This window comes from Gopherus flavomarginatus, chromosome 4 (assembly GCF_025201925.1).
Source record: "Gopherus flavomarginatus isolate rGopFla2 chromosome 4, rGopFla2.mat.asm, whole genome shotgun sequence".
NCBI lineage: Eukaryota > Metazoa > Chordata > Testudines > Testudinidae > Gopherus > Gopherus flavomarginatus.
Genome location: NC_066620.1, coordinates 115,041,322 through 115,185,500, shown reverse-complemented (window position 1 = coordinate 115,185,500; position 144,179 = coordinate 115,041,322). Strand labels below are relative to the sequence as shown.

General features: G+C 42.6%; 4 protein-coding genes across 7 annotated transcripts; all 4 read right to left on the bottom strand.

Annotated features, from left to right (window-relative positions):
* Positions 1-5,539: 5,539 nt before the first annotated feature.
* Positions 5,540-6,571, bottom strand: TAAR1 (trace amine associated receptor 1). The gene has a single exon (XM_050949960.1). It carries the CDS (start codon positions 6,545-6,547, stop codon positions 5,540-5,542), a length of 1,008 nt encoding a protein of 335 aa, XP_050805917.1. The 5' UTR covers positions 6,548-6,571.
* A 47,759-nt stretch (positions 6,572-54,330) lies between these two features.
* Positions 54,331-67,235, bottom strand: VNN1 (vanin 1). 2 transcript variants are annotated; one of them, XM_050949730.1, is made up of 8 exons: positions 67,189-67,235; positions 66,303-66,554; positions 66,099-66,229; positions 62,024-62,216; positions 60,569-60,860; positions 57,249-57,622; positions 54,888-55,058; positions 54,331-54,597 (listed from the first exon to the last, which is right to left on the bottom strand). In XM_050949730.1, exons 2-8 carry the CDS (start codon positions 66,513-66,515, stop codon positions 54,499-54,501), a joined length of 1,473 nt encoding a protein of 490 aa, XP_050805687.1. In that variant the 5' UTR covers positions 66,516-66,554; positions 67,189-67,235; the 3' UTR covers positions 54,331-54,498. The 2 variants fall into 2 exon arrangements, with proteins under 2 accessions (XP_050805687.1, XP_050805686.1); XM_050949729.1 differs by lacking the exon at positions 67,189-67,235 and having other exon boundaries at positions 66,303-66,589.
* A 3,692-nt stretch (positions 67,236-70,927) lies between these two features.
* On the bottom strand, positions 70,928-84,636 carry LOC127049184 (pantetheinase-like). Of its 2 annotated transcripts, XM_050949723.1 has the most exons (8): positions 84,139-84,636; positions 83,604-83,759; positions 83,397-83,527; positions 78,608-78,800; positions 76,516-76,807; positions 74,455-74,828; positions 72,686-72,856; positions 70,928-72,415 (listed from the first exon to the last, which is right to left on the bottom strand). In XM_050949723.1, exons 2-8 carry the CDS (start codon positions 83,655-83,657, stop codon positions 72,296-72,298), a joined length of 1,335 nt encoding a protein of 444 aa, XP_050805680.1. In that variant the 5' UTR covers positions 83,658-83,759; positions 84,139-84,636; the 3' UTR covers positions 70,928-72,295. The 2 variants fall into 2 exon arrangements, with proteins under 2 accessions (XP_050805680.1, XP_050805679.1); XM_050949722.1 differs by lacking the exon at positions 84,139-84,636 and having other exon boundaries at positions 83,604-83,944.
* A 3,498-nt stretch (positions 84,637-88,134) lies between these two features.
* LOC127049177 (MFS-type transporter SLC18B1-like) lies at positions 88,135-132,469 on the bottom strand. Of its 2 annotated transcripts, XM_050949705.1 has the most exons (16): positions 131,609-132,469; positions 130,109-130,220; positions 128,505-128,650; positions 127,074-127,169; positions 125,809-126,000; positions 124,161-124,234; positions 100,412-100,559; positions 98,547-98,703; positions 96,467-96,603; positions 94,592-94,693; positions 92,871-92,962; positions 91,404-91,499; positions 90,461-90,535; positions 89,191-89,284; positions 89,036-89,088; positions 88,135-88,740 (listed from the first exon to the last, which is right to left on the bottom strand). In XM_050949705.1, the coding sequence occupies exons 2-16, from the start codon at positions 130,152-130,154 to the stop codon at positions 88,674-88,676; spliced, it is 1,575 nt and encodes a 524-aa protein (XP_050805662.1). In that variant the 5' UTR covers positions 130,155-130,220; positions 131,609-132,469; the 3' UTR covers positions 88,135-88,673. The 2 variants fall into 2 exon arrangements, with proteins under 2 accessions (XP_050805662.1, XP_050805663.1); XM_050949706.1 differs by lacking the exons at positions 125,809-126,000; positions 131,609-132,469 and having other exon boundaries at positions 130,109-130,639.
* Between the last annotated feature and the right edge of the window lie 11,710 nt (positions 132,470-144,179).

The following is a 144,179-nucleotide window of genomic DNA, read 5'->3' as shown; positions in this document are numbered from 1 at the left end:
GATATTGGAGGAGAGGGGGGCAGAGGTTTTCAAGGAGTGGACAAACATGGAGAGAAGGAAAAGTGTTTTAAGGAAACAGCTAGTATGTTCTAAAGGAAAACTCACACACAGATAATCAGATCTAGGGTCTGACATTGCTCTCATTGAAGTTAGTGGCAAAACTCGACTCTAGTGGGTGCAAAATCAGGCCCTTCAGAAAGGAAACATTTAATAATGAATGAAATTAATAAACCCTTTTAACCTCTTTGCTTTTAACCTTTGCTTTTATTGCAATCCAGTGTTGTATGGGCTTCAATGAACATTTGTGTTGGTTTCAGGTCAGGTGGTTTGAAAGCCTTTGAGTTGAGATTTATTAGAACTTTTAAACTCAAATTAAGCCAGAGAGCTACATTCAGCTTTGTTCACTGCAATGGGAGGTTTAATAAGGCTTCTTGAGGGTTCAGAACCCAGCATGTGAGCAGACCTACACAAACCAAACCTACACAACCCAATCCTGAAAAGTATGTATAGCGGTCAGGTGTGCAGCGAAGGAAGGAGTAGGGACACAGCATTGTTACCAGCTAAGAACATTACTCAGCTACCTGCCAGCCTGTCCTGGAAACAACCAGCATAGTGGCTCCCAGCAATCTAGACTGGTAAGTGGGCCACTTGGGAATTAATCCTATGAACTTGTGAAGTTCTGAATTTGTATATGCCATTACCAGCCCAGCTTACCACCTGATATAGTATGTTATGCCACCCAGTAATCATAACCTCAAATGTGGTTAACCTTATTCAACATTTCAGGGAGGGGCATAGTTACCTTTTCCCCAGTGTAACCTAAAAACAATAATGTTACATATTCCTTTGATAGTTCAATTAGATGTGCATGATGCCTCCTAAAATCAGATAAATACAGAGTCACTGCCATGAAGAACTTATAATACACATCAAATGGTTGTAAAAATATGGATGCATACAGCTGTCAGGTCCTTATTGTTACTTTCATCTGTACTACAGTAGCACCCAATGCACTACATTAGTCAGGCTCAGGGACTCATTATGCTAGGTGCTGGTCAAAACACTGAGTAAAAGACATGATGAAACAGTGGATGTAATAATTATAAGAAGAGATGAGGGCAGGAGAATCAGGGAAACAATAAGAGCATGGATTTTCATAGGCCAGCTATGAGCTCAGCAAGATGATTTGTAGTCAGCTATTAATATTTAAACCAAATTCTTCCTTCATCAAATGAGATTCACTCTATGAATCCTCTCCCTTGAAAGTGGTTCTGTCCCATAGCCTCCATCACACCACATGCTAACTACTTGTCTTCCTTTATGACATTCCACTGCTCCTCCTTGGGCCATCCTCTCTGTCTTTTCCATTCAGTTCCTGATCTCCTGGACTCTTTTACCCAGATAGTTTCCAGGACTGTGCTTTAAGTGACTGTGACAAGTTGGACCCCCCCTTCTGGGATGCCACCTGATGTACTGGGATTTCACTGAGCCCACTTGCTCCACTAGCATGGGCTCAGTCTCCCTGTTTTGCTGAATCAGGCTCTCCGGCCGCACACAGACAGGTAAGGAGCACCAGTTGTAGAATAACATAGAGTCTGCAAACAGCTGTCTTTGAGATGGTTCAGCCAGGAAATTGCCCAGCACTCAAGTGCAGCTTCCCTCTGGAAAATACACACAAGATAATATTCTCTTGTACTATATAGAAAGATATGCACAGGCAAGCTTAAAAAATTTGCCCTGTCCTTCAATGTGAAGAGAGATGTGCACAACTTCTTGCCCCCATTATAAATTGCACAAACTGCGTTATGTTATAAACAAGAAATAAGTTATTAGCTATAAAAGATAAATATTAAGTGACTATAAGGTATAGCAAACAGAACAAAGCAGATTACTAAGAAAATAACACAAAAAGCACAAACTAAGTTTAAGATCTTAAAGAGACTGGTTTCAAGAAGTAATTTCTCACCCTAAATGTTATTTTAGGCAAGTTGCAGAGTTTCTGTAGCTTAGAGTTCCAGTTCTCTATTCTTACAGACCCCATCTTAGTCTGGACTCACCCCTGCCTTTCCCTTTAGATTAGGTTCTTTGTCTCTCCAGGTATTTTCAGGCTGATTGCTTACTGCCTGGTGAGTGTTCCCCCAAGTACACACACAGTTGTAATTGCAAGCATGCATGCATCCGACAAAGTGAGTATTCACCCACGAAAGCTCATGCTCCAAAACGTCTGTTAGTCTATAAGGTGCCACAGGACTCTTTGCTGCTTTTACAGTTGTAATTGTTACATAGTCAATATTCCTAGCTTCAGATACAGAAATTATACATGCATACAAATTGGATAATCACAGTCAGTAAATTAGAACCTTTCCACTGATATCTTACAAGACCCATCTTGTATCAAAATATATCTTTGTTAGGCCATATTCATATCATAACAATATTTCTATGAAGAATAGGGAGTGTCACGCCACAGTGACCAAACCATCTGAGCCTGCAATCCCTCCTTTGTTCATCTTGTATGGGTGTTACTTATAGCATGGCTCTAACACACACACACATTCCTCGCGTGGTCTTTCTTGCTTACATCACTCATCAATCTCAATATTCACATTTCTGTGTAATAGATCATTTCCTAAAGCAATTATACCATACTTATCAACATATAAACCAAATAAATGTCAGAAGGCTCTCCTGGCTACATCCCTAGCCTTTTTCAGTTGAGTTTTCTGTGGGCTTCATGGTAGAACTTGGTCTTGAGCAGGGGTTCTCCGACTGGGAGTCAGGATCCCTCAGGGGGTCATGAGGTTATTAAATTGGGGGTCACGAGCTGTCAGCCTCCCCCCCCAAACCCTGCTTGGCCTCCAGCATTTATAATAGTGTTAAATATATAAAAGAGTGTGTTTAATTTATAAGGGAGGTCACACTCAGAGGCTTGCTTTGTGAAAGGGGTCACCAGTACAAAAGTTTGAGAACCACTGATCTTGAGGAAGGATTTGAAGGCTGCTAAGGTAGTGGTGGCCTTATGGTCTAGTTCAGAGCATTAGTGACTGGCTGTAGATGATGTTTTTCATGGAACTGCGTAGCGGGGTGACCACACGCTCCAGCTGGAAGGGGTTGGAAAAGCTCTGCAGAGGGCAAGGTAAAACCCTGGCTGATTGGAGGAAGTGGCTGCAGCTGGGGCCATGCCCCAAACTGAGCAACAGGGCCTTATAAGAAGGCCAGGAGCAAACAGTCTCCCTCTGCCTGTAGAGGGAGAAGGCCCTGGCTGCAGGAAGCTAGACAGGGGGTACCTGAGTGAAGCAGGGCTGGGGAAAGGCTGAGGAGCTCCAGCCTGGAAAGCCCCAGGCTGCGGCCTAGCATTGGGCTAACAGGTACTGGAGGTTGCAGAGGGCAGTCCAGGGGTAGGCCAAGGCAAAGCAGGTCCAAACCCTCCTTGCCAGTGATGAGTAGGTTGATACTGCAGTCTGCCCCAGGGCGTGGGGCTAGACATTGACTGGCAGTAGCCATATACTGAGGACACGTGGGAATAGGGAATAGTGGGAATAGGGAATAGGGAGGGGAGACCCAGATTGGTGGGGGACTGCCAGGGGCCAGCACCCCAGTTAAAAGGGCACCAGGGTCCAGGGAGGGACACAGAGGCCAGAGGACAAGTGGATCACTAGCCTGCAAAGGGCACTCCGGATGCTGGAATGAGCTAATTCCCTGAGAGACCAGCAGAAGGAGCGGCAGGAGTGAGTCCACTCCTCTACAAACTGTTACCAGAAGACTACCCTCAACCCTCTATATTTTGTAAAAGATTCCACTGAAGAACAATGCTTAATAGTTTTTCCAGTTTCTTCCCCAAGGGCCATATCATAACCCTTGCTGTGTGCGTATGCAGGGAAGTAACGTGACATAATGAGGCCCCTTTCTTCCCTGGATTGGCCACCTATGTCTCAGGTAGCAACTCGGGGTGGAGGGGCATTCACTGCAGGCTCCCTACAATCTCTTCTGTGCAGGTGAAAAAGAAATGGGTGGACAGGAGTAAGGAGGGCTCAGCTTGCCAGCCAGCTTATCAGAGCCATCAGGGAGAGGGAAGTAAGTTGCACCAAAAAAAAGTTTGTTTCCTCTATAGAGCAAGGAAGAAAGGGGAACTGATTTTTTACTCTTTAATTATCAGTTACTTTATCTGTTATGAGTTACTTTCTTAATAATTTATAAATGCAAATAAAGCAATTAAATATCATTGGAGATAAAAACTTTCAACAACACATTTGGCCAGCTGCAGTATAATCCACTAATTCTTTATTTTAGATAGTTTGGGGGGATACAGATTTACAAGATGTCAGCATAACAATAATAGAATAATAGAGACAACAGGGAGTATTGATCGTTTGATCTGATGAAAGGTAGCATCATTTTAATTTCCCAGTGAAACATTAATAAGCAACTTGCATTCTCCTTATTCTAGGTGTTATACAAAACAGAGTATGAGACAAGATGCAACAAATGGCACACACTTTTCCTATCCATATCAGCACAGGACTTGATACTGTAATAATTTACTACTGCGTATAGCTCTTACTATAGAGTCTAGCTCCACTGACTGCTCAGTAATGACTGCGTCCAGTACTAAGTATTACTCCTTGCAGTGTTTGCAAGATCAGGCCTGAGATGATATTTCTGTTTCAGTTTGGTAGGATGATATTCATTTTAGCATAGCAATGTCATATTTTAAGTCAACAAAAAGTGTCTTAATCAGCAATTTTTGTTGCCATTTGTTAAAATAACAATATCTTTTAGCTAAAACATTTAGTTTCTACACATTTTACATTGTTCGTTTTACATAACAGAATAGTATTATCTGCTTGCAACCAGTTGGACACTGGCCAATACAATTTGCAATGATTTTCAGATTCTAACCCCTAGATGTTCAATTTTGCTTTTGAGTTCTGTTTGCTAAAGTTAACTTACCTTTGGTACTGTTTTGGTACCATTTAACATTTGGATCTTAAAATTATCACTTAAGAAATATTAATATATATTGAAAGGAGAATAGCTTTATGATAAAAGCTATGTTCTGTCATCTTCGGGTCATCGGTGGAAATCCAAAAGGAAAACCCTTTGTTGCTCTGCTTAGAAGGCAGCATATTCATACAAACCTCAGCAATGAAAACTGTTGAGTGCTTGCTTTATGAAAGTACGAGACTGGCCTTCCAAAAGAAAACAGTGCTTAGTGTATCCCGAATTACATGATTTCTCTGGACAAAGTGATTTAATGTTCTTTTAAACTGCAAGCTCCCTTTTCTATATCGTAGAGAACTCAGCACATTGTAAGTTCTTAATAAATCATTGATCATAATAAACTAAGTACAAAGCCTAATTTGAAGCAAGGTCCAGTCTGTACTGAGACAAGGTTTAAGGTACCACAGTTTGCAACCTGAACTAGACATCACAAGTGGGTAAACAAACAACTGTTGATTGTCACCTCTTTTAGCTGATATTGATAAGCACAATCTCCAACCAATTGCTAAATGTAGCGAGTCCAAAAATTCTAAGTATATTATTCTAAATATAATTGAGTCCTGGAAGAGTCCTGTCTGAAAACTTTCCCAAACAGAATCAGTTTTAATGCTCTGCGAAACCACATGTAAAAAAATGCATACACTAATGGGTTAAATGTAGAATTCAGGTAACCAAACCACACCAATGCATCAATAAGAATAGGTGGTGTTGAGTAGTTCATAAAGGGGTCAATGACAGTACAGAAGAAAAATGGAGACCAACATATGAGAAAAACACCTATCACTATGCCTAATGTCTTTGCAGCTTTCCTTTCTCTACTTGGTGAAATGTGGTACTTCATTTCAAATCTGATCTGCGTTTGGCTAGCTGCATCTCTAATGGATCTTGCCTGCCTCTTGGCTATAGCGTATATTTTCCCATAGATGCACAACATAACAAATCCAGGGATATAGAAGGAAATCATGGAGGCCACCACACCTGAAGTTTCACTAAAGAAGACAAAGCAGCCTCCCACACAGTGGATATGATTATAGAAAATCTCTTCTGCTCCTTTTAAGTTTAGCTCCAGAAAGATCATCCCAAAGGCAAAAATAGCAGGGATGGTCCAACATATGACAATCATGACCACTATGATGCACGTATTTATCTTAGATTTGTATCTCAGTGGGTCACACACGGCATAGTAGCGATCAACAGAAATGAAGGAAAGATGGAAAATGGAGGCTGTGCTCAGCATAATGTCTGTGCTAGTGTGGATTTTGCAGAAGAGTTCTCCAAGGTACCAGCAGTTCTCCACAGACCTCACCATGCTGTAAGGCATGATGAAGCACCCCAACAAAAAGTCAACAGTGGCCATGGAAAGGATCAAGAAATTTGTAGGCGTATGGAGCTGCTTGAAGTGTGCTATTGAGATGATAACTGTCAGATTTCCAGCCAACGTGGCCAGGATGATGCACATCATGAAGATATACATGGAAATACGGATATTGCTTGACCAGCTGCTCTTTATGCAGGAGCCATTTACAGTTTCACCGCAAAACTGCATCCTTCCTGAAATTTCAAACCCACTTAAGTACCTTGTAGTCTCAACCTGTTGGATGTTGCACAGGCAACTTTTGTCCTAATGCTGAAATACATTTAGAGTTATTTATTGTTTTCCTGGGTATTCATCCGGCCAAGGTAACTGCAGAGAGAAAAAAAGAAAATAATAAACATATTAATCTACCAGAACTTTTAGGAAATTAATTTTATTTAATTCATTAAGGTCTTGGAAGGGATTAAACTGGTTTTGAAACAGAATTACACTTTTATCATTAGATTTTTCTGAACTGAGACTCTCCTTGGGCTGAATCATGGCCTGGCTAATGCAGCAGCACACCTGTTGGCCCCACTTATCCACCAGCTACATTTGTTTTAGATTCTGCAGCCCACTTGGCTGCAGCTTCCTGGAGACATAAATCAAAGACATAGACGTCAAAGTGGAAGGCTAGACACACAGATGGTAACATCTGGAGAGAACAGGAGGTTTTCACTAAGTCAAGGAAGATTCCAATCTGGCAACAAATACTCTAAGATCTGCATCTAGTAAATACCACTTAGCTACAGTCACATCCTCCCTCTGTCCAGCAATCCTGTTCTCCCCCCAGCCTGCCTGTCCCTGGATGCTGTGATTGGTTGCTATGCTGACAGTAGTTCCCAGGACCCTTCTCTTTCCTTCTGGCTATGATCAGTGTAGCCTATAGGGTAGCCTGCCTGCTTGCCTATATATCTTTTCTTATGGGTTTCCTATGGGTTTGATTATTTGTTTTATTATTATAGGTCTATAGATTTATATTAGAGTATTTTTGGCTGTAACGCAAGGGACCAACAGGCCACATACTGTATGTAGAACTTAGGCAAAGTTAGCGGATATATGTTCAGGATCTTTCACCTAGATATGTGGTGATGAGCTAAAGCATAAGGTCCATATATGGTTGTGATCTTTAAATTTAACAGATACACCACAAAGAACATGAAAACAACAGGTTAGGCCAAAAATAACAGATGTAAAAATGAGCTAATGGCCATTAATATGTATGCATGTGTCATCCATACACACAGACATGCCAGCCTATAAAGTAAGTGTATCCTGATATTTTGTGGGTGAAAAATTAAATTTAAACATAAAAGGAGGACTCCAATGTCAAGCTCTATAAGTGTAACCCACCATGCATAGGTAGCTTCTTTGTTCTTAGTTCTGGGTTTATTATTCTTTTGTTTATTAGTCTATAAATTGGTAGATCTTAATTCTTAAGTTTTAAGTCAGTTAAGTAAAACTCTTAATGTCAGCTTTTGTAGTCTTTCTTTAGCTTTTAGCTCTCTAGCTTCTCCTAAGCTCTGCACCTCCCACTCAAGCACTGAGGAACCTGGACCTGAACTCTCTTGGATGCCAGAGGTGTGGCTGGTCCTTTGTGTCTTACCACCAGGTTATCAAGGAAGGGTGTGAGTATATTAATCAAAAGTAGTACATAATACCACATGTATCTCTAGAACAATACTATTGCCTTGTAACTGTGATTCTTTTACCATTTAATTACTATTCCATTTATCTCAATAGAAGTCTTTAAAGCCATATGTGTCTCAGTGTGAGTGTCCTTGTCATACATCTCTGGGGTCCTTGCAAATTCTGTGTAGCCTAATTCTGGGACAAAAACCTTATTATCTTCTGATCAAATTAATTGGCGAGCCTATAACCATATTATCTAAAATAATAATATTAACCTCCTAAAATCAGGCAACATCAGGGATGATAAATCATGGCTTATTTGATCTTGGAAGCAGTGTGGACAGCTTTGGAGTCTGTGTGTCTCTGCCTCAGCTCCCATTTCGTCTTAGAGTCTTTGACCTCTCTGGAACAAGCCACTCGACATTGCCTTGCTTGTGGATGCACAGATAAACAACAGACTATCCATTTCGTATTAGGGCTCTTTGCCTGCTTCAGCATCATTATAACTTAGGTGAGAGATCCTGGTACTGTCTTCTATTTTTTTGAAATATTGCATTAGGCTGCATAAGTATTATGAAAAGCCCTTTGTCTGTATGTTTTTTCTATAGATTGCTAACTCTTAAGGGCTATCTTTCTTAAAGTGTCAGAATACACCACCCGCTCAGTGAATAAATAAGAGTGTTTGTCTATGCTTGTGTGGGAGGATGTAGTGTGGAAATACTAATGTGGCCTAGTGAATAGAACACTTCCCAGCACTCCCACTGGCCTGCTGAGTAACCCAGGATAAATCACTTCTCTCTGGGCCTCAGTTTTCCTAACCGTAAAATGGGAATGATCGTGACCTCCTTTGTAAAGTGCTTTGAGATCAGTGGATGAAAAGCCATACATAAGAGCTAGGGACTGTTATTAATGTATTCTCTATGTAGGAGCAGGGATGTACCTATATGAAGCAGTATGCCAGCTCAGGGCCTATGTGAGGAAACAGAAGCTGTTTGTGGAGAGAATATAATGTGGGGCATGTAGGGCCTTATTCTGCTCTCAGTTACAGCAATGGACATTCTTTGAATTTGACATGGGATAACTGAGAATCAGGACCAAAGTATGCACATTTGTCCATTTTAAAATTATTTTTGATTTGCAGCAGCACAGGGTGATTTTTAATCTGGTTGACACCACAGATCAGTACCATGGTACAGTTTAAGTACAGCGGTGATCCGTAAGTGCGAAGACTTAATTCAAAGACTTTAGAAGAAAAGGGATGCCACTGTCTACATTATTGTCATTATTAATCCTAGACATTAGAAGTACGCTTTTTTGAGTATATTTGTAACAATATAGACATATCTTTAATATAATACTATTAAAACACCCTTTGCTTTGACGATTTCAGTTCTTAGCAATTTTATAAAATAAACTCAACGATTTCCTTTTAAATTTTGTTCTTTCCTTCTTATTTGGGCACAGGTGCAGTGTCCATAAAAGTAGTGGAAACTGGTATGAACAAGTTTCTGTTGGGTTGCACTCAGTTACTGTAAAGTGAAAAACACTAAATCATACACAGGCAGCACGTTACTAGGAAAAAGATTCCCAGCATGTTTCACTGATGTTTCAGTAAAGATATCATGTCAGGTAAAACTGAAAGCTAACCTTGTAAAGATTGTTTTTTTAATAGTGAACATAGTGCTCGTGCACTCACACAGGTGCCGCGCACACAAGTTGTTAACACGCAGAGCAACTGCTACGAGATGTAGCTTGCCATATCCTTCACTTTAATTGGTAGCCCAGGGTCCATATGGCAAAAGTTTGGCCCCCAATGTAAAAGACTGATCAAATAATTCAACAAACAATTTTGTATAATACTCAAAATACACAGTGACAGACATTGCTATAGGGACAGTCACTAGTGCTTTATACATTTTTAGAAATAGCTATAACTGACAGCCATATTTTTCCTTCTATCCCAACAAACACAAATTCTAAGTTTTCCTGAAGAAATCCCCATACATACTGTATCTATATCTGTAAAGTTCCCATTTATAATTGATCATTTTAATATTTGTTTATTATCTTACATTTCTTCTTTCTAGTTCTCTTTTCTGATGGGTCTCTGAAATTCATAGTATGTTCTTTATCTCTCCAAAACCAATAAACATTGGTAAATGGGTCTCTCTCTTGACAGATGATTAATCAAATCTGTTCTAAATGACAAGCCTCACTAGATTTTCATCACATTTACTTTTTTGTTAGTAGCAGTTCTCTGCACATCCTCCTCTGTCCTTTCTGTGGAATGCTGAGCAGCAGAGAAATGTGCTGGTTTCCTGTACTTAAGCAAGAAATTTAAAATCCATATGGCTGCCAGCAGTAAATACATGCCATATCAATGGCTGCAAATCAAAATATCTATGATAGAAATTCAATTGACAAAAATAAAATAATTAAGAGGCATTGATTTACTGCATGTATTCGATGAATAACTGAACTCTTTATGGAATCATTGACCAAGTGAAATGGACTGAAAATATTGATATTACTTTTATTGTGCTTTTATTATCTGTATACTTACTGTAACCTCATAACTCATACTGCCTCAGTTCTGCTGTATTCCATAATTTTGGACACATACCACACTCTTTTATACTGCTTGTGTAAGAAAATGAATTGAACTGTCAACAATTCTGTTTATCATCAATAAAATTAGCAATATCCAGGTGTACTCAGAATCCCAGAGACTGGTTAAATCAGTCCTGCTCTCTGGTCAGTTCCTCTGTCTTAGATTATAAAATACCCACATGCTAGGATTCATTATTTTATTGATATGCAAACACATTTGGTCACTGCCATGTTATAGTGACTGTGCTATTTTTGTAATAGGCTTATTATAACGTATCACTTTCTCTTTATAAAATCAAACTGATTTAAGACCACTTCAATATAAAGGGTATTATTAGTAAGCATTTTTGTTTTTCAATAAAATTAACTTTGTAATTGCTACATGTGAAATATTAGCCGTCAGTAACAGTCTTCACAGCAATGCATTGTCTTTTCATAGAAAAAAATATAACATCATCTCCTCAGCTGGTGTAAATCAGCTTAGCTCCATTGACTTCAACCAAGCTGTGTCACAAAAGATTAACATTAAAGGAAGCTCTCCAACCAGGGCCGGCTCCAGATCCCAGCGCGCCAAGCGCGTGCTTGGGGCGGCATGCTGCGGGGGGTGGTTCTGCTGGTTGCCAGGAGGGCGGCAGGCGGCTCCTGTGGACCTCTCGCAGGCATGCCTGTGGAGGGTCCCCTGGTCCCGCAGCTCCGGTAGAGCATCCGCAGGCACGCCTGCAGGAGGTCCACCGGAGCGGCGGGACCAGCAACCGGCAGAGCGCCCCCTGCGGCGTGCCTCCGTGCTTGGGGAGGTGAAATGGCTAGAGCCGGCCCTATCTCCAACTAAGCAGTTCTAAAACTCTCTGCCATAACAGCTGAGAATCTGGTACACACACACACACAAAGAGATAATAGATTTAGGATAACATCTTAGGACCAAACTCTGGCTGGCCCAGTACAAGTGAACTTAAAGTAGGAAAAGAGCCTTTTCCTGACTTTAGTGCACTTAATACAGGGATCAGACACCATTTGGCTGGCTTCATTAAGCATGATAAAGGATGGGTGCAGGCTGGTATCACTGGAATCACTTACCAACCCAAAGAATATATGCCTGAATTGGATATGGTCATGGCTATGGCCCTCTGGTCCCTCCCTTTGTATTGGTAAGTACCAATAGTGGAGCACTGCAGCAAACACAAGTCACACCTTTTTCAATGAGCAGAAAGAGCTGCATTGCACTAGAGTTTCCCCAGTGCCCTTGGAGACTCCACCACTGCCAGAGTTCTAGCAATGCTTCTCCTTACCAGAGTTCTACAGAGGCTCACAGAACAATAGCAGGAAGCCATGCATGGGTTAGTTTTGCCCACCCAGGACCATGGGCACTTATGGTGCTGCTGTGACTTCACTGCTGTTGTTACTTGAGCTTGCTTTGATATACACATGCTGCCTCTGATCTACATGTCCTCATGTACTGCAGTGACGCTTCCCAGTTGCAGCACAGACATACCTTTAGGGCTTGTCTACACTTTAAGCACTGTAGCAATGCAGCAACACCAAATTAGTGCTTCAGTGAAGATGTTACCTGTGCTGACAGGAGGGCTTCTCCCATATCCGTTGGTAGGCCACCTCCCTGAGAGGCAGTAGCTAGGTCAGCAGGAAAATTCTCCCATTGACCCAGCATTGTCTACACCAGGGGTTAGGTTGGTTTAATTGTTTCACTCAAGGGTGTGGATTTTTCATAGCCCCAAGCAACGGAGATATACCGACCTACTTTCCTAGTGTAAACCAGGCCTTAGGGTTTGGCTACACTTGCAGGTGTGCAGCGCTGGGAGTTAAAGCTGTCTTCGTACAGCTGTGTAGGGAAAGTGCTGCAGTGTGGCCGCATTTGCAGCTGTGTTGGGAGTGGTGCATTATGGGCAGCTATCCCACAGAGCACCTCTTCCCATTCTGGTGCCGTGGGTTGTGGGAAGGGAGTGGAGGATGCGGGTCATTCTGCTTCCTCTCCCAATGCCCCATGATGCATCGCTTCACATCTGAGCAATCTCTGTGTTTCCCTCAACATTTGGAGCCATCTTGCATCTTTCAATGGTTTCTGTGCAGTGCCATTCTGTGTTCCGTTTTGGTCTGCAGGAAATGGAGCCCGAACTGCTGAGGAATATGTTGACGAGTCTCTCCAGCACATCACGTTTGGCAGTTGAGCTATTCCTTAAGATCCAAAGTGACAATGAGGAGTCCGACGATGATAGCTAGTTGCGTAATGCGTACGACATAAAATTGCTTGTGGCATTCACAGACATGCTCAGCACTGTGGAACGCCTCTTTTGGGCTTGGGAAACAAGCACTGAGTGGTGGGATCACATCATCATGGAAGTCTGGGATGATGAGCAGCGGTTGCAGAACTTTCAGATGAGAAAAGCCACTTTCATGGGACTGTGTGAGGAGCTCGCCCCCACCCTGCGGTGCAAGGACACGAGATTGAGAGCTGCCCTGCCGGTGGAGAAGCAGGTGGCTATTGCAATCTGAAAGCTGGCAACTCCAGACAGCTACCAGTCGGTCAGGAACCAGTTTGGAGTGGGAAAGTCGACTGTTGGAATAGTGTTGATGCGAGTTTGCAGGGCCATTAATCACATCCTGCTAAGAAGAACCATGACTCTAGGGAATGTGCAGGACATTGTGGATGGCTTTGCACAAATGGGTTTCCCTAACTGTGGAGGGGTGATAGATGGGACGCATATTCCTATTCTGGCACCACCCCACCTAGCATCCGAGTACATTAATCGGAAGGGGTATTTCTCTATGGTTCTCCAAGCACTTGTGGATCACCGTGTGCGTTTCACTGACATTAACGCAGGCTGGCCCGGAAAGGTGCATGTTGCACGCATCTTTCAGAACTCTGGCCTGTTTAGGAAGATGCAGGCCAGGACTTTTTTCTGAGACCGGAAGATCCCAGTAGGGGACGTCGAAATGCCCATTGTGATCCTTGGAGACCCTGCTTACCTGTTAATGTCATGGCTCATGAAACCATACACAGAAAGCCTTGACAGCAGCAAGGAGCGGTTCAACAACAGGCTGAGCCAGTGCCGAATGACTGTGGAGTGTGCTTTTGGCCGTTTAAAGGGGTGCTGGTGATCTCTGTATGGGAAGCTGGACTTGGGGGAAAGCAGCATCCCCACGATTATATCCATGTGCTGTACCCTCCATAACATTTGTGAAGGGAAAGGTGAAACATTCAGTCAGGCATGGACCTCCGAGGTTCAATGCTTGGAGGCTGAATTTGCACAGCCAGAGAGTAGGGCTACTAGAGAGGCCCAGCACAGGGCTACAAGGATTAGGGATGCCTTGAGGGAGGAATTTGAGGCTGAAAACCAACAGTAATGTTTGATGCCTTGCACGGGAGTGAAGTGCAGTGGCTACAATGTTAGTAGGAATCTGCATTTCCTAAGCTGATTTGCAGTGCCCGTTTCTTTCCTAACCTAAGGTATCTTTGACTTTCTGAAATAATAAAGACTCTTTTCAAAGCCAAGAATTCATTTATTGAAAAGAAAATAACTTTATTGACAGACACACAACTTTTTGGGAACCTAAAAGGGCAAGGGGGTGGGGTGGGGAACTGTACAGTCACAGGCTTGAATATGTCCTGTCTGGAGTGCTGTGCAATGCCTGCTGCACTTCAGGATGCATATACTGCATGGTGATGGAGGTTGAGTGCAGAGGGTAAGGGTCGTAGTTCTCAGGGCTGGTAGGTGAACGTACAGGTGTTGGAGGCAGCTGCTGGAGGTAAGAACCTGGATGCTGGGGAAGGGGGTTTTGAGCTGACATGGGGGCACAAGGGAAAGAGCTTTGGGACAAGGGTGGTGGGGGGGGATGGGCACGGTAGTGCTCCGCCTGCACGAGTGCCTGGATAGAGTCCGCTTGGCGCTCCAGGATCCTTATCAGCTGCTCCATGCTTTTCTTCCTCTGCGCTCTGTTTTTCTGGAGGATCCTGCTTTCCCTTTCCTCCAGTCCTGCGCTTTTTGATTCTCTGTGAGAGATTGCTGCATAACTTTTTGCAGCATGTCTTCTTTACTTTTTCATGGCTTCTTCCAGAGGTTTTGTAGTCTCTCAGCCGGAGATAACATGGACAGCCGAGATCTCAAGGTTGCATCTGTAAAGCTAAAATGCAACACTTAACAGAGGCAGCATTGTTTATACCAGACAGAGTTATTCCCCCACAGTAACAGTCTTCACAATAGCATAACTTTCCCATACCAAAGAGAGCGCACATAACCCACGGGAGCCCCGAAATGGTTAGTAAGGGGGACTGGTTCAGGGCTGTACTGGGGTTTCTGTGTGTTGGGGAAAACAAACAGCTGCAGGGAGCACCTACACTGAACACTATCCCAACATTTTCCACAGGAGGCTATCCTGGAAGATATCTCGCTGCTGCGGGTCACCTGGGAAGCTTGGGAGGGTCTTCTACTGCAATGCAGATTCTGCCCTGGCCCCTATACAGCTTGCCTGTGTCTTGCAATGGTCCCCCCACCCTTCGCGGCACAGTGGCGCAGCCGCGTTAGTCTGACTGGGACAAGGACCACAGTGGCTCTCCCAATAAACTTGCGCAAGCGCATTGCCCACGCTCTAGCTGAAACTTTTGAAGAGATTACCGAGGCCGATTACCGTGACGTGATAGACCACATCAATGCACTGTTCTGCATGTAGGCATGCATGCATGCAGCCTTAACCCTTCTTCCTCTCCCGAAAAATTTCCATCCTGAAAATAAAAGCCGCTTACCAGGAACCCGCTCCTCTGTTTGTCCTTCACCAAGTAAAGGCTGCGGCGACTGGCTACCTTCCTCCTGGCTTGAGAAGAGCTCCTGGCTGCATGCATCCTGGGACTTTGGGGTGACTCCCCCCACCCCAGTACCCTCACTCTCGCTTTCCTCCTCCTCCACTTCCTCCACCCCCCTCTGAAGTGTCCATGGTGGTCCTTGGAGAGGAGGTGGGGTCACCCCCAAGTATCACGTTCAGCTCTTTGTAAAAACGGCAGGTCGTGGGGGCAGAACTGGAGTGGCAGTTTCCCACGCGAGCTTTGCAGTGGGCACTCCGCAGCTCCTTCACTTTAACCCTGCATAGAATCACAGTTTAGCTCCCAATTACAGCTACGCTCTAGGAAGAAAGTAGCTCATTACCAGATATTAAAATAAAGGGCATCCTTTTTTCTTAACAACAAAGCAAGGACCCACCCTAGTTCTAATGAGCATCTTGCCAAATGGTAATATATAATCAGAGTGGGCTTCAGCCGTAAGTGTACTTAGAATTTTAGCAGCCTTTCTTCATTTTAGCAGGCATGTCTTGGACAAGTCTGGGACAGAGGACTTATGGGGGTATCATACAAAAACGTGTGTGTGTGTGTGTGTGTGTGTGTGTGTGTGTGTGTGTGTGTGTGTGTGTGTGTGTGTGTGTGTGTGTGTGTGTGTGTGTGTGTGTGTGTGTGTACAACAATGTAGACACCTATCCCAAGTTCTGGGCATCTGGCCTTAATTTAATTTCACAATAGCTTCCCAAAGACCTCCCCAACTATAAAAATAACTCCCACAATGACCAACAAATGTTCTTCAGTCTTCAACAGTCCTCATTCCAAATGCCTGGGAGGAAAGATGCGGTGTGCCCTAAAGATTAGCAGATCCAGACTCTGATCAGACCATTCATTGAAACTGCCCTGCCAGCAGCCCTTCCTGTTCATGACAAGTGGCATGTAGCTTGTGTACAGGCTCCAATATTAACTCCGGCATTATCTCATGGGGAGAGAGGTAACAGGTTCTTAGGTAACTATTCATCGCTTTATAAGCTAAACCAACACATTGAATTCCAGCTGGAGAATCTGACTGCTTGCCTGTGCAGGTCCAGATCACTGTGGAAAATATATTTCTTATATGACACTCTTTTTAAAAAATGGGCTGTCACATCTTGGCTGATTTCAGTTTCCAAAGTGGTCTCAGTGCAAAGTCTAATCTCGAGGTGACAAAAGCATGGGTATGTGTAGCAAAAGCCACATTAGATGGATGAGATCACACTCTTCTTATTAGGCACAGATGAAAAAAGTGCTCATGATCACAACCACTACCTGAACATCAAGATTAGCCCGGCATTCAGTATCACATCTAAGCTGCAAACCCTGTGTTACAAATGGCAGTCCCACGCTGTCAATCAAGCATGCCAAGTTCCATCAGTTCTGCTGCTGCTTTCCTCAGCTCACCAAAATTATCTCCATCGTGCATGGCTTGAGACACAGTCCACTAATTCTTATCCAAGGCACAAGCTCATCTAGACACCAAGGTATTTGTTCCACTACACCAGTCATATCATAGAATCATATCATAGAATCGTAAGACTGGAATGGACCTCAAAAGGTCATCTAGTGCAGGCCCCTGCACTCAAGTCAGAAATACATTATAAGTAGGTCATTTCTGACAAGTGTTTGTCTAAACTGTTCTTAAAAACCTCTAATGACGGAGATTCCACAACCTCCTTAGGCAATTTGTTTCAGTGCTTAACTACCCTGGCAATTACAAAGTTTTTCGTAATGTCCAACCTAAACTGCCCTTGCTGCAAGTTAAGCCCATTGCTGCTTGTCCTAGCTTCAAAGGTTAAAGAAAACAATTCTTCTCCCTCCTCCTCCTTGTAACAACCTTTTATGTACTTGAAAACTGTTATCATGTCCCCCCTCAGTCTTCTCTTCTCCAAACTAAACAAACCCAATTTTTTCAGTCTTCCCTCATAGGTCATGTTTGCTAGACCTTTAATCTTTTGTATTGCTCTTCTCTGGATTTTCTCCAATTTGTCCACATCTTGCTGAAATGTGTTGGCCAGAACTGTGTGCAATACTCCATCTGAGGCCTAATCAGCCTGGAGTAGAGTGGAAGAATTACTTCTCATGTCTTCTTCACAATGCTCCTGCTAATACATCCCAGAATGATATTTGCTTTTTTTCACAACAGTATCACATTGTTGACTCAAATTTAGCTCATGATCCACTATGACCCCCAGATCTTTCTGCAGTACTCCTTCCTTTGCAGTTATTTCCCATTTTGTATGTGTGCAACTGATTGTTCCTTCCTAAGTGGAGTATTTTGCTTTTGTCCTTATTAAATTCCATCCTGTTTACTTCAGATCATTTCTCCAGTTTGTCCAGATCATTTTTAATTTTAATCCTATCCTCCCAGATTGGTATTGTCTGGGAACTTTGTAAGTGTACTCTCTATGGTATTATCTAAATCAGTTATGAAGATATTGAACAGAATAGGTTGCAGGACCAATTCCATGTGGGACCCCACTTGATATGCCCTGCCAGCTAGACTGTTAACCACTGATAACAGCTCTCTGGGACCGGTTTTCCAACCAGTTATCCACCTACCTTATAGTAGCTTAATCTAGGCTGTATTGCCCTAGTTTGCTTATGAGAAGGTCATGCAACAGCATCAAAAGCCTTACTAAATTGAAGATATACTACTCCTTCCTATCCCAAGGCATGTTACCCCTGCCAGAGAAAACTATTAGGTTGGTTTGGCATTATTTGTTCTTAACAAATCTATGTTAACTGTTACTCATCACCTTATTATCTTCTAGGTGTTTGCAAACTGATCGACGATTAATAGCTCCATTATCTTTTTGGGTACCAAAGTTAAGCTGACTAGTCTGTAATTCCCCGGGTTATCCTTACTCCCCTTTTTATAGAATGGCACTATATTTGCCCTCTTCCAAGCCTCTGCAATCAATCCTGTCTTTCATGAGTTTTCAAAGATAATCACTGATTGCTCAGATATATCCTCAGTCAGCTCCTTGCTAGGAGGCATTGCATCAGGCCCTGGTAACTTGAAGATATCTAACTTGTCTAAGTCATTTTTAACTTGTTCTTTCCCTATTTTAGCTTCAGATCCTACCTCATTTTCACTGGCATTCACTATGTTAGATGTCCAATCGCCACTAAACTTGTTAGACATGATATAGACATAAAGGTGGATGTTTCCAGAATACTGAACACATTGTAGCTCATATCCCCTCATTAGCTTTACCAATGATATACTCATTCAAAAGAGTCCCCTGGGTACCGTGCATGACAGAAGCCTAGGACAGAGGTACAATTGCCCACCACTACTCAGAAAGACAGCAGAGAAGCCATCAAAAGCAATTTCAGCCACTACTGCTACGGTCTGCGGATGCCTCAACAAAAACCTCATGCTCAATGGTAACAAAGGTTGCTGTTGGACCTACTAGAATCAGAACAGTCATACTTGGAAGTATAAAGGACTTTTACAGTGGAGAGGCCCTAGTGTAGTAATATCATCTGTAGCTATGGAATTTATGACTAATGCAACCAGTGCAGATTCCACTCCCAAACAAACCCTATAATTCAACTGTCCAGGATAAAATAAAAATAAAAATAAATCCGCAGATAAAAAAACACTGTCAAAGCTGACCTCGCAGGACTTTTCTAAATTACGTTTCCTTGCCTCTCCCCAGAAAATAAAAAAGAGTAGATATTGGTAAACAATTTTTAGGAAAGTCGGTGTCAAGAGTTTGTTTCTTGAAAGGAAACCTCACAATGGATTCTTTAAGAATAGCTGGTGCCTTGACCCCACAAGGAAACACTGACAATCTTCCCCCAACTAAAATTAATCAGACAACCTCATGAGTCTTTCACACTTACAGCACCCAATCCCTAGTAGTTCTTTCACCCCCACAAATATGATACTAGGCAAAACCTAATATTAAAAATTAAGTTCTGTGAACTCTCACTGCCAAAATATGATGGAACAGCATTTTTTCTTAACTATGGTTTAAACAGCTTCCTTTTCTCACAATTTTTTCTTAATCTCAATGCCAGTGGCTCCTTTTTGTTATACAAAATGACTGCGTAAATACTGTATTCAACTAATGCGTACTCTAGCTTCCTTTATACTAACATTAACAAAGCACCCAAGCCCAAGAACATTACGTTTAGAAGATGTTTATATTACCAATGAACCTTCTACAGTACATCTGATATTTGCTTTTGCTCATCATGCTGTTAAACCATGTAAATATTTTATTTCAGATGTTTAAAAAGAAGACACTTGCCTCAGGGTTTAATAGAAGTCTCTAACTTTAAAAACTGTAGATTAAAAAAAGTCATTTTGAAGAATATAGAACATTAATTACAAGCAGTACTTATTCATATATAGTTTGTGCTTAATTTTTTCCCCATCATCACTAATAATCAGGAGTTAAACCACACCTGCAATATTTAATAAAGGCCATTCATGGTACAGGAAGCAGCACACCAGTTTGAAGCTAGAATTTGTGCTTTAGAGAAGATAAAAACTTTATTTAAAACCTGAACATAAATCTAGGCTCTGATAACAGTAAAAATTGGCTCCCATCAAACAAATGAGGAAAGAGGGAAGAAATCTCTTTTATGTCCTCTGTTTTTCCAGAGGACAAACATGGTAGTTTATTAGCAAACGCTATTTACATTTTCTTATCTTCTATATGATTGGAATAATAATTAAGGCAAGGATGGAGAATTCCTGTTCATAAATGACTAACATGCAATGATTTTATGGCCTGAAATGTAACCTCAACCCACCTAGTAGTTCCAGTCAGTAATACCCATGAAATACCATGTGTCAAAGTCATTGTAATTGCTTACTGCACAGTTGTGTTCTTCTGGAATTTACACTTTTCATGTTCCACTTTTGTGCATCTGACACCATTGCTACCAATTTTCATCTGTTATTTATCTGATGGGGAAATTAGAGGGTGCCTTGTTACTATGGTAAAGAAGACTGGATTGTTCAAGTCATTACAATTAAGCAGTTGGGTTTATTTTTGGTTGGTTGGTTTGTTTATCGGACAAAAACTCAGGGCAAGATCCTGCTCCCATTGAAGTCAATGGGACTATTCATGGAAGTAAAATAAGCTGCTATAGTTAGGGTTAAGACCAAATTCTGTTTAAAACTTGATTATTCTCAGCGCTCTAAAATCCACACTGTTGCTTGAATTTTGGCATGACCCATGAGGCTGAGGGGTTCTGTTAGTGATCCAAATTTGGGACAATTTGACCACAGGGTTCCTGAGGAACAGCACCTAGAAAAAAACAGGGTGTTTTTTATAGTTGACAGATTCTGGCAAACTATTTCTGTTTACAGATAGACATTAAACCAAGGCTCAGCTCATCATTAAGGTTAAGATTCTGTCATGGGTATTTTTAGTGAAACTCAGGGACGGTTTGCAGGCACTAAACAAAAATTCATGGAAGCCCGTAACTTGTCCCTGACATTTACTAAAAAATACTCGGGGAGGGGGACAAAGAGTTCTGCCAGGGACTTGCAGCTGCTCCAGCCTTGCTGCTGCTCCTGCGGCAGGGCCTGACTACTGCTACTCCAGCCCCAGAGATGATGACCCAACCCCAGTCGCTGCTCCAGCCCTGGGGCTGCTGCTTTAGTGGTCCTAGGCTGACAGGTGCTCCAGCCCTGGGATTCCTGGAAAGTCACAGAATCCGTGTCCTCCAAGACTGAATCGTATCCTTCATCATTATGCACTAGGGTCTCCAGTGCTGGAGGGTTGCCCGAAAAGAGTGCCAGATTTTCCCACAAGAGTTGGTAGGTACCAAATTAAAACATTCCAAAAAGAGTTTGCTTCTCCAGTTAGGTACTTGAGAAGGTCTGCATGCCTATTTGTGCACCTAATGGATTATACTGAGCATGTGCAGAGAGAGAGATTAACTATCTGGAAACCTACCTCTACATTATAGAACTTTGGTGTGTCTGACAATGTATAATAGTACTTGACTCTGAGCCCCACTGCAGCCATTGAGAGTTCAATTCCATTATATGGCAGAAATCTGAATTTAAAAAAGCAGGTATATTGCTCCAATCTGTCTTTATAAAAGGAGGATCTTTATTTTGTGGAAATGTAATCTGAGTACAGGGGAATATTCAGAAAGCACTGAAACTAGTTTTTGAAAAGAAAATACATGAGCAAATGTTCACTGGAAGGGGAGAGAGATTAAACGTGGAAAAGTAGTCAAAAATGAGGGGGTGGGCTGGCGGTCCGGTGACGGGAGCAGTGGGACACTGGGAAGAGAAATATGAGGGTGAGTGAGAAGGACACTTGGGAGAATAGAGGCAGGTGTGCCTGTCAGCCCCACATTCCCATCCTGCTTGTCTGGGTGCATACTGCACATCTACAGGGCTCTGACGTACCTTCTTTCCTGTCCTCTCTTATGTAAGCCGAGCTCTGGAGTGGATTTGCCTATTGAGGCAGGGTCTCTGATTCCTGCGTCCTGACCCCGCCCCATGTGTGCCAGGATCTAGGGAGAGGCTGCCCATTTATGAGAGTGTGCTCTATTGTAATAATTGGGCCTACAACTTTAATTATAGGGATACCTGTAGAAAGTGAGTTCAAATGTATAAAGTGTCACAATAAGCTAAACCAATACATGTTGATGGAAATAGCACAAAAGGGAGATAAACAGACTAAATTAGTACCAGGGCCTCCCAGAGGATTCAGGGGGCCTGGCGTCTTCAGCGGCAGGGGTCCTCTGCTCCGGGTCTTCGGGGCACTTTGGCGGTGGGTCCTGGAGTGAATGAAGGACCCACCGCCAAACTGCTGCTGAAGACCCAGAGTGGAAATAGCCCTCGCTGCTGAAATGCCGCTGAAGACCCAGAGGGGAAGGAGCCCCCGCCACCGAACTACTGCTGAAGACCCGGAGTGGAAGGAGCCCTCTCAGAAGCTCCAGGTCTTCGGCAGCAGGTCCTTCACTCAATCAGGGTGTGTTCGGCGGCACTGAAGGACCTGCCGCCGAAGACGCACTGAAAACTCTCATGGGGGCCCCTGCAGGTCCCGGGACAAATTGCCCTACTTGCCCCCTACCTCGGTGGCCCTGATTAGTACAAACACAAAGGCCTAGTGATATAATTCAAGGACTGTGTTAATATCACACCTGGTTAAAAAAGAGAAGTGTGGGACAGAAAATCAATGAACCAAAATTAGGTGTGTCAGAAATTAGGCCTAATTGGTGGACTTTGGATGGAGGCAAAATGAAATGCAACAATGGCTGACTAAAAGAGGGGGAAGGAGTGAGATGTACCATCATGGCAGTCTCCTGAGACTCTGGGATCTACCATAACACCATTGGCTCCTCATTGGCCTCATCCTGGGAGATGTCCTGACCAGACTGGGCCATGCCAGAACAAGGGACTTGGATAGCATTTCCACTTCCACTGGTTAAATCCCAACTACTACCTGGGATGTGATACTTTGTTGTGTTCCCCCCACACACACATTTCCACCACCACTGTGTCCTTTTCCTTCCCTTCTTTATTTTGTCTATTTCTCATCTTTCTCCATTTTTCTTCTCTCCAATAAAACAGTCTGGTTTAGCTGGCCAAGACTACATATTTTACAATATGGCTGTAAGCCTATGACCATAAAGGCAACTAAATGCAATACCCTAAACAGCCTAACGCTGGTGCAAGTTTGCCAGCTCTTGGAGTGGCTAATAAGACCCTGGCAGAAATCTGAGAATGACTTGAAAACATTTGGGAAAAATCTGCCTCTGTCAAGGGTCATTTTTCTTGATATAGATATATTTGGAGAAATGTAATCTGAGGAGAGGGAAGAGGGGATGAGAGGGTTAATGTAAGCGGGAGAGGGTGGAGAATAACAGGGATAGCAGAGGAAGTTGGTGGGCTTTCCGCTCCGAATTCTCCCCTTCTGTGTTTCTACTGGAAACTAGGGGGGACCCACCTGTCTGCGGGGATCTGAGCTGTGTGTTCTGGGCAAGCCTGTGACTCTTGAGGTATCTGAGACCCTTTTTCCTGTCCCTCCAAGTGAACTGAGATCTGGGGCGGGAGGGACAGAGGGCAACACACATTTAAACATCTGAAATCCAGACAATAAACAGGTAAGATACACAAGGTGAGGTGGAGGGCTGGCCAGAGTGTGTGTGGGAGATAGGCCCAATTTGGAGGAGGAGTGACGTAGGTGAACATGGGACATCGTTGGTGAAGCCTGATTGAAAGGGGCAGGAGGCTCAGCAGGAGGTGGGCAGTAGGAGTGAGAGTCCAGATCTCTGTCCAGCTCAGGCTACGTAACCAAAGTAGCATGTGGCTTTCTAGTAAGCTACTGCCTGTGATATGAGTACACAGCACCATAGGGCAGGAGACAGTTAGGAGCTACTTATGTGTTAACGGGTCTTCTACAATTCAGCTTAATGGGATGGAAAAGGGGGGAGAGCTGGAAATGCTCGTCAGGGATGGAGACTAAGAGAGAGACACACCAGTCTCCCCACATGCTTAAAGTTACTGGAACAACCGTATAATAAAACTGGCAAGATTTTGGGATAAAATGTCTCTCAACTCCCTGAAAACATTTCAGAGCACAACCATTATCTCCATTCCACTACAACAAAATGTAAAGGTAGGGGGAGGGGCATTGAGGAATCACATAGCAACTGTGTGGCCTAGTGGAAAGACCACTGGACAGGGACTGTTCCTAGTGCTGCCACTGACCTGCTCTGTGATCTTGGGCAAATTACTTCAATGCTTGGTGCCTCGGTTTCCCATCTGTAAAATGGGGATAATGATGTAAAGTTCTTAAAGATCCTCTGGTCAAAAGCACTACATAAAAGGTAGGTCTTTAGATTATTATCTAGACGTAGTAGCATGTTGTCAACTGTAAACATAAGTCCGAACTACAACTAAATGCCTGTTAACTCCTGCCAATGAACATTTCCTTTTCTGTTTAAAATATTAGGAAATTAAATGGTAAAATACTTTGCTAATGCAGAGTTAAGGTTGCCTGGTGATAGTGCCTGCCCTTTGAGAATACAAAGCTCAAACTTCTGAAAGTAGGAAATACAGAGTTAAAGCAAATGCCCATGCAACCTTAACTCTGCCCTCTTTGAGCAATGCCCCAACACACCTATATCCCACATGCCCCCACTCTGCTTATCACTGTAATGAACAGGTACTTCCTGCTCCTGCACTACACTCAAACGTGGAATCTGCTCCCTGACAGAATAACAAATTTGTAAAAGTTAACAACTTCATCCCTTTTTCATCCCCTTCACACACAAATACTTCACACCACCTAAACCTCTACTTTCCCTACCCAGCATTAAATCCACAGACTGTTCTCACATCCCACCTCACTACTGACCATACCCATAGCAAGAAGTTCTCAGTGCCCTGCTACCTACACAATTCTGTATTGAAATGACATAGACTGGAACCGCAAGGTACATATGCACCTCTTTCCTTTTCTAACTCACATGGGGGGACTCAGACCCTTTTCACATGTTTGAGTTTTGCTGAACTTGACATTCTGGAGGGCATATGTTGTCACTGCACAACCTTACTCTGTGTTAATGAACTTTTTTACATTCTACTGTATTTCAGCTCTACCATTCAATGCATTTGTGATCCTTGCCACCTTTAGTTTGCTATTAGAGAGTACTACTTATAGTTTTTGTCTTCTATATAATTAGAATAGTAGTTATGGAGAGGAAGGGGATTTCCTGTGGATAAATGACCATCATGTGATGATTTTATGCCCTGAAATATAACTTCAATTTTTTTTAAGTATAGGCTCATTTTCCAAGGGTTAGAAACTCATTGCATATAAACTGGGGGTAAGACTATTGTTTGATTAAAATTTTCATTAGAGTTGAACCCAGAAAAGATTCTACTCAGGATAAGACACATTTGACAGGAGCTAGAGAGGTAAAATTTTCATCTAGCTGTGACAAATCCACAAAGTCCAAGGCAGTTCAGATCTGGGATTCTGATTCAGACCCATCTTCAGATTTGACCTATACTGATTACTAGAACTGGGTAAATAATTTACAACAAGTAATTTACTAGACAAAAAATTACCTCATTTTCTGATTAAAAAGTGTCAGTGAAAGTATAGTGATTTTCTCAGATTTATTCATCATTTGCCATTATTCACTGCAGCATTTCTGTGAATAATTTTTAGTCTGTACCTTGTTTGCAAACATTTAGTTGAAAACATTCAATACTTGAAATTCAAGCTATCTTGATTGGACATAGGGGTCACGTGTATTACTTCTATTTTCTGATTGGCTGAGTAACTCTTATAAATCTGATTCTGATGTGGTTAAGCAAGATTACTAATTCAGAAGTCACTTTCTATTACTATTCTAAAACATTCACTTACCATTCACTGTTTCTGTAAACGTTAGGAAATTCATTTCCTAAAATATTTTCATAAGGCAAACACAAAAGAGGAGCAAACAATGAAAAACAAACTACACAAATATTCTCAAACATTTTCCCAGTACTCACTCAGCTCCAGTGCTTTACTGAGGACACAAATTTCATTCCTGGATTGCTGCTTCATATTTAAAAGTAACACTTAATGCCATTTGCGCCTGTTTTATAAGGGCATTTAATACATAACAACCCTTAAAATTAGTTTTCATTTTTGTAAGGTACAGATATTGTTAATTTTCAGAAAAATGTTACTTTAAAAAATGAAACAGTAGCCTGTACATTTGTATTTAGATTTGGGGACTCTTTGGTAAACATAATTATAGTGTATTTTCCATTTGTTTTCTTCCTTATATAAAATATTATTAACCTTGATATTGCCTTTGAAAATGAAACTGGTTAGTCTAAACATCTGACCTACCATGAAAATGGTGCCATCTTGAAAAATCTTAGTGGATCCTTCTTTTTAAAAATAGTAAAATACATTCAAAGTAGTAAAATGTAACAAGTATCAGGCATGTGACTTTCTGCCAGAGCAACAACCAACCAAAGCACATGACGGAGGGACCATAATAACTGAAACAAGGGCTGCATATGGAAGATTTCAGCATGGAGAGCTGGAGCTCATTTCTTATGTGATCACAGAAAGACATTTGGGCTCATGCAGCCTAAATTCTATGAGACTGAAAATAGGGAATATATATTTCAAAGGCCTGGCTTCCTACCTTTCTCCCCACCTTCCAGGACTTGTGCTCTTGATCCTCATTTGCTGTCTGCTTGTTTTATCAGCATTCTTTACTTTTAAAGACTGCTTCAGGAGACAGCTCAGCCTCCTCCTTGCTGTCATGACGACTGTGGGGACCATAATTCTCAGGGAGTGGACCCCTGGCTATACAGCCAAAGAAGCCCACAGAGTCCATCAGGCTACTACTTGAGGACCATATTTGTTAATTAATACAGCCCTCAGCCATTTCTAGGAAACCATTTATATCATTAGCCCACTTAAGAATAGAAGTATGATTGTGACATATATTTGTTTAAAGGGCGATGTTTATAGGTAAATTGAGTTTCTTTAAATGAGGTTTACTTGTTTAATTAAATGTTATGGACATATTATGAGAAGTACAAGATTATCTAAGAGTGGAACAAAACCATGTATATAGTCACCCTTACCTAAGCTTCTAGAAAGGTAACAAAAAATATTTCCTTTAAATGGCTCATTGTGTACAAAGACTGACATGATGTACATTTATTTGCCTAGCTCTGCTTACTTTACTGAACAAACAGATTGAATCCAGCAGCCTAATCAGCTAATATCTACTTGCTAAAAGCAGCTACTAGAAATGTGTTTAATATAAATACCTAACCACCTACTACTGGAGGCATAACATCTACTGTTGAGAAGCAACAATTTCCTGCTTCCCAATAGAAATGTCACAGTATTCTTTAAAACTGTGATGTTGCTGAACACCAGAGAGATAGCATTAGGTTGAACACCCCTGATATAACATATGGTGGCCATAAGCTGATTTTGTCAAAAGCGAAGTGACGTGTTTGTTCTTTCCAGGACAAATACAATTAGCTGCTCCTTCATTATTCCACTATTAGAGAAAGTATTGTTTGTAGCAAAATATCCCCCACGTTTATAGGTCAACTGTCACATTACTTTATATGCACAGGGGTCTAAACTAATGCCCAACAGCCCAGTCTATTTTTAATAACCTTGGGGTGGGATTCACAAAGATACTTAGGTGGCTAACTCCCACTGAAATCTACAGGATTCAAGTGCCTATGTAACTTTGTGAATAGCACCCTTAGTAACTTACCATATTGATTTTTATGTATTATATAAAGCTAGATTTTACAGATAATAGGGTAAATTCTGTGTTTACTTATCCCCTTTCAAACATATTGGTTGCAAGGTAGTCTGAGAGTGAGTTCAGCATGCTGACTTAGTTACATGTCTCTCTCTCTCACACACACACACACACCTCTACCTTAATTTGTGTCAGGACTTGCCCAGAGCTGAGCCCTGGCACCTCTAGGCTTGGCAATTCATAGCCCTGGCATCTCTGGGCTTGCCGTGTCAGTTATGAAAGTAAAAAAATATTCTTGGGCCCCAGAACATAATTGCTTGAGCCTGAGCACCTCTTTTATTACAAATTAAGCAACACACACACACACAGAGGAACTGCCTAGCTACAGTGGCCTCTCCCATCTCCCTCTGGTCACCTGGCATGAGCTGAAGGGCTAAGGTTTCTTTATTGGCATATTTACTCTTCCATCCATGACCAAGACACGGGTACTTATTTTTGTAGGCCTGGCTTTACATGAGTAAATGGACATTGGGAAGGTCTCATTTCTTGTGAGATATGATTAGGGAGGTAAATGGGTCAGTAAACTAAGAGACAGACTGTCTGAACTAGCTTAGGTAAGAGGGGGAATTCCCAGGGAATCATTTATGGAGAACAAGATAACAATCGACAAAATAAGATGGGAACGTAAAAATGGGGTAAAGAATAGGTGGTACATAGATAGAGCATGTTATACAAGAATTGGTTCCTGCAAAGTAACCAAGCCAATCCCAAAATGTGTAATGCAATGTATGGTACATACAACATAATGTGTAAATTTATATGAAAGAAGAGGTGTGCTGTGTAACTTTAGATATATAGTATGCCCTGTACCCAACCCTTACATTTGAGCCTGATAGTTTGATTGTATGCCAGTGAAGAAACCTCAGTAACAAGTTGGAGTTGTTGGGAATCAAGTAAATAAGATCTCAGAGGCTACCCCAGCACTTTATAATGACAAATCAAGATAAGCACATACAGGGGCAGCTCCAGGCCCCAGCACGCCAAGTGCGTGCTTGGGGCGGCAAGCGGCGGGGGGCGCTCTGTCGGTCGCTGGGAGGGCGGCAGGCAGGCAGTCTTCGGCGGCATGCCTGTGGAGGGTCTGCTGGTCTCGCGGCTCTACTGAAGCCTCGGGACCAGCGGACCCTCCGCAGGCATGCCTGCGGGAGGTCCACCGGAGCAGCAGGACCGGCGACTGGCAGAGCGCCCCCTGCGGCATGACTCTGTGCTTGGGGCAGTGAAATGTCTAGAGCAGCCCCTGAGTACATATACCCAATTCTAAACAGTTTACACTCCAAATTCACTCCACTCTTATGGTCAAAATGCATAGTCAAAGGCACAATCTGTCATTGCTCCTTATTGAGTATCCAATAAATTAGCAAAGAAATCCTGTGGGAAATAGGAAGATTGAGGACCAAATTCAGAAGTGATGTAACCAAGTGGTGTAACCTAGATTTCTTTACAGTAACTTTATTTAGACTCACTCTGCTGATGTGTAATAAGTCCAACGCACATGCAAAGGCTTTCTAGGAAGGTGCAAGTTAAAGCAGGGCTGAAAAGGGTGTTTAACAGTGTATTTTGTGAAATGATTCTAAATTAACTCAACATCAACATCAAGTAAGGTGTGAATTAGTGTTAAGCAGCACAGACACTTTAGCATCAAATTTTCAAGTTGTTTGGCCTCCTTTGGGTCACCTCCATGATGCAAAATTGTCCTTAAACCAGTGTAACCAGCCAGTGTAGGATTCCCCTTACACAAAGAATCAGTGAGGGGCACAGAGCCTGTACAGTGGCTGTTGCATTATCTCCTTCCTCGCCACCAGTACAGTCTGTGTGGCTAGGACATTATTATACACCAGTAAACCCAAGATGGAATTGCCCCTTGGGTTAGTTGGCTGCTGTTGCAAATTAGAGCAGCTCTGAGGCTGCTCCAACTTGCATTGGTGACTGGACCAGTGCCAGAAGCAGTAGGACATAAATCTTGCTTAAAGTCAGGTTTGAACACTCCCTTCCTGGAGCTGCGCCAAGCTCTTCTTTGCTGCAGAGCAGCATCTGGACAAAAGAATGCACTTTAGTGGTGATTTTTTTTCCTACTGTGTCAAACAAAGAGGACTTCATCCTCTTAAGACTTTTTGCAAATGGTTCAATTTTTATTAATTTGTTTGATGGTATTTGTCATTCCTGAAGGGCTGGCACCATTTCTTTGCCAGCTTAAGAATGTAAACAGCTTTGGTTTGAGAAAGGATCCAAAAATATATATCTGACTTTCCCATGGAGCTACTGGGCAACATGGGAGAATGTTCTCTATTGCTCCTTCTGGGTTCCCTGAGCATCAGCTCCAAGAATAGATTCAATAATATTAGAGTGGCACTCGAAACACAGAGTGAGATTTTATTTTTACTAGTGGAAATAAAAAAGAAGAATAAATGTTCATGCCGCTTTTGCAAGTTTGGATTCAAACTGATATGCTCATTGTTAATATTTATAGTACTCGTGAGAAGAATACTTAGCTTCTTTTATAAGAGGATCTCAAAGCACTCACATAGAGTAACTGTTCAACAGCGCTTTGAGGTAGGTATCCTAAATCATAATCACAACACTATTGTTTTTTTTAAAACTCAGAATAAAAGTGTTTCTTTCTTCTCTAGGAGACTTATACGTGTAGTGCCATGACTATTCAGTCTTCAGGTTTTTGGAAAGGAAATTCATTAGCAGAAAAAGACACAAATGCGTAGAGTATCTCAGGTCACATGAAACAATTAGGTTTTGAATGTGGGGAGAAATAGACTTTTTAAAGACAAGGGACGATTTTAATGGAAAACAGCACAATTATGGGCAAATTTGTTTTGCCTAATTTCAAACTCACTGCAACATCATGTTAAAAAATTCAGCTTGAAACCAAATTTGGGCTTCTGTGCTTCTAAGGAAAGACTGTGAAAAAGGATTGGGAAGGGAGTGAGAAAAAGTCATAATGAAAACTAGAAGACAGGGCCAAACTGATCCCTGATGTATCTCCGTTGGCTTCAAACTCCATTGTCCAATAGGTCTACCATATACAGTGTATCACTTAAATTAAGCTACCTGTCTTGGGGTCAGGGATCTTTTATTTCTCATACAAAGCACAGGTTTCCCTTTACCTAGAATACATTCTTAAAATTGACTTCCCCTGGGAGAAAAACTTATACCCTTTGCAAATTAATTCTGTAAATCTTGAGACACCCCCAGTTTTACAAAACCTTAAACTTCATGAGGTTTACCCACCATATCTACAACCCTCAGAAAACAAATGTATTCAGATTTTCACCTTGATTAATATGATTTAATATAACTAATCATGTTAATTTTAATGTGTTGGGGCTTTATGAGAGAATGAGCTAGATTTGTCATTTAAACACTGTTGCCCAGGGTAAAGGTTTAATTGCAAGGATAAAATGAGAAGAGGTTGTGCCAAATATTGCTCTAAAGTATATTGATGTAAATCTGGAGTAACTTCAGTGAAGTTAATTTGGAGCTACTCCAGATTTACACCAGGGTAATTTAGAGCAGTAAGTGATTGACCTCTATATTTTTTCCCACAGTATATTGTGTTACTCTAGTGTAAACAGGTATTTTTTTCTCCCAAGCGTAAGACTTGGGAATAGCTATTTACATGCAAAACTGGTATTTTGTATCATTCTCTCTAGTTGTGTTGTGCCGAGGGAAGTGATGATGTATCTTCCCCCAAAAATGAAAATTTAAACCTCTTTAAATGCACAATAAAATGAATTAATTTCAAATATAAAAAGAAAAAAAAGTGGTTTAGTAGCAAAGCAAAACTCAGATGTCCAAATCCACTAGCATAACAACAGCCATGATAATGTTTCTAACTAATTAATATCCATCCTCTGTCACAGAATAGCACATTTTGTTACTCATCGGCAAGGAGCCACTCCTGATCCCACTAAAATCAATGCCAAGATTCCCAATGATTCTATGGGAGCAGGAGTAAGTTCATTGGTACTTTATAAACTCTAGCAAATTATCAGAATCATAGTATTTGTACCATTTGCATTGTGTGAAAGACTTGCTTTTACTCCCACCCACATCTGAAAGCAGAGCTCAATCATCCTCCATTTCTTGAGCCCTCAAACCTCTTACCGAGATCAGTGGGAGCTTTGAGTGCTCAGGGACTGCAGGTCTGCATCCTGAGTTGACAAATATTCATTGCTGTCTCATACTTATTACAGCAGAATGTCTCCCAAATCCAAAGTAAAACTGAAGGGAAAAATCATAAGGAACAGCAATATATGAACCAAACCAAAGCACTGTAAAACCTTTGGCTAAATTCTGCTCTTGGTTACACCATTCTGCTTCTGGAGTAATTCTGCGGAAGGCAATGGATTTATTCTGAATTCAGAACTCTGTACCTGGAAGCAGAATTTTAACTATTAACTGTGTTATCCATTCAGCTGTTGTGACTGGCTTTTCTTACTGATCTTTTCCACTACTAGAGAGGTCCTATTTCTGTCAACGCGTCATTGTGTTAAACCCAATATTTGTTGTAGAACAACTGATCTTATTAAGTCTTTAGTACAGAATACACAGCTTTGAAACAAAATTCTTCTCTCAGCTACCAGACTAGAAACTAATTCTGTTCAAACTGTAAGGTACAGAAGCTTAAAGTACCTACCCAGTAGTTAGTTCCTCATCAGAAGTCAGAGCAACCTGCAGTTCCAGTGCATTAGTGACCCATTCCACATGAATCCCACTAGTTCAGCTGTTGCACATTTGAGTCTGACTCTACTTCACAGGCTGCTGAAAAAATCTTTACTAACAGGATGACGTAAGCATTAACTATTCAGAAATGATAAGCAAATAATAAATCTCTCCTCAGACAAGCTACCAATACAGAAGAAGATAAATGCCTTTTTGTTAACTCAACACCAGGGTCATGGAAATAAGTATACTAAATAAAGAGATGTGTTTATTGTGATCTAATTACAGTATGGCGGGTAGCACTACTTATTATTAAGGTTGCCCGACATTTTCCATTATAAGTCCCTGTTTTCAGTTGCCCTTTGCCAAACTTTAGCCCAGGGGCAGGCAACCTACAGCACGTGTGCTAAAGGTGGCATGCAAGCTGATTTTTGATGGCACGTGGCGCGGGCTGAGCCGCTCAGCCTGCCGCTGCTCTGGGGTTCCTGCTGCTGGCCCCTTGTCAGCTGGGGTCCCGCTGCCGGTCCCACTCAGCGCCGGCTGCTGGCCTGGGTGAAAGAACCACAGGCTAGCAGCGGACTGAGACCCTGGCTGGCAGGAGCCAGTGGCCGAAACCCCAGAGTGGCAGCAGCAGGCTGAGCCATGCAGTCGCTGCTCTGGGGTTCTGGCTGCTGGCCCCTTGTCAGTCAGGATCCCCCGCCACAGCCCCACTCACCTTGTTTCTGGTTGGAGTTTCAGTGCAGGCCTCCTGCCAGACAGGGTCCAGGTCTCTGGCCCTGCTCAGCCCTACCAGCTGCCAGCTCCACTCACCTCAGCTGCCAATCTGGAGTTTCAGCTGGTTAACTGCTGATTTGGGGTTCCAGCTGGTTAAAGTATCCAAATACATTCCAGACATTGGAAAACTTGGAAAGGAAAAGCAAGGGCAAGGATCACAGTAAATTGATAAGATCTTCATTTTAATTTAATTTTAAATAAAGCTTCTGAAATATTTTGAAAACCGTGTTTACTTTACATATAGCAGTAGTTTGGTTATATATATAGACCAGAGGTAGGCAACCTATGGCACGAAAGCCAAATGCAGCATGCGAACTGATTTTCAGTGGCACTCACACTGCCTGGATCCTGGCTACTGGTGCAGGGGCTTTGCATTTTATTTAATTCTAAATGAAGCTTCCTAAACATTTTAAAAACCTTATTTACTTTACATACAACAATAGTTAGTTATATATTATAGACTTATAGAAAAAGACCTTCTAAGAACCTTAAAATGTATTACCAGCAAGCAAAACCTTAAATTAGAGTGAATGAATAAAGACTCAACACACCACTTCTTAAGGTTGCCAACCCCTGATATAGACTTATGGAGAGACCTTCTAAAAAAATGTTAAAATGTATTACTGGCACTCGAAGCCTTAAATTAGAATGTATACATGAAGACTTGGCACACCACTGCTGAAAGGTTGCCGACCCCTGCTATAGGCATTTGGCCTGAAATTGCCCATGCTGGGTATGCCTCAGGCTGAACATTTTTGGAAATTTAGTTCAAACGGTTCAGCCATTTCTGGGAACAATTTCTTTGAAATGCTCTAGTGCCCCCAGGCTTTCTACCGGGGAGTTGAAATTGGGCAGGGATGGATGGTATTTGTGGCCAGGATGTGCCTTTTTCCAGGTCTATGAAAGTGTGCCCAAATTTGGCCAAGTTATAAGTCCTTGAAAAACTGCAGTTTCACATGCAGAGTAGAGACTTGCTAGAGCTTAAAGCTAAAATTTCTGAAGTTTTCATACTCACTGAGCATTCCCCAACCCTTCACAGCTCCCACAGTGACCAGACTGCACCATCTCCACAGAGCGCTGAACATGCTCCAGCCCAGAGCTACGGGGGCTCAGAAGACCTATCCCTCTAATAGCTGCTCCAGGCTAGGTTGGGGACAGGCCCTGGAACTCTGTCTCTCCTATCATTTCAATGATCATCCTGTGGCACTCAGGCAGCATGGAAGAGGAAACCCTCTGATTCAAATGTAGAGGAGGTAAAAGCTGGACCAGAGGGCAGAAAATGAGTAAATTAGAAAAAGAAGCCCAGTGACACTGGAATTGCCAGGGACTGCAAGAGAAAGAAACTAACTGGGAGGAGCGGGGAGGTAGACTGGGCCTAGGGGAGACTGGAACTGGCTGGACAAGGAGACTGGGACTAGGGACCTTTGTTGAGCAAACAAGGGAAAGAGAGACAGAGCTGACCAGGAGCTGGGTTGTGGAGAGATAACTCAGACTGGCTGGGCAAAAAGACTGGGACAAGGAGCTAGGGAGAAGATGGGGAAAACAGAGATTGGATGAGGAGCCAGGGAAGAGACATTGGGGCTGGAAGTGGCTGGGCCTGCTCTGGGGACAAATCAGAGTTAGGTAGTGAAGGAGGCTATTGTTTGTAGAACTCCTGCCTCATTTGTTGCAGATGTTAGACAGAGTGTAATGAACGAGACAGGGGGTTGCAGGAAGGGAATGGAGGGCCTCATGGTTAAGACAGTTGAACGCTGCCCTGGAAAACTAGATTCCATCCCCACCTCTGCCACAGAGTTCCCTGTGTGATGCTGGCAAGTCACTTAAACCAAACTTGTCAGAGGTGTCGCTAAATTTCCTCATTTTCTGAATACCTGACTTGAGACCCTGGGGAAGTGCAGAAGTGTTGAGCATTTACAACTGCCCCTGAAGTATAAGAAGTGCTCTATAACAGTAAGTACTCTAAACAATCAAGTTCTACTTATCTCACATTGGAAATTCAAAGTTACTCTGAATACTTTTGACTTTAATCTTTCTATGCCTCACCTCCCCATTGTCACAGTGGGAATACCACCACCCTCATCTCACAGGGGTATTATGATGATAAATTAGTTAACATCTGAGACAGAGTGGGTGAGGCAATATCTTTTTTTGGACCAACTTCTGTTGGTGACAGAGACAAGCTTTCGAGCTTGCACAGGGCTCTTCTGGGAAAGGTACTCAGTGTCACACAGTTTTTACAATGACGAGCACCATAGGAAAGTCCATGAAGAAATTAATAATTCTGTCTTTGGAGCAGAGCTTGAATAGTGCGCAATAAATAAGGTTGGGCTACATGTTAAGTCATGCGCACATTAAGTAATGAGAACAAAACAAAATATTGAATAGCTGCTCATGCAATGAGCACTGTCCATCCTCCTGGAGAGCCTGAAGGAAGGGCCAGTAAGAGTCTGTTGAGCTCCCAGGATACATCTACAGTACAATTAAAAACCTGCAGCTGGCCCGTGTCAGCTGACTTGGGCTTGCGCTAAGGGGCTGTATAATTGCAGTGCAGATGTTTGGGTTCGAGCTGGAACCTGGGCTTTGGGACCCCACAACTTGATTGCAATTATACAGCCCTTTAGCCTGAGCCCAAGTCAGCTGACTCAGGTATTTAATTGCGGTGTAGACATACCCTAAGATGGGTCAGTGTCTATCCCCAATATGAGGGACAGTCCTCTTCTTCCTGACTGTTCCATGGGGTTGGGGAGGGAGGTCCCTTTCCTGACTGATTTATGGGGGGAGGGCAGGAACTTCATGGAGTGGAGACTCAGAAGGGGTTCCTCTTCCTGACTGCTCCATGGAGTGGGGGCGGGACGGCAGGCTTCTCTTCAGAAAAAGTGACATGTTCATAAATATTCTGATAATGATGCCCCACTATCCACTCCACTTCCCTCTGCTCCCCTCAGCCATGCTCCCATCAGACCCTGCACCCTCTTATCAGTTCCCTTGCCCCATCAGCCCTCTGCTTCCCCTGACAGGAAGGGGCAGCGAGTCACAGAGGAAGGGACCCATCCGTGCATTGATACATGCATCAAGTGACACCATAGCGAGCGCCTCTGAATCTGCGAGCAGCAAGAGCCAACAGGCTGGAGTGAGGAGCTGGGCCTAGCCCCACAGGACAGATGCTGCTGCTGCAGGTTGAGTTGAGGGCAGGCAGAAAGAATATTTTCAGCAGCCACCTGATGCTAAATAGGGAGTGGGGAGGAAAATGGAGTGAGACAAGTCTAACAAGACATGGAAAGCTGAACTGAGTCCACGGTGTTTTTAAAAAGCAAGGAAGGTATCTGGAAGATCAGTTGTAACCCAGAAATTCATTTCAAAACTTTAGAGTGTGGGTCCTCAAATTGTGATCTATGGAACGCTGACTGGTGGCCTGCCGAGAGCTAGTTGGTCACATGGTGTTGTCTCCTCCACTTTATTTCTAATTGCTAAATTAAATTAGAAGACAATTAAAAATACACTAACAGGAGCCTTTCCTAATATTTTTCTGTAAAAGGAAATAATTCTAATCATCACAACGATGTTTTGTGTGATTGATGTGGACCACACCACTGGAAGCAGAAGAGGAGGTGGTCCACAAGAAAAGTTCTGAATGAAAAATGTAAGCCCCATTGTATAAAATGACCCACATGAAGGGGTGTGACTGAGAACTCCTGTTCCAGAAGTTCCATGCCTACTTCTTCCATAAAACTAATGCAGAGCTCAAATCATTCCTTGCAAATTAAGTTTTTCTTTTCAAACAGTCTGGTAAAAATCTAATATATTAGCATGGAATAATACAGTGTCTACTCTATTCATTTAAGCAGAGTTTCATAAAGTCTTAAGAAAATGACCGTTTGAGCATTCTGCTATATCACAAAAAGAGAGAGACTAATTTTAGGCTTTTTCTTTACAATTCTGACTATTATACACAAAGTCACATGTTGCCCTGACTCTTGAAACATCTCTGAATGACATCTGTTAGGTAATGCGCTACTGTAAGTGTTTTTACTCACACCTGCCAGTACTTGATATTTTCCAGTCTAGCTACCAGAAAGGCTGGCCAATTTCCTCTACTGAGCATATTAAAAAACTAGCTCTTCCCTTCTTGTATTGAATGCATTTGATTTCTGCTTGGGCAAACAATTTCCTCTCCCTGCCCCACAAACAATAGGTTTCTATGGATGAATTACTGGGTCGTTACTATGTGTTTTCATAGTTGTTTACATTATGTATTGCAAGGCAGTTCAGCACAAAAACTATAGTAGCAAAAGGAAGGAGGGAGATACTAAGCAGAGGGGGAAGAAACAAGCAATAAAATCTTGTATATTTTCAATCAGATTTCTGTGCAGCTTTGATCCTTTGGTCACAAACAAACCCCAATCCTATTTTGTATATATACATATGTGTGTAAGCCAATGTACATATGCACATGCACACACACAGTCACATTTTCATGTGATAAGAGAAAAAATCTCTTGAGAAACTAAATTTATGCAATCACATATTTATATGTGAAAAAATTCAAAGTTTTGTTTAACATTTTGTATAATGATTTCCAGAGTTCAATATAAGTAACATTGTAACAATATTTTTCAAGACAAATTAAAAGGCCTTTTTGAAAAAAAAACGATGAGCATCCAGTTTGTACAAATTAAACTTATAGGGTCAAATCCTTGTACTATTAATGTTAGTGGCAAAACTTCTACAGACTTCAATAGGCTCATAATTTGACCTGCAATTTAATAGTAGTCACCACAGGCAAATAAGAAATTTTATCACAAAACGTTTGTAGCCCACCTTCTGTTTCACATGACTATCAGTTTCTATTTTACTATGTATATTCCACATGAAGTCACACTGGATAAAAAAATACTTAAGAGGACATAGCAATAAGGTTTTTGTTCTCTTTAAAACAAAACAAACAAACAAACAAAAGAAACCTTAGCTATTATGATGCTCTACTAGTCTATTTTTTTTCAAGAGACTACAACAGCCATCAGTTCTTGGATCTTGTATGATGCAGATGCAGGCAATAAAAAGGCACTTGAAAGCCATTATATTTTAGTCAGAGAGCAAAAATGTCACTAAATTTACGACCAATCTTAGCTAAGTCAACAATGTGTGGCATCCTATTTTTCAACACTATCATTTTTACAATTTCATTTGAACGTTTAGCCGTGGATCAATACCTTCTGTTAAGGACCTTTTCAAAAGTAATGCCTTCTTTCTGAGTAATCAGATAAGCCATGGACAGGTGGACCTTGTTTGCCTTGGCAAGCATTCAGGATGTCAGGAAGGAATATTGACAAGTGAAGAGCAAACTATTCCAGCTCAGGAAAGACTATAGTAAATTTTCCTCACCTTTGTGGTTCATTAGAACACCATCTGGAGCTGCTTTTAGAAACTAGACAAAGTAACCTGGATGTAGTTAACTTTATTAATTGTATGTATTTTCATTTGATTATTCAACTTCAATACATCTGTTCAAGAGAAGTAAATCCCAGTTCTTTCAGAAAATCTGTCTTCCTTCCTTCCCAGAGAAGGGGGTTTGGTTTGGGAATCAGTTTGTTTGTTATTTATTTTGTTTGGGTTTGGGGGTTTTGGCCACAGTGTGAACTAAATATTGCTTTTTTTCTGTTAGTTGGTCCTGCTTTGAGCAGAGGGTTGGACTAGATAACCTTGATATTCTATGACTTTGTGATTCTATTTTCTTTCTAGGATGTGAATGAAGAGATGAATAACTTCCTTAAAGTTCAACAGCAACTGTTCTAAATAATAATCTGTGTTATCCAGTTACAATTCCCTGATCCTCTCTCCCTGTCGTGGTCCCAGCACAAGTTAGAACATACTGAAGGCTTCCCTAACTTATACCAATTGGCAATGTTCCCCTAGACACCAGACACTAACTGACTGGAAATTGTCAGCGTGCATTGGACACCAGCCACCACTCATCTCAGTTACTACAGAATTCTTATTTCTGTCAGTACTTACATAAAACCCAATATTCATTTCAGAATAACTGATCCATCTTAAGTCTTTAGCACAAAATACACAGCTTTGAAACAAAACTCCCTTCTCAGGAATCAGACTAGAAACTTTGTTCAAAATGTAAGCTACAGAAGCTTACAATACCTTCTCAATAGTTAGTTCCTCCATAAAAGGTCAGAGCAGCCTGTAATTCCAGTACATTAGTGACCCATTCCACATGAATTTCACTAGTTCAGCTGTTGCACAATATGAATCTACTTTACAGTCTGCTAGAAAAATCTTAGCCAACAGGATGATGCGAACATTAACCATTCTGAAAAGAGAAGCCGATAATAAATTTTTATTCAGACAGACGAACAATGCAGAGGAAAATAATTGGCTTTTTGCTAAAATTCACTTCCCAATTCAAAATTCTCTGATTTACTGAAAAATACAATTACCAGCTCAAGTGGAATCCCTGACTCCAGGAAACTCTGCTAGATAGGTTGCCCTCAGAGCCAGGGAACCTGATGGGCTGCCCTGGAGATGGAGACCCTAGGATTGCTGACCCAGAGGCAGCTTGTATATGAATGGCTGCCCTGTAGCAAGGGAGTCATAGAATCATAGAATATCAGGGTTGGAAGGGACCTCAGGAGGTCATCTAGTCCAACCCCCTGCTCAAAGCAGGACCAATCCCCAACTAAATCATCCCAGCCAGGGCTTTGTCAAGCCTGATCTTAAAAAAATCTAAGGAAGGAGATTCCATCTCCTCCCTAGGCAACCCATTCCAGTGCTTCACCAGCCTCTAGTGAAAATGTTTTTCCTAATATCCAACCTAAATCTCCCCCACTGCAGCTTGAGACTATTACTTCTTGTTCTGCCATCTGCTACCACTGAGAACAGTCTAGATCCATCCTCTTTGGAACCCCCTTTCAAGGGGTTGAAAGCAGCTATCAAATCCCCCCTCTTTCTTCTCTTCTGCAGACTAAACAATCCCAGTTCCCTCAGCCTATCCTCATAGGTCATGTGCTCCAGCCCCCTAATCATTTTTGTTGCCCTTCGCTGGACTCTTTCCAAATCCTTCTTGTAGTGTGGGGTCCAAAACTGGACACGGTACTCCAGAGGCCTCACTAGTGTTGAATAGAGGGAAATGATCATATCCCTCAATCTGCTGGCAATGCCCCTACTTATACAGCCCCAAATGCCGTTAGCCTTCTTGGCAACAAGGGCACACTGTTGACTCATATCCAGCTTCTCGTCCACTGTAATCCCTAGGTCCTTTTCTACAGAACTGCTGCCTACCCATTCGGTCCCTAATCTGTAGCAGTGCATGGGATTCTTCTGTCCTAAGTGCAGGACTCTGCACTTGTCCTTGTTGAACCTCATCAGGTTTCTTTTGACCCAATCCTCTAATTTGTCTAGTTTCCTCTGTATCCTATCCCTACCCTCCAGCATATCTACCACTCCTCCCAGTTTAGCGTCATCTGCAAACTTGCTGATAGTGTAGTCCATGCTATATTCCAGATCATTAATGAAGGTATTGAACAAAACCGGCCCCAGGACCAATTGCCTGTTCTGTTCACTCCCTCAGATGCACCTGGCATTGACCACTGTCGGAAGACAGGATATTGGGCTAGACGGACCTTTGGTCTGACCCAGTATGGCCATTTTTATGTTCTTATGAATATATAGATTTTGACAAATCAGCAAATTCCAATGAAAAAATATTTTCTTTAAATGTTTTTGATCAGTTGCACCTATTGCTTCTGTTTGAGTTATAGCATATAGCTATATATTTGGATGTTTTTTCTAGAAGGTCTGTTCTAGGAATTATTTTGGGAAGTTCTTTGGACCGTGTTATACAGGAAGTCAGACTAGATGATTACAACAGTACCTTCTGGCCTTGGAAGCTATATCTGTCAGAAAGTCATCCAGTCTTGGTTTAAAGATTTCAAATGATGGAGAATCCACCACATCAGTAAGTAAACTAAATGATGGATTTACCATCAGAACAAAATGTACACCTTGTTTCAGGTCTGAATCTGTCTAACCTCAGCTTGCAACCATTGGATGCATTTCTGGTAAACAGCCATCCACTATCAGAAATTTCTCCCCAGTGAAGGTACTTATAGACAGTGATCAAGTCAATTTCTCTTACATAAACTAAATAGATTGCTTCTTAGTCTGTAACCTAAGGCATGTGTTCCACACCTTAAGTCATTCTCAAAGCTCTTTTCTGAACCCATCCCAAATTTTCAATATCCTCTTTGAAGTGTGGACACAGTAGTGGTGTCACTAATGCCATATACAGTGGTATTACTACCTTCTTACTCCTACCTGATATTCTCCTCCTTGTGCATCCAAGGATTGTTTACCATTGTGGCTACAGCATTACATTGGGATCTCATGTTCAGTTAGTTATCTACCATGACCCCTTTAAGGTACATCTACACTGCAATTAAACATCCACAACTGAACTGACTCGGGCTCATGGGTTTGGGTTACAAGGCTGTAAAACTGCAGTGTAGAAGTTTGGGCTTGAACTGGACTCTGTGCTTTGGGATTCTCCCCGCTCCCGGGATCCCAGAGCTTGGGCTCCAGCCCAAACCCAAGCTCTGGGATCCTATGTGGGGGGAGGGTCACAAGGCTAGGGATCCAACTAGAGCCCAAACAGCTACATCGCAATTTTACAGCTGTGTGAGCCCAAGTCCTGTGAGCCAGAGTCACCTGACACAGGCCAGCTGCAGGTGTTTAATTCCAGTATAGACATACCCTAAATCCTTTTCAGTGTTAATGCATTCCAGGATACACTTCCCCCCTCTTTCAAGTGTGATGTACAGTCTTTGTGCCTAGATATCTATCCTTGCATTTGCCTACATTAAAACACATGCATCTCAGGTGAACACTCTACCATTTTCTGTATCATTTGCAAATTTTACTAGCAATAAGTTTTTTATATTTTATTTTCTTCAGGATCATTGATGAAGATATTGACTAGGGCTAAGAACAGATCCCTGAGGGACCTCACACTCACCATAAAAAGATGGAGACAACAGGAAAGTGAGGCCCAAATTTGTGTGTTACAGGAAAATTAGAAGAATTAATTAGCCAAGTGTAACTTCTATTTAAAAGTTATTAAGGAAGAAGTAGCCAGGTAGGCACAAAATACCAGGACTGTTGACTTATTTCTCAGTAAGTGAACACAATTAAAATAAATTGATCTATATTTACTAAAGCAAAGCATGATTATAAGGTTACATAAAGTGAAAGACAAACAGTAACTGCCATATTTCCAAGGAGACATGATGCATTACAGGAAATTCTTATCTTGAAGTGATGGCAAATGTGTAAACTATCAACAATAACATCATGAGGAGATACGGCGTGGGTGCGGTCGGTCCTTTTCCTACCACCTCCAGAGAAGTGTCACTGTTAAAACTGGTTTTGATGGACTTTTGAAAAGCAAAAGTGGTACATCACTTTATGCCTAGTTAAAGAAAGAATGAAAAATAAACCATTAATAGAGCAGTAATTGTCAGACATATAAAAGGACATGAGTTTATAAATTAAATGTTAAATACTTTGATGCAGCATTCTAACTAAAGGCAGTTTAAGGAACATGATACATATGACCTAAATCTCTCCATTAAGTCAAAAACTGATTAGTCAGAATACATCTGTAGTTAAATCACTGGACTAGAGCTCAGATGATCTTGGCAGAGCTGTGAGAATAATGGATTTTCCAGTTCATAGGAAATTTCCAAATGTGAAAAAAAGGTTCAGGTCAAATGAAATGTTTTATTTTGACAAAATCTGTTCATTTTAATTTTGACTATTTTTAATATTTGGACTTTTAAAAAGTAAAAATAAAGAAAATTTTTAATCATAAATGCATTGCAAACCCAACATTTGAAACATTTCATTTCAAAAGCGTCAATACAAAATATTTCTATTTTTTTGAAAAATTTTAAAGAAAATAATACTGTGAAACTAATAGAGATTTGTGAAGCATTTCAGTGTCACCAAATCTGCATTTTCTCAGTGAAAAAACATTTTGGCTGAAAAATTTCATCCAGCTGTCCCACAGATTTCCTGTATGTCTTTGGAGCAGTCCTTCAATCTTTCTTCCTGACTTCCCACATCTGAAATGAGGCTAATACCATCCACCTCATAGGTAGTGAGTTTACACAATAAATTCACTACATATTTATGAGCTGCTCCCATGATGTAATGATGCTGGTTGGTAAGTACCTAGATAGACTGTTACATTTGCAAGTCTTCTAGGAGCTTCTGTTCAAAGTTATAAATACATTAGGAAAAAGGAAGTGAAAAAAAATAGAACAAAAATCACAGTCATCATTTTTCAAATGTTCCAGTGTGCTAATGAAGCCGCATTTTGACCCTGATGCTTCTGAAGCTAATTCATCATGATGGAGTCAAATTTAGAAACATTTGTGCAAACTGTTATGGCTAATAGCTACATCTCATGAGCCTCATGAAGTGAACAGTCACACATTTGTGATTGTTACGTCAATCCTGAAAGCACTTAGAGGCTCTTTCTAGACCTTGACAAAGTATGTTATTTAAGAGCTAACTATGCTCAGGAACTGTACAAAACAGAACATGCTGTCAGCCCTTACCCTGATCAAATATTTCAGTAGCAACCTATATATACTCATTCATAAGCTGAATTTTTTTGGTAAAAAAGTGAAACATCAAAGAGTGGGGGTCGGCTTACCAATGGGTCTCCACCAGAATTTGATGATTTTAAGCTCTATGGAATTATTGAATTGAATATCTAATACATTGTCATTTTGTTTACCTGGAGCGTTTTCAGGCACGGAACCCATCAGTTCCCAGTGGCTATGGTTTGCTGTTCTCAGACAATGGGAGCTCCGGGAAAGCAGTGTGGGCCACTTGCCGGAGCTCCCATTGGCTGGGAATGGTGAACTGTAGCCAGTGAGAGCTGAGGACTCCATTCTTGCAGACACTCCAGGTAAACAAAACGTCCAGGCCCACTAGCAGCTTACCCTGATGGGCCGGTAGCCAAAGTTTGCCAAACCCTGAAATATAGGGTCGGCTTATGAAAACATCATACAGTTTTTGCTACTTTTACCTATCCATTTTGGTGGGTTGGTTTATAAATGAATGGGCTAATAAACAAGTATATATGGTAATTATTTTGGATGCCTCAAATTTTCAGGTACTCATCTTGAGGCACTCCCTCCTAAATTCAGGCCCCTTTTTAAAATGTCTCCATTTGGACACCTAAAAACTGAGGCAAAGAAAATCACTAATCACTTTTGAACAGTTAGGCTTTACTGTCCAGAACTGAGCAGCAAGCTATAGTCCCATTCAACTGTACAAAATGAACAAGAGCATTTCTGTAAGGTAAACTTTCACCATAAACTCATTCCAGTTTATTTACTATGATTTCCCCTCAGAGCTAATTAACATTTCATTCAATCGCTTATGTAGAACTGGTCAAAAGTTTCTGAATGAAAACATTTTGTGGTAAAAATATTTATTTTTTTAAAAAATGAAAATAAAAAATTCTGCTAAAATCATGAGTATGAGAACAGCCATAGTGGGTCAGACCAAAGGTCCATCTAGCCCAATATCCTGTCTTGTGACAGTGGTCAATGCCAGTGCCCCAGAGGGAAAGAACAGAACAGGTAATCATCAATTGAGCCATTCGTTGTCACTCATCCCCAGTTTCTGGCAAACAGAGGCTAGGAACACCATCCCTGCCCATTCTGGCTAATAGCCATTGATGAATCAATCTTCTATGAATTTATCTAGGTTTTTTTTGGACCCTGTTATAGTCTTGGCCTTCACAACATCCTCTGGCAAGGTGTTCCATGAGTTGACTGTGCGTTGTGTGAAAAAAACAATTGAAATGAACCATTATAAAACAAAAACATCAACATTTTTTAATTTTTTATGAGCTCCACTAATGCATGATACTCATGTTACTTTAACTTTTCTATATGTACAGTACAACTACTTATCAGGTTAGATATTTCTCAGATTACTTGTTTTCCCTACCCCCTAAAATATTAGCCTTGTACAGAAACATTAAAATAAAAATAATTCCCTGAAAGCTTTTGTTTATGGACTCAGAACCTGATTCAGGAATGCATCCCTGTTAAAGACAGCACTTAAGCCTGCACTTAACTTTAAGGCTTAAAGGCTATCCTGAACACAGTTGGCATTGGTTTTGTTTCAACTTAGCTGTCATATCTATTTCCTTTCCACCCCCAAGATCCATTAAAAATAGTCAAGGGCATCCTCCTACTTGAAATTCTCCAGGGTCCAGCTGAACCCATTAATCAAGACTGCTGGAAAGACATAACCAAATATGCCACTGAAGATAATGAGTCAAACCCAGCCTGAGCAGTAGCCATTAGTTGCCCACAAGTTTTCAAGTCTGCAGTTTTACACTTCACTAATGCGCAGATCAAGGTGAGGAGACAAGGACAGCATATTTACAAAACATGGTAGTGAACAAGAGCCAGGCATATATTAGAAGGAAAATTGTTTTTGTTCTTCTCGAAACAAGGCCAGAATTATTTACCAATTGAACTCTTTAATCTTTAAATTGCCACAAGGAAAAACTGTATTTTCATACACATCAAAAGAGACAAATCACCTGCCAATAATATTTGATGGTAGAACAAGAAGCTCATCCAAAGCACCCAGTACATACACCTCATCTTCTCACTTCTCTGCCATCCTATAGATCACACAGCAACAGAGGCATTTTTGGCAAAGTGCATAATTTCCTCCTTTTTCAATGAGTTCAGTGAAGGTGACTTGATCATGGCAAATGGCTCCCAAGAAAGCAGAGTCATCTGGTGAGACCTGGTTAACGCCTGTGATGGATGCACTCCAGCTGACAGCAGCAGGATAGGTGGGAGAAAGACAAGGGCATGATCTCAGTTCTGCAACCAGGAGATGACTGTTCCTCCAGTTCGTTATCATGATGAATGCTCTGGGCCCATTGGGTACAGTGAGTGAGAGACAGGATGGCTTTCAATAGAGTGGGGTGGTTGTCAAGTTGTCTTGCAGTAACTCAAGAGTGAGAGTACCAGCCTCAGGGCTTGCCAGGGCCGGCTTTAGGCCTATTCCACCAATTCCCCTGAATCGGGCCCCACGCCTAAGAGGGCCCCGCGCCCAGTGAGAATCCCTTCCCTGGCTAGAGGGGCCTTTTTAATTTTTACTCACCTGTGAGTGCTACACTTAGATTTCACCAATCAATTACCAAGTGTAAACTCCTCAGGCACTATAACAGCCTAAACATGGAGTCAGAGACCACCCCCTTGGTTACTCTGATTCATATTGTCACCTATACAAGCCTACCTTTGTGATACATGGTCCCTTACGCTACAAATCACAACAATATTCAGATTACTTCCAGTCTCAAAGGACCAGTTATTTACCTCAGATCAATTGCACCTTAGACCTCACACCAAAGCCACCACTTCCAGCCAGTTCTAAAATAAACTGTATACAGATTTATTAAAAGGAAAAGGAAATAAGAGTTATTTACAAGGTTAAAGCAGGTAAACATACATACACAAATGAGTTACAAACTTAAGTTTCAACAGGTAATAGAAGTTCTATAATAAGCAAGGTCTATGGGTATGTCTGCACTGCATTGTAAGCCCAGGGTTAGTGGGACTCAGGTCAGCTGATCTGAGTTAGAGAACCTGGGACTGAAGCATCTGCACTGATTTTTAACCCTACATTAAGAATTTTCTAACCCAGGCTGGCACCTGGGGCTCTGGCGTTTACACTGCAGCACACAGACTCAAGTCAAACCAACCATATCCCAGATTCTCTAGCAACCTCCCTAAATGTGGCTGCTCTAGCCTTTTGACTGTGGTGCACTCTGGGAAAACTTTGCTGCCCCCCTCCTGCACATTACAGACAGTTTGGGCTGCCTGCCGAGCGACAGGAAACAGACAAAGCTTCTGTGAGGCACTAGGGGACATTTCAGCAGTATTCTCTGACACACCAAAAGCGCCTGACAGAGCTTCAGATGGACCAGGAAGAGGAGGCAGTAGATGAGAAAGAGTACCCAGCATGGCAGGCTTGCACTGGCTGATGCTGCTCAGGATGCTCGGTACAAGTAGCTGATGCCCTCTACACAGACTGGTGCTTTTGAGTGCAGGGCCACAAGCAGAGACTAGTGGGAGCTCATCTTCATATGAACTTGGGGTGACCAGCAGTGATCCAGAACATCATGAAGAAAGCTACATTTCTGGGGCATTGTGAGCAGCTTGCCTCCCCCTCGAGCATAAAGACACAAGCATGAGGCTACCCATGCCTGTCCAGAAGTGGGTTGCTATAGCTGTGTGAAAGCTATCTACTCCAGACTGCTACAGATCTGTTGCCAACCAGTTGGGTGATGGAAAGTCAATTGGGGGCAAAGTGGTGGCAGAAGTTTCTGAGGCACTTAGGTGTGTGGTTTACCCCAAAGTGGCAGACATAAAAGTTATTTCTGTGCTAAGTGCTGGCTTTGAGAATGGGGTTTCCAAACCGAGCTGGATCCACTAATGGGACTCATGTGCCCATAGTTTGCCCTCCTCAAGGAGTATGTGACAATATAAGCTGAAAAAGATCCTATACTCCATTGTTATTCAGGCCCTTATGGACCAAAAAGGTCGATTTATGAATGTCAGTGTGGGCTGCACTGGGAAAGTTCATGATGCCAATTTTTTTTTATCAATCAGGAGTCTACATTCATGGACAGGCTGGGACACTATTCCCACCAAATGACATTGTCATAAACAGAATTACCACTCCCACCGTTAATCTGGGGGACCCCACCTACCCCCTTTTGCCTGGGCTTATGAAACCATACTCTGATTTCAGAGGCCTTTGAAAAGACGGTTTACTTACACTCTCAGCAGGTGCAGAATGGTTGTTGAATGTGCTTTCAGAGATGTCTACAGACCTATTTGGACACCAGTATCATCAATATTGCCTGCTTTACTGTGGCTTCCTGCGATCTTCACAATCTTTGTGAAGCCAGCGGTGAGTCATTTCCCCCTAAATGGACCCATGACAGCAAGGGGATGCTGAACTGGTCCCCTCAGCCAGAAAGTGCAGCTACCACAACTGGAGCTGGATGCACCGGGTTACTGAAGTCAGGGATGCTTTGTGCTCCCACACTGGGGCCTTGCGTGGTCCAATGGAAGAGGAGGTCTAGGACCTCTATGAATGTGCTAGGGAGGAGGGCTAACTGATTACAGGGTGTGGGAGCTTTATTGCTATGCAATGAAGTTATGAATGACATGACTTATGAAATGGGGGTTGAGGGCATAAGATGATTCACAGCGTGGATTCATATAAGGAAGTGATTGAAGTGTGGATTGTTGTACCTGATTGTACAGAGGAATAGTGTTTGCTTACTAATTCCTAATTGTTCCTGATCATGAATTTAGCTTTATTATTTCACATCATGATTGTATGATGAGATGCAGTGAGAACAACAAGTTTTCTTGAAGACACAAAAGGCTTTATGTATAAAAGTGTTCTGTTCTAATAACAGTCACCCATTGCCAGGCTGGCCACCTGCCATTACAATACCCAAACACCAGTTACAAAAACACATTTCAGGAAGGGGAAAAAAGTGCATGAACAAGTGCAAACATGGCAAAAAAACCCCTATGGCTGCATGTCCCCAGGTTCCCTGTTCTCTTTTCCCTTCTTGCCCCAATTGGAATTCAGAATAATAATACAAAAGAAACCAAAACCAGAGAGAAAGAAAGCAAGCTGCTCCCTAAAACAGATACACAACTCACTCCACATTACTATAAGCAGGCTGTCTGCAGACTGACACTGATATGGGCTTCCATGCAGAACCTCTTGTTGGTAAGCAGGACCAGGAAAACCCCTGAGAATTTGAAGTGATAGATCACAATTTTAACACATCACCAAAATCTACTTCATTTTTGGTTCATTTTGAACTAACAGGATCAAAGCAAAGTAAGAATCTGAATGAGGGATGAACAGGGCCGGTGTAACAACTAGGTAAACTAAGCAGCCGCCTAGGGCACCAAGATTTCGGGGTGCCAAAAAGCAGTGTCTGGCATCACGGGAGTCAGCTGAGTGGGGCAGAGTTGGGAGAGAGGCCTCCATAATAAACCTGCCCCTGCAGCCAGGGGCATTGCGCAGGATGTTCAGTGGGAGCCTGTGGCGGAGCAAGGAGGAGACAGCTGGCCGGAAGTGGCAACCAGTGTGGCAGAGGGACGGAGCCGTTGGGGAAGGCAGGGCATGATCCTCAGCTCAGGTGAGCTTCGTGCTCCAACATGCCACGCCTGGGGCCGGATGCAGCCAACTGGGGTGAGGGAAAATGAAACTAAACCCCACAGCATGACAGAGGGAAAAGGGCTGGCGCAGGTGCCGCTTCCAAAAACCGACACCCCGCCCCCAGTGGCACTGTGCCAACGCGGGGAGCTGGCCCTGATCCCCAGGAGATCCTCACCAGCTCCCTGGGAGAGCCCAGCTCTGCCCTCTTTGCCCCTGGGTCCGCCCCAGCGGGTAAAGTACTCAGAGCCTGGGAACGTTTAGAGACCCTGCTAGCTGGGGGCATTCTCAGCCTCCTCCTTGCTCATAGGTTCCCCTGGGCCAGAAGGGGCCATTGTGATCATCTCCTCTGACCCGCTTGTATTAATTCTAATGAACAATGCCACATTATGCAATATTCATTTTTGAAAGTTTATAATAAGCAATGCTTCAGGGAGGAGGTGGGGGAAGGGGAAGCACAAGGTGGAAGTTTTGCCTTGGGTGCAAAATATCCTTGCACCGGCCCTGGGGATGAAACAGACTTGGGGTTTGTCTTCACATACAGCACTAGAGCGGTGCAGTTGCATCGATGCAGCTGAGCTGTAGTGCTTTAGTGAAGATGCCGCTATGCTGATGGGTGAGCTTCTTCCATCAGCACAGTGGAAGAATCCAGCTCCCTGAGAGGTGATAGCTGTGTAGGTTGGAGAAACACTCCCATTGACATAGCGCTGTCTACACAGCTGGTAAAACTATGTTATTCAGGGGTATGGATTTTTCACACCTCTAGGTGACATAGTTATACCGATATAGCTCTGTAATGTAAACCTGGCCTTAGAGTTACTATTTCAATCACTGAATTCCCTTTGGGTGGTGCGAATGGCATGAATCCACAGACTCTTTAATTTCCCAAAAACTTCTCTTTCTAGTTTAAACCTCATTATTGCTCTGCTCTTACCACAATTTAAAACCCTTGATCTGTTAAGATTTAAGAAGAAAGAAAAGCAACCAAAAAACCTAGCTTCTCATTTCTTAACTTTTGTCTTTTCACAACACAGTATCTTTCCCCAGCTCCTTTTTAGGTTTGAATGGGAATATTGTACATACCCTGAAGTGACAGGCAGTCACAGAAGACAAAGTGTAGAACACCACCACACACACACACACACACACAGACACACACTCTAAACATGGTTACATGGAGAGCATTTTTTGTCCCTCATAACAGCTCCTTACTCTCATCCATATCAAACTGATTTCCCCATGGATAGGTGGCTCACTTGATGGACTGTGCTGTTGGCCCACTGGCAAACCCAAGCCCAAATCTATGTTCTTGCACTGATAGACAGCATCATCTGTGGCCATGTTTACTTGTCTTGCAGTTCCATATGCACACAGCCAGCAAAGCTGATGAGTTCTTCAGAACCTTTTGGAAAGCAGAGTTGGAATCAACATTGGATTTTCTACTGCTAAATTAACTGAACCTGCATTGAGCTGTGCAATGGGTTGGAGAAAAAAAAAAAGGACGAATGTCATTGTGGACAAATCTAATAAAAAACATAATTATGTAAAATAATTATCATCAGCGTTAAAATAATTATCAGGTAGATCCCATCCTTGGACCCTCTGAAAAGTTAAATTCCATCCTTTTAAAGTATCTTCACTCCTTTAAGGCTGTGCACCTCCTGCTGTTCAAAGCCATCACATCACTCTAACAGAGTAAGCTTACAAGTGCAACAACAGCACTTAGAAAAAGTAGCCATAGCAATTACACGCCTGCTGAATCCTTGCTACATATAGCACCCAAATGACAGAGGAACACAAAACTTCCAAAGAACATGTCGTTCTGGTGCCACCTACTGACAAACCATTCAAAATGTCTCGTGACAACTCATGGAAATATGTCAGTTAATTTGAGTTATAAAAAAATATTTTAGGTTATATTTCGTATCATTTGTTTTGGAAATCTGCCATCCATATACTGTTAGGCCTGAAATCAGATGAGCTAACAACCAAACGTAATATTGTTACAACCATTTTCATTGTACATTATTGAGCCATAATAGTTTAAAGAATAAAACTCACTCATGACAAAAGGAAAAGGGGAACAAAAACCAACATGGAAAATCCTGCCTGAAGCCGCCCCACTTTGTTTCCTTTCTAATATTTAAGTGTTGAAATAATAGATTCATATGGCTTGAAGGGACATCAACAGGTCATTTCGTAGGGTGATCAGATGTCCTGATTTTATAAAGACAGTCCTAGTATTTGGGGCTTTGTCTTATATAAGCACTTATTACCACTACCATCACCCCCTCCCCCTACACACACACACACACACACACACACACACACACACACACACACACACACACACACACACACACACACACACACACACACAGTCCCAATTTTTCATACTTTCTATCTGGTCACCCTATCAATTCCTCCTTGCACTGAGGTAGGACCAAGTAAACCTAGACCATCCCTGACGGGTGTTTGTCCATCCTGTTCTTGAAAACCTTCAGTGATGGGGATTCCATAACCTCCTTTGGAAACCTATCCCAGAACTTAACTATCTTAATAGTTAGAAAGTTTCTCCTAATATCTAACCTAAATCTAGCTTGCTGCAGATTAAGCCAATTACTTCTTGTCCTATTTTTAGTGGATGTGGAAAACAATTGATTGACATCCTTTTTATAACAGCCTTCATCATATTTGAAGGCTCCTCACAGGTCTCCCCTCAGTCTCCTTTTCTCAAGACTAAACGGGTTGAGTTTTTTTAACCTTCGCATAGGTCAGGTTTTCTAAACCTTTTATCATTTTGGTTGCTCTCCTCTGGACTCTATCCAATTTATCCTAGAGTGTGACACCCAAAATTGGACACTATACTCTAGATGAGCCCTCACCAGTGCAGTGCAGAGTGGGACAATTACCTCCCATGCCTTACATAGCAGACTCATTTTAATGCTCTTCAGAATGATACTCCTTTTTTGCAACTGCATCACATTTTTATCTGATATTCAGTTTGTGGTCCACTATAACTCCCGGATCCTTTTAAGCAGTATTACCACCTAGCTCATTATTTCTCATTTTTTTAGTTGTGCCTTTGATTTTTTTCTCTCCTAAGTGTAGCACTTTACACTTGTCTTTAATTAATTTCATTTTGTTGATTTCAGACAAATTCTCCAATTGGTCAAGATCATTTTTAATTCTAATCCTATCCTCCAAAGTGCTTGCAAACCCTCTCAGCTTGGTGTCATGTGCACATTTTATAAACACATTCTCCACTTCATTATCCAAGTAATTAATGAAAATTGTGTTAGACTGCAATGGATACATCCCCATAGTTTGACAGCAAACCATTAATAAATACTCTGAGTATGGTCTTTCAACCAGTTGTGCACCCACTTTTTAGTAATTTCATTTAGACCACATTTTTCTAGTTCTTTATGAGAACGTCATGTAGGACTGCATTAGAAGTCTTATTGAAATCAAGATACAATGTGTCTACTGCTTCCTTCCTCTCCCCACTGAGCCAGTATCCCATCAAAGAAGGAAATTAGGTTGGTTTGGATGATTTGTTGTCCAGCTATACCGAAAGGACAGGCTACAGTTGATATGAATTTAATCAGGCAGCAGCTTTATTATTAGATGTCTGGGATTACTTAGCAGACAAAAGTGTACAGCGTAGGCAGTGTGATGTTCATTTACATAACTGCCCAGGACTATTACCAGTCCCCACTCTTTTAGTTTTCATCCAGGTCCTCCAGCCAACCCATGGCTTGGACCTTACTATCCACCCGCCTCGTAGAAAGGTTAAGGTGGGCTACAAGAAAGGTGGGCTTGGTTGCTCCCTCACATACCAATCACAGGAGCCCTGAATCCCCCACTCACACACCCCCATTCCTTTAAGCAGCACCTCCTTTTTAAGTCCTTTACCAGGCTATTTTTCCAGTCACTAGAGACCTTCCCTATGGAGTAGCTGCATTGGACACCCAGCCCACACTTACAAAATGAGTTGTGACATATGGTCTAGCTCCCATTCCTCCTCACCATAATAGGTCCCCCCTGAAACCCCCACTTCACCTAAGCCAATATGGTAGTGAGGGAAAAATTCCTTCCCAGCCCCACTAAAAAGGAGTGACTAGTACAATGCCCACAGCAGGGGCTAACTAAACCTGATATTTGCCACTTCAAGCAAAAGGAGGGTGAGTGCTATCTTGTTGTCTGGAGAAAGGGCTTCTAACACCCAGGTTTACAGTTTTTAAAACCTTCTGCCCTTATATTCCCAGGGGATGAGTCAGAGTCGCCAAGCTGACTCCCACCCATCTCTTCTTCTGGAGCAGGTAGCTGAGTCCAGGGAGTTCTGGCATTTCCAAAATTTGCTTTAAAGTTGGTAAAAAAAACAAACCCCAAAACAAACAAACGGCTTTTTTTTTTTAGACCCAGGGATTTTCCCATAAAAACTAGTTAAAACTGAAAACAAAGGGCCTTAAATATAGTGCAACAGTTCAGAGAGCATGAGGGTATGGCACACAGAAGGTCATGGAGAAACTGTGAAAGGAAGGGGCTGTGGTAAGCATGGCGAGTGTTAGACTCACAATAGGAAGCACAGGAAGTGAACAGGCCACATATCCTTGGGCAGCATGCTGGGAGGTTCTATTCCTTGCATTTGTGTGCCTTTCTATCTTGCATTTATTATGCAGGATCAGGCCTGTAGTTATTTTATTTATTAATCCCATAGTTATCTACAATTATAAAATATGTAAGTATTTTGATATGCAGTTAACATAACGCTCAGTTTTTTGCATGCTAGAAAAAACAAATTCCAGAATCAGTGAGACAAAGACAACTGCTGTTCAATAGTGATAAAAGATAAATAGTCATAAAATAGTAGTCACAGCTGATTTATTTTGCAATATGCGATAGTAATGAAATAGTCTGCTGTATATTTACTAAACAAAGCACAATTATAACAGGAAACAACACACTGGTTATTGTTTAGGTTGATGATGCATTATGGGACATTGTTATTCTGAAATAACAATAACAAGTGTGGTTATGGTGGGTCCTTTTCATACCACCTCCCAAAAAGCGTCACTGTTAAAACTGGTTTAGATGTACCACTCTGACTGATCAAACGTCCATCACTTAATACCTAGTTGAAGAAGAAGATAATGAAATTACACTATTAACAAAGCAGTAATATTACATGGTTAAATAGTTTGAGGAAACAGTTTAATTAAGTAAAGTCTTAGAACCATAACATACAAAGCCAAATTGCTTTCTGAGGCCAATTGCTAAACCGAAAGAGCACCCAATACGTTTCCCCCTCAACTATTCAAAAGTTTGTCTTAGCTTTGTTTTGACTTTGTTGCAATATTTTGTTACTTTTCCCTATAAGCCCCTGAGAAGCTAGTTTGAAGCAGCTGAAAGACATTCTCCTACCTGAAATTCGCCAGGCGCCAACTGAACCCCACTGAGCAAGACTTCTGGGAAGACGTAACTAGTGCCAAATGTACCGCTGAGAGAGAATGCTTCAAACCTGGTGTGAGCAGTAGCCACTGGCTGCCCACAGGTTTTCAAGTCTGTGCTTTTACACTTCAGTAGTGTGCATATCTATGGGAAAGAGAAAAGGAACACGCATTTAGAAGAACCATTTCACTAACAGTAAAATTTGACTTTATTTTCCTCAAGACCAGATGGTACCAACTCAGCTCAATTCTTATGCCAACGATGCACTAAGTTAGTGCATCAGGAACAACTTTTTGGATCAAAAAGTTTCCTGCTCTCCAGCTCCTCTCCCCAGCATCTCACTCCACACTGCTCTCTGCTCCCTCACGTAGTGCATACAAAGGCAGTGGTTTCTCTCTACCAGCTGGATTTGGCCTAGTAGCCTTTCCAGATCCACCAAACCACTGGAAACCTCTGCTCCTGCTTGACACTTTGTCCCCATTCCTTTGTCTTATTCCACCCTAGACTGTTCCAGTTTTCTATATTGTAGGCACTGACTCCATGGGTGCTCTGGGGCTGGCGCAACCACAGAAAAAAATAGTGGGTGCTCAGTACCCACCAGCCATAACTGTTTGGTGGTTGAGAGATGGGCTTGGGGCAGGGTGGAGAGCAGTGGGCAGGAAAGGGTCCAGGGAGGGGGCTGAGCAGAGATGGGAACAGGCAGAGTAAGGGCAGGACCTAAGGGGAGGAGGCAGAGCAAAGGCAGGGCCTTGTGAGAGGGGGGCAAAGCATGGGCAGGAAGAGGCAGAGTGAGGACAGGGCCTTGGGGGAAGGGGCAGAGTGGGAACTGGACCTCGGGGAAAAGTGAAGGTGGAGCACCCCCAGAGAAAACTAAAAGTCAGCACCTTTGGCCTGGACCCTTTTTTATGCTCTCCCTAAGAGCCACCTCAAGAGTTTCCACTTGTTCTTCCCACTCCTCCATCGAAAAGTTGACTTTTTACCAATAAAACTAAGACAAGTTATTTGATGGAGAGCTCAGACAATCTTATATATTAGCAACAAAAATCACTTAGTGGCCTGGCTGTTGGTCTATCAGAAGTTAATTTGGATGTCTCGATCCAATCCTTGGTGGATAGGTGTCTACATAATAAAGCCAGCACCACAACTGACACCCTGGTGCTGGCCATCTCAGCAGAGATGCCAAAGTTGGAATGAGTACAGAGACTGACTTAGCCTTTTATTCCCAGAGACAATCCCTCCAGACTGGGGTTCATGAGTCTCAGAGGGGAACATGAGGCAGCATAAACTGCTGTAGCTTGTTTTATGGAGAAAAAAGACTTGGTCCACAGCACTGGACATTCAGCAAGAACTAAAATAATTTTATCAAGTGGATCGAACAAGAACTTTGACTCCATCAAAGTGACTTTTTGAAAATGTATCAAAGGAGATATAGGTTGGCTAAAACATCAAGACACATAATGGGATTATAATCTGTGACAACTGGTAAGGAAAGTGGTTGGTGATAGATAGACGAAAGTAAATCTAAAACAAACCTGTCAGTAATTAGCCAATGCAATAGATTTGCTCAAAAAAGCAAAGGACAGTCCATATTATGTAATGTGACTAAACAAATTAATATTTCCAGCAAGATGGCATTTACTGGTAAATCACAGTCTTTCCCAAATGTTTGGTTAACAGAGCAAAACCTTGGACATTTCCCATAAAACTTTGATACTTTATATATGCTTCATTGATATGACATGGCAAATAAGAAAAAAATTCAATCTTTGTGAACTCAGCTGAGTAAAACGTCTTGTACAATTGAATGCAATTAACAGATATCTTAAAACATAATCATCAGATAAAGATCAACTCTGATGAAAGAGACAGAAAAAGATTGTTGCATTCCAATTTTCAAAGTCTCTAGCAGCATCTTAAAGACATCTTTCTGCTACTTACCATCCTGAAGTCTGTCTTTAAAACAGCATAGTGGACAATGCAAATGGTGAAGTGAATGGGAGTGGGGGAGGAAGAGAGAGAAAGGGGTGGAGAATATAAAGATCCATTATATTGTGGAATAATTTATTACCATATAAGATCAAGTCCCTCTTTTCACATGAACTCTGAGTTTGTACCCAGGGCCATTCCAAGACTTGCTACTTTTGGCAGGAAGGGCAAGCAGACTCATTAGAAATTACAGGATCAACTCATCACTAGCAACCAAAGGGCCATGCAGGGGAACATGAGAAAACACCATTGTCCCTTTTTTCTCCCAGGATCCAAAAGCATCTCCCATGCAAAGTCTCATAAACATATATATGAAGTATTCCACATGTCCCCAGAAGTAAGCTTTACCTGCAAATAGTATTCTCCTTCAACAACATGAAGGCCATCAAAAGCACCCAGCACATAAACTTCATCTTCTTGCTTCTCCGCCATCCTGTAGCTAAAATGACAGCAAAGGTCTTTCTGGCAAACTGTACGATTTCCTTCAGGCTTAGTGAGTTCAGTGAAGGTGAACTTATCAAAGAAAATTACTCCACTGAAATTACAGTCATCTGGTGAGAATCGTTTGACACTTGTGGCATATGCGCTCCAGTTAACAGCAGAAGGGTAGGTGGGAGAAAGACGAGGTAGTGAACTCAGTTCCGCAAACAGGAGGTGACCGTCCTCTGTTTCCATATTGTAATGAAATGCCCTGGGTCCATCAGGTGCATAGATACCACTCCCTGTGAGTGACAGGCAGAATTTTCAGTCCAAAATAATCAGCCATTTGAATGATAATGTCCTTCATTTTTCCCAATGCTGTTTTATTCTATGATGATGTTTAGAACATTACCCAAAATTAACCTCCCAAATTAAACCTTTAAGAACTCAAGTCTTTTCTTACAATTCCTAGAGAAAGGACAGGGTGCATTAGGGTGACCAGATATCAAGTGTGAAAAACTAGGACAGGGTGGGGGTTAATAGGTGCCCATACAAGACAAAACCCCAAATATTGGGATTGTCCCTATAAAACTGGGACATCTGGTCATCCTAGGGTGCATGGCTTTCTGACTGAGACAATGGGCCAGATTCGCCACTGTGGCTGAGATCTCCTCAGCACAACAGAAGAGGGATGGGCATGGCAGCATGAAGTGCTGTCAGGAATCCAATTCTGGCTCCCTGATTCTCTGCTCAGCTTGACCCCACTGCAGAACAGAGCAGCTTGAGGGCTGCTCTGACCTATGCTAGCTGACGACAAACCCAAAAGGGCCAACTACCAGCCAAGAACAGCCAGAGATCAACACACTCACCCTACAGCCCTATCCCAGGGCTGGGACGGGGATGGCATAGGAGCTGGCTGTGCTGGCTTTATCCCAGTTGAGAACTGCACATTAGGGGAATCTGGCTGACCAGATAAAGCCAAATCCTGGTGAGAGACTGGACCATTTATTAGAGTATTGGATTCCATGCCACACCTATATACTTTCCTGAAGCTCTTCACCTCTACCAATCAGAATGGATCATGAGGGACAAAATATCAGATGTTCTCAGCATGACACTCCAGTCAGCACTGTGTAAGAGTTTCTATGCAAGGGATGAATCCTGTGACAAGCATCCCATATTCATAGAATTTAAGACCAGAAGGCACTATTATTATCACCATCTAGTCTGAGGTCCTTCAAAGCATAGGCCTTAGGACTTCCATTCTTTAATTCCTGCTTCAAGTCCATCAGCTGGGGATGAAGAAGAGCATACTCATAGACTCATAGACTCTAGGACTGGAAGGGACCTCGAGAGGTCATAGAGTCCAGTCCCCTGCCCTCATGGCAGGACCAAATACTGTCTAGACCATACCTTCTTGAAATCATCTAATCTTGATTTAAAGATTTCCAGTGATGGAGAATCCATCCGAATCCTTGGTAAATTGTTCCAATGGTTAATCACCCTCACGGTTAAAAAATTGTCCTCATTTCTAGCCTGAATTTGTCAAGCTTCAACTTCCACCCTTTGGATCTGGTTACCTTTATCTGCTAGATTGATAAGCCCTCATATCACAGATGAGGGCAAGACTGGGAGACATCCCTTCTATTTCAGACAATGTGAATATGATCAGTGACCCAACCCTGAAATTGTGCAAGCATGAGATCTAATAGGTTTCAAAATATAAATGTGATCCTTGGCTAAAAGGTCATATTCCATCTGCTTAGTTCTCAGAAACACACAAAGGGTATGGCTACACTTACAGTTTTGCAGCGCTGGTAGTTACAGCTGTGTTCGTACAGCTGTGTAGGGCCAGCGCTGCAGTGTGGCCACACTGACAGCTACCAGCGCTGCAGTGTGGTCACATTTGCAGCACTTGCAGAGCTGTTGGGAGTGGTGCATTGTGGGCAGCTATCCCAGCATTCAAGTGGCTGCAACGTGCTTTTCAAAAGAGGGGGGTGGGGTGGAATGTGACAGGGAGCGTGGAGGAGACAGACAGAATGGATTTTTGGAGTTGACACTGTTCTCAGCTCCCTGCCTTGCAAGTTCTAAGGACTTGTGCCTACCTTCAATCATTTTAAAAGTTCTAACTCCCTTCCCCCACTCCTCTCTCATTCACTAATTGCAAATTATGCACAGCTAAATACCCGTCAGACCAGATCAGCAACTGCTGAACATGGACTTCCCCCTCCCCCTCTGCCGTGTGAGCGTGCTGTTTCTCTCTTCAAGCAAACAGCTGTGAACATTCCAAAGTAATTCCCCTGCCTGCCTCAGCTCGCTCAGCAAACAGGAGCTGTGTTTGTTTTTTAAATAAGCAGTTTGGCTGAACTCCGAGCTCTCCCTTTCTTCCGGTTTGTTGTGGACAGGAATTCTGGGATACCTCCTTATACCCCGGAGGTCAATAAAAGCGCTGGTGGGTGTCCACACTTGCTGACCAGTGCTGGATCACCAGCGCTGGAATCCCTACATCCGAGGCTCGACCGGGTGTACAGCCAGTGCTGCAACCAGGGAGTTGCAGCGCTGGCCGTGCTTTGCAAGTGTGGCCACATCCTAAGTTGCAGCGCTGTAAACCCCTCACCAGCGCTGCAACTCTCTAGTGCAGCCAAGCCCCTAGTCACATTCTTTTAAAAGAAGTGGGTGAAGAACAGTGCTCCTTTGACAGCCCTGACAACTTGGTTCTAAGGGTCTGAACATTGCTGAATGGTGCTACAAACTAGTCTTGCATTTGGTTAGTATAAATGGAATCTTGCATGCTGGTTTTCATTTATTACCACTGTTATGACTGTATTTTATAGTAGTCCAAAATGAGTCTTGTTCTTTAGCTGTTGAAAACTTTGTATGAACTAGTTGAACTAGAGAGCATTTGAAGGTGACACGTTCTGAGAAAGGAGATAGAAGAGGACTGTTTATCAGCAAAAAGCTAGATTTAACAGCTCAGGAAAGCCAAGCAAAGTAGCTGCAAGATTTTGTTCATACATAGCAAGTCAGTAAAAAGAACTAAGGAAGTTCCTGAGAAGCTAGGAAGGGGAGAAGAAAAAACAACAACAACACAGTAAGTTTTGCTGTGCCCTCTAGGAATGAGGTTATCACAGGGGTTTTTGGCTTCAGAGGAAATATATTATGCAGCATCAAACAATCCCAGAGAAGAGATAGAGCCTAAAGATCCAGAGTTACAAAGATTATTTACCTTGCCCCAAACAGCAAATTACCTGTCATAGCCAGGCTGGTGTTATGTGTATCAGCCGCAAGTAAATTGACACCCATCCCCATAGCCCAGGCGGAGTGGAATTCAATAGCAGTCAAATGTGGTAGGACATTCATCCAAGCAGTGGGAAACAGCACAGTATCCACATGTAATTTGCTCACCAGAGTCACAGCTGGGTCATGAAAAAGTATGTCAAAGCAAGTGAAAATGCCGAACTTTCCAAAAGATGTGTTGAAAGTGACAATCTCTGGCTCCTTGGGGGAATCAAACTGCGTTTCTGACATAAAGAGATTATACTGACAAAACAAACCATAGGACAAAAACTGTTAAAAGGCACCTAATGCAATAGCCTGGAAACATTTTATAAAACTGCCTGGAAACATTTTATAAAACTGCTAAAGGTGACCTGCATTATTGAAAAAAAAAATTCTAAAAGCCTTCATATTGAACATGTAAAGGTACATCTACACGGCAATAAAAAACCCATGGCACCAAGTCTCAGAGGTTGGGTTAGCTGGCTCGGGCTCATGAAGTTTGGGCTGTGGGAGAAAAATGGCAGCATAGACATTTGGGCTTGGGCTGGAGCCTGGGCCAGAAACCCCACAAGGGGAGGGATTTCAGAGCCCAATCTGAACATCTGCAATTTTTGGCCTCACAGCCTGAGTCCAAGTCATCTGATTTGGTCCAACCCTGTGGCCATAATTCAGATCTTTTATTGAAGTGTAAATATACCCTAAGTTTCCAAGTCCACTCGAATAACTGGTTGAGTGAAGCCTGATCTAACATTCTACTCAATGGTATTTCTCAGTTTATTATGCGATAACTTTTGAACACCACACTAGATCAACTCCAAAATTTCAGGGGATGTTCTAGGCACCAGTGGACAGAACCCTATTGATTTTGGTGAAAATCAGGAAAACTAGAAGGGAATAAAGGGAGATATATGGTTAGCAAAGCTGGCAGCTTTAACCAAGGTTTCAGAGTAGCAGCCATGTTAGTCTGTATCCGCAAAAAGAACAGAAGTTCTTGTGGCACCTTAGAGACTAGCAAATTTATTTGAGCATAAACTTTCGTGGGCTACAGCTTATGCCCAAATAAATTTGTTAGTCTCTAAGGTGCCAAAAGTACTCCAGCTTTAACCAAGTTTGCAATTGTTTGTAGATCAAAGAACTGGTTGATGACAGCCATTAATTAACACCTTCCAGCATAGCAGAACTCTCCTGCCCCCATCCCATTTCAACTAATCCTCCCAATGCAGTTTAAAAATGAAGTGAGGTTTTTTTACCCATGAAAGTTTATGCCCAAATAAATGTGTTAGTCTTTAACGTGCCAACAGACCCCTGGTTGTGTTTATAGATATAGACTAACACGGCTACCCCCTGATATTTAAAAATGTTGATATCTTGAGAGATTCCTCTCCCAGACTGACAGAAAAGAACAGTATCATGTTATTTCTTACCTTGTGATAGCGTGCCACTAATTTCCCTTCTGAGTCAAAGACAACATTAGTATTGTATTGGTAGTGTCCATTGCTGGGGCACTTGGGATCACTGGAATTACATGGCTTCTTGTCTCCGATATTGGCAACCACATAGATAGAGTTGTTTCTTGCCATGCAGCTGAGCCTTTCCTGCACTGCTGCAGGAGCAAATCTAGCTCATTTTTGGCAAAAGGAAGATACACAAAACAAAATATAGACCAGGATCAAACTAAATTCAAAGCTGAAAAAATGAGAAAATAGGCTTCAAAGTTATTTTAATGGAACACTGGCATTTAGAGGAGCAGCTGTTATGGAGCAGCTGAGCACTAGAAGGCCTTCCGACAGATATTGCTTATTTTTTAACCCTGCAATTGGAGCTGTGCAGGCTAGCTATCAGAATTCATGGACAGCTTCTTGACCTCAGTGGACTTCTGCATGGGTGGAAGGGTCTGTCCTCAGTGATCCTATAGCAGGATTGAGGCCTTAGAATGTCAGCTGCGTGGAACAGGGTGCGCATCTCCCTAGGTATTTGTACAGCACCTACCATGATTGCCTGAAACTGGACAGGGGCTATTACCGTAGAGCTGAATGTAGCATGGATTTTTCTGGTCAATTTGAAACAAAATCAATTTTTTCCTAAATTTGTCATCAAATTGAGAAAAAATAAAACCAGTTTTCAAATATTTATGTTTTTGATTCATTTTGAGTGGACTCAAAATTAATTTTTAGTTTTATATTGCGATTCAGACATGTTGGGGTGTTTTCATCGTGTATGCACGTGTGTGTGTTTTAAATTGGCCAAATTTTAATTTATTTTGAAATGAAAAGTAGGAACGAAGCATTTTGACGTTATCAAAACAATTTTTGTTTTTCTTAGCTGTAACTATTTGTCGAGTTTGTGAATAGTTTCAGAGTACCAAAAAATGCATTTTTCAATGAAATCTACTTGCTGAAAAATTTCTCTCAACTTTGTATTACAGTATAATTATTTAACACTAAGAAATGCATTTTGAATCCCTCTCCTTGACATGCTTTTTGTTTAATGGGAAGGAATGGAGGAGTAGGGCCTGCTTTCTTTATTCTTCATGGCTCCCCCAGACAGTGCCCCTCTCTTCACATGTATGATCATAGGCTGTTTTTTACGATGATCTTCAAAACATCAGCAGCAACCTTTACCTGTCACTATAAATATAATGGATTATAAAAAACAATTAAAACTATAGCCAAGATGATGGCTCATGGGGCAGAGTTCAAGTGCTACTCTGTGTCAGCAGCGCCAGTAGGAGAGAGCTGTAGTAGTAGCATGGAGAGGCTGATCCTCAGCACAGATGCCCTAGAACTGTGCAAATGCTCTGAGTTTTCCTCATGAATCTTGGGACATATGCAGGATTGAAATATCATGCTTACCCCATGATGGAGATGCAGCGTGGGGAGTAACTGGATGGGAGATGTCTAAAGAACATCAATGTGCTGCAGGAAGTTGAGTTGATAGCTTTATTATTACTTATAGCACCTAGAGGCACCAATCAGATCAGGGCCCTCAGTAAGAGCTTCTCCCTGCCCCAAACAGGTTTTTCACCCTAAGTTAAGACAAGGCACAAGTGCGTAACAGGCTGAGGGAATGGAGGAGGGAAGGATAACTGTAACTGTGATGGGAACACAGGGCTGCATAGGCAAACTGCAGGTACAGTTTTCAAGGTTTGTTTGTTTATAAAGGTATTCTTGGCAATTTACTCTGGTAGAAGAGGGATTTCAAGGAAGACAGAGTAATGGCGTTACAAACTAGGTCAGCCAAGGTACTGACCTTCAGCAGGCTGACAACAACAGACTTGAGAGGTCAATATCTGGGAACACTATGATCTATTACTTGGTGTCATTCCAGAGCCTAGGGGATGGTAGAATCCCATATAACCTTCATCTTTAAAAGTCTCATCTTTCATGCAATGAGGACAGAAATGCATGTAAAATTATACACAAAGGCTATCTGGCTCTATAAGGAGCCTGTATTTTACAAATTGGATTTAAGTGAGATCCTATGTAAACTAATACAAATGTTAATCCTTTCACAAATATTCTAATCCATTTAGAGGCATGGTTTACATACCAAAAGGCATACTGTCTGCTCCTACAAACAAAAAAGTTAGTTAAAAACCAGTTGAAGATGGTTAAGACCAACACCCAGCCATACAAAACCTTGAAAGCAATGAAAGCTCCAGTTAAGTTGTATTTAATACACTGTACCCCCCACCACACATACAGCACTTTCACTGGGACCGTCAATCAGCTGACAGGGGTACAATCATACCCAAACCCTGGCAACATATGTGGGTGGCTAGCGTAAGCCACTGCCCATGCCACTGTGGCCACTCTGCTACTTTTAGATCAGGAGCTCAAGCCGAGCTAGCACATGTCTGTCTTCCTGCAGTGGGAAGCATGCTATCAGCTTCTGTGCTGACATAGCCTAAGAAACTCCACCCCATATGCATGAGTCTCATACATCTCCAATATGCTCAGTAACCCATCCCCCACACACCCCATTCCTCACAATTGAATATAATGCAAACTTTTAACTCTGACTTCAGTAACGTAGACTTTGGCAAGCTGATGTGTGTTACTTTTCCATGGAGAAGTTATTGTTACTGTTATTTTGACCCTGTTACTTCCCCTCCTCTACTAGTTCCCCCTTCTACACGAATAAGTACACATCTTTTATACATACCTCTAAAGCTCTTCATACCTTCCCCCCACCCGAAAAGCTCCATATTTGCACTTGTATCTTATGTTACCGCTTTGCCTCCTCTGTTCCACCAACAATGCTAGTTCTGATAACCCATGTTATCTGCTTCTCCTACGAGCATTTTTCCATGCTGCCTCTTATGCCCAGTACCTTGGCTGACCTAGTTTGTAACGCCATTACTCTGTCTTCCTTGAAATCCCTCTTCTACCAGAGTAAATTGCCAAGAATACCTTTATAAACAAACAAACCTTGAAAACTGTACCTGCAGTTTGCCTATGCAGCCCTGTGTTCCCATCACAGTTACAGTTATCCTTCCCTCCTCCATTTCCTCAGCCTGTTACGCACTTGTGCCTTGTCTTAACTTAGGGTGAAAAACCTGTTTGGGGCAGGGAGAAGCTCTTACTGAGGGCCCTGATCTGATTGGTGCCTCTAGGTGCTATAAGTAATAATAAAGCTATCAACTCAACTTCCTGCAGCACATTGATGTTCTTTAGACATCTGCCATCCAGTTACTCCCCACGCTGCATCTCCATCACGTGGTAATCTCTGATAAACTCACATATAAATTGTGTTCAGAAAAATATACAAAAAGGAGATTAGAATGGGAATTGGCAAATTCTAGCCCAGAATCTTCTCCAAACATACTAATGATGTTACCTCATAACCTTTCACCCAGAGTTGTGCATTGCTGCTCAACTATGGAGTTCATCTTGATAACTACCTGCATAGGTGCTGACTCTGTGGGTGCTTCATGGCTGGAGAACCCACGGAAAAAAAATAGTGGGTGCAGCCTCCCACGATCAGCTCCTCCCCCAGCAGCTCCTGCCAGCCGGCGGGCCCCACCAATCAGCTGCTTCCCCCTCCCTGCCAGTGCCAGTGATTAGCCGTTCAGCAGCATCGAGGAGACGCTGGGGGAGGGAGAGGACGAGGGCAGGGTGCACTCAGGGGAGGGGCAGAACAGGGGAGGAATTGATGGGGTGGTGGTGGAGTGGGGAAGGAAGTGGCAGAGTAGGGGGCTCGGGAAAGGGGTCGAGTGGGGATGGGGCCTGGGGTGGAGCAGGGGTCAAGCACCTCCGGCAACTCAGAAAGATGGTGCCTCTGACTGCCTGGTTGACAAAATGCTTATCATTAGCTGAATTGTCTGTTCAGTTAGTCAGGACATTGTAGACATAAGGTTATTTAACTGTTGTGTACAATAATCTCGGAGGCAAATTCAAAAGACCTCTCAGGTCTTTTGCATTTCTCATTAATCCAATTCTCTTGAGACCATTAACACAGTATTTGAAAGCTATTTGGAAGATACTGCATAAGGGATACCTTTCAGGGTCAGTGCATGGAATCCAGTTTACTTGTGGATCTGGGATGTCTTCAAGATAGGGGAAAATGGTGTCTCTTTTGAAGACCCAGCCATAAATGCCATCTTCAGGAGTCACAATGATGTGTGCACCCTGAAACAACAGCTAAATTAAGCACTTGCCCCCAGGAACAAAGCAAATAACCAAGAAAATCAAGAGTCAATACCTGTTGGGCTGCTGCTTTGATGGCCCCTTCCAAAACATCCATATTTTTGTTCATTAGTGTCAAAGCATCTTCAGATGAAACAGGTCTCCCAGTGACATTTGGCAATATAACAGAGTGCTCATACACTGCTGCAATGTAGCTGTCCAAGGCAAAGGCCTGAGGGACTGAGAGTATAAAAACTGTAGCATATACGTGAGGCTGGAACACGGTCATTGCTGAAGCTCAGTGGTAAATGGAAAACAGAGCAAGTTTCTGAAAGATAAGGAGAAAAGAAGACAGGTGGCAAAGTCCAGCTTTCTTCTTAGTTTACTTTGGCAACAATTCTCTGTGAAATTATCTGGGAAAACAGCATTGTGCAATAAGATTACCACAGCTAAAAAAAACATATTACAACAACAAACCATCTACACAATTAAACAGGGAAGTGATATTCACTGAATCACTGACATGAGAATAACTGTGCCAAAGAAACACTAAATGACATCTGTCTAGAAATAGTGGCCCATATTTTGCTTTGCTATAACTTGCAATTCCATTGACTTCAGTAGATTTGTGCAGAATAGAATTTGTGCCAGGTTTGTACTTTGTGTCCAGTCCAGCTCTCATTAAGGCTGATACTAGACAAATGTGTGCAGTTCACACAGGTAGTAGTTTGAATTGTATATTGTCTTGTCTTTTGTACCAGCTGTCCTCAGAATAATCATTAACACACCATTATGTAAAGTGACAAGGAAGGCCACAGAATGCATCTCAGAACTGATCCAAGAACACAGAGTGGTCAGGAGCCCAAATTGACCTAGAGTAGCCAACATTTGAACAATAATTTATGCTGCTCTTTTAAACATAGCTGGGGAACTTAAATACATCTGAACCAAATCCAGCTCACCTTGCTCACGTGAGGAGTCCCAGTGAGCAAAATGAAGAGAGTTTGTCCTCTTTAGTTTTGTTTACACTAGGGCAGCTAAACCTACAAGGAATGACTGCAGAGACCAAAGTTCAGCCTCTACTTTGGCTAGAGAAGGTAAAGAAATTTTCTGACAAATAGTTTTCATTTGGAAAATGCTGTTTCAACAAAATCCCACTGGAATGTGTTGATTCCACTGAAACTAGCAACAAAATCAGTCAGGCAAACTGACTGACTAGTTTGCCCTGCCTGGTTTCTTGCCAGCCTGCCTGCCAGCTGGCCAGGCTTCTGGCAGTCTGCTCAGCTCCCAGGATCCCCCTTTAATGGGTTGTCTGGGTGGCCAGCTCCCTGGCTGGTTTTCTCCCTTCCCAGAATTAAACAAAAAAAAAAAAAAAAAAAAAGCTGTTCTGTGCAAAAATGTTCCATTTCCAACTTCTTGTTCCAATTCAAAATGAATTTTTTTAGCAATGTGAACTTTCCCATGAAATTAAATAGCCAGTTCCTGCTCATCTCCAGTATTGGAAGGAAGGGTTCTGGACTGCAGGAGACAGAACAGACTGTGACTGGCTGAAGCTTAGAGCAGGCTCTCATTGCTGTGTCATGCCATGTTTAATTTTAAATAATTTTGGTCATAAATATAAGCTCTCTGTTCCTTATTAAGAATACCACAAAACCAGCGTCGAACATGGTTTTAAAGCAGTGTCGAACACAGTTTGTCTTTGTCTGTGCTTGCAGTTAAAATGTTCAGCACTAATTTAGATACCCTATTGCTAACAAGAGGTCTAGAGAAGGATGTCAGCTGTTCAGTTTTTGGCTGCAGATATGATCCTTTAAAAAGGAAGCAAAAAGGAAGCAACTAATATTTCCTGATGTTTTTGGTAAAGTAACTTGGAAGCCTCCCTGAAATTAGCTCATTTTTTTCCATTGGCATGGAAAACTAAGAGCCCCAGCTGTAGCTCCTCACACTTGGCCAGGTGACAGGGTGGCCTTGTGGTCACAGCAGGTGCAGGAAACCAAGCCTCAGGACTAAGGGTGGAGCCAGAGTCAGCAGTCAGAAACTAGAGCTGAAGGTCAAACTGGAGGTGCGGAACTGAAACAAACAGGTAATGCAGGAGCAGTCACAGTGTTGGGCATGAGCACTGAGCAGGCAGTGAGGAGCTGCTGATGCTGGATTAAGAGCCAGCCTGCTGGCCTCTCCAGCCAATCAGGCCGTCTGCTGCAGGCTGGCTGTACTGATTAGGTTGCCTGGAGACTAGCTCTGTTGTAGTGCCTGAATCCTGACACACATTCATATGTGGCCGAAGAGGAGTGTTTTAGTTGAACAAAAATAGACAGAATAAAAGGGTAAATTGACAAATATTTATGGAAATGATCATACTTTTCAAACTACTTGGTTATGCATACTGTCATGTTCTGGAGTGCAGTTCAGAGCAGTCAGAAGTTGTGTCACCACCTGCCCTGCAGCTCTGGTTGCCTCACAATGCTTTGCTGTTGTAGCTCCCAACCAGCCTATGAGCATGCAGGTCACACCCTGAGTTTCTGTCTGTGTACTAGGGAGCTCTGGTTCAGTGGCTCTGAACCCATCATCCTGTCTTCAGTCCCACTGCTCCACTCTGGCTTCTACCAGTCTTGGTTACTACTTGCAAAGTGACCCCAATACACTCCCAAACCTGGACTTCCCCCAAATTGCATGTTCTGCAATGTCTAACCCTTTCCTGGACAGTTCAGAGAAATAATATAGCTAGTTTGTATTTCTAAAGACACAGGTATCAGGGGGTAGCCATGTTAGTCTGTATCCACACACACACAAAAAAAAAAAAAAGGGAGTCTGGTGGCACCTTAAAGACTAACAGATATATTTGGGCATAAGCTTTCGTGGGTTAAAAAAAACCCATCTCACTTCTTCAGATGCAGGGAGCCATAATCCTCCCACTTTTTGAAAGTGGATGGGCTTGGCCCAGTCCACTTTTCACTAAGGCAGACCCTGCCCCCTTCCCCTCCTCTTCCCCCAAAGGCCCCACTCCCGGGCAGGTAGAGGGTTCGCTGCAGCTCCCCACAGTTGCCTGCCCGGCTCTTATCGTGGCCAGGCTGCGGCTCTGAGGCCCCCAGAGGGAGCTGAGTTGGGGAAAGCTGCACGGGCAGCTGTGGGGAGCCTGGGTCCCTGCCCCAGGCAAGGGGCTGCCTTCACCCCCACCTTGGGTGGGGGCTTCCGGCCCTCCCCACTTTTGAGAGGGCTCCGGCACCCTTGCCCCGGGCTGGAGCTAACGGGGGCTGGCCTATGGCCAGGGACTCTGAACGGCTGGAGCCGATGTTTGTGCTGCCCACGCACCCAGGGCTGGGGACCATGCTCTCCGCCCACCCAGCATGCTGGGGGCTGTGATCAGCCAGAGACTTCAACACAGTTGCCCGCCCACCCATCTGCCACTTCGGGCCACGCTGCCTGCCCACCTGGCACTCCAGGGCTGGGGGAGGGGCTGCTGGGCTCCGGCAGGGGAAGAGGGGTGGGAAGGATGGGGCCCCAGACAGAAGAGGCAGGCTGGTGGGAGCTAGCCTCCCCAAGCCCATGGTTCATCCACTGACCATGCCAGTAAGCCTTCAAAATGGATTATTCTGAAAACTAAAACCTAGACCAAGCTTCTCTCTTCTGCTGGGTATACATGCCATGCTGTCTTCTCCCCCACTAGTTAATGTGAGGTTTACCTCCACCCCTTGTCAGCTTGATAAGTTTGTTTAATGCTTATATGTAAACTGAGGTAAACATTACTTTGTTTAGGATAGACCTGTTTAACAAGTCTCTCTGCCATACCTGGTTTACACACTCTTCAGGCATAATTCCAGCATATATTCACAACTCTTAATGCCCATCACATACATATATCACACATGACTATTAATGATCAATGAGTTATTAGTTTTCAAATGATACCTCGCAAGGCATATTTTGTACAAAGACTACAACAATAGTGTGCAGGGTGTGAATACAGGAGTGTTTAGCATCACCCATACTTCAAAAGCAATATCTAGCACATACTGCACTGAGGAGAGAAGGACTGTCTTGTGGTTAAGGCATTGGAGTGGGACTCAAGGATTTTGGTTCAATTCCTTGCTCTCCCACAGATACCCTGTGTGATCTTGGGCAAGTCATTTCATATCTCTGCCCTCGGATGTGGAGATTATGACAGGTATCAGACAGTGGTTTTCCCGATTAAGAATGGTGCCTTAAAAGGTTGAGGAGCACATACGATGATGAGTTGAGCCCCTTCAAATCCTAGTAAGACAAAAGGGGCTCAGCAACTTGTATAAACTGGGCTTATGGAGCGGTATGTTTGAATATTTCTTCGGCGTTGGCCTAAGAGCTTGACACTATTTAGTTTGATTTAAAGTGAAGCAGGAAAACCTGATTAGTGTGGCATGCTAAGACCTGACTTGTCCTGAGGAAACAGAGGCTGTTGATAGTCTGATGTCACAGAAAGAAACTGGGTTCAACAAGGCAAATTTCTCAGAGACAGAAGGAATCTTGGAATCCAGAATCACAAGTCTTATTCAAGCCTTTCTTACAGAGGAGGTTTCTTTATCATGGTATGGGGAATCTCACCCTATCTTAAACTTGATGCTTTCCCCCCTCCCACTGATCCATATATCCTCCATTCTTCCTTTCCTCCTGTGATTTTTTTCAATTCGCTTATGCTCCCATAGTGTGCAGTAACTGAGTTTAAAAGAGTCTTTCCCATTCTCTTTATTATGGCTGCCTTTGGAATTATGTAGGATGGTTGTACGTTAGTGACAGCATACAGACTAAAATGTGATTATATCTTATGACGTTTAACCTGGGTCACATGTGCAATAGTTGAATACCTGATTAAGTACATCTGCAAAATAAAAACAGAAGTAAAAATTGCTGAAGACTACAATCTGAATGCAGGGTTTTTTAATCTTCAACAATTGCATATAATTATAATAAGAAAATGGATACTGATATTTTAAATTCACTTTGAAAAGTAACCGAATCAAAAACTAAACACCCAGTTTAAATCACTCCAGAAAAAGGAAGTTCACATGTCCCACTTCCAGTAAAGTATAGGTCCCACTCATGTGAACACTTATCCATCTGAAGTTACACACGAGTACCCTGACTACACCAGAACAACTAAAACAAGTCAAATTAAGTATATGTAGGACCCTAAAAAACACAGAACATTCAACAGAACACACCCAAATCCTTTCTATCTTGCTATTTTGATAGTGATGGGTGCATTAGAAATACTGAGGGTACATAGACCTGCATGAACATTATTGCACATTTCCTGGCATTTTCAGGACTTTTAGCATGGGTACAGATCACTGTTTGAAAACTATAGCACAACTACAGTATTGCCATTTTAAAAATAAGCATATTTACCACATACTTAAAATATGCTCATGATGTACAATGCTCAGGGAAAATGCATTGTATATGGAAAACAGAATCATTTGAAACTATAATTTGGTGTGATGGGATAGTCTATTAAAAGGAATGTTAATCTGAAAATGTAACTACATTATCTAATTGAAGGATTTCAATTCTTTCGCTTTTTTAAAATAATTAACAGTACTCGTGGAAGGTATTGGATTGACAACTCAGAAGAATGGATCTAATTAATAATTTACATGAATCTCTGATTTATCAACAGTTTTGTTTAGACGTGGGCCTGAACAAAAACCCAGAGGTGACCTCTACCCTAGCTCCCAAAGTAAACATTTTAAGGGGTAAAAATCCAGGTTCTAAGATGAGTTTTGTTGCTCAGGCCAATATCTGCTGATAAAGAACTGGATCCCGCCATATTAAAGTTAGTGGAAGTTTTTTTCTCAGTTTGAATGGCAGCAAAATCAAGCCAGTAGCAAGTAGAGGCTAACAGTTAATAAAGATGCAGAACTGCTGTCCAGTTAATTGGTTTTGTAATGGAATTGTGTCAATAATGTAACATGCACTGACTAGACAGAATATATTTAGATTACAGAATATGAAAAATAAGATAGTAGATAATGACTGTAGTTAACACAGATTAACATTACAGGATGTTCCTATTCTGAGAAATGCATCAATAGCCACTCATGGGAAAGCCTGTTGTGGGTGTGGGGGGTCCTTTTCATACCACCTCCCAAAGAGTGTCACTGACAAGACTGGTTTAGAAGTGCCATTCTGGTTTATCAGACGTCCATCACTTAATACCTAGTTTGAGAGAAGAAAGATAAATAGTACCATTAGTAGAGCAGTGTGTGGGCAACATTAATATGTTCATGTATTTCAGTTTAGCTTGGAAAAAGGCAAATAATGTACAATCCAATCTCTGACTCAAGCCAATCATCAAGAGCAGAAGGCCTCTGAGCATACCCAAGTTGTCATAGTTGGACAATTTTTATGTTTAGCACTGGCCTTTGTCATCTTAGAATAGGATCCTTTAAAATGCAAGTCTGAAACAGCTCAAGGGCATCCTCTTACCTGAAATTCACCAGGCGCCAGTTGAACCCCAGTGAGCAAGACTTCTGGAAAGATGTAGCTAGTGCCAAATGTGCCACTGAGAGAGAATGTGTCAAAGCTGGTGTGAGCAGTAGCCACTGGCTGCCCGCAAGTTTTCAAGTCTGTGCTTTTACACTTCAGTAGTGTGCATATCTATGGGGAAGAAACAGAGGGGATATATTTGGAGAGCTTACAGTAAACAAGAGCCAGGCTTTGACAGTAGGAAAAACCTCTCATTGTCAAGATATTATAAAAATATTTACTTATATAATTAAGTCAGACCCATGGATGCTCTGATACCTTGTAATTCAACAGAATGCTTCACCTGTGCCTGTGTGCGTGTGTGTGTGTGTGTGTATATTTACCCACTCAATTATAGCTCTGTAACTGACACAATTTGTGGCCTGAACAAATCACTTCAGCTCTGTCTCAGTTTCGCAGTCAATGAAATGGGGATTGTAGAAGGGTGGTCCCCCCTCCTGCCCTGAAGGACTTGAAATCAGCCCTGGAAAAGGGCTGAGGCTGTGAGAGAGCTGCTGCTAGGATAAGCAGCAAGCCTTTGCTGATTGGGGAACCAGCCACAGATGCAGCCACGTCCCAGTAGGTCCTTATACGAGGGCAGTCGGCCAGGAACACACAGAGTCTCTCTCTAGCTTGCTGAGGGAGAAGGTCCTGGCTGTCTGGGAGCTGAACATAATACCTAAAATGGAGCAGGGCTGGGGGAAGGCTAGAGAAGCTGGGGCAGCTCCAGCCTGGAAACCCCCCAGGCTGCAGGCCTTGTTAAAGGCCGGAAAGGGTACTGGGGTTGCAGAGGGGCAGCAAAAGGGTAGGCAGAGGCAGGAGGTCCAAACCCCACATGCTGGGGATGAGTGGCATTTAGACTTCAGTCTGCCCCAGTGAACGGGGGCTAGATCAAGACTGGCAGTAGCCATAGTCTGAGGCGAGGTGGGGATAGAGGGTGGGGGCACCCAAGGGGCAGCATCTCGGCCTAAAAGGGGCACTGGGGTCCAGGAGGGACTCAGGGCCAGTGGCAAGCGGGACACTGGCCTGCAGAGGGTGCTCCAGAGGCTGGCAAGCTAATTGCCTGGACAACCAGCAGGAGGCGCCACAGGGGTGAGTCCCACCCCATTACAGGGATATTTGCCTGTCCTACACAGAAGGATCCATTTAGGCTTACACAATGCTATAGAAATGGTACTAAACTGGAAATGAAAAAGAACTCAAAAGCTATGTGTAAAGGGTGGATTATATCCCTGTGTCTTTGATACATTAGCTTGCAATCCCAGCAATACATTAGAGTCCTATCAGCATGAGCATCACTTCAACCTGATGCTAAATGTTCAAAACTGAAACAAGTTGTCCCACAGGATAGAGCATATTTGCTGAGTCAGCAAGTGCTGCAACAGGCTGTCCTCCTAAAGTTAGCATGTGTTCTAGGAAGGGGCTGTGTGCGTTCCCTTTCAGGTACAGACACCAACTTCTCTGAACCCTTATAAACCAAAGATAAACCCAGGCCTTTGGCCAGGAAAAGACATCACAATCAGAACAGGAAGCATCAAGATCCTAAACTGGGTAAAGAAGACCAGTGGGGTTAATAGTATCCTATTTCTCGAACATTTGTTTTAAGAAAGCACTTTGTGATGAAGTATCTAACTATCCCTTGGGGCAGATGTGAAGGACTCTAAATGGAAAAGGGATGTTCCAGCCCTCCGCCACCCTACCCCATCAGAAATAAAGAGAAAACGCTTTACCTGCAAATAGTATTCTCCTTCAACAACATGAAGGCCATCAAAAGCACCTAAGACATATACTTCATCTTCTCGCTTCTCCGCCATCCTGTAGCTCAAATGACAGCAAAGGTCCTTCTGGCAAACTGTACGGTTTCCTTCAGGCTTAGTGAGTTCAGTGAAGGTGAACAGATCAAAGTAAATGACTCCACTGAAATCATGGTCATCTGGTGAGAATCGTTTGATGCTTGTGGCATACGAGCTCCAGTTGACAGCAATAGGGTAAGTGGGAGAAAGACGAGGGTGTGAACTCAGCTCTGTAACCAGGAGGTGACCACTTTCTGTTTCTGTATTGTAATGAAATGCTCTGGGTCCATTTGGTGCATAGATGCCACTCCCTGCGTGTGACAGACAAGAGGGAGCTTTTAATCAGAAAGGAATTACCCATTTCGTATTGTGCACTTTATCATCACACATTAAACATGTGCAGAGTTTTATTCCATTATTGTCAGAACTATTTTAAAGTCAAAATTAAAGCTTTTACTATAAGCCTGGTCTAATGCTCATTGACATCAATGGGAACTATACCAAACCCAAACGTTTCACAGCATGTAAGTGACATATAATGGTAGATAAATCACATGTTAGTAAGTGTGACTAAATTGGTGTAAATGACAGTGATTGGGAAAAAAGGTAGAAATTACACTTGTTGGATTTGGTCTTGTCTCTCTTATGTAGTTTTTATTTGGCAGAGTGGCTGGTAACACTATAAAGCAAATAAAACATTGTAGGGAGAACATATGCCAGGAAATCCCTTACCTTTGCACCTCCATGTAGGTCTTAAATGCGTGGCTATCATTTTTATTTTACAATACCAAAAAAAAAAAACACCCCACCCCACCCCCACACAAAAAACAATCTCTGAGGAAAAAAAGGAAAGAATAGGGCCATCTAACTTTAGCATAGCAATGACTCAACATCAATGGAGATGGCTGTGAAGATGCCTAAACAAAGGGGCCCAAGTAGCAAAAAGTTTAGTGCTAGCTATCAACTGGAATTGCTCCCCCACAGTAATACTAAGCTATAAATTGGACAAGCCTCATACATGAAAAAGGAATGACAAGTCTGTTCATTTGAAATGAATAGTTATGCAAGTGTTAGACCCATCCTTAACAGATATATCAGATTGTTATACTGTGCTATTGCTCTGGGACAATGAACATACACACAACCATAATGTATGAATCCTAGCAACAGGCTGAAAAAAAATATATCAAGGAACACAAGTCTATAAAGAAAGTTTGATACTAGTTTATAAAGCATACAGATATTGCATGAAAATCAGCCATCACAACTCAATTAAGAGTATTCATCAGTACAAAGGCTAGGTCTACACCAGTGGGGGGTTTGACCTAAGATATGTAACTTCAGCTATACAAATAGCGTAGCTGAAGTCGGCATATCTTAGGTCGATTTACCTGGCCATGAGGACGGCAGCGAGCTGACTGCTGCTGCTGCTCCCCCGTCGACTCTGCTTCCACCTCTTGCCACAGTGGAGTTCCGGAGTCGACAGCAGAGTGATCGGAGATCGATTTTATCGCATCTACACTAGATGCAATAAATCAATCTGTGATAGATCAATTACTACCCGCTGGATACCCAATCCGGCGGGTAGTGTAGATGTACCCTAAGTCTCTACCTAGTGGAGATACAGGTTTGTTGCATCAGATTAACAAACGATAGTTACGTGGCATTGCTGAAAACAAAGGTCTGTGGTGAGACTACATTGAACCATAAAATCAAACTTCAGCAATTATTGCTTAATAAGGAATGTAAGTTCTACAAGTTAACCTAAAAAAATAACTTAGAGCAGAAATAAAATGTTAAATTCCGAACCATCTGTGAACATTCATTACTAAGATCCTGATCCTGCAAATACTTACACACACATATACATTTAAATATATGAGTAGCTCTACTGAAGTCAGCTGGACTATTCACATGCTGAACTTGAAGCATGTGCATAAGAGTTTACAGGATCAGGGCCTAAGATACCAAATCAGTTATGCCAAGGTTGTAAAATACCTGTTATATCTAAACTGGAGTTGCATATATTCGCTGAAAGAAAATTGACACCCATTCCCATAGCCCACGCAGAGTGGAACTGACAAGCAGACAAAAGTGGTAGAGTATTCATCCAAGCTGTTGGGAACAACACAGTATCCACTTGTAACTTGCTCACCAGGACCACAGCAGGATCATGGAAAAGTATGTCCGCACAAGTGAAAATGCCAAACTTTCCAAAGGATGTATTGAAGGTGACAAACTCTGGCTCCTTAGGGTAATCAAACTGAGTTTCTGTCACAAAGAGGTTATACTGTTTATGGGAAAGAGAGAAAGGAAATATATTAGGCCATATAAATCAGAACTCAGTGCAGTTAAATTGTTTACATAAATACAGGGAATACAGAATCTAAGTTTCTGTTAAATTCTATTTTTTTCCCCATATTGAAAGAGACTGGATTACAATGCAAAAGAAAAGTCAGACAAAGTATACAGGATTCCCTTTTCTCTTCCATGAATGGTATTTTAATTTATTCATTGGTAGGAAATTATGAAATATTGGATTTTCATACCCCCCAGAGAATGTCCCTTCATATTTATAAACGGTACCAAATGGCCTTTTGGAAGTTTAAATTAAATTTCAACAATAGCAGAAAAAGTGATACAGCAAGTTAGTGCCTAGCATTTCTAGTGTCCTTGCTTTTAAACTATTATTTTAGTTACATATGAATTTAAGTTTGGGGAATTTATTGTAGTTTCACTTTCACAGTTTGTTCTCATAATTCCTTACTAGAGGTTGACATGATTTGTTGCATCTGTAGGCTGAACATTGCACAATGAGCCAAGAGGCGAATGAGGGTGCACACGCCCATGGTTCTTTGCACTCCTCCTTGTACTCCTCTCCAGTGGAGTCCTCACTCAGCTCCTTCATTACCATCCTCCTTCATTATCATCCTCCCAATCCTAATGTCAGGGTTCTGTGTGTCCCCCATTCCCTTCTTTCCCCCCATATCAGGGGCTTTGTGTGCACCTTCACGGCTCCTTATTTCCTCCTACCACCCCTTCCGATTTTCATGCTTTTCTTTCTTTTTCAGGGTATTAACATTTTAAACAACTGGGAGGATGGAGAGAGCAGAGATGGGGAAGCTGTTATGTTGGAAGGTGTTAATGGCTGCCATCAATTGGTTCTTTGTTCTACAGACAGTTACAAAAAAGTGGTTGCAGCTGCTGCTCCGCTAATCAGATGCCCCAGGGCTGCATGTGTCCCTCTTTAGACCTTTTAGGTTTTCCCAATTTTCACCAAAATCCATAGGGTTCTGTCCACTGATGCCTAGAATATTCCCTGTAACTTTGGAATTGATTGGATATAGCATTCAGAAGCTATCGCATTACACCCAAACAAAGAAATGCCATCAAATTGAATGTAAGACCCCACAATCTCAGCTGACTACTTAAATCACTAGCTACCTAAGTGCTAATCTACACTGGCAATGCTAAAGTGCTGCTGTGGCAACGCTTTAACTTGGCTTGTGTAGTCCTGGCAGAGTGCTCTGTCCCAGTGCTGTAAAAACAAACAAAAACAAAACACACTTCCACAAGGGGTGCGGCTCCCAGCACTGGTGCACTGTCTACACTGTTGCTTCACAGTGCTGAAACTTGCTGCTCTCAAGGTGGTGTTTTTTCACACCCCTGAGCAAGAAAGTTGCAGTGTAGAGAAGCCCTAAGAGAGACCAAGTAGGTATAGCTTGGGGTTCACCAGTGGCATTAATTTTCTGCCCTTCATAAGGTTTGTGAAAGAGCAATCAATTGTGGCTGCCTATTGAAGCAAGAACTAGATTGGACTGGAATTTTTCAGATTAATGTTTTGACAAATTGGAGCTAAAGCTTCCTCAGCTAGGATTCTGCAGCTGTGGCTGGGAAAGTAAATTCCTCTGACTACAGACACTAAAAATGTGACCTCTCCTGCTTTAACATGGCATCACACTCTGATCCTCTGCATGGCACTAAATATATTCCACAATAGTTTTAGTTAAAGGATTTTGGAAAAAATGCTAAATATGATTAAAAGGAGTCAGTTACTGCACTGAACTGTGCAAAGTTGTTTATTTCTTACCTTATGGTAGCGTGCCACCAATTTCCCTTCTGAATCAAACACAACATCAGTATTATACTGATAGTGACCATCGCTGGGGCATTTGGGATCACTGGAATTACATGGCTTCTTGTCCCCAATATTGGCAACCACATAGATCGCATTGCTCCTAGCCATGCAGCTGAGTCTTTCCTGCACTGGTGCGGGAGCAAATCTAATTGTCAGTGAGAAATTAAAAAAAAAAAAAATTCTAAACTTAAGGCTTTGGAGCAGAAGAATGATGGATTTAAGTTAGAAGACTGCTGTTGTAGGGTAGCCAAATGAAAGTACAGAATAGACCATTGGTGAGTCTATAAAAGTGTTCAGAATAAAATCAAGAAGTCTCCCTTTGTGCCAGTATGGGTTATCTTAACTGGACAGAACAGTGTGATATTGGGCTTCCAGTCTCTCCCAATCCACTACACCTCATTTTCCTCCTAGACTAGATTCCTCTCGCCTACCCAAACCCAATTCCTTGTTCCACTGAAAAAAAACCCACACACCTGTGTGTGTGTATTTATGTATATTCACACAACACACACACAAAACAATAAAAGAACATTATTATGGTTGCAAAGTCAAGCCCTCAAAAATTAGGAAATGCCAGAACTAAGTGCCAGAAATGAGATTTGGGAAAGAGAAAAAGTGAAAGAACAACATTACAACAAACCCACAAATATCAGAGGTTTGGATGTACAGGTTGTTTGTTTGTTTATGCTTGAAATCCAAACGTTTAACTAGTTACTAAAACATAATATAAGGACAATGTCACATCTCACGCTTCAATTTGAGTTCAGGAAGCACTGCACACATTGTGTGCTGTCTTATCTTGGGCAGGTACCCCCTATCTTAATGCTGAACGTTTCTTAGGCTCTGATCCTACAATAAGCTCCACACAAGCAGACCCTGGAACCTGTTTGGAGCTCATTGCAGAAGCAAGTTCTTATTCTGTACATGCACATCCCTTCATTCCTTTGCCCTGCCTCTATACCATGAGTGGGGAAAATGGGATAAAAAAACCCAACAACGTGTCTTCAAAAATCAATTCAGTTTAATCTATGACCACAAATGCTACAATGCCTTAGTCACAACTGTATGGTTATTGAATGGCATCATTACAGGTCAGGATTTAACATTGTTTGAGTGCTTAAATTCTACATTTCCATACCTTAACAGGTTTGATTTGCTTTGAAACGCTTGAGTTTCCCTGAATTTATAATTAGACATGGGCAAAATCATCACACTATAGAGTTGTCCTCTGGCCCAATGAGCATTCAAGTATTTTATACAAAGTTGAACGTCTTCAACAGGAAAGGCTGATAGAGACCCACCTTAAGTAACCAATACCATATTGGGTGAATAACCTAACCGTTGAACTACAGGTTATTGTGGGGAGGGATGTGTAGAAGGAAAACTTATTTTAAAATTTGGAGCTGTTCCATAATAGTTTGCAGAGATTAGTGTACATGCGACTTTTTAAAATTTAAATTATTGAAAGATGCTCCAAGATGTATTAAACATGTTCTCTGGGAACTCCTAGCTGTGTTTAAGCCTTTAAACAAGGCCCATTTCAGCCTAAATCTCCAGCTCGAAAATATCTGAGGTTTTTTTGTTTTTGATTTTTTTTGCTTGTTTCTGCTCTGGATAGCAAATTCTTTGATGCAGGGAACTATGGGTGCAGGGGATGGAAGTGGTTTCCATTATATACAGGATTTACAGTTTGGTCTAATGGCTCACAGCACCTCCATTATATAAAATCTTGTTCCTCAGCGGAAATTTTTGCCACTGACTTCAATTGAGCCAGGATTTAACTCCAAATCTCTACTTTTGTATACTATGGATTACCATGTCATTGCTCAAACAAGCACAACAATATTTTAAAGGTAAACACAGCTGAAATACAAAGCCAGTATTTGCAGCATTTATAAATATTAGAATGGCTAAACTCTGGCTTTACTCAGCATCAAGTGATGGTGGAACATTTGCATTCTAATGCTGGGTAAAATATCCCTTGCGTAGATGAAAAAACAAACTGACATTCTTCTAAAGCCACCTAGTGGCAAAACATTAACAAATATTTCTATGACTACATATTATTAATCATTAATTGTAGCCGAGTACAACTGCTTATCATGTATTGACATTACTGTGACAGAATGTACTCACGTCCACACTCTACACGCTATTGTAATAGTCTTTGCACAAAGTATGCCTTTGGAGATAGCATTTAAAAATTCATTTGCTGATCAATAATATCATGACAAAATGTGCATAGCAGCGTTATATGTAAAGTTCTAAACATAAGCTGAGATCATGACTAAAAGTATGTTTTCTAGAAAAGTCTGGGGAGTGTCCAAACCGGTTCCTCAGCGTGCCTCAGCTAGATGTAATCAAGGTCAACAGGCCATTACCTGCTAAGTGACCATTCATGGGCAGGAAAGGGGGAAGGGATAAAAAAAAAATTAAAAAAAATCTACATCTTAGCAAAGAAACAGCTTTCCCTTCCACATAGACTGCCTGTCGCCATGCTCCCAGTCAGGATTATAAAAAGAAGGGGCAGACACCCCACAGCACGCCACCTCCCTTCCTCTCATTGTGTCCATTGATTCACTACATGAGAAAGGAAAAGGAAGCACTAATAACACAGAAGACAGGGTCCTGGCCTAAGAAGTTTGGCCAGTTAGACTGCTGAGAGCATATGGTGAGAACAACTTTGCTTTGAATTTAACAGCTAAATTTAAAAAGCATCAGTTGTGTTTTATGTTTATTTTTCTTGTAACCATGTTTGATTTTTATGCCTCACTACTTATATTCACTTAAAATCTCTAATTTTTTAGTTTATAAACTTGTTTGATTGTTTTAATCTAATCCAGTGTGTTTAAATTGAAGTATCTGAGAAACTCCATTTGGGGTAACAAAATGTGTGCATATTATTTCTATTAAAGAAATAGACTTCTATTGTCCAGGAGAGGGCTGGGCAGCACAGGACATACATTTCTGGAGGGAAATATAGGAGAGGGTGTGTATTCCAGAAATCACCTGGAATAAAAATCGAGATGTGGTTGGCAGGCTGCAGCACACACCCAGACATAGCTGGGAGTGACTTGATGCTGCTGTTTGTGAGCAGTCCAGATTATCTGGAGGTTACATTAACAAAGCAGTGTAAAGGGCACCCCAAATTAGAGGGCGGGGGTGACACAGCTACTCATTAGTCTGGATTGTACCCTGATATGTCACAAATACATCACTGCCTTTTATGAGACAAACACCTCTCAGGGATGGTCTAGATAATATTTAGTCCTGCCATGAGTGCAGGGAACTGGACTAGAAGACCTCTCGAGGTCCTTCCCATCCTATGATTAGCTATTGATTGAGATTCCTGTAATCCTGCCATATTAAAATATTAAAGACAATGTGATGTGTCTTAAGCTTATTGAAAAATAAATAATTTTTAAAACTGCAATATTATGACTCAACTAATGTTACAGTTTACAAAGTGAAAAAAAGGTTGTCAGCTTCCATTATTTCTGCTTAACGGGGTACTCAGATACAGAGATAGCAATCGCTTAAAAAACAGAGATTTTAAATTAGTACGGTCTGAAAGTCCTTTGAAGTAATTCAAGTTGAATTTTGATTTCTGTTTGTTCAGTAGTTTTTTTTCTTTACACTGTTAACATGTTAGTACTAAAATGAATAAAGTTATTGGGATTATTTTCCTTTAAACACACCCTAAAACCTACTAAAATAATGTTATTCCTTCATCTTAGAAATATTGCTGTTTCATATTTGCTCTTCATAAGTTAATGCACTGTGACATCACGGAATATCTCTTAGGACCTGATAATAAGAATTGACAGTTAACACTGACTGGATTTTGACTTTTACTTAATCACCAAAAATGTGCTCAAGCACTAAAGAAAGCACTTATTTCACGTCTCATTGATCAATTGGGGTTCAGATAAAAACACAGAAGATAGGATTTATTTTTTAAATCTTGGCGCAGGCTTCCCCCATTTCAGTAGTGAATATTTCTTAGGTCCTGACCATGTCCCAGCACCCACCTAGAGATAATTGAAAAAGCAGAGCCCTTATAACTTTCATGTTTTTCTTTCAAATAAGCATTGAATCCAACAAGTACATTACATGAAACTGAGAAACTGTAATTAGACTACACTTTTTGGGGAAAAAACAATCATGAAAAACTCAGATAGTACGTTCTTGTGATTAGGCTACACAAACCCCTATGCAATTGTTAGGTAATAAAGCAAGTCCTCACTCACCTCTCCAGCACCCGAGTTCGTGCGGAGTTGGTATGGGGCACACAATTCTGTCAGAGACCAGACACCAATGCGTTGATCAACGGGCTTACACTATCCTTAGCTCTTAAAGCTTTAGATTAAGTGTGGCCCCTTTATTAGGGGTGAGCATTAATATTTATACACAGAAGTAAACAAAGTGATTAACAAAAGATAATGGTCATGCATAATCAATTAATATTTTACAGGAAAAGCAAGTTTAACAAGTAAATGCATAGAGATAAAGGCTAATGGCTACTTAATAAAGGGGGTGTCATGAGTAGTTTGCAGGTCAGTGCTTTGTTCGATAAAGGGTTCAGAAAGGATTATGCAGAGACGGCCAGTCTGGGTGTGTTTTGGCTCCCCAAAGTTCACCAAAAGTTTAGACCCAACACAGTCATTCATCTCCACCACTGAATGGAGATTTTTAACTCTCTCCCACCACCCACTGCCCCGTTTAATAGCAAAGACAATACCTGTCAGGGTCAGTACATGGAATCCAGTTCACCTGTGGATCTGGGATGTCCTCAAGATAGGGAAAAATGGTTTCTCTTGTGAAAACCCAGCCGTAAATACCATCTTCAGGAGTCACAATAATACGTGCACCCTGGCAAAACAGACTAAATTAAATAAGTCTCCACCTAAATAAATACATCTCAGTACAGAAGAGCCAATGACAATACCTGCAGGGCTGCTGCTTTGATGGCCCCTTCCAAAACATCCATGTTTTTGTTCATCAGCCTCAAAGCATCTTCAGGAGAAACAGGTATTTTGGTGTCCTCTGATAATATAACTGAGTGCTCATACACTGCTGCAATGTAGCTGTCCAAAGCATAGGCCTTAAGGACAGACAAAGTAAAAATTGTAGCGTAAACATGAGGCTGGGAATAGACCATGTTTGAAGCTTGTTAGTTGCTCAAATGACTGCAAGAACAGGCAAGTCTAGAGGATTAAATCAGAAAACTGATTGCCTCACTCTGAAAACCTCCATTACCTATTTAATCAAGAGATTCTGTTACAGGAAGTCCACATTGTGCAACACAGTTACCACATCTAGAACGTCTTACACCATAAAGGACATCTGAAGAGGTGAGGTTTTTTACCCACAAAAGCTTATGCCCAAATAAATGTTAGTCTTTAAGGCGACACTGGACTCCTATTGTTTTTGCCATAGAAGACAAAAGACCTGCAAAAGTAATACTGTGCCATTTTAATTACCTTGTCATTGCCAAAGAAGTCACTGTGAAAAAGCTGCAGAAAGACAGCACTGCTGATTTAGAAACACTGCATGTCTATGGCAGAGACAATGGTGTGAATTCAAGGCTAGCCAGCTCAGTAGAAAAAGCAAGTACGGTGAAATCACAGCAGGATCCACACATGCTGGGCTAAACCCTTCTGCCTTAAACCACACAAATAATTTATTTACTGCAGTAGAACTGTTTGCAACAGTAAACCAAACAGGATTTCATGGGAGGGGTAAAAGCTGAACAGCCCATTATGGCATTTTAATAAATAAAACTGATTTTAAAATTAACAGATCCAGTCAGACAACCTTGAGAATATTTTAGTATTGAGAACCAGTTAATAGCACACTATCATTAACCTGTTCTGGTCCAGAGCCATTTTTAAAAAGCCCAAGAACAGCCAGTTCCAAAGTTGGACAGCCAGCCAGAATCATACAAATAAGTGAGAATAACACAGTACGAATAAACAACCCAGCCAAATTGAGCTTTAACTGGCCGTTACAGGAAATAAATAGCTTTACTACTAAAAGTGCCCCAACGCTCTGTTCTAAAGTGGCACAAGGGATGATACATGTAATATAACAGAGAGCAACATACTATTTATGAAAAAAAATAGTCCAAACTGACCTTTAGCTGCCTGTTCTAGGCAATAAAAGTTAATTATTAATATAACAGAATATTCAGTTCCAAAGTAGCATGGAGAACAAAAATATTGTATATAATGCAACTAAGTGGGAATAACATAATACTACTGTAAAAAAACAGCCAACCAGCCTTTAACTACTCATTCTGGTCAATACATTTGGTTCATTATGCATTAAAAATATCCAGAACTGCATATTCCTGAAGTGAAGGGAGAATAAAAATAATCCTGGGGCCTATATAATGGTCAGAACCAACTTTAATATTATACCAACTTCTGTGCAATAAAACATTATGTTATTAATATTAGTCTATTTGTGTTGCTATTCTTATTGTTGGTAGCAGATAGAGAGTAGTGGTAGCCTCTTTTATTGCTGGAACCATTTTAAGTACTGAACAGAGTTTTTTTGTTTTTGTAGGGAACAGGTTATGTGCTACAATCTAAATTGTTTTGTGTTTTTTTTAATCAAAATCAATTTTCTAACAGGGCAGAGAATTGAACCTGGCTCTCCAGAGTGACAGCCTAGCACCTTAACCATTGGACCACCCTTCCTCTTTAATGCAGCTCTGTAGTCTAGATAAAATTAGTGGGACTACCTAAGTGCACAAAGTTAACATGATTAAGTTTCTGTTCTGAAGATCTTACAATGTAAGACCCTCATCCTGCAGAATGCTTGGATGGTGTATAACACCGCTCTAAGTCTGACTAGTAGATGTGGCTATAAACATGAACTCCTGTTCCACACAAAGTTCTGAAGTTTCAGAAAAATTTTCTAAAATGGAACAAGTAAAATTCCAGTTTCCTGTTCTAAAAGAAACCTCAGGATGACATTTGTGGGAGAGAGACCTCAATATTGATGCAAAATATGATATTAATAAAATTACTATAACTGTAATAGCGTGTCCATCCCACACAGGACTGGAAGGGGTTAAGGTTGACAGGTATTAACTCCATAGGCTGTACCTAGAAGAAGAGCCAGGGAGCAGGGAGTTGATTGCAAGCGGGTTCTGCTGTGCATGAACAGTGGGCCTGTAAAACCAGGAAGCTGGTAACAGATAAGCTGCTGCTGGGAAAGGGCAGTCACTCCCTGGGAAGAGGGAAGAGGGTTTGGAGCTGGTACACTCAGGGAAAGGAGGAAAACCAGGCGTTGTAGGATGCAGTCTAGGAAAGAAGCAGTAAGAGCTGTAAGAGGAAAGCCCAGAAATGCTTGGGTTGAGGGTCCCTGGACTGGAAGTCAGAGTAGAGGGTGGCCCCAGGTTCCTGTACCCACCACTGGGGAAGTGGCACCATCAGGGCAGTGCTGGAGAAGACTGCCTGGGACTTTTTGTGCAGAAGGACTTTGAGTAAAACCCTGGAAGGCGGGGGGAACACTGAGTGATTTAGCTGCAGAGTTGAATCATGAAGAGGCTGCATGGGGCAAGAGGGGGGTTGCAGACAAAGAGAGAGGTGGAGGGACAGCAAGCAACCACAGGAAGGGGTGTTGAGCCAGTGAGGTATTCCCCAGAACCTCCACAAGGAGTAGCCCTATCTGCAGTAAGTAGAGCAAAGCCATCACAGTCACTTATTTTTAAAGTTATTTCAAACCTATTTGCCCTTTTACTGAGTATTAAGATATAGCTACAAAAGTGTTACAGGCAGGATGCTCAGAAATATAATATACATATTTAACTAATTATATTAAACAATGTTTAAAGCTAATCAAAGAAATTCCAGGTTTCTGCATCTATCAAGGAGATAAGTCATGTTAAAGCTTGTAGGAATAAACCTAACCATGAAAGGAATGCAGGGTCGTGTTAGCAGAGCAATAAATCTAAAGGTAAAGTGGGCCTATACATAGTGCCCTGCAAATCTGTGGATATCCATTTTATAGCCGTGGACAATGTTTGCGGATCGGACATGGATACGAATTTTATAGGTAAAGCCCTGCACAGATACACCAACATCCTTCCCTCCCCCACCCCAACCCAACCCCTTTTTTTCTTCTCCTCCTCCTCTTCCAAGAAATAACCACCGTTGTCATCAGCTGGTGCTTGAAATCCTCTTGATATATGGCAAAAATGCTGTTGGCAGGTCGAGCTCGAGTTTGGCACTGACTTCTCTCACTTCTATTTGCCTTCCAAGCCCCTCTGTTCCTCCAAGATTTAGGGAAGGATTTATCATTAGAATGCTCCTGGCTGCTGTCAAGGAGTGAGGCTGAATGGATGTTCCTGATTATAAGCTCAGAGCTTTTTGAGACGGGAATCTTGCATGCACTTTTAATATACTGAAGAAATAAACTCTGCTATAGTTGCAAGGGTAAGTGGCCCAACTTGCATGTGTAGCCTGATCTATCAATTGTATATTAATTATATGGATTACTTAAGAATTCCCAGTTCACACTCGGAGGTTGAACCACTCTGAGGTTTGACAGGTTCTTGTCCCAAGATCAGGTCCAGTATTATTAAGATTACTGTTTAGTTGGGAACTCCGTTGTGCAGAGATGCAATACGCACACTTTAGGAACCCTTCTGTATTTACAATAGTTGAATACATTTAGCAGAGTCACAAATATTCTAACCCAGCAAGGTAGACAGAGATAATACAGAATGTACATCTGACCATATCCCTCTCTCACTGGGATACTTTTATGTTCGCTGACACCACTATGTCTCATGCATATTCAGCAGAAGTTTCTCCCCTCTTCCTTATTTGTATCTCCTCACCTACTAATGTTGGGCTGCCCTTTTCCTATAAATTAGTATATTAATGATCTCAACTTATCATATACATCAATTCATTGCCATGGCACTCTTGTATTCAGACATCTGCAGATGTTCCCATCCTAAGACATCCACAAGTTGATGTTAGCTCATGTTCCTGTGGTGGGCTGGTATTGTTGTGGACAAACTTCCCCCTTCTACACTATTCTCAGTTCCCCAAAACTTAGGGGTGACCATTTGGCACAGATAAATGGCTTAAGTTCATAGACCTCAAGCTAACTGCTGAAGCCAATGTCTTATAGGATACAGGCCTGTAGGTTCCTTGCATTACTGCTGAATAAAATAAATACTAAAGCTAGCCCTATGGGCTACACACCTAGTAGAAATGCAGACTCTAATTCTACCAAATTCCCTTTCCATCATGGGTCAAATTTAGTCCTGGTCTAAACATATGTAATGCTGTACTTACTGAATATGACCCAGCATATAAATTCAGCTCTCCCATTCTCCAGTATTTGCCTTTTCTTCTCACTCCTATGTTTAATAGGAGGACATGGAAGATGGCTGGCTTCCTTTCCACCCTCACTTGTAATATCATTTGGCTAAAGAAATTCACAGAATTTAGAAATAAGAAGTTACTTGGTTTTATTTAACAGAGCATTACGCTCACCATTTCACTATTTCAAATTCCCTTTGAACAGCTAATGTTATCAGATATGATATTTTAACCATTCTTTTCTTTTTTTAAAAGGAAAATGCACATTACAATAAAACATGTAACAGACGGTCTGGGATAGTCCCCAGCAGATTCAAGTACAAGAAATGAACATTCTGAAACACAATTTTTTCACATTGTGCAAAATCTCTCTTCAGTGCACTGTACTGTGAACACAGATAAGCAGGCTGACATTTGATTTACCAGTTCAACCAATCCACAGCAGGAACATCCAAAAGAAAGGCATGTAGTATTTAAATAGAGCATCAGAACAGCAATATGGCAATATGTTGCCATTACAAATAATCCACAATTTGTTATGCATTATGGGATGTGATTCTCCCAGCTCTAGAATTACGCAACACTGTTTGAATGTTAAGTCCACTCTTCTCATCACTAAGTTAACTTAAAAAAAAAAAAAAAAAAAAATGTTGATCCAGAAGTATTCCTGGCTATGTCTCACTAGCCAACAGGTGAGCTCTTTCTTCATTTGTGCCCAGAGGGGTCTGCAAATTGGTTCTGTTTGAAAAGGCAAGGAAGGAAGGAAAAAGGAAACAGTTTGATAGAGCTTCTGGATACTTTTGCATACATCATGCCAGCATTATTTAACAAAAAACAAAACAAACAAAAAAAACACCTCCCTCCAAAAAAAAGCAAGTGCAGTCTGTGCCCCCAGAAATGTTTCAAGTCTCTCTAATTACAAGGCTGATAGTGTGAAGAAACAGAAGTATGGCTGAAAAAAAATCTGTATTTTCCTTAATTAAAACCTTTTAAATCTGGTTTGAAATGGATGTAAATAAAAGTCCCACAGTACCTTCTTCTTCTTCGTGAGGCCTCTAGGATATAGTATATTCCAATAGCTAGTCCCTTTAAAGAAATGGTCAATTATTATAGTTGTAATAGTTCTGTAATATTTTATAGTCACAGTCTGCAATAAAAGCAACAAGCATGAATACCAGCTTTACTTACACTTAATAACGCCCATCCTCCTTGTATGGTGGCAGCCCATTCAAACCCCAGCCTCTCATTTAGGTATCCACCTAATGTTGGTCCTACAAAAGCTCTAAATATATCAAAGAGAAGAAGTATAGGTACCTCAAAGAAGAGATTACAAAGGTCACAGATAAGAGAGATTCTTTATTGCAATATGTTGAGACAAGAGGTTTCAGATCTACAGCTAATGTACAGATGGCACAGGTTGCCCCAGTACAGGAGGTGACTGACATCTTACAAGGGTCATTGGCTTCAATATGAATAGTACAGTACTGAAAGTACGATGCAGTATCATTCTCATGCGGTAGCACACATTCCCGTCTGTTTACAATTGACTTCACTTCTTGTGATGTTAATGGAAAACAGAGAGGGAGGTAACTCCATGTAGTTTCACTGTCCAAGATTGAGTTGATACAGGATTTTTTTTTATTATTTGTATTGATGCAGTGCCTAGAAGTCTAGGCTCACTGTGTGAGGCCCCCTTCACACGTGGTCTCCGCACCAAAGACCCAGGGGTGCTGGCGGTGCGGCTGCACCCCATGGGTTGAAATGGTTTCCATTCTATACCTGGTTTACAGTTTTGTTCAATGGCTCTCAACACCCCCACTGTACAAAGTGTTCCAATGCCACTGCCAACAGCTTAAAATGTAAGCGTAAGCTGAGAGAACAGATAGATACAAACAGATGGGGAAAGTACACTGTAGCACTGAAACAGTTATTATTTGTGTAGCCAACACTAGTCACAAAACACCAGCAGCCTAGTTCTTGTCAGTGGTTTGTAACCCACTCACGCTGTGATGCCCATAATAGAATAATGTGAAGCAGAGACCAATTTAAAAAGCTGCTTCAATTTACGCAACTTAGATGCATTGAGTAACAGGAGAGGACTGGTGTGGGTGACCTTGAACTGCACATATCTGTACTATGTCCACCAGGCTGTTGATGAACTCCCAACATTGTTTTCAACTGTCCAGCACTAAGCATTTTAGTCACTCAGAAGAGAGAATCTCATCAGCTGCCAATACTGATGATAAAGTGGAGCACACTAAAATTCTGGTAAATGCTGCCCAAATGTGGCGTTTTGAAGGGATCCTGAGAGCTGAGGAAACTGAGGCAGGACATGGGAGAGCCATATTTAACTAGTAGGGGGCACTACAGGGTAAGCAGGCCCTTTTACACATTTAAGCAGCCCAGCAACTTTATGATCAAAATACAAGAAGTTTATAGACAGTGACTGTGTACCTACCCAAGTGACCACATTGCACTGAAGAGCCCAGACACCAGTCCCAACACACTTAACCCCTCCTCGAATCCATTCTCACTGGAGAAAGACAGACAGGTTATTTCCACTAGGTACACGGCTTGCCTTTTAAAGTGCTCCATAACTGGGAAATACATTAACATGCACACAAGTGCATCCAGCACAAAGAAGCCTCTCTGCAAAGAGGATCCACAGCTTTCTGCCCCATGTCTTGCCTATTAACAGCCATCTGGCACCACCTCTCTGGGAGAAGGAAGATAAGGACAATGCTAAGTGGAATTCCCAGCACTACAGTGTCATCACTATTGGCAGTGTGATAACTGGATTTCCATGTCATACACAGTCAGTCTTGTGGGGCATAGGAAAAGGAAAGCTGACAGATGGGTCTGAAAAAGGGGAAAGCGCTTGATCCCAAGGAGAAATGCACTTTGGCCAAACATGGAAACAAGAGGATCTCAGCCCACTATGGCCAAGCAGCATGAATGATGGGAAACTGTATTTAAAGTAATCCTGACTCCTGCTGATAGAACTGTTGCTGTAGGTCTCCTGGAGAGCTAATGATATTTGCTGGATAGTAACGGTTCCAGTGACCTAAAATAAAAGTCCCTTTAATAAATATATCAGTCTTGTGGCTTGCTATGCAAATGACCAGAACCAGCTGGACCCCATGACTCTAATGAGGTCATCACACCCCCTTACCAATAAGTAAAATTCAAAAGTGCTTAAGTGATGTAGAAGCCTGGATCTCTCTCAAAAAAAAGAACTTGAAAAAGTGACGTTGACTCTTTTGAAAGTTTTACACAACATCTCAGACTCAGATCAACAATTAATGACTTTCCCCCCACCCGAGAATGAAATGGTAGTTGAAAATTGTTTGAACAGCTTCTAAGTAGTAGTAATTAAAGTTGTGATAGATAGGATTACTTACTAAGCACAATGCAGCACCTCAGGGAACAGTGGGATACCAGACATCCCAAGGGAAAAGCCAGTCAAAACCAGCATTAGGACAAACATCCAGAGTTTGCTGCAAAATAAACATGTAAAGATGTTTTACACCATTCCTTTCAAATAAAGCCTTATTTATGACTGTTATACCAGCTCTCCATGATTCAGAGACTAGTTTTCCCTTCAAAGCATCATTAGCTGTAATATTCATTTTAAAATTATCTAGTAAATCACTCTACATGTTTTACCAGAAGAGATTTTTTAATAGTGCAGCTTCAGTCTGAAAAATGGAATTTGTGAAAAAACAAAGAATTCTGTGATTCCATGTTCATTGCATCAATGATTTCCGTATGCAAGGAGCTCAGTTTATAAACAGAGAATGGTTTTACTAACTGCTGACCCTGCAAATTCATTCTGGGATTGTTAAGTTCAAGTTATATCAGTGTAGATATAGAGAAGGGTAAAAACCCTACACGTGCAGGTCTACAGTACAGGGCTAAGTTGACCTAAGCTATGCAACTCAAGCTGCATGAATAACGTGGTTGGCGTCAACATACCTTAAGTTGACTTATTGCAGTGTCTACACCATGCTGGGTCGACAGGAGAAACTCTTCCATTGACTTACCTTATGCTTCTCATTTTGGTGGAGTACTGGAGTCAACGGGAGAGTGATCGGTTGCCGATTTAACAGGTCTTCACTAGACCCTCTAAATCAACCACCAGTGGATCGATCGCCACATGTCAATCCCCCAGTAAGTGGCAACAAGCCTCAAGTTAGTTTCCTGAACTTTTTCCTCCACTCATCCCTCCTCCCACAAATATTTGCAAATGGTTATGTTCTTCTTCAAAAGTTAGAAAAAGAAGGTTTTATACCTTAGCAACCCTCGCCATCAGTGTCATTTCACAAATGTAACAGAGTATATCATTTGAAGACAATAGGGATAGGACAGGTGGCTTTACAAAAATAATGCAGACTGTCTTCACATTTTTTTCACAATTATTTTCTATTGAGAGGCATTTCAATGTCATAAATATCCATGGAGAGACAAACACTGTAGTTTTTTACCTCAATGTAGCTAATTGAGGTAAACAGTAAACACACGCTATAGCATTTACCTCACATAGCTATATCGAGGTCAAAAAACACATTACCTGTCTCCCCTTGGATATTACATAAAGATGGTTCTCTCAGTGGGATTCCCCCTGCTCCCTCCCCCTACCTTCCCCCATCCCGTGAAGGCATAACTGTAGTTAGTTCTTGGGATGCATAAGCCACAAAATAATTCACTTTGCTCTCCCACAGCTATGTTGGTCCTGGAGGACTTACCAGTAATAAGAAAACTAACCTTTATTATTCTCCACCCCACACACGGACTAAAGTGAGTAGATACAACTCTGAAGAGGCTCAGTTGACAAGTATTAGATAGAGATAAAAGGTGGTAAACTGTACCTTTCAATGTGCAAGATGGGAGCAGGTCCTAACAGGAAAAACGACAGTGCGGTCAGTAAGCCCCCAAAGACCAACAACCATTTCCTTAGGTGCTGTGAAAGAGAAATCAATGGTCTGAAGAAATCCAAACTCAGCCAAACTCTTATCTGTCAAACTAGCACACATGCAAAAATAATGTGGTTAAGGTACTTCTGGACACCTCAAACCCACCAGGGAAAGGAAGATATTTGAGACTCATTCAGATCCATTTCCCTTCCTTCAGAAGCATCTCACACCTCACATGGTGAAGTGGAGAGAGGGATTTAGAATAATTGTTTGGACAAATATCAGAGGGGTGGCCGTGTTAGTCTGGATCTGTAAAAGCAGCAAAGAATCCTGTGGCACCTTATTGACTAACAGACGTATTGGAGCATGAGCTTTCATGGGTGAATACCCACTTCATCGGATGCACGTCACCCACAAAAGCTCATGATCCAATACTTCTGTTAGTCAATAAGGTGCCACAGGACTCTTTGCTGTTTGGACAAAGTTAATATTCTCTCCCCATCCTATCACAGTACAGGTCATTAAACTCAACATTAATTATGGTGTCACAGTATTGCCTATTCCAAGTGTAAGAAGATGCTATAGTTATGACAAGCACCAGAGGTAAACTTAGAGTTTAGCTTGACTGCCTCAGATCTCCTAAAATCAGCTATTAGAGGTGGCCCCTGCGGAAGGCTGTTTTACATTATAACTGGGGCTCCACAGAAGGAGATGCATCGGAGAAGCAATGATCAGTACATTTCATAGGTCATGCTCACTCCCTGGCAACTGCTCCACACTATGCAGATAGTATCAGGAGGCTTTCAGGAGGTGAGGGCATCTCAAGCCACTGTTCCCCCATTCCAAGCAGACTCTGCTACCAGGGGCCCAAAGCTTGGGTTCCGCTAGCAGAATGATGCAAGTCCTACTTTTCTGCAGCATAAACAAAACAAAACAAGAGAGTGTACATATGATTCTGATGTGAGATTAATGGCTCTCACTACTGTCAAGGAAAGTTGATAAGGCACTGTCATTTTGGACATAGAATACCTCTGCTTTTCCTATTTTCCTCAGTCAATTAGTGACAGCAAAAAAGTAGTAGAAAAGTGATATGCACTACATCAAAAAACTGTGGACACATTTTCACTTGTGATCACATAAGGCTTGGATAAGGATCTCCAAAGATAAAAGGCTGTGTCACCAAAATCTCCTACACCATGCACATATCCTGAGTTCATCTGAAATATATTCATACAGTTAAACTGTTACTAAGAATGTGAAGATACAGTGGGCCAAAACATTTTTCTGATAGGAAAAAGACAATTTCATGATAGTTTGTTCACTGCCCCATAACCTCCTGCCACTAGCTCTACTTGAAGTAGTGAGTCAGAGGTATTTGCCCACCTAAAATCCTGCTCTATACCAACTACAACATACACACATTTGTCCATTATGTTTACTGTATCTATTTATGGACTTACTGTAGCACCCAATCCTGTAAACGATACATGCAGGTGGTCCTTTTTAGAGTTCTATTGACTTGAAGAAAATGGGACTCAGTGCAGTCATAAGGGCCTGTGAAGAATGGGGGTCTGGGTCTATGACTTCAGAACAGAGACTTCTGTTTTTTTTACTTTGTATATCTAAATTAGCCACGAACATAGGACACTATACAAGTAATTAGAGATTGTACTTACTGGCATTTTATCACTTAGAAACCCAAGCAATGGTGAAGACAAGGTATAGGAAAGTGCCAAACCTAGGAAAACTAACCCCACATAACCAGCTGGTACTTCGAACTGCAAAATAAAATTTTGACAAAAGCATGGGAATTAGTATTCCATTATCATTACCTTTTAAATTAAGTGGCTGAAGTCAATATTTTTTTTCCTTATTTTTGTGTGAAGTGTATTTTTCAATACTTGAGATATCAGCTGTAGATTTTCAGTTCCCTCCCCTATCCCATCCCAAATATCTTCAGTTCATCAGGTTCCATCACTCCACTGACATACACAGTTCAAGTCTAATCTCAAAGGAAACAGATTTGCCCCCCAATCCAGAATGCTGAAACTTAATCTGGGGTGTTTGAAATCTAAATCTCAGAGATTGGTATTAAGTAACTCTTGTATTTACATCTCCAATTTTTAGTTTTGTTAACAGTTAGTAGAATTCTATAGTATTTATAGTTTCCTATTTGGTGCATTTATTTTACAGCATGACTTGCCTTCATAATACTTTTTTCCCTGCAGTGTAAAAGCCAAAGATTTGATTTTTCTAAACAGTCAGATGAAAAGATATTCAGCATAGTGAATGGGAAGAAGAGAGGAAAGGAGTCTCACTGCAGCTGAAACAGAATGAGAAGCATTCTGAGGGCAACAAAAATTATTAGGGGTATGGAATAGCTTCCATATAAGGAGCAATTAATAAGACAAGGACTTTTCAGCTTGGAAAAGAGATGACTAAGGGGGGAAGGGATATGATAGATTCTATAAAATCATGATTGGTATGGAGAAAGTAAATAAGGAAGTGTTATGAGAAGGAGTAAACAACACAAGAACTAGAGGTCACCAAATGAAATTAATAGGCAGCAGGTTTAAAAGAAACAGAAGTATTTCTTCACACAACGCACTGTCAACCTGTGGAACTCTTTGCCAGAGGATGTTGTGAAGGCCAAGACTATGACAGGGTTCAAAAAAAGAACTAGATAAACTCATGGAGGATAGGTCCATCAATATCTATTAGCCAGGATGGGCAGGGATGGTGTTCCTAGCCTCTGTTTGCCAGAAGCTGAGAATGGGTGACAGGGCATGGATCACTTGATGATTATCTGTAAAAGCAGCAAAGAATCCTGTGGCACCTTATAGACTAACAGACGTTTTGGAGCATGAGCTTTCATGGGTGAATACCCACTTCCTCAGATGCATGGGACATGCATCTGAGGAAGTGGGTATTCACCCATGAAAGCTCATGCTCCAAAACGTCTGTTAGTCTATAAGGTGCCACAGGATTCTTTGCTGCTTTTACAGATCCAGACTAACACGGCTACCCTCTGATACTTGATGATTATCTGTTCTGTTCACTCCCTCTGGGGCAGCTGGCATTGATCACTGTCTGAACACAGGATACTGGACTAGATGAACCTTTGGTCTGACCCAGTATGGCCATTCTTATGTAGAATGTTGCAGCGTAAGCTTTATTCACTTGCTATTTGACGTTACCTAGTTTATAGGCGAATGCTACAATGCCATCAACAATTCATACATTTAGATTTAAAGAGCTCAGTCAGTTCAAATATTCCAGAATGGCAGTTATTGCAAAGTCTGAAAATACTCTTCTTATCCAATCACATGCAAGTGAACCCCCTAACATTCACAAGCATTATCTGTACATACCTAACCAGAGACAGGAAATGGGTAAGAATCAGCAATACAATACCAGGCTCAGATAACACGGAAAATAAGCACATTTGATAGAATAAGATTTATTAGAACATTGATTTTAAAATATTTGGATTAAAGTACTCCATATTGCTGAAGTCATTAACCCATCTCTTGCATATTAAGATGACTCACCTTCTCTGAAACGAATAGTGACATGGTGGGATCCAAAAAGCCTAAACATGCACTTAGTGAAAATATAGTAAAACAGAGAAGTACAACTTTTGGCAGAGTAATGAGCATCCAGAATGAGTCCTTGGTAGCGACTGCATCTGTTTTAAAAAAAGAAAAGAAACTGTGTTCTTTGGTACACGGGTTGTGTTTAATCCGATACACTTATAACACACTTTCTTGCTTCCAAGATTCAGTGTTCACCCTCTCCCACTGCTTTGAAGGTAGTTGTCTCTCACACAAATTGAAGCAAAATTTAGAATGTTACAGGTCATCCTTGGACATTGTTATAAGATCAGATTTATTTATTTTAAGCCTCCAGCTTGGACACTTGACAAATGAAGAAAGCAATCAGAACTTAAATTTTCCTACTTAATACCTTCAGTTTAGAACAAGATAGTTGGGCAAATGCTTATTGAGCGACTAAGACGATAGAATAGACAAATATAAGAAATACAACCACTTTTCAGGTGCTATTGTGATGTTTTACACTTCTAAATTATGCTCCATGGGCTTGATCCTGCACACACTTCAAAATGTGTATGGTCTCATTGTGCGTACAATGAGACTGCTACTCACATGCACTATCATCTACAAGATCAGAGCCTATAGCTCTTTGTACAATGGACTTCTACAATGCAGAATTCCAAAGCTGCATAATTCTGAGTATTTATATCCAAGCGATAAACCATCTTCCAAAGACAGACAAATGGTTAACCAGCATATCTCATCTAACAGTAGTATGTAGGATAGAGACTTGTATATATAGGTGGTGCTTCCTCTCCTATGATTTGTTATAATTGCCATCCTCTCCCTTTTGGGCTTTCTAAAAAGATTAGGGTCTCTAGCCATGCAGTTCCTCTGATCCTCCAATGTTAATCACACTTGTACTCTTCTATTAGTTTCACCCTCCAGCAATATGATGACTATCTTTTAACATAGACTATTTATGCTAGATCAACAGATACCCCCAGCTACCTTTTTCTCCCCAAAACTGAGCCATCCAAACTTGATCTAACGAAATGCAATAACAATATGAGACTTCAAAGAACTGCATGCAGCTGGATTCTCTTCCATGTGTGAAATATATCTTGCATCGTGGAATGCAATACATAGGAATCCCTTTGTCCTTGGTACTGTACACCTCCAACTTGCTCAACAGCATGGTGAGACAAAAAGGTATATCTACACTGCAAAAAGACCCAAAACGGCGAGTCTCAGAGACTGAGTCAGCTAGTTGGACTCCTGCTACTTGGCTAAAAATCGCAGTGTAGACATTCCTGCTTAGGCAGGAGTGGGGGCTTTGAGACCCTTCATGGGTTTCAGAGCTGGGCTCCAGCCTAAGTGGGAACATCTACACCAAGGGTTCTCAAACTAGGGGTCAGGACCCCTCAGGGGGTTGCGAGGTTATTACATGAGGGGTCGCGAGCTGTCATCCTCCACCCCAAACCCCGCTTTTTCTCCAGCATTTATAATGGTGTTAAATATATAAAAAAGTGTTTTTGATGTATAAGGGGGGTTTGCACTCAGAGGCTTGCAGTGTGAAAGAGGTCACCAGTACAAAAGTCTGAAAACACCTTATCTACACTGCTATTTTTAGCCCAGTAGTGCAAACCCAAGTCAGTTGATCCAGGCTCTGAGACTCGCTGCTGTGGGGTTTATTTGTTTTTCTGTGTAGACTTACCCTAAGACAACTTACTGTTTAAAAGTCCCAAAGAGACACATCATGTAGAAAAAAAATCTCACTTCATTTCAATGCAACAGAGAAAGCTAGTGTTTACAGGGATGGACACAAGAAAGGAGATTCATTCCAAGCCACATGCATCCATGATTTTTAGTTATGTTCAACAAGGACCTGATCCTGCACCATTAAAATCAGTTGCAGTTTTGCCACAGACTTCTCGTGCTTGATCCATCTCCAGGGATCTCACAAGGATAGCTACATACAAGAGGAATTAAAGGGTTTTACTAGGTGATTATGTATCTATCCATCCATCTCAAATTTGAAATATCAAACAAAGGAAGTGGAAGGAAAAGAGCCTACCGTATTTTGGTAAGAGGTACATGTTCAGAGGCACCAGGATCAGCACTAAGCATCCTAGCACTATGAAAGGGACTTCATAGCCAAAGGACTGATACAAAAAGCCACCTATAGGTGGGCCCAGCACTAGTCCAAGCCCTGTAAAAATTTCAAGGCTGCCCTGTGGGAGGAGAGGGCAAAGGGGAAGGAGGAGAGAAAGAGAACAAAAGTTAGTAGATCATTAGTAGGTCATTGATCAAGAGCTAGAACAAATCATAACCATAAATCAAAACCTTTACATGCAAGGACAGCAAAGGTAGACTGAAAAGCTGGCTGGTTAAAAGCTAAGTGAGCTTTTAAGAGTAAGACCAAATGTACTGCTTACTTTTTCAGTCTTAGCCACTCAAATGATGCCTAATGTACTCAGTTCCTAGGGGAAAACATCTCCAGTGCTGTTCCATATACCCAATACATCTGCAAAGAGGCCAGCAATGAAGTGACTACATTTCCCAAATACAAAATTACATTAGAACCTGAAGGGGAGAACTTAGTAAGCATATCACAATGAATCATCATTAAGTCACCTCTTTGGGGCTTGGGTGAAAGATGCCTTAAATTAAATAACTTTTCTGCCTACATACAATTGGTCAAGTTTAGCCCTTGCAACTATCTAATGAAGTCTATCTGGCTACAACAGAGATACGTTTGACCCATTAATTTTCTTTTATTGGATACAACCTCAAAGAACAGGATGAAGGGGACCTACATGGACTTCATCTCTTCCTGTTATAGTACCATTAGTCCCCATTGCCGAAGTGTGTTACATCATTTGATCAGCTTATATTTAGAGCAAGATTGACAGGTGCCAGAGGCTCAAGTTCAACAAGTCCCTTCAAGTACCTTCATGACCTGGGGCCTTGCATAGGGAAATCGAGGATCTGATCTTGTCAAATGTTTCCCCCCGCCCCCAATTAAAATTTTATTTAAGCCTCCATCCTCCCCTGCACTTCAGCTCTCCTCCGCTATCCCAAACAAAAAAAAATTACCTCTATGTAATTAAACATCAGCATCAATTCCTACTCCAAGTCTCCTGCCACACCCACTTTTTAGATCCCTCCTCCCATTGCTACTGGCTTGCTGCTTTTAAAGCTAGGGCATAACATTAGTATCATGCAGGGTTTGGTCAGCATGCTTTCCCTTCTGTCTATTCCTAGTGAAGCCATCACCAATGCAGCTGGACACAACAACACTTTGTAACAGTCCCACTAGAACTGATGAACCTTAGAAGAAAAATCCCAGCTGTGATGGTTTAACTCCTCACTGAAGCCTCTGGTTACAGATTGATTCTTAAGCAGAAAGCTGTATGATAAACCAAGATATTTCCCTTTGTTGTGTAATGTCATACGCCATGTCATAACAGAATTCAGTTTTCATGAAGACTAGATTAAATTGTTGCATTTTTAAAAAGCTTTCAAGTTATACGTTGTCTGTCAGTCTTCTACCCATGTTTCAAACAACACTGGCAAATGGATCACAACAAGAATATATTAAAAATCCCTCCTCAGCTAATCCTGAGAAAGTCAAAGACTTATTTTCTAACGCTCCTGTAAAAATTACTGAATGAACTCAGTTTTACATCCTCATTCCTTCCATTGTTCCAGGACCTACATAACTTTTGTTGCACCTGAATCGTGTTTATTCCTTCACGCATATAGCATTTTAATTCGAGTTTTTATTTTATTTTTTTAAGCTGGAGGAGCATATGGTACACACTTGACACTAGCTGTATGGTTACAGTGGCTGTTTGGTATACAAAATGCATAAAGATGAGAGTCATTAAAACACTTTTATTCTTGACATTTGGCTATAATGTGTAGTTCTGTACATACCATTACTGTAGCTATATTATTGGGAAAAGCCTTTGCAAGAATAGAAAATGATGCCGTCACTGCTGCAGCAAAGCCTATGGCATCCATCGCTCTAACCAGAAAACACAAACCAATGAATACTGGTCCATCAGGTGCTCTATCCAACAAACTGAAAAAACAAGGAAACTAATGAAATTTAGTAAAATAAAACCCCCAATCCTTAAAATACAACTGTAAGGTAAACTCCTGACGTCTTCTAGATATGGTATGGTCCAGTGGTCAAAGCACAGGGCAAGTCTCTTGCCCTTTGTCAAATGGGAATCTCTCTTACTTATCACATATGTATAACATCATATAAAGAAAGAGCTTGAAAAGTGTGGACACCTAGCAGCCAGCATAGGCTCTCCTCGTATCAGAGTCCAGATCCAGAATCCTCGTATGAAGCTCATCTCCACTTTTATTCCTAGTTGCTGTGGAAGGTGCTGTCTCTGGACCTTGCTTAGGGACTCCAGCTTTTTTGTATGTGCCTATGGCTAATATACATTTGATACATTAGAAACTCCACTATCTCTGGGTATGTTTAACACTGCATTATAAACCCAGCCTCAGACCCAGGCTTCTCTATCATCCACATAAAAATATTCTGATGAGTCAGTAAACTCTCAGGACCTGGGTCTTAGGATCCACCAAGGGGGGTAGGGGGAGGTGAAATTGAGCCCAAGCCCTGCTGTGACTCAGGTCCAAGTGCCGTCTTTCTGTAGCATGGATGTAGCTCAAGCCTGGGTCCCTAGACTTGTGGCCAAAGAGTCTATCACCACTATACCACAATCCTCTGGTCCTGTGTTTCTCAGACCTTTGTGTCCGAAACTACCTAGTCAGTTCCCAGGCATTGGAAGCAATCCTTCCTTTCAATGCCGACAGTTGAACTGGGTTCAGCCATCTCCTGTGTTCATTATGCCCAGCAACAAGAAGCAGCCAGTTGTATTAATATACATGAAATAAATGAGCCAAATGTATTAGCATAATCCAGTCACTGTTTAACATTAAATAGCAGAAAACAAGGTTCGGGAGTTAGGATACAGAGACTTCAGCCTCCTTAGCACCATAGAAAACATCATTAAATATCCTTTTAACCTTTTGTTAAGGATACAGAAAAGGAAAAGCAATTAAAGCATTTGAAATGTAAAGTATTAAATACGGCTTTCATTTTAACATCTCATCCCCTTTCGCTGTAAGAGTGTTGTTTGACAGTCTCTTCAATGGTATCAAAGACAGGAATAACTGTCCTTTTTGGGAAAAGAGAAGTTAGGTGAGAAGGGCTGGAGATTTCCTAACTTCTTCTTTTCCCCCCCCCAAAAAGGACAGTTATTCCTGTCTTTGATACTATCGAACAGACGATCAAACAAGGGGCCTTTTTCTTCTAAAATTGGACTTCAACAGCAGCAATGAGGAAATCTCCAGCCCATGTCAGCTCATTGCTGTTGCTGAAGTCCAATTTTAGAAGAAAAAGTGCCCTTGTTTGACAGTCTCTTCGATGGTCTCAAAGATGGCATAATGGTCATCCCAGGTGGCATTTGGGATTCAGCTGGAGCCGGCAGGGGTGGCGATGTCACCTGGGTCCCTCTCTCTCTGGTCCATTCTGGTCAGGATACCTCTCAGGATCAGGATGAGGAAAGTCAAGGGCTCTAGGAAATTGAAGGGGGGGCAGCTATGATGGTGAAGCTCACTGCAGTAGTTTCTGTCTGTTCTTCATCTGTATTTTTGTTTTCAGACTTTCCCCAGATAAAAATGTTTTAAGAACCCCAAAGAGGGAGTGATGGGTGGAACAGCCTCTACCCTTATTATTTTGTTCACCAATTAGGCCTAATATCTGAAATATCAATATTGGTATATTAACTTCACATCTCCTGTTCATAAGCCAAGCATATAATTCAAAGACTGTTGAAATTATCAACGTGGCCTTTGTGGTTTAGACTAATTGAGCTACTTTGTCTGGTTCTCTTGCACTCGCTACAACATTTTTTAGAATAGGTTACCGTGACATCATATGAATTTACACTCACTTTTTACAGTTAAAACTCACAATTAGGGCAAATCTGTGAGCCCATTCACCACAAGCCCCACACTATGTGCACTGCTAGGTGGCCATGGGAACACAGCCAGATTCTGGTTAATCTCTGGTGTGAGGCAAACAAGATGTCTGATTTCATCAAGAGTTGCAGAAATGATCACGTGTCCCAGGAAATGTTGCAGAAGTTTGCGACGCTGGGGATCCACCAGACAGCTGGTCAATGCAGAGAGAGACTCAATCAGCTCAAGACCAACCACTCCAAAGTCAGAGATGACGGCCCAAATCTGGGAACTCCCTGCCTCTTCTATGAGGCCTTTGGCAGGGTAAAGAGAGCTGCACTGACCACTGAGTCCATGGTGGTGCATGACAATCTGCTTAATGGGGGTTATAAGGATGCCATCCCTAACTCTCAGGCAGCATCAAAGGAGAGCCAGCAGCCACTAGATCAAGCTCAGGAAATGACTCTCTGGTACTTACAATGCTCCCTGAAGAGGCTTTACTACCAGAGCAGACATAGCACGTGAGGATAGCCCAGAGGAACACCCAACAGCAACAAAAGCAGATAAGGCAGTAGTAGTGCCAGAGTCTGGTAAGTTTCTGACCCCATGTTTGTTATTAATATATGGATGGGATGGATTTTCAGCTTATGCCCCAATGAAAATTATTATTACAAGCCAGGGGTAGCAGCATATATCAACTAATGGTGGAATACCTGCCAGAACCATTTTGAATTCATGTGGTGGGGGTGACACAATGAATACTGGGAAGTGAATACAAATATTACACAAGCAGTTATGATTCAATTTTTACTTGATAATGATGCTGTCACAAAGAAGTGTAGGTATGTTAAAATTAAAATCTTTACACAGACTTTTCTGGTATTACAACACACCATACAAATCAGACCAGGATGAGCTGCATATCCAATTACTATAATGGGGGTATATAATCCATTGGTGCCACATTCACGGTCTGAAATACACTGGGGGAGTTGTATGTAGTCCCTGGGTGCCATACTACCCACTGTGTGATCTTGGGCAATTCACTTCTCTCTGCCTCACTTTATCATCTGCAGAATGGATGGTCTAATATGTACCTGTTGTACCTCCCATGGGTACAACAGGTACATATTGGTACAGTCAGCAACTTGAAATCCTCAGCTGAAAGGTACTTTATAAATGCAAACTCTTATTCTGTTATTGAATATAGAAATGTGGTGGAGAGGGGGACGCTTTGAAGTCCCATATTACACAAATACAATCCCAGGAGAACGGGGATGTTATTTAGATGATGTATAGCCTATTATAAGTCTGGCCTGTGGCTGGGGTGTCTATACACTCTATGGATGCTGTATTAAGAGTCCAAGTTGTCCAGTATATAGTCCATAGAGGATGTATTGTAAATCCAAGCTGCACCAGGGTCACTGACCAAATGCAGGGCGTGTTCCAGGGGGCTGCAATACATCTGCAGGATAATGGCATCCTGATGATTTGCCCATGAATTTTCACCCAATCCCATTTGCAGATTGCAAACTTTCCTGAAGCAGGAACTCCAAATAGGTGGTCACATTTCAGGAGATAGGCTTATTAAATAGGGCTCCTCTGTAGGTCACTAGCCCCCTCCTCTTGTAGATTGCTGGTCAGGGCCAACAAGCCATTATCATACACAGCTGGCTTGTCCCCAACAGCTTGGAACACAAGATCCCTTTGACATTCAGGAATTGCCAGAAGTATTATGTCCTACAGAAAGTGGACAGCCTAAGAAGATTATAAAACCATGCAGAGTAAGCCATGGTAAGCTGTCTCCTCTCCCACAAGGGGAAAATGGTCTGTTAATTTGAATTTAAGTTGATCTTGTAAATTGGACTTAATTGTAATGTGATTATCTGAATATTATAAACCTAGAGTATCATTTTTTGATCTTAAGATTCCAGATCAAGTCAAACTATTTTTTTAAATACTCAGACAATAATGTGTTCTTTCATTTGGCTTGGCATGCCCCTCCACCTCTGCAGGGCTACAATAGCCAGCCATGAACCTTGTGGAGGAGGCATACTCCTGTCAATGAAACAGGTACATGAAGAATGATGGACATCCTGAATAAGGCCAGTCAGCAACTTCAATACCAATGGCCAGGTCCAGCCAAAAAGATGCTGCGCTGAGTGCGGAGAGATTGTTTTCCAGAAATTGCACTGCCAAACAGTGCTTGAGAGGGGAAAATAGAGTACAACAGAAGTAACTGGTTGAGAGACTGCTTGTGTTCATGACAGTGAGACTACAGACTCCAACTCCAGCCCCTCCTGTTCCAGCCCCATTCCATGAGTCCCCTCCATGGTGCAGTGTTCCCATGTCAGAGAACTGCACAATTCTGTGGTTGAGTGGTCCACACCACACAGAATAAATGTTATGTGGAGACAATGAGTATACCCTGTTCACTCCTCCACTCTGGTGCAGCAGGGGCCAGAGCACACAGCACACACTAGAAGGGCTAAAGAGCAGAGGGACATAAAACACTCCAAGCTCTGTTTCACTAATTTTGAGTGTCCTATATGTAGTCAGTTATTAGATGCATATCTAGAAATAGTGATTTTATTTTCACACCAATATGGAGTCATGAGAACTGTTTATCATCTTTACTAAAGCTGGCAATCCAAAACAGTAGGTTAAAACATGTGCATTTTTTATCTTCATTGTATAAAATAGGCACAACAACAATATATTGCACTGCATCCATAAGTTCAAACTCATGAGAACCACCACCTCTAGTGGAATGTGTGAATAGAACCCATTTCCCAACAGATAGTATTTTGCTCACCATTTATATTAGGATGCACTTATATTCACACATGAATGATTCACCCTCATCCTAAGGGCTGTGCAAGCCCACAGTGTGGTCACAAAAAACATCCCTGATTTCCATTGCATATAGGGATCCTGCTACAGTTAGGACAGGTGCACTTTTTGGGTCTGTATACAAGTCAAGCAATCCAGCAGGATCCCGAGTCCACTGCTGTTGGAATGGCTCAACTTAGTCCTCACAGACATTATGCAGAATGCAGCAGGGCACAATACTGCAGATGGCATTGATAAATTTGGCATTCTTATGTTTCTGAAAAGAACATCAACAGGATTTCAATCCACTAAACACATTCTACAGCTACTGAGAGTATAATTAGCCTTCTTTTGCCAGACCCTCTGACATCAGGGTATGGTTTAAAATGTCATGGCAAAAGTGGGTACAACACAGGGTCCCCCAGTGGGACAGTTACTCATTTATAACATCACTTGGTGGGAAGAATGTCCCAATCTATGAAAAATCCTGGCATTACATACTTTGCCAGTACAGCCTATGTTAGAGTCCATCAAGTGGCCAGTGTGTTCAACCAGATACTGTACAATGACGGAGCAGAATTCTTTGTGGTTTGTGCATTCAAAATGCTCCTAGAGGAGGGCAAAACTAAAGGCACAAGTCCCATTTATGGCCACAGCACAGTTTGGAAAGCCCATTTTCTCAACACCAACAATTATTTCAGGGACTTTGTTTATGCCCACTGTGAAAGTAGAATGAATTATATTGTAAAAATAGAAAGGATTAAAGAAATGCTGTCTGTACCTTTAAGAAAAACTGTTGGAATGTTGCAATCCAGGTGTCAGGAATACAGACATTCACATAGAACAATTGCACCATTTAAGGGCAATTGGTGAAGTATTAGCCTCAGATCCATAAAGAGTTAGTAAGGAAGTAGGATATGCATGCTGTGCCCCAGGTGAATTTTACAGTTTTGCTTTCTTTGTTCCTTTGTCTGATTCCCGCTCTTTTATCTGTATAAATAAGACGGTTTTGGCCTTGCATGGCCGCTCACATATTCTGAATGTTATTGGCAGAGCGCTGTGCTAATAAAACAGAGTGGTCTGACAAATTGTGAGTCCTGATTCTAACTTTGACAATTTGGAGGTTCCACCGAGATGGCAACCGTCTTCACTGGGGCTGTGTGATTCCTGACTGTTTTTGTAGGATGACCGTGGCAGCCGGCACCTGGGCATTTGGCCCAAGCGGTCCCCCACTAGAGCAGAAAGGCGCACAGCCACAGTGAGGTCTACGCCATCGAACCTGTTGGTTCCCACTCTGTTCTGGTAGGGATCCCGGGATCTGACATCAGGAATCTGGTCAGGTAATTATTTCTGTGTTTTGTCCGGACTGAGGACTGTCCTGTCTCTGTGTCTATCTGTCCTCTTGTGGAGTGTTTGAGTCTGGGTGCCGTCTCTGTCTGGGGATCGGCCGACCAAGGGGTTCCTGTCCCCGCGGTCTGAGTGAGTGAAATCTGCACAATTGCAGCCGCACCACACCTTGGGTAAAACCCTTAGTGTGAAAGCAAGGGCAATTGAGGCAGTAGCCTGTGGGCTCCTTTTATGTGTTGCAGCAGGCATCGCTCTGACGAACCTGAATTTCCTTCTTGTGTGATTGGTGTGTGAAAGTCCTCCTGTACTGGTAACCAGACGTCTAAGTCGGGACAGTTCCCTAAATGAACGCCGGCTCATTTTATGTATTTAGGATGGGTCCAGACTACTGTAAAAAGGGTCAAGACTCCTGTAAATTTCTGGGAAAATGGTCTAGGCTAACTCAGGGGGATCCCAAAACTCAGTGGCCACTGTTAAAATCTTGGAACAAAGACTGAGTGGACGTCTTAAAGGACAAACTCGGCCAACCTAAAACTAAATTGGCTAAAGGAGAGGTTAATTGTTTCATGCAGTGGTGGGAAGAGGCAAATCATAGGTGGACAAAATCAAAACTGGCCTCTCTCACTTATTCAAATAATAAGTTAAAAGCTTTATTAAAAGCCTCCTCTCCCACCACTAGACCGAGCGCTCCCCTTTACCCCGTTCTCCAAACCCCGGATCGATCCAAAACCCCTTCATACTCCCATCTCATTGTAAAAAGGACAAAAAGTCCCTTGTTCTGTTCCTCTTTGTTATCTGCCTCAGAAACTGATTCTTTATAGTGTCCCACTACCAATTCAGCAAGGTTGGGGGCGGGGGGGGGGGCTCCTCAACTAGCCCCCACCCTTCCTGGTCCCTTTCCTTGAACATTTCTTTCAAAATTGTGAAATGACCACAATATCATTCACAAACGGTTCATTGAAAAAAGCAGGATCGGGCCCAGACAAGCAGGCAAGCAACAGAAAAGAAACAGGTTGAAAGCCCTAAGGGAATAGTGTCAGGAGTAAAAAAAGTAGTAAGTGCAGGCATGAACCCCTGGAACAATACTTAAAAGGGTGAAATCTAAGGTGATAAAGGTGTCATTTTGGAACATAAACAAGTGATTTAAGAAAAGAGAGTGAAAAGTTAACTATAGAGGCTGGAGAGAATTAAGCAGTTAAACTTTGTGGAAAATGTTAAAAAGGACCATGTTAAAGAGAGAGAATTCTTGGTTTCTTTGCAGACATTCTGAAGGGAAAATGGGCCCTTTTCCAGAAGAGTGCCTGTAAATAATCCTTATATATATACAGCTATGCAAAAACAAAGCAGTGTAAAAAAAAATGTTAAGGAAAAGAAAATGTGTATGTATCTATTTGTCTGTGTATGTAAAGTTCTAAGAATCTAAACCAACACATCTGGTTTGTAAAACTACTGTTTTGTAGGTGTAAGATAAATTGATTTTGTTTTTGTTTTTAATGCCACTAAAAATTCATTTGACTCTTTGATTCAAAGTTGCAAAACTGACAGACCTTTTTGCAAGACACAGGTAATTAGTGTTGTTTGGCTTTGGGATTTAGCATTTAACCCTTAAGGGGTAACTTGATTCTTTAGAAAAATTAAAATGTTTTTAAATAAAGACCAAGTCATGGCTGCAATAGGGCAGTCAGAATCAGGAGAATAGGTAGAGATTCTGGAGTCTTTTTGTTTGTTTGGTTTGTTTTTTTTGTAACAATAGCAGATAAGAGCTGTAATGACAGAATAAGAAGTTAACAGTGACCCTCTGAAGCAACAGCAGAGGTGAGGTGCACAAAACAAAAAGAAGCAATGTTAAAAACACTGAGCCTTAAAATGACTATGTGTAATCAGACTGTCACTTTAATAAAAGTACATGAAAACTCTGTAAAAACAAAACAAAGTTATACCTTATGTAAAAATTAATATGGCTAATGTTTTTAAAAAGTTATAGTATAGAAAGAATGTGCATTTTCCGTAGGACATGTGCAGCGTATATTGTAGAAAGGGATGTAAAAAAAAAAAAAGCAAATGAAACATGCTGCTGAATTAAAATCCTATTAGGGCTCCAAAAAGAGCCGCAATAGGCTGTGTTTTCTTTTTCAGATCCCTGTGTGTTAAAACAGAGTCTCTGAGCTCTGCTGATGGCTTTGAATCCAAAAGCCTAGCCTGTGTTGATGCAAATTACCTAACTGATAAAGAAAGGTGAAAACTGCCAGCACAAACGAAGCTGCAAATAAAGAACATACCTGGTCAGCAAACAAACTGCCTACATAAAAGGCATGGTATAACAAGATACCTTTAATAAATTTGATGCTAATGTTACTGTTAATATTAAACATTAAAATAACTTTAATGTTAGTGAGTACCCCTGTAACAACTTGTAGTGTGTATGATTTTTGGAAAAATCCTTTAAAGTAATATGGTAATGATGCTTCTCAGCTATTACCTGTGAATAAACTTAAAGCTTAACACAGCAGGGAAAACATTACAAACTTGGTCTGCTATATAAGAGGCAAAACTTGAGGTACACCACCTCATGAATTTAATAACTAAACAGTGAAATAATTTTTGCATAACCCTTAAAATGTAGAAGCCATTAAAACCTGGCCTGCCTATTTAAAAAAAAAAAAACACAGGAAAATATGGGGGTAATTCCTCTGTTTTGCCTGCAGTCAGGAAGGGTATTTGTAAAGATTTCATTCTTTAAGCAATAATCAATGCCACCCCAAAAGGGGTAGAAAACTGTTCTTTTTGTCTTTCAGATAATCCAAAGTACTGTATAATGGACTATGTGTATGTGTTAATTCTTGGGGAAAAGTGTTTAAAAAGTGCTAGCAACCCACCAGAAGACAAATGTAAATGTAATGTAAGTACTGTGTTTACCAATAATCACATTTACTATTTGCCACAACAACAACAACAACAGAGTCTCCGCTTACTGTAAGCACTGATTTAGCTGAGTTCTCTATCAACCTTGGCATTAAATGGCAAACAGTTACCAATCATCTGTTAAAAGGTAAAAAGGTAACATGGCTCCTAAAAAAAATAAAAACAAAAATGTGGAAAACTGAACTATTCATATTATACACGCAAATGGGGACATGTTAAAAATTGCCACTGCATAAAAGCATAACAGCTTACCATTGGTATAACATTTTCTGGATGGTCTCCCACAACTACTGGCATACTAATATTACTACCCTAATTGTTTTTGGTTTTACATTGTATGTGTTTAATTGAAATGTTTAAAATGTGCTGGTGGATAAAACAAATGTATGTAAAGCTAAAGCCACAGGCCCAAATCACCTCCCAGTATTTTCTATTACGTGGACTAAATAAGAAGTGACACTGGCGATTAATAATCTTAGTGTCAAAAGGGGGATATGTAGGAGCAGGATTTTATAATATCCCATAAGAATTAAAGTATAATTTGATTTCATCCTGCTAGTCACTATTTTTAAATAGCAGAAAGAAATGACCCCCTGGGACTATAGGATTCTGTTTTCCCATATGCATTACAAATTGGGCCCTCTCTAACTCTTTGTTTTAAGATTTAGGTAGTAAGAGACAGGATTCTCCATTGTGTCTGTGTTAAGTAAATTAGAGAAACATTGAAGGCCTGGGTCTCAATGTAAATTGTCTTAGTTATCAATTGTAAAACTTAGCAAGGTTTAATTTGCAATGTTTTTTTTGTTCAATATAAAATACTACTGTTTGTATTCTCAAATCTATTTGTGTGAATGAGGAATGTATGCATCAGGACAAGATAAGGTGTGAAGGCCATTGTTATAGCCAGAGTCAAGGGACGGCTGTTAAACTGTCTGGCATCTCAGAGTGGATACATGCTTCGCAGTGTAAGAATGCACCACCCCCAGTGAACCAAACACCACCTCAGGACCATGCAGAGTCAATTTTTTTGACTCCAGAAGAAGACGTAGAGGAACAGCCTGCAATACCTTACAATCTACGCTCTCGTAAGGGTTGCCAGAAGCAGATGACTACATAAAGCAAGGCCCAAGAAGAAGCAGTAGTGAGCCTAGCGCCTGCTGCCTGGTGGACATAAAACTGTAACTGCAGTTCCCTCAGTTGAGGTTGTCAGAACCAGAAGGGCCCTGCCTCCAACATGCGCCTCTGGGGGTGCCTGTTCTTCGGCTGCTGGTGTCTTAAGGTCTGGGGAGTCCACAATGACAATTCTTTTATCCAGCAGCAAGTGTGGATAGCTCAGACCCTTATTATTTCTAAATGCTGGGTCTGCAGCCACATCCCAGCCCACTCTCAAACTGGTGTTCCTGTCCTGGCTATCCCACTCAATTCCCCAGACCTCACTGGAGGACCTTGTCCGTTTAACACAATATGGAACAGTAATGACACCTGGGAAGAGGCTATTGGCAGTTCCTTTATCCCACTTGGGGGAGTAATACACCACGCAAAAAGACTCCTAAGGTTACAAGCAGTGGTTGAAATAATGGCAAATGAAACCGGAGAAAGTTTAAAAACCCTGGCCAAAGAAACAGGGGCGATCAGACAGGTTGCCCTCCAAAACCGTCAGGCATTAGACATAGTGCTGATGGCCAAGGGAGGGACCTGTGCTCTTGTTGGGTCTAAACTTTTGGTGAACTTTGGGGAGCCAAAACACACCCAGACTGACTGTCTCTGCATAATCCTTCCTGAACCCTTTTGAACAAAGCACTGACCTGCAAACTACTCATGACACCCCCTTTCCCTAGTAGCCATTAGCCTTTATCTCTATGCATTTACTTGTTAACTTGCTTTTCCTGTAAAATCTTGATTAATTATGCATGACCATTATCTTTTGTTAATCACTTTGTTTACTTCTGTGTATAAATATTGATGCTCACCCCTAATAAAGGGGCCACACTTAATCTAAAGCTTTTTAGAGCTAAGGATAGTGTGAGCCCGTTGATCAACGCATTGGTGTCTGGTCTCTGACAGAATTGTGTGCCCCATACCAACTCCACACGAACTCGGGTGCTGGAGAGGTGAGTGAGGACTTGCTTTATTACCTAACAATTTGGGGGCTCGTCCGGGATTCCTTCTGGTGCGGTACCTCTGTCCAGTGGTCAGACCACTCATATATGAATTGGCAAGGCGCCACAGGAGATTTCTCCCAGCCAATTCAATATTGAGGGGTCGTGTATTGGACAGCAGGGTAAACGCCAGTTGGAGGGCTCCTGTCAGACACCATGGGTCAAGGGACTAGCGTGCCTCTTGAGAGTCCGTTGGGGATTGTAAATAAGTTATGGAACGAAGGGAAACTCCCAGTACAGACAGGAATGTCTAGGAAGAAGTTGTACACACTATGTGTAAGGAATTGGACTGGGTATACCGCGGTATTGGCCGACCCGGAGATGAGGTGGCCTTCGTATGGCTCTTTCGAACAGGCTGCCTTAAGAGGAGTAAAGAGCCAGATCGAAAAAGACCATCCGGGACAGTTATGTTACTGGCTTTGTTGGAACACAGCAGCAGAGCTGTGGAAATCTTTAAAAATTATGGCAGTCAGGTACTCTCCCGAGAGTGAACCCCCTCCAGGTTATTTCGATGAAGGGTGTAAACCACGGCGTGTTTTGACTCGTCAGCTGGTCCCCTCTGCACCTGCCCCTATTCCTCCGCAGGGGGACTCTCTCCATGTAGCAGAGGGGAATCTGCAGAATCCCAAATTGGAATTTCTGCAGAAGGATGAGGAGGAAATGGAGGGGCAAACCTCGGGAGGAGTAGTTACTAGGCTAATGTCCAAACAGATACAGCAGGGTGCATGCCCCCCCCCGAGGATAGCCCAGAGGATGTCCCCGTCAAATCTCTTGCGAGTAATAAAAGTATAGTTAGAGAGATGCCTTTACAGCTGCACCACCAGCTCAGCCCATTCCCCAGGCCTGGATCAACTACGGGAAACAGCAGCAGCCGCAGCAAACTCAGCCTCCTCAATGAAGGTACCCCGGGGGCGAAGACAAACAATGTGATGGTCTTATTTCCTTAATGTCTTTAGCCGGCTCCTTTCTCACTTTCTCCCCTCCCAGCAAAGAGCCTCGTTTAACCCTTTCAGTCCAGGGACTGCCTGTCTCTTTCCTCATTGATACTGGGGCTACTTTCTCTCTTTTAAATCATGCCCCCTCTCCCTGGCTATCCTCTGAGGTTAAAACTGCGACTGGGGTGGAGGGCAACCCACAGTCTCTGGGACTCACTTTGCCTTTGAATGTTATTTATGCTGATAAATGTTTTCCTCACCGTTTTCTTTTTTCCCCAGCTTGTCCGATCCCTTTGATGGGCCGGGATTTACTCTGTAAGCTTGAGGCTACTTTAACCTGCACTCCTGAAGGGGTAGGATTATTGATGATAGTGTTAGGACATTCGGCCCCTACTCAGGGTAATTGGGAAACACCCCCCTCTCTCTCCCCTGACCTCACTGACTTGCCTTCAACCCTCTGGGGAATTTCTGACACTGATGTTGGCCTGCTCCTTTCGGCAGAGCCCGTAAGGATTCAGGTGAAGCCTTCCTTAACCCCCCCGTCAGTCCCTCAATACCCCCTGTCGCTGGAAGCCCGGGAGGGCATCCGCCCCATTATCGAGGGATTCATTGCACAAAAGCTAGTCCGCCCTCAGCGCACTCCCTGTAACACCCCTATACTGCCTGTCAAAAAGCCTCCTAAAAAGGACGGAGACCCTGTTCGTTGGCGCTTTGTACAGGATCTACGAGTTGTTAATCAGTATGTGGTCCCTCTTCATGCAGTAGTTCCTGACCCAGCTACTATCATCAGCCAAATCCCCTGGGATGCTGAGTGGTTCACTGTTATTGACTTAAAATCAGCTTTTTTCAGCATTCCTGTGCACCCAGACTCTCAGTATCTCTTTGGTTTCACCTGGGAGGGACAAAGTTATGTCTGGCAACGACTTCCTCAAGGCTACAGAGACAGCCCCACGATTTTCAGCCAGTGCCTCCGCCACGACTTGGAAGGTTTCACCAGTCCGCAGGGATCCACATTGGTCCTATACGTAGATGACATCCTATTAGGTAATCGCGAAGAAGCTGCCCTCCGCATCGATGGTAAGGCACTTTTATTATACCTACACACCAGAGGCCACAAGGTAGACCCTAAAAAGATTCAGTGGGTCTCACAAAAGGTCCGATATCTGGGCTTCCTGTTAACCCCAGAGGGAAGACAGATGGACCCAGCCTGCATAAAGACTATTCAAAACTGCCCTCTACCGAACACCAAGAAACAACTTCGAGGTTTCTTAGGATTAATTGGCTTCTGTCGCCCCTGGTTGCCGTCCTGCGGGGAGTTAAGCAAACCGCTCCACCGACTCACTGCTAACCTTGCTCCTGACCCTTTGCAGTGGTCCCCGGACACTATTCAAGCCTTTCAGTTACTCAAGGACAGTGTGGCCTCCTCCATGTCTCTCCGCCCCCCCAATTACAGCAAACCCTTTCACCTTTTTGTCCACGAGAGGGGCGGAATTGCTAGTGGTGTCCTTACCCAGCTGAGCGGACCCCACCATTTCCCGCTTGCTTTTTACTCTCAGCAAATCGACCCTGTCGCTCAGGGAACCCCATCCTGCACCCGGACTCTGGCAGCAGCTGCCCTGCTGATCACAAAGGCAAAGAGCCTAACCCTGGGTCATTTTACCACGGTTTGGACCTCTCATGCCTTGTCAGCCCTTCTGCGTAGGGGCACAACCCAAGTCTTTTCGGCCCATCGTCAGCAACAGCTAGAGGCCGAACTCTTAGAAGACACTAACCTAATTTTTGAAAGGTGTGGACCCCTTAATCCAGCTACCTTGCTTCCTGACCTGCCAGTCCTCCAGGATCAGCACGACTGTGTGGAAGTAGTTTACAGCATCTTACAGATAAGAGACAACCTGTTTGACGTGCCACTGGACAACCCCGATTGCATCCTCTTCTCGGACGGAAGCTCCTTCTATGTTGATGGCAAGCGTTTCACTGGTTATGCTGTCACCTCTAAATGGGACATTCAAGAGGCCGCCTCACTGCCAGGCAACTGGGGAGCCCAAGCCGCTGAACTCTATGCCCTGGCCCGAGCTTGCCAGTTGGCCGCTGGTAAGACCGTTACCATTTTTACTGATAGCAAATATGCTTTTGGAGTTGTGCATTGTCATATCCACCTCTGGAAGTTTCGAGGTTTCCAGACAGCTGCCGGTAAACCCATTCAGCACCTCCCCCTCATCCACAAGCTTTTGGACGCCCTCCAAAAACCCTCTGTCCTGGCTGTAGTTCACTGCCGGGCCCATACTAAAGATAGTAGCCCCGTTACCCGTGGAAATGCCCTGGCTGACGCCTCCGCTAAGAAGGCTGCCACCTTACCTTTAGCCATGCCCACATTGGCTATTGCAGCCTCCTCCTTTACTCCACCGCACCCCGTACCAGTACCCGCTGCTGAACTGCAATCGTGGGAGAGCCTCGGGGCCACTCTGGTCAAAGGGACCTGGCTTATGCCAGATGGCCGAGCCTGCCTCCCTCGCTCCACATACCCCGTGGCAGTTCGCTGGCACCATGATAAAGGGGGTCACTACGGCACGCACGCCCTCGTGAACACCATCGCTCGCTTTTGGTATGCTCCAGGCATTCAACCCTATTGCCTATCAATAGTGAAAGCATGCAGCACATGTCAGCGTAATGAACCTGCTCCACCTCTTAACAAAATTAAGGGTGGAAGACCTCCGCCTGCTGCTCCATTTCAACATCTTCAAATTGACTTTGCAGATATGCCAAAGGCTTTTGGGAAAAAGCACCTCCTTGTTTTGGTTTGCCCTCTGACTTCCTGGGTCGAAGCTTTTCCTACTGCTAATTGTACTGCTGCCACAGTGGCAAAGATTCTCCTTAGAGACATTGTACCCCGTTTTGGCATCCCTCTTGTGCTCGACTCAGATCGCGGACCTCACTTTACTGGTCATGTCCTTGGCCGTTTAGAACAAGGACTGGGCATTTCACACTCCTTTCATACACCCTACCACCCCCAGTCTAGCGGGAAAGTTGAGCGTATGAATAGGAAACTTAAGTTTACATTGGCTAAATACTGTCAGGAAACAGGATTAAAGTGGCCTCAGGTACTTCCCTTGGTCCTGTTTCACCTTCGTACTCGCCCAACCCGCGCATTGGGATTATCCCCCTTTGAACTGCTCTATGAACACCCCCCCTTTCAAAGGCGGGGCGCTACCACGTGCTGATGTTTCACTATTGGGAGGGGATCATTTAACCGCGTGTCAGTTTCTCTCCCTACAGGCTCGCCTCCGTACCCTTTGGAAAGCCTCGCAGTTTTCCCAGACCGTGCCGCTGGAGGAACAGATCCACCCGTTCCAACCAGGGGACTTCGTCTGGGCCAAAAAGTTCGTTCGTGACGACACCCTCCAGCCAAGGTTTACTGGACCCCACCAGGTTCTTTTAACAACCCAGACTGCAGTGTTCCTGAAAGGACGCAAATCTTGGATCCACCACTCCCACGTCAAGCCAGCCGTAGTGGACCACAGTGACGGACCAGCAGCTCTTGTCACCACTGAGGACACTGCCTTCGACCAGTGGACCAGCTTACCTCTCTCAGACATTAGACTTAAATTGACTCGAAAAAAATGAGAGGACCCTTTATTCTGACAACTGTATGTTTTTTTATGCTTTTTTAGTTTATTTTCTGCTTATGAAGAATGCTGTGTTTTTGTAAATGACACCTACTCTAACACTTTTCAACGTACCAAACACCTAAGGGAAATGGCTAAAAACTACTCCTCTGGCCAGCCACCTTATAATTGGTGGGGAGCCTTATGAAATTGGCTGCCCGGATTTGGGTGGGTTAAAAAAAAAAACTCTTGGTGGGTGTGTTGGGGCCATAGTAGTCCTTATAATACTGTGTTGCTGTATTCAGTGTGTCCCCTCCCTCATAAACTCATGTAAGTCAGTTTATTCTTTTCCCACTTCAGCTAAAAGCCTTACTCTCTTCAAATTGGCCCAGGCTAAAATTGCCAAGCGGCCCTTGAGATCTTAAAATAGGGTGTAGCTTTTTGATTAATAGTTATCTCAAAGCTACAAATGGAGGAATGTTGGGTCTAAACTTTTGGTGAACTTTGGGGAGCCAAAACACACCCAGACTGACTGTCTCTGCATAATCCTTCCTGAACCCTTTTGAACAAAGCACTGACCTGCAAACTACTCATGACACCCCCTTTCCCTAGTAGCCATTAGCCTTTATCTCTATGCATTTACTTGTTAACTTGCTTTTCCTGTAAAATCTTGATTAATTATGCATGACCATTATCTTTTGTTAATCACTTTGTTTACTTCTGTGTATAAATATTGATGCTCACCCCTAATAAAGGGGCCACACTTAATCTAAAGCTTTTTAGAGCTAAGGATAGTGTGAGCCCGTTGATCAACGCATTGGTGTCTGGTCTCTGACAGAATTGTGTGCCCCATACCAACTCCGCACGAACTCGGGTGCTGGAGAGGTGAGTGAGGACTTGCTTTATTACCTAACACTCTCATTGGAAAAGAATGTTGTGTGTTTATACCTGACAATACCAATGAGGTAATAGATCACGCTAGCCACTTAGAACAAATCACATATCTTCCTCATGAAGAGCTGAGTTCTTTATGGAAGTGGCTAAGTAACCTGTTCAATTTCTCTGGCATAGGAAACTGGTTGTTTCAGGGAGCCCTAACTATCCTGTTTGAAATCTTAGTAATTTTGTATGCTTTCAGTTAATCTGTTGTATCCAGAATTGTGTCACCCAGATGGCTGCCCCAAAACAGAGTGCTAATATAATGATTTTGAATATCACTGATGAACAAAAAGATAAGAAACGGTTAATTTGTGGAACCCAGTAATTGTTGGTCATGGCGTGCGCTTGACCAAAAGGAGGGATTGTGAAAGTAGAATGAATTATATTGTAAAAATAGAAAGGATTAAAGAAATGCTGTCTGTACCTTTAAGAAAAACTGTTGGAATGTTGCAATCCAGGTGTCAGGAATACAGACATTCACATAGAACAATTGCACCATTTAAGGGCAATTGGTGAAGTATTAGCCTCAGATCCATAAAGAGTTAGTAAGGAAGTAGGATATGCATGCTGTGCCCCAGGTGAATTTTACAGTTTTGCTTTCTTTGTTCCTTTGTCTGATTCCCGCTCTTTTATCTGTATAAATAAGACTGTTTTGGCCTTGCATGGCCGCTCACATATTCTGAATGTTATTGGCAGAGCGCTGTGCTAATAAAACAGAGTGGTCTGACAAATTGTGAGTCCTGATTCTAACTTTGACACCACTAACCTTTGAATAAATCACAGTTCTGATAGCTGTATTGGTAGCAGTTTGTGAGGCAGATTTGCCAACACAAAACTGGATAGCTATAAACTTATAGCAGTTAGGGACAGCCAGCCGGTAGCTGGTTATAGGAACCTGCTTCTGGACTGGCATGGCCTCCCTCCCTCATGTATGCACCCTGACACTGCAGGGTCAGGGCAAGCTGTTCATAAAGCTCCAGAAACATCAACTGCTTCAACTGAAGGTTCTGGAGCCACTGCTGGGCATCCCAGGTCCGCATGATGATGTAATCCCACCAGTCTATGCTCATGGCCCTGCTCCAGAAGCACCAATCTACAGATGGGGAATCTGTGGCTATAGCAAGAGTCATGAGCAACAGCCACTAGTTGACGTCTGCTAATTTTTTTTTAAATAAGTCCCTCTGGAAGGACAAAATGACTGCCAAGATGTCCACCAGTGTCTCAGACGTATTAAAAAAAAAGCTTGACAAGTTCTTCCAAAGGTGCTCCATCCATCTTGGTGGCTCCAGTTGCTAGGAGTATGTAGACCCAAAGATGGCTCCACTGCATGTGCTGGCAGGCTGAGACAACTTCTGGTCAAGTGCCATGGAATGGACAGTCAAGTTTTGGTACTTCATGAACTAAGGCCTAGAGTAGCTACAGCTAGTGTTTTCCCCAGGAACTGAAATGGGGGTGGGAGAGGGGAACTGTTTGAATTTACAGGGTGAGTGAGGGTCAATGATGAGACTATGAAGGTGAAGGTAGGCCGTATAGCATCATAGTAAAAATTGCAAAATATTTCCACAACCATTTTATTAGATTTAACTCATGTTTAAACCACCACCACCACTTAAAGTTGGCTCCTCAAGCCTTGTGTGAAGCACACATCTTCATCCTTCTTGATTTTTTTTTGTAAGTTTGCACAACTCTGTTAATGAATGCAGTGCATTTGAGAAAAATTTATCTTTGGTGGACTCTCGGAGGTCCAGTCCTTCCATTGATATGCTCATTAGTTCATTCACGTGATCAGATAGAAGGCAACTTCTTTCAGAACAAAAAAATTTCTATTCAATGAAGAAAAAGAACATTCAGCTGTAGCTGTGGTGACTTGGAGTAGCAAGAGATGAATTCCTACTTCTTTCATCCCAGGAAACATAGCACAAAGATTGGGTCGAGCCACTAGTGATGATAAAGAAGTTGAAGATGAATGAAGATTTGACTTATGATATTCCACTGTAGGTTCGCATTCTCTATTCTGTCCTGATCACATGGCAAGCCCCTTTCTGGTACTGCCCCACTCCACTCAACTGTCACTGTTTTATAAGACAGGCATCTGTAAAAAGCTACGTAGAAGCTGAGGACAATCCAGAAGTAGCTGTTGTAGATTTGTAAGAATCAAGTCTGTATACTTTTTCAGCTGGCTTAAACACATCTTGTCCTCTTCACTTAAGGATTCAATACAAATGCCTTCATTAGTCAACTTCTGGACTGAAGTCTTTGCTTCCTCCAGTACATTTTCAACGTATCACTCTGATAGATGCTAAATTTGGATCAATTCCTGGACAAAGGTCTACTACTGTTGTTGCAGATGCCCAGATGGCATTATTTAATGACCCAAGTGGTTTCAACAGTAGACTTACAAAAGAGAATGGTGACAGTCTTCTCTGAACATAGCAGCAATAGTAGTCCACCAGCCTCACCACTTAGATCTGTCCTATCTTGCTAGATACTTTCCAAAGCCAGTAATAAACACTGCAGTAATTTTAAGACAACAGCCAGAGGTCATTCATGAGAAAGCCAGTGGGTATTCCCAGATTGATATGATTCCAATCTCAGTCCCAGTGTATCCATTTTTCCCCTCCACAAGACAGTCAGTCTTTCTGGACTTTGTTTTAAGCAAAAGCATAATGAAGACATTAAATTTATGGCTTTTTAAATGTCTTTTGGAGATTCTACAGCTGGTACCAGTGCTTGTTGGAGTAGATGGCCTCTGTAGCATGTACAGGAGAGATTAGGGTTATACTTTTCTCTGAGCAAAACTTGTACTCCACTAGGTCTCCAGAGAAGTTTGCAGCGCTATCAAATGCACAAGCAACCATCTGTTGGGGGTTAAATTCTTGTAATTTGAAACTCCAAGATGCAGATTGTCACAGATGCAGCCGATGTGTTTTCTATAACCTGAACATCTAGAAATGCACCTATTGACCTACCACTTACATCAATGTACACAATGACTTAATACCTGATATCTATTTGCATCAGTGCATTCATCAGCCATGTACATAAATTTTTTGAATGTGGAGAGTGCTTCACTTTTTCAACTGCTGAGTCTTTCACTATTGCACTGCATATGTCTAACACAGGAGTGGGCAAACTATGGCCTGCAGGCCACATCCGGCCAGTCAGAGCTTTGGATCTGGCCCGCGGGATTGCCACTTCCATGGCGCCATGGGCCCCATGCCATTCCCAGAAGCAACCAGCAACACGTCCCTGCAGCCCTTGTGGGGAGGGTGGGCAGAGGGCTCCAGGCACTGCCCTTGCCTGCTAGCACCACCCCCCGCAGCTCCCATTGGCCAGGAACAGGGAACCACAGCCAATGGGAGCTTCAGGGGAGGTACCCACAGCCTAGGGCAGCATGCAGAGCCCTCTGTCCTCCCTCCTCCATGGGACACAAGGATATGGTGCTGGCCACTTCCAAGAGTAGCATGGGGTCAGGGCAGGCAGGCAGCCTGTCTTAGCACTGCTACCACCCCAGAGCTGCTCCAGGTAAGCAGCCCCATACTGGCTTGGCCCGAACCTCAACCCCGTCCTGCACCCAAGCCCCCTGTCCTTAGCCCCCTCCCGCGCCCTCTCTGTGCCCCAACCCTTTCCCCTGAGCCCCTTCCTGCACACCACACCCCCATGCCTACATTCGATTTCCCCACCCACATGTGGCCCTCAGACCAGAGGTGGGCAAACTTTTTGGCCTAACCAGTTAGTTGAATTTCTTGCAGAAAGATAGTAAGCATTTGCCAATTTTTTTTGGAACCAGCATCCAACTTCAGGATTAACTAGTGACAATGCACTTAACATTGGCCTCCAGTTTGTAGTGTGTGGTAGCTCTTGCTTAAAGAGAAAGTATGATGCAACATCTATGTTTGTGTGCATAAACTTGTCTCTCCCACATTAACAGCCTCATCAAGTACTTCTAAAGTTGTCTTTGACAGTGATTGGCTTATAAGGCTTTCTGCATGTTGATGCAGTCCAGGGACTTGGTGTGTTGCAGCCTTTTCATGTAGTTTGTCAGCATTGGCTTTGCTGATCAGACTGGCAAAACAAGCTCCTCCACTTTTACTATATAAATCCATGGCATGCTCACATCTTGAATAATGTCGTGCAGATCTGGTTGCACCATCTCAAAGATATATTGGAATTAGAAAAGGTACATAGATGGGCAACGAAAATTAGGGCTATGGAATAGCTTTCCATATGAAGAACGATTAAATAAGATGGGACTTTTCAGGCTGGAAAAGAGACTGGGAGGTGGAGGAATGACAGAGGCCCATAAAATTTTGACTGGTGGGGAAAAAGGTGAATAAGGAAATGTTATTTACTTTCACCCAATGAAATCAATAGGCAGCAGGTTTAAAACAAAAGAAATACTTTCTCTCACAACACAGACAACCCGTGAAGCTTGTTGCCAGGGGACGTTGAGAAGGCCAAAACTATAATATGGTTCAAAAAAAGAACTAGATAAGTTTATGGAGGATAGGTCCATCAATGGCTATTAGCCAAAATGGGCAAGGAGGCAATACCATGCTCTGAGTATCCCTAGCCGTTGTTCACCAGAAGCTGGGAGTGAACAACAGGGAATGGGTCATTTGATGATTACCTGTTCTGTTCATTCCCTCTGAAGCACCTGGTATTGGCCGCTATCAGCAGACAAGGTACTGGGTTAGATGGACCATTAGTCTGACCCAGTATGGCCGTTCTTATGTAAAAAGCAAAAATGTTTAATATAGAAACTCCAAGGTAACAGCCTCTTGAGACAGCGACAATGGGAGGTAACAACCTTGGAAAATAATGCATTTTAAAAATCCTGGCTATTAGGAAACGTATAGTTAAGTTTCCCAGTCACAAATCTAGCATTCTGGAGTTAAACATAGCGCAACAAAGAAATGTTCTTTTAACTTTCCCTCCCTTCTCCCTCCACTGCACCTCACTCATAGTTGTTGTCCTTTAATTCAGTGGTGCTTTCACGTGAGCTCACCTCCCACCCTGATGGGGATAGCAGGGAAGGCACCTTGCTCATTCCTCCAGACTCTCACTCTGGGCACTGTTAGTTGTGTCACTGTTAATTTACCACTGGCCCCACACTGTTACCTTCTGCTGCCATCTGCCACTGTGAGCTCTGCAAGTTGGTCTCAAAGTTCCACCAGCTCCCAGTGATTTCAGCTCTCAGTAGGGGAACCTCACTGCTAGTGCAGACTGGGAGTCTTCCACAGAAACACTGTCCTACAGAAGGTCTAAGCACTTAGACCTGATTATCAGTGATTTCAGCTCTAATTGTCATTTAAAAAAATGACTACAGAGCCTAATCAACGCCATCTTTAAACTGGGGAGAGGGGCAAGGTCAAATTGTGCCTGTGACTCTTAGGCAGAGCCCACACCAAGCAAAACACCTATCCCCATCCTCTCTCCTGCCACTGGGATCTGGCATCCAAATCCCCTGCTTAGTGAGTGCAGTTCTTGAGGGTGACCCCCCCCACAAATCAAGAAAGGCGAAGTAGAGTTTTGCTGCCTTTCCTTATACAATAAGGAGAACATTGTTACCCCCACATTCAATACTAAAAAGTAATTTGTAACCCAACATCAGCCAACACTGATCACTTAAACAACACAGCCCTGTCTGCTGGATACCTAGGCAAAGTAGGTGTGTTCGTGTAAATACAGGCTGGTTCTGAAGCCTTCTCCTCCTATCCCCGGCGCATCACTAGCTGTCAGGGAAGAGCTCACTGAGACCTTGCTTACAAGCCATAATTTGAAATTAGGTTAGCCAACATCACCAAAACAAATGTGCCGACATGATGATAAAAAAAATACAGCTGTGTGAGGAAGCTAGTCTTTGTTCATACTTTTCAAATCTTATGCTTTTTTCAGGTACAAGTATTTTATCATATGCTGTATATGCTTTTAAAGGGTGTATTAATACATTTCAATTTCAATTCAAATTTCCAACAATTAAATTGGCAACACTGCATGTAACAAAGTTGACCACTGGGGGCAGGGGTGATGCGAAAATTCAGTGGGATGTAGGGAAATCCCTTCAGCTGGATAGTTCACCAAGAGGCCTGGGATACACCCCCAGAATCAGAAAGTTTGACTTGGGTCTATGTCGCGCAGTACAGATGCGTCAGCATGGATTGAGAGACCCAGGTCCAGAAACTGCAAGTCCATGTTCACCATGTAGTGCAGTGCATATGCAAAAAGTACAGGCTCAGAAATACCAAGTCTGGAGACTTAAGTTCCATAGTCCCAAGTGGACAACGCAGTGCAGACATACCCCTACCACCTGAAAGGGGAAAGGTGAGTTTTATCTTCTACCACTTATTGCTGGGAAGGGGAGGGAAATTGTCTCTAGCCCTCCTCCAGCTTCCCCTGTCCTTTGGAGGCAAGTGGCCAGCACAGGGTCCTTCACCCGTCAAGAACTCCAGTGCCTTCCTCTGTTGCTTCTCATAGTTTTGCCAGGAAGCATCCCCGATTTCACAGCTGCCCAAAGGGGACTAGACATTTAAAAAAATAAAGCTTACATGTTGCACAAGTTAGTGCCTTAGTCCCTACAATTGCCAGGCAAAGCTTCTGATTTCCAAGTGGATTTAAAACAATTAAAAATCCCATTTTGTGAGCTAGATTTTGTATGCACTTATTACCATACTTAGTTGAGGTTTTTCCAATAACTATAATAGCAAATTACATTTATGGCATCTTCCAACCAAGGATCTCAGAGTACTAAACAAGGCTTATAACTCCATGATTTGGGCAAGTGTTAGTCACACTTTACAGAGAAGGAAAACTAAGGCAAAGAGGTTAAGTCACCAGGCCAAGGTCAGAAACAGAGCTGAGGTCTTTTGACTCCTGCCCTGAGTTAACAAGACCATATGTTTTTCATATGATTAGAACACAATGCAAATTGCACACTAGAAATAAGCAGCAAGAAAATACTCACCCAAACAGAATTGTAACACATCCCGAGACAAACATCCCAGCCACAAACATGAATTTGGCTCCAATTTGTACAAGCTGCAATTGGTGAAGAATAAATATTACATTTATTACTTCAAGTCCACTTTTATAAAGGAAACTTATTTGGGGAGTTTTGTTATGAAATCAAAAACACTGTGTGCATGCTCTAGAAAAATCCCTGACAGAACAAAGGCAGAGAATCAGACAGACATTCTCCCCCACTACACACACACTTAGCTTGTAACCAAACCTAAAAATATTCTAAATGGTTAAGTGACTTAACCTACTCCCCCCCCCCCCCCCCCGCAATAAGTCACTGGTAGCGGTAACACTCTCACTGTCATTTGCTGTAGCCTCTGTATAGTGGCAGAATGCACCAGCATTCTTATATCAATTAGATAGAGTGACTCACATACATCCAGCATTGCCTATAGCAGGCAATAATGGTGCTATTAAGGTAGGCAATGCCGACTAAAATGGCTGTTTCCATTTGCTCATCTAACAGACTAGCAACTAACTCAAGACAACAAGGTATGCAGCTCAGGGCATATAAGCACCAGAAGCAGTAAACACAGGATCTGTGGAAGGCTAATTGTTCAAGGAAAAGACCATTGTCATGGAAGCCAGTTTAAAAGAAACTAGTAACCATCTCTGAGGTAAGGAACGCACTTCACTTCTCCCTAGTCTCAGAAATCCCAGAAGCAAGACAGTGTGGCCTGCTTTCACTTGACTCTGCCAGCTAGGAAATGGGCAGCTGGGGAGACAGCCTATGGCCATGTCACCTTCAACAATAAGTCAATGGGACTTCTTATTGCATTCTAACCCTCCCTTAGCATGCGCACACATTTCAGTTTCTTTGGATTGTTCAGGGCTAGAGAAACAGTCCCTGTACTGCAGCGTGTTTTACTGAAGCCAGTGGTTTGTCCTGCTTTCAGTGAAACCCCGAGATGTCCAATCATTGCTATGGGCTACATACTTTATTGCATTAGTAATGAATTATGTGTTTCACACAGCAGCACCTCCAGTGGAGACCTCAATTTCTCCACAGCTCCCACCTACTTCACAGGAGAAAGTTAAGCAGACATATGTACTCCCAACTTCTGCCAAGATACACAAAAACTACAGCTCCAGCCACACCTAGCTCTGAGGCAGCCTCCTGGCTCAGCAAGAGGAGTATCTTCAGTTCTGTGTTAAAACACCAGGTGGAGTCTAAGGCCAGGTCCAGACTAGGTATTAAAATCGATTTTAGATACGCAACTTCAGCTACGGGAATAACGTAGCTGAAGTCGAATTTCTAAAATCTAGGTACTCACCCGTCTGGACGGCGCGGCATCGATGTCCGCGGCTCTCCGTGTCGATTCCGGAACTCCATCAACCCGAACGGAGTTCCAGAATCGATGTAAGCGCGCTCGGGGATCGATACATCGCGTCCAGACTAGACGCGATATATCGATCCCCGAGCAATCGATTTTAACCCGCCGATGCCGCGGGTTAGTCTGGACGTGCACTAACATGTGCGGGGGCGGGGGAAGGTAGCAGGAGAGAGAAAATAATATGAAACACAGGAAGAAAAGGGTGGTGGATGTAGACTGATGGAGGGGAGCAAGGAATAAGGTAAACTTAGAATTTGCCATGGTTTGAGTAGAAGGAGTTAACAAGTGCAATAAGGTAAATACGCCAGACAGAACATCAGTGGTGAGAAGACGGTAGGGTGTCCTCCTTTTCCCACCCCATATCAGTGGTCTGTTGCAAGAGTCCTTTTTTTGTGAGGGTCTAACTCCACTTTCCTTAAGACTAGAGGATTTTTCTTCTCTCCCCCCTTCCTTATCCAAAGAAAGAGGAGAAAAGTTAATCTTAAAATCCTTAAAAAAAAAAAAAAAAAAAAAAAAAAAAAAAGTCAAGATGTGGCCATAAAGCAACCTGTTCACAGGATTAAGAATTATATTTGATAGCCACATTTAGGGTAGGAACCTAGAAGATATTCTCTAGCCTTAAAATGGTTTCCTTGAATGATTTATCTCCATCCCCACTGGCAGGCCTGACTGCAGTCAATGCAGAGAGTGCATAAGGGGGTGCTCCATTCATTGTTCCAAAACAATCCTCTCTGATTGAACTAACCTCGTTATCTCTAGCTTGCTTGCATATATATACCTGCCCCTGGAAATTTCCACTACATGCATCCCACGAAGTGGGTATTCGCCCACAAAAGCTCATGCTCCAAAACGTCTGTTAGTCTGTAAGGTGCCACAGGATTCTTTGCTGCTGTTCCAAAACTGACATTTCTCAAAGCTTTAGGTACTATTAGCCAGAAGACCAACAAATGTGCAATTTAAAAAAAAAGGTACTCCCAAAAAAAAAAAAAAAGGAGTGGAAAGGAGAGCTTTGATCACAGTGTGTTCTGGTTGAGTGTTTGACTCCTTCTTGCTGGAGCTCTGCCTGCAACAACCTATTATTTTAAAAAACAGCACACAGACTTCTACTGCTTCAAAATCAACAGTCTGAATGTTCAGTCAGAGGGAAACATGCCTTCTTTTAGAAAAGCAGTTTCTCCTGGGGTCTGTGGAGCACTTGCTGAAGGTCAGCAGAGCAACTTCATGTTTCTAGTTGAATTTACAAGTGTTCAGGCTCTTTGTTACCAAGAGGAGGTTTGTAAAAGCAAATGGAATATAGGAAGACAACCTAACCATATTTACTAGAGGATGGAGTGAGTCTCCAAGTATGTAACTTAACTTTCCCTAGCCACTAACCACCATCTCTTTTCCTCTGTTTAAGAAAGCAAGCTTATGTGCACTAGCAGTCATAAACTGATTTGTTTGGAACAGGCTCTGAGTGAGGTTTTTAGGTCCTATTCCATAATTAAGTCATTACTGAAAAATTTAAAGATAAAGATACTTACATAATTGCCCAATATTAAAGAAGTCAAGAAATTGAATAAAGCAAAGCATCCAAAGATCAGTCCAACAACTGTATCACTGGCACCCTTTTTCTCTGCCTGTAAAAGGAAATACCAAGACAGCCAGATTTAGAACATGGACAAAACAAAAAAACATTGTATATAGTGGTTTGCTTTGTTGTTAGCCTTAGGTTAAAATACTTTCTAATTAAGTCTTCCATCTTTATCCTTTCATTGTACCTGCCAGTATGGTCATAAAGCATTTTCTCTTTTAAAGAGGAGTGGGAGATTCAGCAGTAATTCTACAGCAATTTAAAATCACCTTGCACCACAATTTAGTATTTCTGTAGTCAGGAGCAGAAGCAGCATCTATTCCAAGAGAAGCAGGGGTGGAGGATGGAAATTTTAAGTTACTGTGTTGCACTACAGGTCAGCTAGTAGGACCTTACCCAGGGACAGAACACATTCCCGAAGTCCATACAGAGGTGGAACCTGGTGTGCACAGATCTCATCCCCCCTGCAAGGAAGGGGCAAATGAAGGATTCTGCTGTCTCCACAGCGTGGTTCCTCTACCCCCACATCCCAGGATGCCACAGAGGACACCCTGCAAATTTGGGATCCATACAGGGGAGGCAGTGTGGACTGGGCAGGGGGAAAGATGTCAACATCTCCCCACTGGCCTTATAGAAATTACCTGGGAAGAAGTAATATGTTCTGTTACTGTACTTTTCCTTTCCACTGGAGCTGCACTGCCAGTGGAGCTCAGGCTTACGCCAGCACTGGAACAAGACCTCTGTGCAGAGAGTGCGGGCCTCTCACAGATCCTGGTGGCTATGCAGAATCTGGGGGCAAGCTTTGAAGATCCACCCACCTGCTGCATAGAGTGAACACTAGAATGTTCAAGGCCTCTCTCTCTCCCACCCAGCCCCCATGGATTTGTTCTAAAAAGATTACTCTGAAGTGTCATGGGGCTCCACATGCATTTTTTTCCTCAGCTTATTCAATGTAATGAGACAGTAAAGATGGTTTTCCTATCTGCCGGCCTGGCAAATGTTTGCCTGGGAATGGCTGAAGAGGAGGACATAAGTGGATGGGTTGGGGGTGGCAGGGGAGACGAGAATGTGATCTAGGGGATAGGGCACTCGAATAGAAGTCAAGAGACCTGGATTTTATTCCCGGTTCTTCTACTGACCTGCTACATGAGGTTGGGCAAATCACTTCACCTGTCTACCGTTACAGCCTCATCTAAGACAGGCTGTAAATGCTTTGTGGCAGGAACAGTCTCTTACAGCACCTGGCACAATAGGATCTTGAGCTCACACGTAGCCTCTAGGGGTGATGCCACAATATAAGTTATCAGATTAATATTTTAAAGTTACTTCTCATTTTTTGAAACATCTGAATAATAGTTTGCAGAGCTGTACATTGATTTACCTCTCTTGGAAAAAAGGGTCCCAGGATCGAATAGCAAATCATTGAACTGAAGTTTAAACAAGCTGTTGCTGCCATTGTGAAGAGCTGATCTCTGGTAAACCTACTTGAGCCTTCACAGGGAACTTCTGGTCTGCCATTTTCTAGAACTAAAAATATTTGTATTAGGCTGTGATAGATTGAAATTGCATCCCAGTTTGTCTGTTTACAAGAAATGGGCCCTCCAGGAATTTGGAATTAGTAACCTAAACCTATAGGTCAGGAAAAGGTAATTGATGTTCTGCCATTAAGAGCCCTAAGCCCATCATTTTCTCAATATATTACTGTACCATAAGTGAAGATTCCCCCAATCCTGCAAGCTAATCTGTACAGATAGCCAGCCCCTTGCACCCACAGTCCCTTTGACTTCTAAGAGTCCCAGTGTCTTTCCACACTGAGCAGCTTGCAGCATCAATGATGAAAGGGTGACCATGTCAAATCCTGACTATCACACAGCTCCACTGAAGTTAATTGGATTATTTGTGAGACTATATACTGCCCAAAGTACTGGGTGCCTGATCAGACCCCAGGGCACCTTTAAGTGAACTGACAACTTCTAGCAAATAAAGTTGTTGTCTTTTGTCTACACAGTATTAGTGATCATTAAATGTGCCATAGAAAGTCTGCACCTGACCCCTCGCATACACTTTGTTTTACAGCCCAGAGATCTAGAAACAGTCAGCTTACAAATAAAGATTAATAAACTTTAAAAATAGAGGCGTAGGCCTCCTGCCAGCTCTTTGTATCCTTCAAATAAAGTTTTGTAATAGATAGTATTTAAATTTACTGTTCTCTATTGCCACGGTCACAGGGCATGAGGATTAAGACCTGAACCTTCTTGTTTGCTAAGTACTTGGTAAAGTAATTGTCCTTAAAAAATCGGAGGGGCAGAGGGAGGGGTCCCCTGCTGCATTCCAGGGTGAGGCTGAGGCCAGAAATGGTTACCAGGGAGAAAAAAAAATGCTCTTTAACCAGGGTGCATTAGGATGGTTACTTAACAGGTTTGGCTTCAGGCCCCACTAGGAAGACTTCCCATTATTTGGCTAGGGTCGCAATTAGCTTCAGAGGGTTTTTAAATAGCCAGCAAGAACCTTTTGACATCATCGTTGTATAAACCTTTACTAAGCAAGCCCGGTTTCCGTTGCGCTTCAGTTAGCTGTCTCATAAAAAGAAATAGCCAATTGAACACATTACCCCAGAACAGACTGCTATGGCTTAATTTCCACAGCGAGAGGCTGACACGTGAACGGCAAGACGTGCCAGTGATCTTAGTACGGTTCTAAGTTCTTCTGATGGCAATTTAGTGGCAGAACAACAGGAAAAGTAAATCATCCCGGGGCGATCCTCCCCCTCCCAGTTGCACAGTGATCACGAAAACTCCTTCAGCACCAAACACAGCCCCACAACTGAAAGAAGCAAGCAGGAGCCAGCCCGGAGTCTCGAAAGGATCCGGAGACTGCTTGGGTGAGCTAAGCGATTGCCCAATTGCCTCGGGGGGCGGAGAAAACAAGGCCGCGGACACACTAAAGAAGGTTAAAGAGAGCAGGATCCGAAAGTACCAAACCCACCTGGGGTTTGCAAAGTCTCCTGGGTCCCTGCTTCCTGGCTGCCCATAGCGAGGGGTCCTGGATACCGCAGCCCGATGTAGCTTCACCAGACTATTTCGTAACGTCCGTCTGTCTGTCTGTCTGTCTATCCCGGTAGTTTGCACGGAGAGAGGGGAAAGATTGGGAGAGCAGGAGCCTCATTAGAGAAGCAACCTCGGTTGTTATTAATGAGCATGCTCAGCTCACATTAAGCCCGCTCATTAGCCGCGCGGGAGAAGCAGCTGACACTACCGTTCCCTCCCAGTTTTTCATTGACAAAAACAGGCTGCTTCACCCTAATTGTTTAATCAGCGGCTTTAGTACATATTTGTCCTTTTTCTACCTTGAGACTTTGTGAAGGGTTACAAAGAACAGCTGCGAAGTTAACGTCACAGCAACAGGGACATGACACATGGTCACTGGACTCACATCCGTGTAAATGTTCTGTGGTTATTCTATCAGTGCTCCAAACCGACAGACAAACCTGTGGGAGCTGCGCGGGGCGGGGAGGGCGTGTGCGCAACATGTAGCAAAGTAGGAGTGACCATTACACAGATTTGTAGAGTTTATAACCTGAAGGACTATCGTGGTGGTCTGCTCTAACCTTTTGCATAACACAGGCCACAGAACTTCACCTGGTAATTTCTGCAGGATTTAAATTCACATGGAGCTGGCCGGAGCCAGCATCTGTAAATATGTTCAAGCCCGCTGCAGTTTTTATGAAAGGCAGCCCTCTGGGAAATAGTCTATAAGAATTGAAGTCCTAAATTTCTGCATCAAGACCATAATTTCCATTTGAGCTATAGCATATATTTAGTAAGATATCCAATTCTGATTTAAAGACTAAGTGATGGGGAATTTGTTGCATCCCTGGATAAACAGTTACAATGATTAATTACAATTTTTTACCAGGGAAGGTATCTTCTCTAGTTCCAGCTTCCAGCCATTAGCTCTCATTATGCATCCCCCAGCCCCTTTTTTCTCTTTAAGATTACAACAAAGTATCCCAACACTAAGCCATACCCATATTCTTCTGCTGCCTGCCAGCCCCCTGAAAAAATCCTAAAGCAAAAGCCGCCTGGACCTGAGTTGCTGGTAGGAGACAGTAATGGCAACATCCTTCAGCAGCAAGTCCTTTACTAGATGTATAATTCTCTCTCAGTAAAGTTTTTGAAATCAAAACAGGAGTACATCAGGGGTGTGTCACATCTACAATCCTCTTCGACATTGCCATTGACTGGGTAATATGGTGTATAATGGAAGACATGCCAAGAGGCATTAAATGGACACTCTTCTCATCACTTGAAGACATGGACTTTGTGGATGATGTCACTCTATCACATACCATATACAAGAAAAAACAACTCGACTCAACACATTCAGCCACCAAATTGGACTGAAAATCAACCGCAATAAGAGATGTATCATGACCTTTAATATTGCCACACTATCGCCAGTACAGACAGAGGATTATGTTCTCACCAATGTAGAAACATTCACATATGTACTTGGGCAGCACCATCAGCCAGGAAGGTGGAACAAGCCAGGACATCTGGAACAAAATGAATGAAGCCAGGAACATCTTCAGGAACTTAAATACAACACCAAAACCAAAGTCAAGATTTGTCAGAGTGATATACTTTCAACACTACTTTGTAGTGCAGAATGCTGGGGAATGAGAAAGTATGACATGTCCAAACCGTCTTCATTCCATACAGCCTGCCTCAGAAAAATCCTCCATATCTTTTGTTTCAGAACAATTTCAAACCAAGATCTATTGACACAATGCAGCCAAGAGAATCTGAGCACCATCATTGCCAGGAGGCATTGGAGATGGGTTGGTCACATGCTTTGAATGGAAACTGATTCCATCACCAGAGTAGCAATAAGATGGACGCCTGAAGGCAAGCGAAAACGATGTGACCTGAAAACAACATGGCGTAGAGCTGTGGAAGCCCAGCTGAAAAACCTGAGGAACCATTGAAAGACTTGCCAGAAACAAACAGGAGTGGATGAGCTTCGTCACTGCCGTAAACGCCAGAGGCGTAATAGGAACATGATGATGATGAAGAAAAGACAACCAGCAACAAACCTCAGCCCATGTTCACAGAAAGTTTCTCTGAGGTTTAGACACTTCAGCGAGCTGGAGCCTAGGGTATTACTGGAAAAATATAACTGGTGATACACTTAAAAAAACTGCCTATAAGTCAAACTTTACCCGTGGGTGTTGGAAGTAGAGGTGCTGCCGTACCCCCTGGCTTGAAGTGGTTTCCATCATATACAGAGTTTACAGTCTAGTTCAATGGCTCTTAGCACCCTCTCTATATAAATTGTTCCAGAACCCCTGGCTTTACCCATTCACAATACTGAGAAGAAATTTTTAGTAGACTGTGTATATCTTCACACTATGATTCTACCTCCTTTTTGCTGTATGCTTTGATCAGCAGTGGAGTGGTTAACATTGATGATTACATTGTCATCATTAGGTTTCAGAATCAATTTCCCATTGAGATGAACAATGGAAGTTCATACTTCTCTGGGCCAAGATTTGGGTGGAAGGTCTGGATTTTTCTTCAATGTGGTGGAGTATAGGGTACCTTATGCCCAGTCTTGAACCCCTCTTCTGATCTACTGCTAAACAGAAGGTTCACACAGGCTGCCTAGTCTCCTGAAAGTTTCCAGCAGTATTTTGAGAAGCAGATCCTAAATTATTCAGCTCACATGAAAACACAAATGAGGCAACAGGCCAGCTGGCTCCCTCTGCAAAAACAATGGTGGTGAGGAAAATTTTAGAAGACATCCAAAGATGAGAGGAACCTGGGCATGTTGGGTGGGTACGGATGGATGCTGGGGTGTTACCTGTGTAGCACTCCTATGCACCTGGTTACCTCTTTTAATGCCAGTCTCCTTACGGATTTTGATGGACAGGCCTGGGTTCATCTGAATCCCACATCCAGTGCAGAAGGAGCTAACTTCCTTATTCTCATCCCAGATAACATTAATTGGCAGGGCCTCTACTCCCCTCTCTCCTTCCTGGCAAGATCAGCAAGGCAGCTTGGAAGGAAAAGTTACCCTGTGGTTAGAATCTGAGTTACTTGCCAGATAGTTGGATACTCCCAAGGGATAACAGAGACACATGCATTATAGTCAAAAGAGTAACTGTTAAACAGGAAGTAAATATGACATAACATGGTAAACCAATACTCTCAGGGTCACCAGTCTTATTTTTTCCTCTTATTTGTTCATTTGCACTTGTGTGTAGATTTTTTTCTATCATTCACTACACACTGTGATGGAAACTTTTTATGTATGTATACAGGGGTGGGTCACCCTATGCACTCCCTTGTAGCCAGGTGTGCTATTGCAGATGCACCTCACCCTACTTAATCTTACCTTGGTATCAACAAGTGTGCTGTTCAGATCAGACTAATGAGAAACCAACACACTCTTCATCTTCGTCTTAATGAAGCCCCATGAATGGAGAACATAACATAAAAACATCCATACTGAGTCAGACCAATGGGCCGTCCAGTCCTGTATGCTGTCTTCCAACAGTGACCAGTGCCAGATGCTTCAGAGGTAATGAACAGAACAGGGCCAGTGCTGGGTTTACAATGGCGCCAATGGTGTCATGGAGCCAGGCCCATGCTCAGAAGGGGCCTGTTCCACTTGTACTGCGCTCCTGAGACCCCACTGGCTCCCGTGACACCACCACTTGCTCCTCTTGGCCTGCCTGTTGGCTGGCCAAGGGCTTCTCTCTGCCCCTTGGCCCTCCACCCCTGCTCCTCTCAGCCCCATGGTCGGACCCCAGTGCACCTCTGGCTCTGGGCAGTCTCTGCTTCCCACCACCTGTGGGGCCCCACCTGTCTCCCTGGAGCTGAGCCACCTGGGACTGGTGCAGAAGTCTGGCCAATCTCAGCTAGGTGTGTATGTGTGGGGGAAACAGTGTGGAGTGCTTGGCTGGGCCGCTGCAGGCAAATGCATCTTGAGGGAGCCTGGCCGGGGCAGGCCCTGGCCTGGCTGATCGCACCACTCCTGAGGGGCCGGAGCAATTCCCGGCCCGGGACCAGCCCTGGCTGTGCTGCCAGCTCAGCCTGGCAGACAGTCGCCTCCCAGCAGGGCTGGTGAGTGCGACTGGGAGGCAGGGCTTGGGGGAGTGGATCTGTGGGTAGTCTGATGGGGGGGTGCAAGACTGTGAAGGGGCGGGAGGATGTGTGTGTTGGGGCACTAGGGAGTGGGGGTTCTGTGGGGGGGCTGTGGGCAGGAGTGGCGTTGTGCAGGGTGCTGTGCATTTGTAGGTGGGTCCAGGGGGCCTCTGGCCACAGGGAGTCAGGAGGAGGATGGGTGAGAGGCGCTGTGTGGCACGACATGGGCCTGCCCTCGAGGGGAAGGGACACGCTGGCAGCATCTGGCCAGGCAGGCCACTGTGCATCTGGCAACTGCCAGTTTGTAAATAATACCCTCACATTGGGTGGAGCAGGGCCACCCCTGCCATGCCATGCCCCATTGCCTCTGGCTTGCCCCTCGCTCTGGGGACTGATCTCCCCGCCATGCTCCATTGCCTACATGGGGGTCCACAAATATGTTTGGTGCCGGGCCCACAAAAGGTTAATCTGGCCCTGACACAGGGCAATTTGGAGTGATCCCTCCCCTGTTGTCCAGACTTAGTTTCTGGCAGTTGGAGGTTTAGGTAATTCCAGAGCATGGGGTTGCACCCCGACCATCTTGGCTAATAGCCATTGATGGACCTATCCATGATTAACTTATCTAATTCTTTTTTAACCCACTTATATGTTTGGCCTTCACAGCATCCCATGGCAACAAGTTCCACAGATTGACAGTGTGTTGTGTGAAGAAGTACTTCTTTATGGTTTTTTAAGCATACTGCCTATTAATTTAATTAGGTGTTCCCTGCTCCATAGAGTCCCCTATGTTATGTGAAAGGGTAAATAACTTCCTTATTCACTTTATCTACACAAGTCATGATTTTATAGACCTCTATCATATCCCAACTTAGTCCTCTCTTTTCCAAGATGAGCCCCAGTTAAGATGACCAGACAGCAAATGTGAAAAATGGGGAGAGGGGGTGGAGGGTAATAGGAGCCTGTATAAGAAAAAGACCCAAAAATCGGGACTGTCCCTGTAAAATCGGGACATCTGGTCACCCTAGCTCCAGTCTGTTTAATTTCTCCTCATATGGAAGCTGTTCCATACCCCTAATAATTTTTGTTGCCCTTCTCTACTGCTTTTCCAATTCTAATATATCTTCTCTGAGATGGGGCAACCAGAACTGCGCGCACCTAGAAAACTGGTTAAAGGCTCTTACCTCAGGACCTAGATTCAGAAGTCCCAAAACTTAAAAGTCCAAAACAAAAGTCTATCTGGTCAGGGAGCCAGAGAGAAATAGTTCTTACTACTTCTTCCTGTGAAGATGGTTGCAGTCATAGATGGTGGGACTGAAGGAGGCTGTTTGTTCCTCGTGTGGCCTTTTACTTTATTTAAAGCGAATTTGTTGATGTTCTATATTACACCACCTTGGGTTCAGCTCTGGTTGCTACAGTTTCAAGCTCAGAGTGAAATTGCCTCTGATGCTTCTCTCAAATTTAGTGGCTCTAGGAACACATGAAGTCCAAGGATTATGACTACAGACACAATCACAAGTACAAAGACTTATCTGTATTACAGGTGTTATTAAAGCAATAAGTAAGGCTAAGATTTTTGTATTGATTATTTTTAGTAAGAGTCATGGACATGTCACAGGCAATAAACACAAATTCACTGAAGTTGTGACCTGTTTGTGACTTTTGCTGCTGTGGCTCCATAGTTTCCCCCGCTACTATGGTGGCTGGGAGCTGTTGGGTTCCCCACTCCACCCACAGCTGCTGGGAGATGCAGAATGACCATATTTCCTAAAGAGAAAATGGGACACCCCCAGCTGCTCACCCGAGACGTTTCCCTCTCTTCTCCCCGTGTGAGGCTGTCGCCCATCACTGGAACCCTAAGGAGGGCTCCCTCAGGAGTCTGTCACCTGTCGCTGGAACCTTGCAAGGAGACCCCCCATCACTTGTCGCTGCTCTCACCTGTCACTGGAACTCTGTCAGGACCCTACTGGCTGCCAGCTCCAGGGTCCCACAGCCCCTGGGGCTGAAGCAAAGAATGTCACAAAGGTCTTTGGAAATCACAGATTCCATTACTTCCATGAGATAAATGTAATTTAGCAATAAAGTGACAACTACCCATGCATATAGAAATTCTATAAAATCAATGCAATAATTATAATTGTAGTCATACTCACATCCTCAATGATATTCTTGGGTCTGATGGACCTCTCAATAGATGATCATTGCCAGAGCCCGGTTCCTGCTATGGTTTCCTGTGGGGTCTCGGATCTTCCCATTCTTACCCAGCCATGGTAATCCTGTAATTGTAATTCTGACCATGCCTAACACATTTGAAGGTGTCAGCCTTCTTTCCCTTATCTGTACTTTCACACCCCATGAATCCCAGGGGTGCCCTGTTTTTCATAGGTTGTTCATAGTTCCTCTTATTCTCACTAGCATTTATGCATGCCTTGTATCTTGCAGTCAGGACAGACATTTTAAGAAGTCACAGTCAGGTGTCTCGTGGTCTCAGACAATACATTTGCAGGTTTTGCAATGTATTTTTCTGTAACCTCACCTATTAGCACATCTTATGCTGTGACCTTATGGGCATGAGGTTATTCCTATGTCACTCACTCATGTTAAGCATTCTTAAACCGATGGCCTAGTATGGCTAAGGTAAAATCTTAAAAGTATCCATCTGTAGGCCTTGTATTTCAGCCATGCTTTACTTATATGCCTAATACACACTCATCACATAAGAACAGCTATATTGGATAAGACCAAAGATCCATCTAGCTCAGTATCCTGTATTCCAACAGTTGCCAATGCCAGATGCCCCAGAGGAAATGAACAGAATAGGTAACCATGAAGTGATCCATGCCCTGTAGCTCATTCCCAGCTTCTGGCAAACAGAGACTAGGGATACCATCCCTGCCCATCCTAGCTAATAGCCATTGATGGACCTATTCCTCCATTAATTTATCTAGCTCTTCTTTGAATGCTATTATAGTCTTGGCCTTCACAATATCCTCTGGCAAGGAGTTCCACAGGTTGGCTGTGCAACTGTGAATTGATGGACCTATTCCTCCATTAATTTATCTAGCTCTTCTTTGAATGCTATTATAGTCTTGGCCTTCACAATATCCTCTGGCAAGGAGTTCCACAGGTTGGCTGTGCACATTGCATGAAGAAATACTTCCTTTTGTTTGTTTTAAACCTGCTGCCTATTAATTTGATTTGGTATCCCCTAGTTCTTGTGTTATTTATCATTGTATTATGTGATGTTACGGTTGGTTTATATGCTGTTTCATATATAATCAATGTATATTAAACAGATTTAAGTTGTAGGATTATAGAAATATAGGAGTGATATGTATGAAATTCAGTGTTGATAAATGCAAAGTAATGCACATTGGAAAACATAATCCCAACTATACATATGAAATGATGGACTCTAAATTAGTTGTTACTATTCAAGAAAGATCTTGGAGTCATTGTGGATAGTTCTCTGAAAACATCCCCTCAATGTGCAGTGTCAGTCAAAAAAGCGAACACAATGTTGGGCATCATTAAGAAAGGGATAGATAATAAGAGAAAATATCATATTGCCTCTGTATAAATCTATGGTACGTCGACACCTTGAATACTGGCTGCAGATGTGGTTGCCCCATCTCAAAAAGGGTATATTGGAATTGGAAAAGGTTCAGAAAAGGGCAACAAAAATGATTAGGGATATGGAACAGCTTCTGTATGAGGAGAGATTAATAAGACAGACTTTTCAGCTTGGAAAAGAGGCCACTAAAGGGGGATATGATAGAGGTCTATAAAATCATGACTGATGTGGAGAAAGTAAATAAGGAAATGTTATTTACTCCTTCTCATGGCTGATAAAGTAACTAATTGGCTACACTCCCATAAGTTTGCTGGACATGATGCTGGACGACTGATGCAGAGGTTACTGTGCACAGACCAGTGAATCCTGTGATGCTTTCAGCTAATGTTATGAACCATGTTCTTGGGGTGGGGGTTGTGCCCCCAGGCCAAAGATGACCTGGGATCTGCAGTGCGGGGAGTGAAGGACAGGCAATAGAAGTTTATGTTCAAATGGAAAGAGAGCTTTCTTTGCAGCTCCCTGCTGCTTGGGAGCAGCTGCCAAAAGGAGCCCTGGGTATGGGACTAGGTCCTCTTACTCAGGCAATAGTTTGCAGGGCACGACCTCGGGGCATGGGGTCTCAAGGAGGGCCGGGTACAGTGGAGCTTTGCCACAGTCAGGCTGCATCAGAAATGTAGTGCCAAAAGGCAGTTTAGCAGCCACACTTGAGGCTCCGCCTTCCCCTGTGAGTGAAGATGGGGGTGGTATTGGGGTTGCTTCTGTTGGAGCTCCATTTGCGTTACTCCACTCAAGAGATTATCAAGGGTATGAGTGGACCAGAGGGGAAAGTGCTCCAAAAGAGGGATTTGTTTAAACTCTGAAGTGAGGTCTGTCACATTCCCAGGTGCAATCCAGACCAGTGAGGGGTTGTCACCTCCTGCCCCGCAATCTTGGGTGCCTCACAATGCTTTGCTGTCATAGCTCCCAACCTCACAAATAGCCTACCAGCATGCAGATTACACTCTGAGTGTCAGTGTATAGCTGCAGTCCTGGTTGGGCAGCTCTGACCCCAGCAGCCTGTCAGCAACACACCAGTCTCTCACTGGCTTCCACTTACTTTCAGAGTGATCCCAACTCACTTCCAGTCCTGAATTTTGCCAGAAAAGTGTGTTCTACGTTGCCCTCTCCTGGACAGTTCAGATATTAAAGGTTTATTGCTCCTATACAGAGATAATAGTCAACGGTTTGATACCTTAACTGGCATGGTTCAATTTAAACAATTTAAATGGTTCAATTTAAACAAAGCACTGGATTGGTTTAGATTAAAATATAAAACAAGTTTATTAACAACATAAGATAGGGATAAGTGAATTAAGGATAAGCAATGAAGTTAGAAATGGTTACAGGGCAAATACAAGTGACAACATGCATCTATCAGAGGGGTAGCCGTGTTAGTCTGGATCTGTAAAAGCAGCAAAGAATCCTGTGGCACCTTATAGACTAACAGACGTTTTGGAGCATGAGCTTTCGTGGGTGAATACCCACTTCCTCAGATGCATGCTGTTAGTCTATAAGGTGCCACAGGATTCTTTGCTGCTTCAACATGCATCTAAAAGTCTAAAACTTAATCTAACCAGTTTTGGTTCAAGGCTTTGTTTAAGATACCTTTCTCAGTTTTCCAGCAAGATGTTGACTGATCTAAAAGGTATGATACCTGCCAGTCAGCAGAGAATTGATACCAGCATTTGCTCCAAGTTCTTTGGGAGCAATTTGGAATTAGGAAGGGGACTAGAGATTGGCATAAAGAAACAGATACTATATCATCAATCTCACAGAAAATGAGTGGCATATATGTGGTGATGGGTCATTGTCCTTGCTAAAGATTTCACAATGCTGCTTCAGCAGTATGGACTCAATGCAGGTTGTCAAATATAGCAGAGAAGGCTTGTAAGAAAGCATCCCAGTTGTTCAAAACAGGGCTGCCCAGCTCCAAGAGGGGTGAAGCCCAGTCCAACACTTCCCCTGAAAGGCTTACCACCAGTCCTACCTTCTCTTAGTCCAGGGGATATGTGTGAAGATGAAGTAAGAAAAGCAAACAGAACTGGTTCCAAAATTCCCAAAACTTCTGGTGATCACCGAAGCACTCAGGTAGGGGGACTGCAGGAACCAGCTCGGATGAGGAAGGTCCTCCAGGAGCCTGGAGCGTGCCCAATTGTCCCAGGAAGAGAACAAGTGGTTCACGGAACGACTGCTACCACCTGAGTCTCTTGGGTCATAATGCATTCTTGGTTCAGAGTTGATTAACCTGTTACTGTGATTCTAGTGCTAAGGGGAGACCGTTGGATAGTGGCAAGCCCAGCTACACCATTCCAATACTACACAGAGGACGCCTCAGTTGGTTCCAAGTAACTTGTTAAGAACCAAGACTTAGGTGGTCTGGCCTGATGGTCAGAGCAGGAGTCAGATCTAGTGGGCAGAGCAGGCTTCCATATCAGTGAACAGAAGTGGGGATCAGAAACAGTCAGCTGCCAAATACCAGAGCTGGGGTACAGCTAGAGTCAGAACCAAGAATCAAAGCCAGGGTCAGATATCAAATGCCACAGGCAAGAATTGAGCTGGGGCAGAAGTCAGAACCGGGAATGGTAGGCAGTGGTCAGGAGCAAGGCATAAGGGTAGGACCAGAGGAGAAGCAAGGATCAGGCTTGGAGCAGAAGCGAGGTGGGAGAGAGGAGTGAGGGCAGGGGCAAGGTAAGAACCAGGAGCGCAGCAAGAATCAGAAACAGAGTTAGATGTGGATTGCAGGAGGCAAACAAGAGCAGGGTCCAATGTGGCAGCAGCAGGTAGTCTGCACAGTTGCCTGGACAGCCCACTGCGGTCACTTCCAGGCTTAAGCAGCAAAAGCAAGCCAATCAGGCAGCCGCAGGCCTTGGTTGCTCTGACAGGACTTCCTGTGGGGCCTGCCCTTACAGGATTGGCAAGATTCTGCTGCGTTCATCTCTCATGGAGACAACAAGGGAATGTCAGAGATCCAGGGTGCCCTCAGACTCAGGTTCTAGACCTGCACCTTTGGATCCTGGCACCAGAGATCAAGATCATGGGAGAACTAACAGACATTATTGTCCTTGTCATAAACAGATAGTTAAGAATTAATGTCTCTTTTACCTGTAAAGGGTTAAGAAGCTCAGGAAACCTGGCTGACACCTGACCAGAGGACCAATGGGGGGACAAGATACTTTCAAATCTTGGTGGAGGGAAGTCTTTTGTTTGTGCTCTTTGTTTTTGGGGGTTGTTCGCTCTTGGGACTAAGAGGGACCAGACGTCAGTCCAGGCTCTCCAAATCTTTCTGAATCAGTTTCTCATGTTTCAAACTTGTAAGTAACAGCCAGGCAAGGCATGTTAGTCTTATTTTTGTTTTCTCAACTTGTAAATGTTCCTTTTTGCTTAGAGGATTTTACCTCTGTTTGCTGTAACTTTGAACCTAAGGCTAGAGGGGGTTCCTCTGGGCTATATGAATCTGATTACCCTGTGAAGTATTTTCCATCCTAATTTTACAGAGATGATTTTCACCTTTCTTTCTTTAATTAAAAGCTTTCTTTTTAAGAACCTGATTAATTTTCCTTGTTTTAAGATCCAAGGGGATTGGATCTGGACTCACCAGGAATTGGTGGGGGAAAGGAGGGGAGATGGTTAAATTCTCCTTGTGTTAAGATCCAAGGGGTTCGGTGTTCACCAGGAACTTGGTGAAAAAGCCTCTCAAGGCTGCCCAGGGAGGGGAAGGTTTTGGGGGGACAGGAAGTGTTCCAGACACTGAAATTTCTGGCTGGTGGCAGTGTTATCAGATCTAAGCTAGTAATGAAGCTTAGAAGTGTCCATGCAGGTCCCCACATCTGTACCCTAAAGTTCAGAGTGGGGGAGGAACCTTGACAGTCCTCAAACAATATCTGCATATCCTCTCAGCTGTGATAGAAGCTTGTGTCTTGGAGGACAGACAGTATTGTCCTTAAGCAATACCAGTACATTAGTTCCTCATACTCTTGGTTTCTAATGCTAGTCAATTAGAAGCCAGATCCTGGAGTCACTGGGCTATCACGCGTGGGTGGATATACATAGGAAAGGGTTCTGCCTGAAACCTTGGTCAATATGCTTCTGGGGAGAGGCCAACCTGTCCATTACAGATGTCTTCAGTGCCTTATATGATTTGGTTTTCTCCTCAGCTAAAGCCCTGGAAGCTGCTTACACCTCAGCATTGGTAGCGGGACCAGTAGCACTGCCCAGGAACTTCTCTCTTAGCTGATTGTGGTCGCAATCCACTCAAACATGGTCAAATAGGCCTCTGGGTCATAACTGGTGTCAAGGTTCCTCCCCCACTCTGAACTTTAGGGTACAGATGTGGGGACCTGCATAAATACTTCTAAGCTTAACTACCAGCTTAGATCTAGGTTCGCTGCCCCCATCCAGATTCCTCACTGACTGGAACACCGCTTTCCCCCCCCAAAACCTTCCCCTCCCTGAGTAGCCTTGAGAGGCTTTTTCACCAAGTTCCTGATGAACACCGATCCAACCCCTTGGATTTTAACACAAGGAGAATTTAACCATCCCCCCTCCTTTCCCCCATCAAGTCCTGGTGAGTCCAGATCCAATCCCCTTGGATCTTAAAACAAGCAAAAATTAATCTGGATCTTAAAAAGAAAGCTTTTAATTAAAGAAAGAAAGGTGAAAATCATCTCTGTAAAATTAGGATAGAAAATACTTTACAGGGTAATCAGATTCATATAGCCCAGAGGAACACCCTCTAGCCTTGCTTCATGTCCAGGTGCGTTACTGCAGGTACATCTCATCCAACTTTACCCTACTTAGGTGCCGACAAGTGTGCTTGTTCAGAATACCCTAATTAACATAAGTATGTCCCCCTTTTAAATTAAACCCCATGAAAGGAACACTTGGAAAACAGTTTAAAAGGCCCTTACCTCAGGATTAAGGTTCAGAACTCCCAAACCTTAAAAGCCCAAAACAAAATCTCTGAGTCTGATCAGGCCATCCTTCAGGAAGCTGGAGAGATATCAACACCTCTTGCTAGTAATGCAACATCTAGTCTCTGCCCCTCAACCCAGCTTCCTCTTTCTGTTTAAATAGGTCACTAAGGCAGAACAGAGAATTTTCATTGCACTCAGACTATTCTTTCTATGAGCACCAGACTGGTCCGTAAAGGGGCAGTACACTCCTGCACAGTATGTTTGTAATTTTGTTATATGAAAAGATAAAATGTTAACTTGGGGGACCATTTAAATATATTAAAATATAAACATGTGATTTTGTTCCTATATTTGAAACATATTTTTGATTATCCAGTATTTAATCAGTTGTAGTGAGCAATTGTTTCCAATAAAGCAAGCTACAGTATTTGTATTAAATGCACACCAAAGTAGAGAATTTACCATATGGGAGATTCCGTGGTAAATTTGTGGTAACATTCTTATACATGATTCCTATGAAACTTCCAGTAGGAAAAACATCTATTACACCTACTGACTTCAAGGTGTGAAGCTGGGGGTTTGTCTACACAGCAATTTCGCTATGTTTATAACCAATTCATAGTCTGTTTTCAACCAAACACAGTTTAAACATGGCTTGCTCTCCATCATGTGTGGACAAACCCACTCAATCATGTCAGAATAACTGAGCTAGCTGGTCATCCAACTCTTTGTTCTTCCTATGGGATGCAACAACTGAGTATGTACCACAAACTCTGCAACCGACTTCTCCTACATCCTTTGCTCCAGCCATTCGACAAGGCAATGTTGTCAGCATAAACAAAAGGTGCCAGGCAAATGTTGCCTGGTCTTAGCTGCAGCCAGCCTGCCACCTTATTGTTAGCATCCATATTGTCCCTCATAATCAAACAGAAACTCTCCATTCATCTCTGTCTATGAGTAATTAAATCAATTTATAATTCATCCAGTTATACCAGTGCAACCCCCTGGACTAAACATTACTTACATTAAATTTAGAATGTCAGTAATTTATGGGGTTTGCACCAATAACTAAATCAGTTCTAAATCAGTTCAGTTACACTAGTGCAACTTTTCTCATATAAACAAGGCATCTGTGAGCTTGCAGGTGGTCAGATGTCATTTTATAATCTGAGATGAGGAGACCATCCAATCTGCTCTATATTCTGCTAAATAGAACCAGTCTGAGTGCATAAACACATGTCTGTTATACTCTGATGCTATTAACCAGTCAAATAAAGTTCATAAGAAAATAAACACATCGCATGTCCACTTTCAAGACAATAATTGAAAGTGTGACAGGATATTATCAACTCTTACAACAAGTTGTATGTAATTCATTGTGCCAT

Coding starts and splice junctions, on each gene's coding strand:
- TAAR1 (XM_050949960.1), bottom strand. CDS start 6,547: ATGCAGTTTTGCGGTGAAACTGTAAATGGCTCCTGCATAAAGAGCAGC.
- VNN1 (XM_050949730.1), bottom strand. CDS start 66,515: ATGACCGTGTTCCAGCCTCACGTATATGCTACAGTTTTTATACTCTCA. Junction 66,230..66,302: donor TCAAAGCAGCAGCCCAACAG/GTATTGACTCTT, acceptor CTGTTGTTTCAG/GGTGCACACATCATTGTGAC. Junction 54,598..54,887: donor TGGCGCCTGGCGAATTTCAG/GTAGGAGAATGT, acceptor TTCTTCAACTAG/GTATTAAGTGATGGACGTTT.
- LOC127049184 (XM_050949722.1), bottom strand. CDS start 83,816: ATGGTCTATTCCCAGCCTCATGTTTACGCTACAATTTTTACTTTGTCT. Junction 78,801..83,396: donor CCATGTACTGACCCTGACAG/GTATTGTCTTTG, acceptor ACTGACAATTAG/ATTTGCTCCCGCACCAGTGC. Junction 72,416..72,685: donor TGGCGCCTGGTGAATTTCAG/GTAAGAGGATGC, acceptor CTCTCAAACTAG/GTATTAAGTGATGGACGTCT.
- LOC127049177 (XM_050949705.1), bottom strand. CDS start 130,154: ATGGGCAGCCAGGAAGCAGGGACCCAGGAGACTTTGCAAACCCCAG. Junction 127,170..128,504: donor GACCCTTTTTTCCAAGAGAG/GTAAATCAATGT, acceptor TTCCTTTTACAG/GCAGAGAAAAAGGGTGCCAG. Junction 96,604..98,546: donor GTACCTCTTACCAAAATACG/GTAGGCTCTTTT, acceptor TTTTTAAAACAG/ATGCAGTCGCTACCAAGGAC.